General features: G+C 52.3%; 1 protein-coding gene across 8 annotated transcripts; it reads left to right on the top strand.

Moving 5' to 3' along the window:
* Nucleotides 1-52,890: 52,890 nt before the first annotated feature.
* On the top strand, nt 52,891-138,383 carry PRDM11 (PR/SET domain 11). Of its 8 annotated transcripts, none has more exons than XM_045193980.2 (8): nt 52,891-53,051; nt 88,089-88,213; nt 88,572-88,675; nt 89,250-89,512; nt 109,172-109,239; nt 123,817-124,004; nt 127,831-128,460; nt 129,575-138,383. In XM_045193980.2, the coding sequence occupies exons 2-8, from the start codon at nt 88,095-88,097 to the stop codon at nt 131,737-131,739; spliced, it is 3,537 nt and encodes a 1,178-aa protein (XP_045049915.1). In that variant the 5' UTR covers nt 52,891-53,051; nt 88,089-88,094; the 3' UTR covers nt 131,740-138,383. The 8 variants fall into 8 exon arrangements, with proteins under 8 accessions (XP_045049915.1, XP_053780582.1, XP_053780586.1 ...); XM_053924607.1 differs by lacking the exon at nt 52,891-53,051 and adding an exon at nt 53,065-53,361; XM_053924609.1 differs by lacking the exon at nt 52,891-53,051 and adding an exon at nt 53,493-53,564.
* Nucleotides 138,384-142,010: the final 3,627 nt, after the last annotated feature.

Genomic DNA, 142,010 nt, shown 5'->3' with positions numbered 1-142,010 from the left:
GGTCCGGTTGGCTGTGCCACTTGCTTCAGCCGAAAGGACTTTAGCAAACATGACTCGAGTCCTCTTGAAAAGTGCATGTACATTGAAGTTTGCCCACTCTTGTTGCTTTTGGAACAGCATTGCCTTGGGGAGAAACATTGATGCTCCTGATGACTAGCCTCCCTGTAATCACACCCTTTGCCTGTGATTTTGAAGCTCCTCCCATCAAGAGATGAAGCCCTTGAATCTGGGCTGTTTTTCTGACTCCGATCAATGGCATGCAGTAGGAGTGAGGTTGTGCCTGTTCTGAGCCTAGTCCTCAAGAGGCTTCGCAAGCTTCTGCCCTTTCTCTTGAGCTCTGCCAGCTGCCACGTGAATGAGCCCAAACTGGCTTGTTGGAGGGTGAGAGACTATGAGGGGCAGAGCCAAGACAGCTCGGTTCTCCCTCCTGGAGTCATCCAAGAACAGCTGGACCCCAGCCAAGACCCTGATGGCAGATTCGTGAGCAAGCCCAGCAAAGAACCAGCCAAACTGGGTGCAGAGAAGCAGAAACGCCCACTCAGTCCGAATACTTGTGAGCTAAACAAATGCTTGTTGCTTTCATTGATCAAATTTGGGGGTGTTAGTTATGCAACAAGAACGAACCGATACAGTGATACAGATATGGGTAAGATTTGAACTCAGGTCTGTCCGATTGGATGCCAAAGTCAAAGTCTTAATCACCACAGTCTGCCAATGACATCCAAATCTGCTGGCACCCGAAGCTTTGAGGCGAGGTGAAAAAATTTCAGTCTAATGATGTGAGATTTATGCATTCTCTACAAGCAATAAGGACGGCTGCCCTGTGCTATGCCTCCTTCAAAAGACACACCATCTGAACCTTGCCCAGGATGAATGTTAATGAGAGGCTCCGCTGGCCTTGAGGATGACAATTACTCTTTGAGATGCCAACTTCGGTTATCTGATTACTAGTGATTATTGACCTCAGCCTTTTATGTCCGTTGTTAGGACCCAGGAACGGGCTGCTTTGCGGATCCTGCCCTGCCTCAATAATTACCCATTTTGGGAACTGAGCATCCCTAATGAAAGTCTTCCCAGTTTCCAGCATTAGCCACGCACTTCGTATTTGCAAAATTCCCCCAAACCTCTATTCATCCAATTCATTAGACTTGCTTTTCAGATGCATTTAGAAGCCACTTTGACGATATAATCACTATACTTTGTATTAGTGCTCTTCTCTGGGAGACCAGAACAATTGATAGCTATTTATCTACTTCACCTCACTGTATCCCTGTGAGACTGGTGGGCAGGAGTGATGGGGAAAGGAAGAAGCCAAGTTCTTTACTCTCCCTGCCTCGGCAGAGGCGGAACTTACACTTTGTGTGCCGCCTCACAAATGCCACAATGCAGACTCTTAATGCTGCACCCGCACTTATTAGCTCACAGCTCCTGTAGGCACTCTGGGCTCCAGGGTGTCACCCGTGGTTGGCCAGGACTGCGGTCTCATCACGGGCTCGACCAGGGAAAGGTCTACATCACGTTTATTTGGGTTGTTGCAGAGTTATCTCTTTGTGGCTCAAGGACTAAGATCCCTATTCCCTCGCTGGCTGTCATCCAGGGGCCACTTTCAACCCCCAGAGGCACCCCATAGTGCTTTGCCACACAGCCCTTTCCATAAGCTCTCTCACAAAGGGGAGCTTAATTCTTCAAAGCCAGCAAGAGCCTCTCTTTTTCTCTCTCTAGTCTGCCGAGACGGTTTTATACAGTAAAATACAATCACAGGAGAGACATCCCATCACCTGTGCTATATTCTGCTGATTAGAAGAGAGTCATCGTCCTGCACACGGTCGAGGGGAGGGGTTCCACAGAGGTGTGGACACCAGGAGAGAGGATGTCCTTGAGGGCCCCTGTAGGATCTGTCCATCACATTCAGCAGAAGCCCAGTATCACACAGCAATCGGTAGTTCGGTGCTCTGGCAAGAGTGCCAGGACCTCAGAATCTCTGCCCACTTCCCGTGTCGGTGCCCGTGTACATGCACACACTCATCTCCACTCTTGCTCCCATGCAGCCCGGGACACGGCACACTCACGAGCATTCCCCTCGACCCACGGTCTCCCGGGCTCCCATCGGGAGTCCAGGTGAGGCTGCAGTGGGGGTCCAGATGGAAGAGCAAACCTCCCCACCCAGGTCTCCAGGTAGACCTCACGCTAAGCAACGGCCATTGAGTTAACGCAAGTGGAACAAACAGAATTGTCACTCTGTAAGAGCTTAATCCGTGCTCACTGTGTCTGAGACTTCTGGGAAGGCTCTTGTAAATCAGTTAGACCGACCTGACTGCCGGGGGACTGCGAGGTGGCGAGTGGCTTTTCTTAGACATAACTATTTTGATAAGGCAAAGCATCACTTCTTTGTTTGGTTTCTTTTGTATTTTCTTGTCGGGGAACTGAACCAAGGACTGTCATAGCTTATTTTATTTAATCCTCCCAGCGACTCTCTTAGAAAGCAAGTTATATTTTATTTTCCACATTCTTCGAAGAAGGCCTCCAGGTGACCCCGGAGGGTAAGTGCCTTGCCAAGGCCCCACGACTTGCAGGTGGCTGCCCATGACCGCAAACCCACGCTCTGCAACGCTCAGTTGGTCTGTCTCTTTGTCTCTACACTCACGATTTTTCAAATTCTGCCTCTAGCCCGTCACACTGCATCCCATGTTGGGCCCACCGACTTCTTCACGGCCTTGTTCCATGACCAGGGGCAACAACCATGCCCTCCCGTGAAGGGTTTGAGGATCCAAATTTTTCTCTCTCTCTCTGTGTCTCATTTATATACTTTTAATACAGTCTCTCTTAAAGAAGACAGACCAAAACAAGAGTGAAACACTGTCCGTTCCACTGAACGGTCTGACTAGGCACGTATAGTCAGAAACCCGTTTCCTCGTTCTCCCATCACTCTCCCGGGCCTGCGGTGGCCGCTCTCCAGTCAGTGCTTGGCAGGTCTCATAGCTTTCCAGGCACTTTGTGGAGACATCAGGCCGGTCCAGAGTGATGCAGGTTGAATTTCAGTGTCTACTTAAAGAGCAGCTCACTGCTCTTTCAAGGTCTACTTAAAGACCCATCCCTGGAGGTGCGTACGGACACAGAAAAGACATCTCTTCTCTCTCTCACCTCACTCACCTCTTCCCCGCAGGTGCTCCCTCACCTCTTACTAAGGTGTGCTCTCAGTGGGGACCAGCCCTTTCACCTACAGTTCAGCAGGATGGCTCAGGCCAAGTGCCCACCTCAACCCCCTGCTTCCTCGCCACAGCAAGTGGTGGGCATGCCTGCAACGCCCCTCCCTATAGGCTCATCTCTCACTCTGCATCTCTCCGGCTCTCTGCTTCTCACCTCCGCCTACAGCAGAACCAGCATGGCGGACACCTACAGGCTCCCCTGTCCTCTACCATGTCCTCTTGGACCTGCCTCCCTAGATTGGGTGGGAAGATTACCCAGGGGAGGTGACAGGAACGGCCACATCACCACCCCCTTGGCTGGCCACTTGGTTCTCAGAATTCCCCCTACCTGCCAAGGCTCAGCGTCTGTATAAGGTTGTGGGGGCCTGGGCGGCTGTTTAGAGTCCTCTTAGTAAGTCTGTTCAGCCTGCTCTTCTGAATGTGGGACCACTTCGCACCCATTGTTTTCAGCTTTGTCCCTTGAGCGGCAGTTCCAAGGCAACAGAAAAACCCCAATCAGCAGCCTGTTACCCATCTTGCTTTTCTCAGCTCGAGCCCCCAGGAGCAGCTCTATCTTGGCCCTTCTCACAATGCAGGCGCTAAACCGCTGAAATGCAGCGATGATTACATCTCTCCTCCAAAGAGGCTTGATCTTGCCGTGCAGGAGGCAATTTGCTGCAGGCAAGATTGAAGCACCCTGCCGATGGCCTGAAACCAGCCGTTCCCCAAATAAGTCCCTTGGTGGCCCAGGTGAGGGCAGAGCTGGGAAGCCAAATGGAGCAGTGGGGTGGGGCTGGCTGCTTTGATCTTCCAGGCCGCTGGGAGTTGGGGGTCCCCTGGGTGCTGCCCCTGGGTGGCCTCCAGCCCTGCCGTGGACTTCTAGATAGTGTGGTTTTTTAGGGCATCCTTCATTTTTCTCTCACAGGTGCCAGGCTGTGCCCACAACTCTGGCATGCATTGTGTCCCTCTGAGTCTCACCGACAGCTCTGTGAGGTAGGACTCACTTCTTCCCTTTCACAGAAAAGGCAGAAGTTCACCGTACCTATCCCAAAGTCAGTAAGAGAAGATAGAAATGATGAAGGCAGAGTCTGAAGCAAAGCCGATTTTAAAATCTGTGTCACTGAACACTCTGCTCAGTGACTCCTTGCAATTAGAGCTTAGTAGCAAAGAACTTGGCTCTGGAGTTGAAGGTTTGAGTTCCAACTTGGCCACTACCTTGACATTGGACTTGTCACACAATCTCTCTGAGCTGCTCCCATGTCCTCATTTATAACATAGACATCCTCAGAGGACTATTGTGAGGGACAAATGAGACAAAGCGGACCCAGTGCTTCCAGGACTACCACATCGTCTGGTATGTAAGCTGGGCACCACACGACTTCCGCAGCGCAGTGCCTGGCCAAGAGTTACTGTTCAATGACACAGAGTGAGCACTCGGTTCCTGGAAAGCACTCACCACCAGAGGAGAAGAGCGTCATAGAAAACACCCTCTGGTTCTTCTGTTCCCGAGGTCCCAGGCAGCCCAGAGGGGAAGGCTCTCCCAAGAAGCTGGAGAGCCTTCTCTACAGCCTGCTGGAGTGCACTGCTCTGGGAGTCTCCAAGAGCAAGCCTTCCAGAGAGGAAGGAGAAGGCTGTGAACGATGCTCAGAGTAGGCATGGATTGCCCAGGGTGGCTGCGGAGGCAGCGGGTTCAAGTGTCTCCAGGCTCTGTCCTTCAGCCTCAACCCTCTCGGAGGAGCTGGGGAGAGAGGCCCAAAGTGGAGGGGCTCACAGATGCTCTGAGACCTCAGAAGGGAGAGCATCAGTCAGATGATTCCTCTGGAGTCCGGGGCTCTCCCCGGCACAGCTGTCAGAGCCCAGGTGAAGGCCTTGCTCCCCTGCTTGCACGCTGGTGGGGGGAGCCTGGAGCCCGAGGCAGAGCTGGAGCTGAGCACTCTGCATCTCTGAAGGGGTGGTTGTGTAAGTGAGAGGAGGCTGAGTTCACCTCGCTGAAAGAAATGCTTTCTAGGAGATGGTGTTTTCCATTGAAGCTGGTGAGCTCCCCATCCTGGCAGGTGTGTGAGCAGAGATGCTGAAGAAGGGATTGGAGCCTCAGGTGAGCAGTTGGCCTACTTACTGGAGGTAGAGTATCATTCTGGCCCCTCCAACTTCCAACCTCCACCTCCAGACAAGTCAGCAAATCAGCTGCTAGTCTGAGCGAAGCCTGGACAGCATCGAGCACAGGCAAGAGGGAGGCACCTGCTTCCTGCAGCTGCAGGGGGGGCCGCAGAAGTCCTCCGTGCTATTTCTAACGCTGAAAATGGATCCGACCACTGCCGCCGCCGAAGCCCTCCAAAGGCTTCCCATGCACTGTGATTGGAACAAGATCCACATACCCCATGGGGGCCAACAAGACCCCTGTGTGATGTTCCCAGCCCCCTCTGTCAAGATGCTGTCATCCCCGTGGCCCTTTTGACCTCAAGCAAGCCATGCTTACCCACCTCTTGGGGCTCCGTCCTAGCTGTCCCTCATGGCACGGCTGGACCTTGCTCACCCTTCATGTCCCCTCAAATGCTCCCTCCTCCGAGAGCTCCTCCCTGCCACCCCAGCTAGGGCAGCAGCTCCAAGTGACACTCTACCACACTGTAGCGCTTAGCACCCAAAACTGCTTTCTTCATACCCAAGTCTATCCCAGAACAGAAGCATCTGGAGCCCGCGGCCTCTGCCCTGTTTACCTGTCTCTGCAGGGAGGGGCCTATCTGGCACATAGGAGGTGTTTCGCGAAGAGCTGGTGACTCACTGACCAGGTGAATGACCTGCTGACCTATATAATCCTCACTGCAACCTCCTAAGGCAGATACCCCTGCTGTACAGGTGAGCAAAGCCCAGAAGGGCTTCATAACTTGCCCAAAGCCAAACAGCTAGTAAGGGGCAGAGCGGGTGTGGGATTCCAGTCTGGCCTGGCTTCAGTCTGCACCCTCCACCACCAGGCTGCACTACCCTGGGCTGGATTTTATTTTTTATAAGCCTACTTCCCTCCCTAGCTGGAGAGGAAGGAAGCTGGCAGGCACCTTTCCCTCAGAGTCAGAGCAGTTCAGCAGAGTTCACGTCCCGGCGTCGGGTTACGGCTTGCACGAACACAGCCAAGTGGAAGAAAGAGTTCGCTGTGCAGGTCTTTCTGAGCAAGAGGCTCTGGTCTGAGGGCTTCCGGCAGGGCCCTTGGGAAGGGCTGGGCGGGAGAGGAGGGAACAGTGTGAAATCAGCATTCTGAAGCACGAAGAGGCTAATCAGGGATAATCACAGTCCCCAGACTCATCTTGGGCCAGAGGGTGGTGCAAGTCCATTATGGGCCAGAACAGCTAATGACAGCTCCCGGCTCAGAAGGGTGACAGCTCTGACTGCAGTTCCCACTCCTACCCCCACCTCCACCCTGGGCCCCCTGGGTTGGGCTGCTCCCTGTGATGGGGTAGAGACTCAGAGACCTCTTTGCTCTCTGGGACTGAGCCTCTGCAGCTGTAGAAACACAGCCTACTGCATGGCTGGCAGAAACAATGCTGAGCCGGCTTGGTCAGGCAGCCCCTGCCTGTGCACCAAAGCCAGCCAGCCAGCCAGGCTCAGCTTCACCATGCAGCCCTGGGTCCTCTCTCCCCTCCACACCCAAGCAGAAGACAGGGAGGAAAGGACTACCACTTCCTAGGCACTCAGGATGTGCCAGGAAATGGATTTGGTCCCTGAGCATGCTAACCCCCAGGACGACTCTACAAATCCCCACGTTTCAGATGAGGAAATGGAGGTTCAGAGAGATTAGGTGACTTGCCCAAAGTCACACAGAAAGTGAGTTCAAGGGACCAGATTTAAAGCCAGTTCTTTCTGACTCCAAACCCACGTTCTTTTCAGGATCCTGGATTCTGCAACACTCTGAATGACTAAGGAATGCTCACAGTACCTGGAGGGAGAGAAGGTGGGCAGAGTCTGAGACCCATCTGGGCAGGTTCAAATGGCCTGGTCCTCATCGGACCGGCAGAGGGCAGATGCTGTGGACAACGTGACCCCCGCCCGGGTGGACGGTCACTAGGCAAACTGCCTGTGTGGGAGGCGCATGCAGGAGCCGTCCATTGTCACCTCCCACAGGCAGAGGCAGGTTCTCAGTTCAAGGAGGGAGAGCAGGGGTGGAGCAGTGGTGAGGGAAGGAGGCACCGGTGGGGTGAGGGGGAGCCTGCTGCTTCCTCTGGAGGGGCACTGAGCACAGATAAAAGGCCTTTAACGACCTTCCCCACAACTCACAGATCGGTCAGCTGTCAGGGCCATTTGACAACTGGCCCTTAGACAGCACATCTTCCCGTGGCCTCTCACCGGGACCCTAATGAGCAGCATATTTACATATTACCTTAAAAAACTGTTCCAAAAATACTTCCCACTTTGGGCTCCTTTTCTCCCTCCCCACCCAGCTGCCTTCCCCATATTGTGTGAGCTGTTTTTCTCCAAGTAACCAAATGCTGAAGTCACGATTTTGATTTTGATCGTCAGGCTGGACAAGGAGACCAGCAGGCGGATGTGAAGACAATGCAAGCCTTCCTGCCCGCCCGGACCAATGCTCAGCTGGCGGAAGGAAGCCATCAGAACACTTGCAGGTGTCAAAGTGGGAGGGGTCCTCTGGGGTCAGGTGGGGAGGGCTGCTCCAGGAAAGCTGCTCCTGCTGCGGTCTGGGGTGTTCTGGAAGCCTCAGCGGGGCAGCGTGTGCCCGGAGACTTTGGTGCGGGTGCAGGGAGGGGGCCTTCATTTTTGCTGTGGTCAGGGGGCTGCCTGTGGAGAGCTAGAGGGTCTAGACCACAGGGACCTCCGTCTGAGCTGTTCTTCTGCAGAGGGAGGCGGGGGAAGAGGCAGGAAGTGAAAGATGAAGTCAGTGTCCATTAAGGCTGAGCGTGGGTCCCACGAATTAGGTTTCCAAATGTACATAAAATGGCTTGTACTCGCTTTGGGCCTAGAGAGCTCCCCACTCAGGATGAAAGGAAGGAAGGGAGGGGGGAGGGAGGGAGGAAGAGAGGGAGAAAGGAAGTGGGGCAGGGAGGCACCCTGCTCAGTACTCTGTGTCTTGTTTTCAAACCAGTCCTCTGAGCAGCACTTGGAAGAGAAGTCACTGATCTTTCAAGGCCACCCTGATGCTGTCACCGAGAGGTGCAATTGTAGGTAGCCGGGCTGTAGGCTGCCACAAATGGGAACACCCGCTTTGACGTCATGTAGAGGAGAGGACAAAGATCTCACAGAAGCCCCAGGCCCTACCCTAGTTCAGAGAAATTCCCACTGAGCCCAAATTTCCAGATTCTGGCCTGGGATTGGCCAGAGGTGAGGCCATGAGTCCTGGGGTTTTACAGGGTCTGAGGGAACTGAGCCCCAAATACCCCAACCCAGAATTGGAGCAGAAGACAGAGGAAGGGTAGGAACGTTGTTACCCACCTGCCCCTGCGGCTGTGAGGCTTTTCCAGCCGTTGTCCACAAACACTGGACGTGCTTCAGTGAGTATCGGTGACTTCCTGTAGGTAGAGGAAGGGGAGAGCTTATGTTCTCCCCCACATCATGGCTACCCGGTGATAAACTACAATGACAGCCAGCCTCACACCGAATTTGGCCACGCACACACACTTTTAGTAGCAAGCACACATTGTGTATTAGCAAAACCAGCTCCACAACTGCCTGCTCTGAACTCCATAAAGCCCCAGGTCTCTGTCCTGTTACATGTTCCTTGCGTGAAAAACTGACCCAAGGCAGATGCAACAGTGTTCTAGTGCTGAGTCTGCTGAGATTCTAGAGGGAAGCAAGCAATGAAATTTTCCTTAGGTAGACCACATACAAGAGCAGGTGGAAGTTCTGAATCTAGAGCACTGTGTACAGGTTATAGGACCTGCTGCATTCTAAGACCTTGTTCCTGCAGGAGTCACAATGTCTGGATTGTATCTCCAGCCAATGGACACATTACTTACACCACTGCATTCACCAATGAAAAGACATTCTACATCCATTATGCAAATGAGCCTTGTGATGGGCCCTAGGAACAGTGGGCTTCTGATTAGCTTTCTAATGCTATCCACCCATTCTGGGTGCATGCATGCACTCCTGTTTGCTTTAACTGACTATCCAAGAGTATAGATTAAAAGTAACATAAAAGATACGTGATATTGTCTATCTAAAGCATTTTGAAGTAAAGCATAAGCAATTTCATGTCATTTAAAGGAAAGAGAGCTAAAAAGCTTGTGGCTTTGGAAGTAAAGCTTGGGAGCTGGGATGCCCCCTCCATCTATGGGAAGTGCGTGGATAGGCGTTGTGGGGAACCGTTCCAAGCGTGGGAAATGTGGCTCAGGTCCCACTTGGAAAAGCCAGTGGGGAGCGAGGTTGGCGGGCAGGACCCACGTCCAAGGATAGGTTCTCCAGTGGGAAATCAGGCCTGCATTGTACCTAGACTGCTATGAGACTTGCTCTTGCTAAAACTCCCTCACCCTGATTTGAGGCACCAAATGTTTACTGAGTATCTTTAACTTCCTAAAGTCTGTGTTAAACCACCCATGTATGGAGTGTGGCAGTTTCCCCCTCCAGCTGTAACATCCTTCTCTTTTAAGTAATTAGCAGTATTCTGTCCTTTGTTGTCCTTAAAAGGTAACACCTGTGGTGAACCTGTGCATAGTAAATGAGGACCATCCTCCATGTAATGTGCCCAGAAAAACAATAAAAGCCTGTCCAGGCGGGGATTGGCTCTCTCTAGCCCTCTCGCCCTCTCTCACTTAGAGAGTGGCCATGGCATCCCTTTTCCTCCACAGGATTTCCGTAGTCCGAGTGTATTTGTCTATTGCAGCCGCAACACAGGATCCCGTGGGCTGGGATCCGCGTCAAGGCATGATGTGTAATTTCCAGGAGATTCCCTCCAGCACATTGGGCTGTGAGCTCAAACAGACTTTATGCATGTTCATTCAAGTTTTGTGGTGATTTCACCAGTAGTTCTGTGCCCAGAAAAGACTACACAGAAGTTTACTTTGAGTTTAAATAACTAGAGTTCAATTTGTTAAACTGACAAATTCTTAACCCTAGTTCTCTGTGGAGCGTTTGAGTCTGCTTACAAATCTTTCTCTGTTTATGTGGAGCAGCTTTTAGCAATCACTTCTAAGAAGGCTTTGAGTGATTTTGGTCCTGTTTGTAAATGACATTTGGTCCCGTTTACAAATGTAAGTAATTAATTAAACATGCCTCAAACAATTTATATGGTATGATAAGTTTAATGTTTTAAGCGAGTGGTTTCCCTTAAGGGGGAGTGAATGGAGGAGGCATGGGGTACAGATGGGGGTGCTTCTGGGGTTCCAGCAATGTTAGACTTCTTGATCTGGTTGTAGCTTCCTTTGTGATCTGGGGACTTTTCTCAGTGTACGGTATAATCTTTTTAAAAATCTCTACATCAGCTGTTAGATTTTCTTTTTAATTCGTCTGTCTGTTGTTAACAACATCTCGCTGGGTACTTTACTAATTCTTTTTACACCTAGTAGATTAAACGCACATGTGGCAGGTGAACCTGAAATCCACTTACGTATTCTACTACAGAGCATAGCTTTGTAAGATTTCCACTTACGCTCACACATCCGAGTTAATTACTCAATTGCATTTTAAATTAGCATGATTATACTCTCACTTTAAAAGGCTAAAATTTCTTAGCATTACAAGGAAGCATATAACAGAAAAATAAAACACTGTGGCTCCGATTCCCATGTAACAGTTGACATAAGTGGAGCCATTTCAAAATGGAGCTGGAGCCGCCAAGCCAGAGGAACTGCCCTGCACGTCTTGCTCCTTGAAACTCTGGACTGTTTGAACTGGGCAAAACCACCTTTGGACTGCGGTAAGCCAATTTTGTGTTACAAACAGCTGTTTGTAAAGTTAACAGGAAAGCAGACATCCTGACCGCAAAGACTGATACAATAAACTCTCTTTCTGAAGATAAAATCAGTAACCAGAAATGCACAGCTTAAAAAGTAACTCAGCTTGTTGGCACCAATAGGAAGCTCCTTCTCCAATTCACGTAATCGATCCTAGCCCAGTCTCTGGATTCTGGTAACACACCACCTTGGTTCACCTGTCTATGCCAGCACGAGATTGATTACATGCTTACCTTTGCATGTTTCCATTCTGACCATATGTTCATGCATTTACCCTTTTAAGTCAGACTTTTAAAGTGGATGGAATCTTCTTTCTTTTGCACTCTTAGGATATAAAAACCCTTTAAGACATTCATGTAAAAAGGTATCAGATTGAATTTTCTCCTCTGTTTGGTCATGTTAAGATCATATTTTGTGAGGGAAGGGCAGGAGGGGAGAGAAGGGAGAGGAGGGGGGAAGAATTGTAGCCCTCCAGGGCTCAGATCAGTCTGCTCTGACCCTCTCTGCTGGCCAGACTCCAACTTGACCTTCCATGCTCCTCCTGAGTGCCTTCCCTGCTGAACCCAGCCCCCGACAGCTTATTGGTGGTGGCCCTGCAGCGCCAGCAAGCAGCTCATCCTGTGACAACGTGTGGATCCCACAACAGATGACATTCACACAGGCGTTCCCTGGATCCCTCCTCTCTTGCCTTTCCACAGCAACTTCTATTTTGACCGTGCACGCCCATGGATCGTTCTCATCACTCACTCCTACCGTTTCCACATGACTGGTCGGTGCCCAGAGACAGCCCTGTTAAACTTAAGAAAATAGAAGATATTCAATAGCCCACAGTGGCTTTAACCTGAGAATAGCAACGTGTTGATTGATTGCTTAGTGTGTGCTAAGCGTTTTGTGTGCATTTGCTCACTTTATATTTGCAGCAGCTCTACGACATCGGTTTGTTAGTCCTTTTCATGGTGGAGGAAGCTGACACAAGAGAAACTAAGTAATTTGTCCCAGATCATACAGCCTGTGAACAGCAGATCAGAATTAAAACACACGTCTCTATTTGTAAGCACTGCGCACATAACCCCTAAAGGATGTGTTGCCCCATTAGGGAAGGGGCCGAGCTTAGTCCAGAACCAAGTTTTTGGGGGGACATGGGGGGCTCCGGATGTCTCCAGGGAGCACACGTGGCAGAGAAAGATGTTAAACAGAGGAGTCAGTGGGAAGAGCCTTCTAAGACCGTGAGAGCTCAGCCTGTGCCAGGCACCATGCTGGGCCCCGCTATCCTGGTGTCCCTCAAGCCTCATACCTCATGCCGTCGTTCATAGAAGTGAACCACCCAAAAGTAAAAATTGCAAGTAACAATGAACAAAAGCAGAGGAGGAAACCAGTACTTTGTTTAAAAACTGCATCCGCACCCCCTCCCCCCGCTGCCATCCTTGAACTCCCATCCAGGCAGCCCTCCCCCAGCCAGGAATATCTCACCGAATCCTCCTCCCAATAATCTGCCCATTGCGTGGGTGGAGACGTTGATATGTAAGGATGGAGCTGGCTTCCCATGGAGGTCTGTGACCCAAATCACAGGCCTTCTAACCCTCACCCTCTTCTGCCTGTTGGGGCTGATATTGGATCTCCAGCCGAGAGTCTACTCAGATGACCAAGAAGCCACATCTCTTGCTTAGGGTCAGGAAAATTTGATTCAAGCCTGCCATTTTCTGGGAAAGGAAAACATGAGAGAGGGTAGAAATCGAGACTCAGAGAGGGCAAGCAACTTACCCAAGGCCACACAGCAAGCCCCTGGTGGCCTTAGGACTAGAACTCAAGTCCTGCTTGCCCCTGTCTTTTCCCTGACCCCAGCCCCCCACCACACCCCCTACACTTCTGAGACACCCAGCCTGCGGCCTGCTGAATAAACGCATGCTGACTGGGTGCAGATGCGTGTGTTTCGCTTTGCCTGGCATGCTGCTTAGTGATTGTTCTAAACCCGTGCGTGGGCTTCTCCACTCCCCCAGTCTTCTATTTCTTTCTACACCCCCAAACGTTCTCCCCTCCCCCCTACCCCCCCACCCCGGGCACCCAGCACAGCAACGGCATTCAGCAGGTGTTCAATGGAGCTTGCCGACCAAATGAGGCATCAGGCCATCTGTAGACCCCCCCGCCGCTACCCCAGCCCCAGGGCCCAGCACACGTGTCCCCCTGCAGGTGAGCATGAAGGCACGAAGCTGCCACTAGGAATGAATGGGAGAGGCTGGGACTCCTGGAAGGAAGGGCTAAGAGGCCCTGCTGTGGTGGTCAGTCAGAGGCATGCTCTGGGCCAGGAAGTGCCCACCCCCACCCCTACCCCTGGCCTGAGGGCCCTTAGGTGCAATCCTTGTCCTCGGCTTGCAAGCCCCAGGAGAATGGGAGCCTGGGCCCCTCCCCAGCAGGCAGCCTCCAGCGGCACGATGCCCAAGGGAAGGGAGTTGAATCACGGCCAAAACTGCCCCCTTTTGAATTTAGAAACTGCGGGGAACGTGTGAACAGTGTAGGCAGCTAGGGAGAAAGGAGAGGAGGCTCAGGCTTGGGCTTGCTCACGGGGACAAACTGACTGTCAGTCAGAGAGGCACACGGTGACAGGCGCAGACAGTACTGAGGGCGCCTGGTGCTGAGGGCTTCCCCACCCCGGTGGTCCCTGGAGCAGGAGGCTCTCCAGCTTGAGTGTGCAGGACTCCGCAGGGGAGCTGCTGGCACACAGGTTTTCAGGCCTCCAGCCCCCAGAGTGCAATCCAGTAGGTCTTGTGGAGGGCCCAGGAATCTGCATTTTTTAACAAGCCTCCTATAGTCCCACCACCCAGGGGATGCTGGTGCCGGTGCAGGTGGACAGCACACCTTGAAAGCCCAAGGGCTGGAATCACCTGTGCTCAGGAAGTGGTTCCGCCTGCCAGATGCCCCACCCTTTCGCCTGAGGCTCCTCAGACCCAGGTCACCTGGTTCCAGTGTCTGAAAGCTGGAATGGGCCTATCCAGGGCCTGGGAGCCTCCCCTCCAGGGCCAGCTGAGGGGCCGCCATGTGTCCTCTGAGAAGCCTCGGGCCCCAGGCTGGAGCTGGAGCTCCTGAGAAGGGACCGGAGAAAGCAAGGGTCCGGGAGAGCTCAGGCGGGGGCTCTGCGGCCAATATCTGAGTTGTACTGGGCCCTGAGGAGAGGAAGACCAGGCTGCAGTGGAAAGGCGCTCCTGTCCCCTCTCCCAGTGCTGTCCCCTGGGCCAGTCCTGTGGGCAATGGCCACAGGTGGCACAGCTGGGAGGACCTGGCGATCAGGCTGCTGTTTCACAGACGGGAGACTAAGGTTCCAGGACTTTCCCTCTTGAACGCTTATGGGATCCTTCAGTAAGTGCATCCCCATCAGCACTGTGGTGCAACAGCCTCCGTCTCAGATTCAGGAAAGAGCGAACCCCATCCCTGCTATGTCACCGAGACTGTGGGCAGGCACTTCACCCGGCTGCACTTTTCCCTCCTACAACGAGAAGATTGGGTTAAATCCCGTGGAGCAACTGATGGACAGCGGCCGCCTAGAGCACCATCTGCGGCAACACTGGGACGCGGGGGCTTCGGGGAAACAATCACACCGCGCAGAGTGTGTGCCTGGTCCTGCCCTAAGCTCTCAGCACCTAGCGGCTCCCTCGGTCCCACCCAGCAACACCGTGGAAGCAGGTGCTGTTGCTATCTCCACTTCCCAGATGAGAAGCTGAGGCACAGAAAGGTTAGGGACCCTGCCCCTGGATCGCTAGTGTGTGGCAGAGCTATTCGAACCTATGTAGTCTGGCTCTAGAGACTGTGCCCTCACCCACCACACACTGCTTCTCCAAAAATGACAGCACGAAAGCTCATGAAGAGCTAATGGCCAGGGTCTGACCCGGACACGGCGCGGCAGGGACGCAGGAGCATGCACATGTCTCATATGTCCCTGCTGCCTCGTGTCCAGTCTGGTTCCATCACCCGTACATAGGCGTGCAGAGGGGGACGTGAATGGAGCAAGGCCGTACAGCCTGTTGAGGAAGACTGGAGCCCAGGGCTGTCACTAGGTCCTCACATTGGTGTTCACTGTGCTGCTTCTTGCCTGCCTGGACCGGCCAGCATTTGGGTCTAAAGCCAAAGGGTGCTGCTTACTTCCCTTTGAAAAATACCTGCTCATTCCTATTTCTGGGCCTTTGCACATACTGATCTCTTCTCACAAACATCTTTTCTTATTCAGAGTGAATCCCAAATACCACCTCCTCCATGAAGCTCTTCCAGATTCTCCTCCAACGAAGCAGAACCTGCCCTTCCTCTGCAGCTCCAGCCCGGGGTTGAATCACATCCCAGCCCCAGTGTCCCCCCGTGGGCCACAGCTTCCCAGCTCTGCATGCACAGCACACATCCCGGCGCATAATAGGTGCTCAGTAATGCACAGAGGCGCACAGGGAAATGAAAGCCTTCAGAACTCTGACTCATTCACCATCTCATTTATTCTATCAAGGTTTTTTCTTAAATGAAAAAGAAAAAAATGAATCTAGGCCTGTCTGTGAATAAGGATTTAAAAATCACATTAGTCACAAGAGCTCAATCTTTTCTCTCCCAGAGTCTGCTCTCCTGACCAGCTTTCTTTGTCAACCAAATTGGTTTGTTTTTTGGGCTTTTTTTTGTCCGCACTTGGCTGTAGAATTTGCAGGTCTGCCCAACCACACGGGTCTGACAACCCTGCCACCCAGTCCTGGAGGTGGGGCAAAGGGAGAGACTGAGAAAGGTGTTCCTTGCCCCCCAGAAACACCGGGCTAACAGGCAGACTGGGCACACCCAGACAGCACTCCCCCCTGGCCAGGGCCCCTGCAGAGAGGGGCCGGGAGCCTTCTCCACGTTCTTGTTGCTGCTCTCTTGTCTCCCCACTTCTTCTTGGGATAATCCTCTTTTCTGCAGGGCCTTGCTGGGAGGGCTGATGGAGGGAGTGGGGTAGGGAGGCAGCAAAGGTGGGGACTCAGCAAAGGAGGCTGAGCTGGCACCTGGAGGAGAGGAGGCACCCTCCATGGCAGCACAGAGCTGATAGTGGCTTCGGCATGTCTGGCTGCCCAGGAGAACCATTCCTGGCAAGACGATGGTCTCAGGGCTCAATAGCATGCTCCCCCCCACTGGGAAGCCTGCTCTGATGCCCTCCAATGGGATTAGGGGCCCCTCTTCTGTGCTCCCACCTCCCCTGTGTCCCTCTGTGGTAGTGCTGATAGCACACTTCTGTGACTGTTTATCCATGCCTTCCCCCAGGAAATTGAACACTCCTGGAGGGAGGAGACTTGTCACATCCTGAGCAGTCAGCAAAGTGCCCAGCAGAGTCGTCAGCGTCCGTGCATCGGGGTGGGGGGGATGGAACGATTGAATGGAGCTGATGCTAGGGATGGGATTTGCAGGGCATGGGGGCCTCTGCCAGGAACACCTGTATTTGCTCTTTGTCCTTGGCACTTGACAATCACAAGCTCTGTCTTGTCTTCTCCTTTCTACTTCATCTTCCACCCCCTGACACAACACTGCACTACACACACTCACACATACAGGCACGTAGCTGGTTATGCACACACAGACTCACCCGTGGACTCCAGACAAAGAACGATAACACAATACAATAACAATGGGAGTAATGCAACCACACCCATACACCACATATAACCATACACATGCACACACAAAGCAAACAAATACCTACATCCTTATACACCTGCACCCACACCCACAGATGACACCCACATACACACGTGCAGACACAGTCACAGCCACGCAGACAGACATATGTACCACCTTCAGGACACGAACTCTGAGTGCTATGCTCATCTTACTTCTCTTCCAGCCAGGGATTTCCTTCCTTTTCTTTCATAAATCTTGTTTTACAAGAAATAATGCGCTTTCCTTTGTTCACCCCTGCCAACCTCGTGGAGGACCTCCTCTGTGCTAGGCAATACACAGGAAGGTAAATCCATAGGAAGCCTGCCCTCAAGAGGCTTCCAGTCCAGTGGAGGAAACAGATACTGAAAATAAAAAACATAAGCTCATGTAATCGATCATTAATTCAAGAACTATTATTGGGGTACTTACTGTGTGTTTAACTCCTGCTGGGCTTTGGGAATACAGAGACAGTAAGGTCTAGTGTCCCCAGCCTCGGGGAAGCTCCAGGCAATGATATATCTTGTTATAATGTGCATAGAACAGTGTCAGCCCAGAAAAGGGAGTGTTTTCTTTCTGTTGGGAGAGAATCAGGGAGGGCTTCACAGAGGAGGTGGCACTGGGCTTTGCAGGAAGAAGAGGAGTTCACTGTGAGAGCTTGAGCCTGGAGCTGGTTGGCATTTGATGCAGAACAAAGCCAGAGACCTCAGAGGGGTTGACCAACTGTTCTGCGGGTCTGGATTGTAATGGTGAGTGTGTGTTTGGGGCTGGGGTGAGTGGACGGCAGAAGACTGAGGTAGAAGATGAGGTTGAAAAGATAAACAGAGGCAGAGAACAACATCTCTATTTTACAGTTGAGGAAACTGAGGCTCAGGGGGATAAAAGTGGTTGCTCTTGACCTCTGTTGGACTCTTTTCTGCTCTTAGGGCCAGCTGCGAACCCCACTGCCCATTCTCTCTAAGTGAGACAAGGCCGCTTGCTGGTGGCTGAACAAATTAACAGCTCAGAGTAGGAGGCAGGCATTATTATCGGTGCTGCTGGTTATTCTCTAAGGTCTGGCTTGGCAGACAATCAGCAGCTCAGCAGGCCCCAGGCTGGGGTGATATGGGCCTTTGAGGCTGAGCTGCCCAGCCCAGGCCTGGACCCCCTGCCTAGCAGCTAGTTGGCAGCTGTGAGCCTCAGGAAATCTACAACCCTGAAGTGGGAACCCCTCCCCTTGGGGACGCCTCATTCTCTGCTGTTGGTTCTCCCCATGGGGCTTCCACCCCCAGCCGCCTTCTCATTAAGCCCACACCCCCTCCCACCACCAATTACCGGCACTTCTCATCAGGCAACCAGCAGTTCCCTGCTCCTCCTAGGTTTCTCCTCCCTACAGTCCCTGGTGATACAAGGGGCTGAGTCATTTTCCTGAAAAGGCTGTTGCCTGAGAAAGTGGTCCACCCTGCCCCATTTTCCTACCCGCCCCCCGCAGCTGTGTGAGCGCAGGCACGCCGCTTCCCCTCCCTGAGACTCGGCTTCTCACCTCTACATGGGGGCTGTTCATTCAGCTGGATTACAAGTACAGGGTCTCAGACTTGGACTCATTTCTTGCCCACTCTGTGCCTCAGTTCCCTTGTGAAACGTGGGGGAGGGGTGAAGTCAGAGGTCGCAAACTCGGGATACTTGAGGGACAAATTTAGTCTGCCATTTCTTTTGAACACATCTTGTTTTCAAAAAATTGCTATTTGAAGGCACAGCCCAGTGTGGCCCAGGCCACACCCCTTCCTGCTCTCTCACCCTAGCTGCCTCCGATGACCCCAAAGACACCTGAGTTTGAGACCCTTGCTTGGGCTAGCTGGTCTCAGCGAGTCCATGAAGCTCATCTCTAGGTTTCTGGACCTTGGGTTATGGGACAGGCAAGGGGGTGACAGCTGGCACGAGAGGCCAAATGCCCCCAGACAGCGGGTCAAGCGCGGACTTCTCACCCACAGGCCCTCCCTCCCCGATCATCTAGTCTTTCGCTGGTCATCACCACCAATTGCCCCAACTCCTTGTCTGGTGTTCAAGGCCCCCCACAGTCTAGCCCCTGCCTACCTTTCCAGCCTCATCTCCCTGCTTCCCTCACCCTCACTCTCCGTCTCCCAGGCTCCCTCCTCCCCATACATTCACATCCCTTCACTTTGCATGGGCTGAGTCCTCTGCCTGGAACACCTTCCCTGCCTTCTCCACTCAGTAAAGCCTTCAAGGCCTTCTCCCATATTGCCTCCTCTGGGAAACTGTCCCGGACTGCCCCCAGATGGAGGTAGGAACTCCCTCCTCCGGACACCCCTCTGCTACAGCGAATGCCAGGGTACAGGGGAGACAGGTGTGTCAGCTGCTCCTCCTCCTTACAATGTGTTCAGTGAACACTAAACATTTACTGATCATCTAATACAGGGCAGGCCTTGAGCAGGAGGCCGGCAGCTGCCTCGGGCACCATCTATCTTCTGAGCCAGGAAGGAAGCAGGACGTGTTCGTCACAGGACGAAACAAGTAAGTGGTAGGCATGGTCCTCTCCCATCTTAACTCATTTAAAATGCAAGGGGCAGACAGATGGACACATATGAAGCCCCTTCTTCAGAATGATCTCCCCCTTCTCCCATTTGTAATGACCTGACCATTTACAAAGCACTTTGACATCCTGGCCAACAGCCTCCTGCAGATAATAGGAATCTGTGATCTACCATCCCTGTGCAGCAATTAGGCCCTGAGAAGCAGGACTCTCGCTGGAGACCTCAATGTAGCGAGTCCCCAGCCTCCCTGGAGACAGCGCTCCCCTCCGCTGTCCGGCTCCTGGCTGCCTCCCTCCTCTCCCAGCCTGCCTGTCTCTGTCTTTCTCTTGTCGCTCAATATGAATATAAATCCATCTGTTTGCTTCTCTGTGTCTCTATTTCTCTTTCCGTGCTTGTCTCTCTCTTATCTCAATTATTTATTTCTGTCTCTAATTCTCCAGGCTCCCACTCTTCTTCTGTGTTGCCGATCTTGTCTGTTTCTTTCTCTCTCCCTCTGTCTCTGTCCGTTTCCCTCCATTTCTCCTTCCCCTGAGCTGTCGGTCTCAGTCTGCTTTTCTCGTCATCATCAGCCTTACTTCTAGCTTTTACTCTCAGGTCCCATGGAGGTGGGGAGGGCTGCAGGATGAGGAGGGAAGGATCTTTGCAGCATGCAGAAAATGGTCCAATTAAAGCTACAAGGCTGTTCAGGCAGCCCAACCAGGAAGAAGCAAAAATAGCCCCAGGTGGGGTTAGCTGGAAAAATACAGAATAAAAGGAGAAAGGGCAAAACAAATGCAGAGTTGAAAGTCACAGTGCATCCTGGCCAGACCAGGAGGGGGTGGCTCCTAACTGCCCAAACCCAGGAGCCGAGGTAGGGCTGCCTATCCCTTATCAGGTGTTTCTGCCTCATCCTCTACCCGGTTGGACCTTTCCTTCTACCCAGAGGCAGACTCACAAACTGCCAGGCCTTCCAGGATCCCTTCCTAAGTACAACTGTCCCACTGCGCACCTTCGGGCCCTAGTGGTAGCTGCCGCCCCTCCAGCCTGTGAAGACGCAGGGAGCTGGGAGCAGGGAGGTAGAGGTGCCCCACTCCACTTTGCCGGAGGTTTTTTTTTCTCCTGCCCTTCCACACCCAGGGCCTGCCCCATCCCTGGCACATGTGAATGGGGGCTGGAATGGTGACATGACAGGGAGCACCACGCACGGCCTTTCTTCCCGGAGCTCCCAGTCCAACGGGGAAGCCGTAAGTGAACAGGCAACAACATGAGTGGCCCCGTAGGAGGTGCCCTTCGCTCAGCCTGGGAAGGGTCCCCCAGGAATCTGCCCCCAACTTGCACAGTCTGCAGAGGGGTCTGTACAGAGTTGGGCAGTGGGCTGGGGACTGTCATAAGAAAAACATAGGGACCATTCAAGGAAATGAAAGTAGCCCAGGAGGCTTAGGAGAAAGGGGAGTAAGGACATTTGTGTGAATGGGGAGGTGATTGTAGTCCAGGACAGGGGGATTGCAATTTTTGCTCAGGACCGTAGGGAGCCCTAAGGGGCTGTAGGTGGAGAGTGGCATCGTGATATGCTCCTTTATGGAGATTCTGCTCCCCACGGAAGAGGGGAGGTCAGACAAGGCTGGAGGCAGGTGGAGCAAGCCAGGTGCTTTTGCAGGCCATCTGGGAAGAGGCAACAGGCAGTGTAAGTGCTGGGGAAAATGCTTATTAGCTGAATGATTTACCCCATCTGCCACTCCCCAGCTGGCCTCCAGGGTTGGGGCTGAGATGTGGCTCAAGCCCCCTTCCTAACCTTGTTCCCAGCTCCTTCTCTCTTCCCACTGCCTTTTCCCAGGCTGCCCGATTCCCGGGACCCACCTGGACTCACCCCACCTCTGTGCCTTTGCTCGTTTGCTTGCTTCTTTCTCGAATGCTCTCCCCTCATTCTTACATATTCAAACCTACCTATCCCATGATATCCAGTCCCAATATCCCCTCCTTCATGCAATCTTCTCTATCTGTCTCCTCCCTACAGGTGCCCAGAGAACATTATCTGGGCCACTCTTACAGCACAAGTGACTTTCTGCCTTGTTATGTGCAGCTAACCTAGTATCCCAACAAATTCAGAGTATCTGCAGAGCTGAAATCTGGGTTTGATTCAATAGTCAGACAGGGCCTGGCCCAAAGAGAAGACTTGATAAAGGAAGGAAGGAGAGAGGGAGGGAGGGGAGTGTCAACACTTACAGGCTCACCATATGTGTATGAGGCCTGAATTGCTTTAGCTTCTGCTGGATGACCCATTTCTCTGCTATTTCTTTCACTCCCTGCCTAGGTGTGCTCACTGCATGGCTCTGACTTGCTGAGTCTGATATTAACACTGAAAATCCGGATTTTCTTCTTTCCTAAGACTTACTACAAGTTCAAACTCACGCTTCTGCCCAACCGCAGAAATATATGAATGGATGGTGGAAGGATGGATGGAGTGAATGACCAAATTAATGACTAAGAGAAAACCACATGAGAAGGAGAACTATTCATGATAAACTAGCAATGATGTGATACCAGCATTTGGTGGATATCTACCAAATTCTTGCCATGTATTCATTCATTGATTCTGGCACTAATTGAGCACCTACTATATGTCAAACATCATGGCAGACCCTAGAGGTCCAACAGGGAGCAAACAGACAAGGCGCCTGCCCTCATAGAGCCTCTAGTCTAGTAAAGGAGGCAGACAAGAAACTGAAGAACCACCAAGATAATATAGCAGAGTAAGCATGGTGACAGAGAGCACGTGGGAAGCCATCAGAGCAAAGAGAAGTGGCATGCACCACTCATTCGGGAGTATCAGGAAGACTTCCTGGAAGAAGCGAATCTAAGCTGTGCAAATGAGTAGGGGGGTAGGGAGGGGAGCAAGCCTGGCAGAAGGAAGGGTGTGTGCAAAGGGCCAAGGGAAAGCACAGGGAGGATTTTGTTTGGGAAACTAGAGAAGGTCAGTTGGAATGAAGTATAGAGTGCGCTGAGGACAGCCGAGCAAAGAAGGACAGGATTCTGAGCTTTAAGGGCTGGGAGCACCCAAGAAGTTCATTCCGGCTCCTTTTGAAAAGCAGGGGCCCCTTAAGAGGTTCCAAGCAGGAGAGACCTGACCAGGGACAGGCTGCTAATTGAATAATGTCTTTCGAAATTCCTCTGTTAATGCAGAAATACGATTTCCTTCTGATACTTTTCCCATAAATAATGTTGTGCTTAATCTATAAATCATCTGGGAAATTAAGAAGCAGGAAATCTTGTGCTGTTTTTCTTGGCAATGAAAAACCAAGAAAATAAAAACAGAATTAACCTCCTATCTCCAAATTTAGAGTTTCTCATTGACCAGGCTGGAATTGTTCTGTTTCAGTTTTATTTAAACAGGACTCTTTTTCATATTCCTAGCCCGAAAGGTTAAAAATTCAGAAATCAAAGCTTATGCCTGTTAAAATAATACTAAGTTTCATTGAAGGAAAATAACCAGAATGCCAGAGCTTTATTCTTTCGGTTAAATCATGCATTTTCTGGCTTGGACACGCTCCAGAAACCCTTCTCAAGATTCTACAATAGCTATGATTTAACCTATGGAAGAGGGTATAATTCACACGCTAAAGAAAGGACTGCTTCAAATAGCTTAGGTAAATATCATTTTTAAAGTGCCATTTGATTTTCTGACGTAGCTGCATTAGTAAACACAAAACAGAAGTCGCCTTTTAAAGACAGAGTCAACGCCTGTCGAAAGGAAACCCGCCCCACTCTAACCTGCAGTCAGCACGTTCATTCCTGCGGCAGGTTCGTGTGGCGTGTGGCGGGTGGGCGCCCGCTCGAGGCAATCAGGGCCAGGGAAAGCCTCGATCAGAAAGTGGGTTTTAGAGAACATGCTTGTCATTAGAAGAGCCAAAAAAAGGGCGGTCCTGGCAGAAGGAAGAGCAGATATCAAGGCCCAGGAGCGGAAAAAGACTTAATTCAGATAAAAGCAGACCAACCGGTTGGAATCTGACATCCTCACTGCCACGCCTGGTGAATGCCTGCTGCTCACGTGTTCCCCACGTGCTCCCTGTCCCCTGTCTGTGCCTCCCCTCTTCCTTCCTGAAGTGGGGAGGGAGGGGGTCCCACGGCTGTTCAGGACCTGCCTCCTGGGTTTTCTGGCCCAGCCCTCTTTCCCCCACCTCCTCTCCAGCCTGCCCTCTGGCTGCTGATGCCCTTGCTGTTGGGAAGATAAAGTTAGCTGCAGGCACATACATATTTTAAAAACCCAGCCATGTAAGGACATGACGTCTCTAAACAAACACTCAAAGGCCACTCTCTTCTCCCCAAGGGAGGCAGAGCCAAAGCCTGGGTCAGGGATTCATGGTGGGTGGGGCGGGCCCTGAATGGAGGAGAGGGCAGTTTGCTTGTTCTGGCCCCCTCCCTCCTGAGGGTCTTGGCCCCAGGCCCTGAGAACCAGCCTTGGCTGCTGCTGCGCGGGGGCTCTGCTGCTGCACTTGGGCCCGCCCAGCGCAGCCAACTTGTCCAGAGTCATTGCTCGGGCATTCAGCAGAGATTTGGCTTCTGTAGCCCTTTCCTTCTTTATATTGACTTTCTAATTTATCCTTTCCACTGTGACATATATTATTTATATAAAATTATATGTATAACATGTCCACATTAAAAATAATTTATTTATAACAAATAAGCAAATTAAGTCCTCACTACCAGCCTCAAAACCACATTGCCAGTGCCTCCTAAGACCCATGTGTGCCCACCCCACCCGCCCAAGGCTGAATGTTGAGCTATTGAAGCCGGCCCACCAAAGACCAGCAACACACTTGTAGTAGGAATGTGTCAGGTTTCTTAGATTTGTAGCTGCAAGGGAGCACGCAGCCCAGGGAAACCTCGGGGCTGCCTTGGTGAGGGGTTGGAGGAAGCCCCTTCAGGGTCAGGGCTAGTACTGGATGATTCCAGGGAACACTAGGGAAGCAAGCCCAGTTCCATGGTGGACGCCGTCCAGAGACTGGGCACGTGATTGCTTTCACCGAGGCAGCCCAGGGTGAAAGCAGGGCTGCAGTGGCTGCAGTGAGAGAGATGCACTCATTCGGAGAGGCGGTACGGGAGAAGGGAGCCACGTCAGCTGTGGGACACACAGTGGCCTGGTCTGTGTCTTATTCTGAGCACGCTTTGTGGTTTTTGAATACGTCGTCTCTCAGCAACAGATTCTCATTACTCACTGTTAGTCACGTCTTTGCTTTTCTTTATACCATGTATGCATAATACATATGTTATATATTTATGTATGACTAAACAGCATGTTGTTTTTCACCACCACCACACGAAGCACCACCATCATCACCACCACCACTACCACCACCACCACCATCACCACCATCACCGCCACCATCACCGCCACCATCACCACCATCAGAACCACCATTACTACCTTTATGGATGCTCTCTCCTGCCTACACAGGTGGCCCGAGTGGGAGGTCACATCTGCTCTGGGTGTTTCATGTGTGTGGGTATGTATCTGCACATGTGACAAGTGGTTGTTGAGGGAGGGGATGAAGGAAGGCTATTTAAAGTTTGAGGCCCAACAGCCCTGAGGAACCAAGAAGTTGAATGCAACTATCTGGGCCCTCCAACTCTGATTGTCCCCTCATCCCTCGGTCTCTGTGAAGGCTGAGGGGCTGGGCTGCCAAGCAAGCATGGGGACCGAGAGTCAGGCCAGGGCTGGGACGGGCAGGGACTCTCAAATGAGGCTCTGATCCACCTTCTTCTGACTCCCAAGTTTATTTTGTGGCTTCAAACTACACTCTGCCTCTGTGAGCCTCAGTTTTCTTATCTATAAAATAGGAATAATCATAACCAGCCTCAACGGACTGATTTGTGGTGAGGATTGATTTAAGTAACATCCTAGTGACTAGCATGTAGTTGGAGTTCAACAAACATGAGCCCCTTGTTCCCATCTGGGGAAGGGCTGGAGCTGCAGGTTGGCAGGTAGCCACACCCTCTCCTGAACACTGATGCTGGACAGGGAGCAGGAGGCTTCTGGGAAGGTTCGCAGCTAATGTAACCTTCCACCCAGGCTTCTCCTGAAGGTTCTCTGACCCAGCCATGCCCCCAGCTTCAAGGAGGGCCCCCTAGAGTGGGGCATGGGCAGTGAAGGTGTGGGGGAGGCCAAGAGGGCAGGAGAGGGGAGGACTCCTGAAGGGAAAGAGCGAAAAAGAAAGAAAGAACATGTGGGGAAAAGAAAGGGAAAGGGGAATGAAAGGAAGGAAGGAGGAGAGGAGAGGGGAGAGAGAGGGAAGGGAAGGACTGGAGGAAGGGAGAATTGGAGGGAGGGAGAGTTAGAGGGAGGGAGAGCTAGAGAGAGGGAGAAGGGAAGAAGATGAGCAAGAGGCACTTACTGGTTGTGTCAGACAGGAGGAGAGGGTCTCCAACTAGGACCGCAGGCCAGCCCTGCCCTGCTCTGTCCAGCCACCAACACAGGCATGAGGGAAGGGGAGGCGGAGTGGGGTGGGGACTGGGCAGGCTGTCCTTGCCAGCTGCTTAATAACCTCCCTCCTCCCTCCACATGCTGCCATGGTGGGATCCCACCAACCTGCCACTCTGTCCCCTCGGAACAATGGGGAGCTGTTGGGAGCTGTGTTACCAGCTGCCTCTCCAAAAGGAGGTGACAGCAATGTCTCTCTGCTCTGGGCCTCAGGGCCAACTGCCAGACCAGTGAAAGCAGTGGGGGAAGGTCCAGCAGCTGGCAAAATGGCCCACCTTTTTGGTGCCCCTCTTGCTCCCTCTGCATCTTCCAGGCCACTCTCCCCAGGGGTTCCCTTACATTTGGCTGCTATTTGCTTACCAAGGTAGGGGCCAGGCAGGGGACAGGCCAGTGCAGAGAGCATTTCAGTCTCAACTTTGTCACTGTGGCAGAGATGGCCAGCTGTCCCTCATTATCTCCCCTACTTCCTAGGGTGGGCATGTAGCTGTCCTGAGTAAAGACTACATTTCCCAGCCTCCTTTGCAATTAGGTATGGCCATGTAATTAAGTTCTGGCCAATGCAATACACTGCAACACCTGGGCTGTGTCCTTTTTAGGGAAGGGCATGTGCTTTTTCAACCCTTCTACTTCTCTGCTTTGGAATGCAGACATGATGGCTACAGCTGGGCAGCCATCTGGGCTTATGAGGTGAAAGTCACATGTTGAGGGGTAGCAGAGCAAATTGGGAGCAGTCCAGATCCCTGATGATCATGGAGCTGCTGTACCAGCCCAAGATGCTTGCCTCTCTTTATTTACTGGAGGGAGAAATAAACTTGCTGAAGTCACTGACTTGGGGGCTTTCTGTCACTTGCAGAGGTATATTGTCCCTACTCATGGTATGACCTTAAGCAGGTCCTTAGCCTCTGGGCCGCAGTTGATCCGTTTGAAAAAAATGAGAGTCTTGGGCTTGTAGAGCATCTCCAAGAACCCTTCCTGTTCTGACATTTGGAGGTCAGAAGCCAGGGCAGGTGTGGCTTTGGGCTGGTCTCCATATTCACCCCTCTGAGCCTCCGTTTTCTCATCTGGAAAATGGAGATGTCAATACCAGCCTTGCAGCTGAGAAGTAGATGGGATAGACCATTGAGGTTACAGGCCCTGCCTAGTGAACTGACGTTATAGCCCAGCAAGAGGCTCTGAAAGAGAGAAGTTGCCAAGCGCTGAGGGTCCGTAATGACTGAGAAATATTTCAACAGGGCCCACAAGGACCTACCTGGTTGAGGCCCTACCCGCCTCTTCTACCTCCTCTTCTGTGACCACCCCCCTTATTGCCGAGACTGCAGCCACACTGGCTTCCTTCCCAGGGTGCCAAGCTTGTGCCTACCTCAGGACCTTTGCACTTGTGGTTACCTATTCCTAGAACTCTCTTCCCTTCAGACTATTATTCAGTCCTCTGCTCATTGTCATCTTCTCAGAAAGGCCCACTCAACTCTCGCATCTAATGTTGCCACCCTCTACTCGTTATTACAATAAAGTTGAACGTTCTTTATAGAAGCGCTTACTGACAGCTAACATTTTGTTATTTTTGGGTCTTTATTTTAAACTTCTCCAAAAAAAATATAAACTCCGTGAGAACAGTCACCTACCATGTTACCTGCCAGATCACCCGGACTTGGAATAGCACCTGGCACGTAGTCAGAGCTGAACAAGTGCTTGATGAATAAACACAGGTGAGGACAGGAGGACAAGAATTGACAAGGAATTGACATTTATGGAGCACCCACTATGTGCCAGGCACCATGCTGGCTGCATTTTATGAATCTTCTCATTCACTCTTCCTAACTAACCCTTTCAGGTAGGAGTTATTATTCTTATTTTTCAAAATCTGGATACCGAGGTTCCAAGATCATTGGTGCCTGCATCTCAGATCCCAGAGCTGTAAGCAGTGGGGCTGGGCTTTCACCCCAGATGCCCTGGATCAAGTCCAGTGGGTGTTCTGATCCTGGCCAGACCTGGCCACATACTTCCAGTCATCCTCGGATGTCCCTAAATCTTCCTGTCCAGCCTATCCTCTCCCCCCACTTGCTAAGCAACTCCCTATCTCTTCCCAGGAAGCTGCTTCTCTGGCTTTGATCTTCAGCATCTTTCCCATTATCTTCAGAGCAGACTCTGCTCAAAGGCTGCGGAATCACAGAGGCACTGGGAGGTGTGAACAGATATGCTTCTTCCCACTTTGAAAAGTGAGGACTGTTTGTTTCAGGAGGGAAAAGAGAATGCTGTCATTTCCAGCACATCTGCCAGACCCACTTCAGGAACTCCTGCCTGCTCACCTCACACGATCTTCATGCCAACCCTGGCAGGGAGGCAGCTGTGTGGCCTTGGGCTGGTCTCTGTATTCACTCTTCTGAGCCTCCACTTTCTCATCTGGAAAGTGGAGATGTCAATACCAGCCTTGCAGGATGGCTGAGAAGCAGATGGGATAAAGGTGGAGCAAGGGGATTTGGCTTTAAGGTTTAAGTTAAAGACATTTCCTGCAGCTAAATGGAAAATACCTTGACCTCCATCCTGTGGATGACCCCCATACGTCTGACAACAGCATCCTGGTGTCACAACATATTGATGATTTATGACTTTGAAGATCTCCCTCTATCCAGAGTCCTCTTCTCTCCTGACCGTGACCTTAAACAAATCCCTTTACCTGGCTGAGCCTCAGTTTCCTTGTATGTAAACTGAAGGGGTTGGACAAGTGTCTCTTCCAGTTCTGAAATTCGAAGTCTTCTTTATGAAAGAACAGCTGTGCTCAGTCTCTAAGCCAGGTCTCTGGGTGATGCATCCAAGCCTGGAAGTGTCTGCAGTGGTGGGAGAGGATGGGGGGATATGACAGTTCTCCAGGGAATTTGGAAAGCAGGGGAAAGAGCTGTGCAGGCAACATCACGTCATTGGCAAAAGTGCCAGGGAAATGTCAGAACAAAATGTGCTGGCTGAGATCTGGAACTGAAAAATCCATTCCTGGCTGCCCCCGAAGTAAATCCCTCCACTTCCTAACATCCATCTCAGGCAGAGGAATTAGTCACTTCTCAGTTCTCTTCAGCACCACGGACAGCACCCTGGATTCACCTTTCTGGTCCTCACCCAGGTCTGGATGCACCAGGCACAGTGCCTGCCACCACGGCCAACAAAAGGCACAGCCTTGCTCCCCTCATCCCCAGGAACTTACCGTCTGGCTCCAGGAGAAGACTGACATGCAAGGAAAACTCAACACACAGTTCAGGTGTTCATCATGAAGCAGGAGGGCCCTCCCAGACAATGTAGGACTTGACTTCCATTCACATTTGGCTGTTATTGAGCAGCTACTGTGTGCCTGGTTCTGCACCAGACACCAGGGAGGAAGAATATAGGTGAATGAAGACCGGGCCAGCCCTTGAAAAGCTTAGGGAGACTGAAAACCAGTAATTGCAAGACATATATGCAAAGTAGCTCGCACTAATTGGGTGCTTATGACATGCCAGGGATGGCACTGGGCTCTTGACACATGATGATGTGAATGAGATAGCTACTGTTTTTAGTCCCATTTTACAGATGGTCAGGCGACTCGACCAAGGTCACTCAGGGATGAAGGGGCAGAACTGAGGTTTGCACCCAGGTGGCAGAATCCTGCCACAGACTATGAGGTGGTGGAGGCAGAAGCACTTGGATCAGACTAGAACAGGGTAGTGGAGAATTCCTGGAGGAGGGGACACCTGGGCGGAATTTTCCCAGGTGCGGAAGTGGAGACTGGGCAGAGAGAATAACTCATGTGAAGCCAGAGAAATGTAGCATCCCGTATTGGTTCCTTGTGGGGCAGGGTGGTGGCGGAATCGTCCCCAAGGATGGCACCTTGGGAAATGTTGCATTGAGCGAGGGAGTTTGGGCTTTATTCTGAAGCACAGCAGAGACACAAAAAGGTTTCAAGCATCGAAGGGAGATGAATAGACTTGTCATTGGGAAAATGGCTGACAGTGCCCTGGGGATGGGCCAGACAAGACCACCCACCGACGGTGGGATGTCCAGCTGGGGAGCTGCTGCAGAAAGCCAGATGAGGGAGGGCAAGGGGGTGCTGGGTGAGGCAGTGGAGCAGAGGGTATGACCACAAGAGCCCTTGAGGAAGGCATGACCTTGGGTGGAGACCACAGGCTCTGGCCGCCCATCTCCTGGGTTCACAGCCACGCCGCGCCGAGACTGCCTGCTTTAAGGCTCACGCACTCGGCTCACAGACCCCTCCCCCTCAGGGCCCAGTCACTCTAGCTTTACATACAGTTCTGACAGAGTGGACAGCAGACTCCCAAATCCACAGCAGATTAGAAGTAGCGCGTTTTACAGGGTGGGGGGACTGTTAGGTGATGGATACCCTGATGGCACTGAGAAAGGACAGCTGACATTGGGAGACCAAAGCTTTTTTTGAAAGCACAATGAAGTGGCATTGTGTGGTAGTTTCAAAAAAAATCAATACAACTTACATGAATGGATACTCTATTTAATAAACTAGAAATAGGTCACTTTTCAAAAATATTTTCATTCCAAGGCTAAAATAAAAATTGAGTTTGAATAATCAAAAGAGCAAGCCCTCAGCTACACAGACTGGCAAATTGCCCCTTGGATCCAGAGGGCTTTTTGTGCCTTGCATTTTCAGACCCTCCCAGAGCCCTGTCATATCCGCCAGCTTGCCTGATCCTCACTCCCGCCCCACAAGGAAAATCAGCGAAGGGCCCCAAGTCGCAAAAGTTGGCTTTCATAGCTCATTTTTACCTTCCAGACTAGGCTTAACCCAGGTCTCCTGACTGGCAGCCCAGAGCTCTCTTGTCCTCCTTTTGCTTCCCCTTTCCCCTCTTCCCTTCCTGGACAGGCCACACCCACCCACAGGTGCTCAACACCAGCAGCTGCTGATCTAAGCCAGCAGCCTTCTCCTCCAGGGATCTCTGTGTGGTGACATCACAGAGGTCATTTGCATACCATCCGCCAATCAACACCCAGTCCTCCAGACTTCTCTCTCTCTCTCTCTCTCTCTCTCTCTCTCTCTCTCTCTCTCTCCCCCCCCTCTCTCTGTCCTTCTATCTCTTCCCCTCCCTCTCTCTCTCTCCCCCTCCCTCCCTCTCCTTCTCTCTCCCCCACTCCCTCACCCTCTCCCCCTTCCTAATCCCCTTCTCCCTCTGCCCCCTCCGCCTCCTCCTCCCTCGGCCAGCCCTCTCCCTGGAACTGAGTCCATGACCCCTCTGTAGCCAGGGCTGGAGTTTTGCATGTGCTCTTTCACTGAATGCATACAACTGGTTTAAACAAACAAAAAACCAGTAAGGGAACTGTTTTTCTTCGCATTTCTTAGGCTAAGAGACTTCTGAAGTTGAAGGACTTGGCCAAGGCCATACAGATGATAAATGGTAGAGAAGGAATTGGAACCATAGAGTGCCTGACTCCAAATTCTGGGCACTGAACTGCTCTAGTGTCTTCCAAGAGGTACAATTTGCTTGGAGTGGGGGGTCCCACAGGACTTCACCTGGGACAGCAGCTTCTCCAAGCCTCTTTCCCACCGCCCACACATCCTTGCTGGCTGGGAAGAGTCCCTGGTGTTTCTGCGCCTTAGAGGAAGGGAACGACAAAGGAATTTCCAGCCAGGGAGGGGTGTGGCCAGGTCCTCTGATCTGGGCAGCCCCCTGCAGGGCCTCCCCCCAGCCCTGAGCCGGGGGCCCAAAGCCGGTGGGGCCGAGGCCTTGTGGTCAAGGTGCCACGTGACCAGGGCGTTGCACGGTTAATGAGCTATGCAGGCTCTTCCGGGCCTGCATTCTGTGAGGCCGACTTCCAGGGGCTGGAGATAGCAGATGCCAGCTGGACACCAACGAGGGAAGACACTAGCCCAGCCTCTCAACGGTCCCCCGGGGCTGGCACGAGGTGAAGCGCCCTGGCTGGGGCCCAAGCCTGCTCACTGAGCTCTGTGACCCAGTCACTCCCAGAGAGCAGTATAGAAGACCACCAACACCATAGGCGTGAGTCTTTCTCTCGCTGAACCACCAGACAGTTGAGATAATCAATTCAATGACTGCAGTCAGGGAAGCCTTCCTGGGGATGGTGGCAATTGAGCTGGACTTCTTATGCTGACTGGCTGAATGGGCAGGCTGTGGAAGGGAGAGTATGCCCAGCGAAGAGAGTAACACATGCAAAGAGACCGAGTGGGACCGAGTTTACCTTGTAGGTGGAGAACCACCCACTGAGGCTGGGCTGGCAGATGACTCAGAGAGTGTGTGAGTGGGCAACAGTAGAACCCAAGTTTCTTTGTTCCTAGCCCAGGGTTTATCTCAGTGTGAGCCCCAACCTGCTTTTCTAGCCTCTTGTCTGTCTGCGTGTCAATGGACTAGGGCCTGGGATGGGGTCACCTCTGCCATGTCAGCTGGGCAGGGCCTGGGATGAACACCAGCAACCTCCCCCTGCCTCCCATCAAAGTCCAGAAACCCTGGCCAGTGGCCAGGCCCAGCACCACCTCCAGGTCCTCAGCTCCCAAGTCCTTACGTTCTGCAGTTGGTCCTTTGGCTCCATCTTGTGGTACATCTAAAAAATAACAACAGGTGGCCATTAAGATGAGGCTGGTGTGGAGGGGGAAGAAGAGGAGTGAGAAGGGAAGAAGAAATAAGTGTTTTACAGTCTATGCGGATCACCGTGTACTTTGGTAAGAGACAGACTAATCTTGGTCCTGTCCCTGAGCAGTAATGCACGGCCCTCCCTGAACCTCCGTTTGCTTGTCTGTAAAATGGGTATGAATAACCTCGCCCTTACAGTATTAACCTTTGGTGAGCTTTGAGTGAAGGGCTCGAGGGGCCAGTCCTTCAAAGCATTCTGGAAAAGACTAACACGGTGGCGGTTACATGGTTGTAAAAGCCACTGAGCTGTCCACTTAACGCTCGTGTACTTTGTGTAAGTTATAGTTCAATAGAAAAGTCAATGACAGCATCAGCCTTCCAGAGCTTTCATGAGGACAAAGTGAGCTCATGTAGAAAGGGGCCTAACTCAGAGCCTGTCACACGGTAAGGACGCATTGAGGGGGACCGAGATAGCTGCTGTCACTGAGCACTTTCAAGTACAGCCACCCATTCATTTCCACAACCATCCTGTGAGTGGACTTACATCTGATGGCTGAGGGACGGAGGCTTGGCGAAAAGGTGCTCCAGGTTGTGCTGTTCCATATCCTCGGCTTTTCCCCTGGCCTTGCCCTCAAGCCACCAGCATGGGCTGAGCAGGGTGCAGCATTAGAGCTGGCTGGGTGGGCCCCGGGGCCACTGTGCCCAGCAAAGTGCCAGGTTGAGGTGTTGGTAACAGGTTGCCAGGAGACCTGGATCTTTTGGGTTGCAAAGCACCAGAGGTGCCCCTTTCAAGCAGAGCAGGTGAGAAGAGCCAAGCAGCCTGCTGAAGGGAGGGAGGGGTGGGGGGGGCAGCATGGCAGTGTGGGTCAGGGGAGGGAGCCAGGGCAGAGCTGGGCCTCGGTCCAGGTGACAGGGGATGAGTCATCCGTTTCTTCATCTGTAAGATGGGGGTGAGGACACATGCCATGTCCGTGCTTGGGGGTGCCATGAGAGCACAGTGGCTCCGTGGGAGCGAAGACACTTGGCCCTCCCACTGACCTTGCAGGGTGGATGGAAACCTGTCCGTTTTACAGATGAAGAAACTGAGGCTTAGATGCTACAGATGCTCCCCAGCTCCCACCTCAGAACTCAGCCTCAGGCTGAGCTGCAGGGTAAACACAGAAAGAAAAAAAAAGGAGTGAGGGTCTGGGAGGGAGGCAGGGAGGGGTCCTAGGGCCAACCAGAAACCTCGGGCTGCAGATTAAATGGGACGATGTGCTTGGCCAAAGTGTCAGGCAGGGGCCGCCTGGGAACACAGGACAGCCTTCTGGCTAATTCAGATCACAGCACACAGCCTCAGATGCCACAGCTTCATTGGGTCCCATGGCCCCTCCTTCCAGCCCCAGTGACACCACGGCCCTTGGAGAAAACTGGGCTTCCCAGTCCCAGGTCACCTCTTCAATGGCCTGCTCCCGCAGCCTGGTGTGGCCCTGTCCCATCATCTAGTGGCCACTATAAGAACTGCCGGGTTGAGGCAGCAGTCTCTGGCCCTGCCTTCCCCTCAGTCACGGCTGTGCCAGCCTCTCCTTGAAGCCCTCGGCCTTGGTGGGCAGCAGCTCTGAGTGCCCTACAAGGTGCCTGGGCTGCAGAGTGAATGGGACAGAGTCCTCTCCCGGAGTCAGGGTCAGGCATCTCTGAGACCATGTGGTCAGGTCGTCTCAAAACAAAACATCCCAACATAATTTCCTCTGAGCAACATGGAGCCCGTGGCGCTGGGCAGGACCTTATTCCACAAACTCAGGTGGGCAAGGAATCACCCATTTCAAGTTGCTTTCCATGTTATCTTCTGAGTTTTCCTTCCTCCTGGGCCTGCCCGTGATCGAAAGCTCCCCACCTGGAATCACACAGAATAGAGGAGGTTGTGCAGCCCCGAAGATGGGAAAGGGTCCCTGGGGTCATCGCAGGCCTGAGTAAGCCTGTCCCTAGAGGCAGGGGGTCCCACGCTCCTGGGCCCGCCAGGGCTCAGAGTTCTGCCCAGGTGATAGCCCCAGCATACAGGCCTAGCCTGCCTGGGTATGCCATGGGGTCATTCCCCTGGAGGCCCCGGCATCTCTGGGGCCCGGGCCTGGCTGGGACTGGCTTCCAGCTACTCTCTGGTCCTGTGAGTTTCTCCTCTCTTCATTGTTCTGCACTACCCACTGTCCCAGTCAGCATGGCTGTGCCACACGCCAGCACAAGACTGAGGGCACGACACCCTGTGTAACTACGCTCGTGGCTTCCGTGGGTCAGGACTTCGGACAGAGCACAGTGGAGCTGGTTTTCCTGTGCTCCACCATGCCTGGGGACTCGAAGGCTGCAGGGGACTCGATAGCGGAGGCAGGAATCACCGCTCCCAGATCTGGTGGCTGACACTGGCTGTCGGCTGGAACGCTGGGTGTCCTCTCCATGACAACCTTTTGCGCATGTTAGTTTGGGCTGCCCCTCAGCAGGGTGACTGGATTTCAAGAGGAAGCATCTGGGAAGAGCAAGGCAGAAGCTCATGGTAGTCTGCACGTCCAGCTTCGGGGGTCACCCAGCATCTCCTCCGTGCTCCACTGGTTGGAGCAGTCACAGAGGTCTGTCCAGTCCAAAAGGAAGGGACACTGGCCCCAGCAATGGATGGCAGTGGTTCGAGGTTCACACCATAAGAAGACTGTGTGGATGGGAAATATGGTGGCAGCCTGTGGAAAGTCCGTCTGTTACACCAGTTGGCCCAGAGCTGACACTTTCAGAGACAACAGAGAGTGATTTCCAACACGCAACCCTGAACTCCCAGGAGGAAGTAGGCAGCTTGGAGCTGGGCTGTCTGCTGCTCCTGCGGAGGGGGACGTGCCACAGAGGAAGAAGTCACAGACTGAGTGCAGAGTGGAGAAGCTTTCCTGCAAGCTGGGGAGCCTGTCCACAGCAGATTCAGGCTCCGGGAGTGAGGTTTCGGGGAAGAGGAGTGACGCGGGTCTGTTAGAGCCCAGAGAGAACCGTTTCTGATCCAGAGCAGGAAAGCAGAGTTGCTGAGTATGGCTGATCGGCTGGCCACACCTCAGCTTGTCAGGTCAGGTGCTGAGCTGGCTGAGGTAGTCCTACTTGGGCGCCCGCCTGGGGTTGGGGCCAGGAGCCTCAGCTGAGTGTGTGACAGAAACAGCACCGAATTCGAATGGAGGGGCTCCATCAGGTCTGCACTGAAGTCACTGGCCCGGGTTTGTCAGGACAAACAGGTGGACGTCTTGGCGACTGATGGAGCTTACACTCCAGGCACTGCCGGGGTGGCCAGGCACAAGGTCTTGGGGTCAGACACACCTGGCTTGACCCTGGTCCCCACCATCTGTGTGACCTTGGATGGATGACAATTTTGGGGGGCCTTGGATGGAGGAGAAAATTTTTTTAATCAGTAAGGCAAAAATTGAGCACATATGAAACTACTCTTGAAATCCCCCTTGTTCCCCGCTCCCCCCAACATGTATACATGAGGTTTCGTGTGTACAACCATGAGGACTGATCCTAACAAAGACTAAATTTGGAGAGCTGTGAGCTAGAACAGAGACGGGCAAAGGGAAAGCCAGGAAGAGAAGGCTGGGCTTTCACACCATTAAGAAAATATTCAACCCTTGGCTGAGGAGGGGCACAGGGAGTGGGTGGGGATGAGGGTGGGATTTTACCTGTCAGGTTTGGGGCTTGGCTCCACCTTCTTCTGTTTCCATATTAATCCTCTATACTCTTAATATGTGTTGGTAGGTTTGTGTGCTCTTGTGAACATTAAACTAGATAATGCACATGAAGCCGCCCAGTTCCGGGTCCATAATAGTTGCTCAATAAATGCGGGCTGGATTTGTGTCTTATCTTGCTTGATCAGACCCACGCACAGGCTCATTTTCCGCCAGGACAGACGTCCTGGTTGTTAAGACATCAAAACCTGTCCATACCAGTTGGTGAAAGTGCTGTCCCAAATGCCCCTGAGGGCATGTCACTGCCCTGGTTGTCCTGGCTTCTTACCCGGGACCCCCAAATCTCCTGATGACCCAGCACCTGAGGGGTGATGCAGGTCCAGCAGGACCCCCAGGACCCTGGTCAGGCACCAGGCTGCAGTCTGCCCCCCTTGGTTTGTGCCATGAGCTCCCAAGGGATTACTCTGCCCACACACCCGCAGCTCCATGCAAAGCTGTGAGGCGGAGCAGGCACCTGCTTCCTGCACTTCTCTGTTGGCCTGTCCTGCTGCAGCCCCAGACCTCTCGCTTGGCCTCGGCTCTTGGCACCAGGTTCCAGGTTCCAGGTTCCAGAGGGGATTAAGTCCTCCTGGGAGTGGGCTCACTCAGGGGGTGGGCATGAGGATGAGTGGATGCTGGGTGGTAGCAAAGGGTCTCACACAGCCAGGACCCCTCGGGGGCACCTGTCTTTGACATCCTTGGACCCACCTCCTCACAGACCTGCCCTGCAGCCACGTGGAGACCCAGGCCCAGTGCCCCTCGACTGTGGGACCCAGGCCCTCTCTCCAGAACTTTCTCTGCTACCCCCTGAAATGCCTGCTAGTGCAAGAATGAACATGTTTACCCAGCAGGCCAGGCAGCTAGCCCAAAGCCATTGATACAAGTGTGAAATTTCTTTGAAGTCTTGGGTTTTGTCTCAAAATTACATACAGATTCTGCATTCTGCTCCACGATGTTTCCATTTTTGTTTAAATCTAAAAATAGCATTACTCACTTTGAAGAAAATCGACTCTCCAGGAAGATAACAGTCTCTCCTGCAGCTTCGTAAGCTGCCCAGCTCGCAGTCCTGGACCCCTGGGCACCCGGGCTGGGAATCCGAAAAGGGTTGCCACCCCCTTCAGGTAGACTAGATCCCTGACCTTTCACCTCTGACCTGTGCCCTGACACCCTTCTTGAGCCACCTCCAATTTCAGGTCCTCTGAACTGTAGTTAATCCTGACCTGTGTCCTGAGGCCAGCAGGCGAGATTGACTCTTTCTGTGCGGGCTGGACGGAGGTGTGGTGTTGCCTGGGACCATCATTCCACCTGCCTGGGAGGAAACGTGGCGCCCCAGGCATGAGGGACCCCAGAGACAGAGCAGCGCCCTGATGACGCCATTGGCTCCCCTGGGCCCAGCAGCACCATGGCTATCTGGGGGGTCACCCACTAGCTCCTCTAGTTTTGCCTAAGTTGGTGAGAGCTGAGCTTTGTCACCTGCAGCTAAAAGAGTCCTTAGTCAACCCTCCCTAGGGAGGAGAACACCCTGGGGGACCTGCAAATACCTGGAGGCCATCATGGGGAGGAGGGAGCATGGTGAGGAACAAGACTGAGATGTGGGAGATGGACTGAGGTAGAACAAGGACGGGAGCAGGAAGTACTTCCTGAGGCAGGTACGTCCGGAGACAGCAGGGTCTGCTTTATCAGACAGTGAGCTCCCTGTCCTTGGGGGTATGTAAGCATAAACTGATAACCTCCTGGTAGGAAAAAGGTAGAGGGATTGAGGCACTAGATGGAGAGAGGTGAACTATTTATCTCATAGAGTTGCTGCCCTTTCTGAGACTCTGATTCCACAACACTCTCTAAGCCCCGTCCAAGGGTGTGACTTCCTCCACTCCGGTGACCAGACCTGCCTAAAGCCTCCACTCCTCTCTCAGCTGGAGGCACTGCGGGAGCAGCAGGTGGGTGCCTGGGCCCCGTGAGACCTGTTCTCAGCAGGGGCGTGGTATTTGCCAACCCACAGGTGAGGATCCTAGCGAATAGGAAGACCCAATGACCCAAGGTAACCTTTGTCTGAATCTCTCCATTACCACTGTGGTTGACATTCTTTGCCTGCAGACACCCCTGGGAGGGGCAGTCCATTAAATCTTGGCAAAGCTGAGTTTAGCACGAAGAACTTCTCACCCCCTTTCTAGTGGGGTAACTGCTTCTGAAACCAGAGCCACGATGTGGAGGCCACGGGCTGAAGTGGGAAAGTGCAGGCTCAAGTAAAATGTCCTTGTGGAGTCTGACTCCCCACCTCTCACCCCCAAACCCTGGCTGAATTCCCCAAGAAAATGTACAATTGTGTGGGGGCAGAAATGAGGATTGCAGGAACATCTAGGAAGACAGTCAGGTGCACCCTATAGACTTCCAGGAATTTCCTCTCTCCATGCCATAGATGGAGCCCCTGAGAGCCACATGCAGCCTCACCCCAAGCATCTGGCACATTGGTACAGGCAAGGGGCCTTTCCTGACCTGTGGTGACAGAACCCAGAATGAGGACAGGCCACGCTGCGCCGGCCAGCCTGACACAGTGACCTCACCATACAGCTCCAAGACAAAGGGTCCCATCAGAGTGCCCAGATTGGTGACTGCCTGACAGCTGGGCAGTGGCTTCCTAACCCAACACACTGCGTAACACTGGGGACACAGCCCCATCTGCCACTCCATGTTTGTGGTGGTACTACCTCAGTTTTCCAGCAGAGGGCAGTAAAGTGCTACAAGGAAGAGGCGCCTTTCTCGGATTTGCACGGAAACCATTCCACTCCCTAGGCAGCAGGGATGTTGGAAAGGACACTCAGCTCTCCAGGCTGTTAGAGTACAATTCTTTTTATTTACATAATTTCTGCTATCTCATCGCCATGTTTCCAAATAACCTGTATGTAGAACTAGTTCTTGATTTCATTTTGGACATCATCTTTGACTTACTCCGAACCCCAAGCTCCCTCCCCCAAACACAGAGGCATACACTTTCCCCTCTCACTGTTTTTGGTTAATATTCTGTATGTTTTCTTACTTTACTCGTCTACAATATTTCTGTCATCTCTAGACCTATGCAACCTCATCACGATTTCCCACCCAATGTTGCTTCTGACCGAGATACGCATTTCAAGGTGAAAGAGCGACAATGGACTTGGGCCCATGGAAACCACTCGCCTTACCACGCACTCCGTCACCAGGAAGCAGGTGGCCTAACTGGAAAGTGGAATGGCCTTTGGAAGACTCAGTCAAATGCCCCTCAAGAGACAGCATACTGAAACTGAAACTGTCACAAGGAACAGAACATGCTTCCACTCAGCACCAATGCAAGGCACTGTTCCTCTCATTTCCACGATCACAGGGCCAGAAAACGCGGAGTGCGTGTGCCTTCTCTCACTATGAAGCTAGAAACCACGTACAGAAGTTTTACATCTTGTCCAGACAACCTTGAACTCTGCTAATCTGGACATCTTTGTTCCCTAGAAAGAAATGCTTTCACCCTGGAGCAGCAATGGGCCCGCTCAGCTCCGTAGATCAGACAGGGGACTCTGGGCTCCTCCTGCCACGAACCAACAGTCATGAGGGGAGGTTCATCTACGGTGTGATGTGACGATCCTGAATACCAAATTGGACTGCCTCTCCCCACGGACGGACTAGGTCTGAAACCCGGAGGACTTTTCCGGAGGAGTGAAAAAGTTAATGTGAAGCTACAGCAATCAAAAAAGGCTGAACCACTGAAAAACCAGACTCTTGGGGAATGAAGGTTTGGGTCACCACAACCAGCCAAGGTTTGGCGGAAGGAAAATGTAGCGTGGCACTGCATAGTAGGAAGAATAGTAGGAAGAAGTCGTAAAACTCCTCTATGGTCTGGTGGCCAGCAGGGGAGCAAGGGGTGTTATTGCAAAGAGTATTTCCTTCTTGCTTGTTGTGTGTGTGTGTGTGGTTTACACTTGTACAGATTACCGATTTCTTTTTTCACTATCTACTCCTTTCCCGCCCATGATGATTTTATTCAAGGGCTGTCGATGATGGTTAACTTTACCGCTTATCCTTTAGGTTCCAGAAGGGTCAGGTGAAACTGTGATTCAGCCTGAGGAGTAACGAATATCTTCCCCACAGTGAACACCGTGACTGCTTCCCCGAGCGGGAAACAGTGAGTGTTGGGACTGCGTGCCTCCCCCTTTGAGACATTTCCACGCCCGCTGCTCCGTGATACTGGGCTCAATCTGCCAGCTGGCTCTCTGCCCTTGAGGGTGACTAGAAGGAGAGCGTAAGTCAGGGGTGTCCAATCTTTTGGCGTCTCTGGGCCACACTGGAAGAAGAGTTGTCTTGGGCTACACATTAAATACACTGAGACACATAATCACAAAAAAATCTCATAATGTTTTAAGCGAATTTATGATTTTGTGTTGGGCCGCATTCACAGCCACCCTGGGCCACCCCGGTGGCCTGTGGGTTGCAGGTTGGACACCCTTGGCATAAAGCAAGAGAAGGGGAGAAGGGACTTGGTCCTTCTTGCTTGCGTCCATTCCTATCAGTGTAACCTCAGCAACGGTTCTTGACCTTGGCTGTGGCAGCTGGTTCCAGCAGACATTGGCTCCTATTTCCAGCTTCCTTCAGCAGTCCTGGAACCAGAAACGTCCTTTGCAAGTGCTAGCACCTTCCTTAAGGGTCAGAGTCCCAGCCACATGAGACTCTTCTCTGATCCTGAGGTGCCATTGATCTGGAAGGGGCCAATCAGTACCCCTTCCCAGAAGTCTATGTGACAGCTGTGCAGAGCCCCCCCTTGAGCTCTGGAGACACCAGCCAGGCCAGGCAGCATCCCCCCCAGAAAGGTCTGAATCCCAGCCCAGTTTTTACTGCTTGATATCCACGCATGTGCCTTATCCTCTGCGGGTGGCCAGAGGTGCAGGTTTACCCCATCTGCAGAGGGCAAAGCCCGGCACAGAGGTTCCCCTTGAGGGTGCCTGGGCCAAGAAGCAGGTTAGAACCCTGCAGGGAAATAAAACAGAGCAATAATTATTGCATTAAGAAGTTCACATGGAAGAACAGGTGCTGATTCTGAAAGAAGGCATTGATAAAATTCAATTTGTATTCCTAATATAAACTCCTACTGAAATAGAAATAGAAGGACATCTTCAAAACATAAGAAAGAGATTATTAGACACTATAACAAATGTCATAAAAACAAGTGACAAGCTGGCATCACTGACAAGAAGATGCCCGCTGTCATCTCCACTCCTAGTCACCAACGTTTCGGAGCTTCTAACTAATGCAGCGATAGAGGAAACATAACAAATATTCATACATATTAAAAAGGAAGCAAAATCATTTGCCTCAGATATTCTTGTCTATCAAAAAAGTTCAAGGGGATCAACTCAGAACTGTGACAAACAGTATGTGAATTTAGTAAGATAGATAGTCAAAATATAAGTTTGTAAAAATCAATAGCTTTCCAGTATAGCAGCAAGGACAACTTAGAAAACAACTGTAATTGAAAAAGACCCCGCAAAGAGCAGCAAAGCTATAGAATCCCTTGAGATAAAGCGAACAACGAACGTTGTAGGTCCATCAGAAGGAAACGATGAGACGCCGCAGGAGATGGTAAAAGGAGGCTTGCCGGCACTGCGGGCACGCGCCTCATCCTGCAGGAGAACGTGATGTTGTGGGAGTGTTGATTCTCCTCGGATTACTCGTAGGTGTGACGGCATTCCACCCAAACCCCATGACTCCCTCTCCGAAACCGGCAACCCTGGTCCAACCAGACAAAGACATCAGGTCAGCTACAACAGAGGGGCATTCTAGAAAAATCCCTGGCCGACACTCCTCTACCTTGAGGTCATCAAAAAGAAGGGAAGTCTGAGAAACTGTCACGGCCAAGGGCCCCAGGAGGCATGCTGACTAAATGTGATGTGGGGCCCTGAGTGGAACCCTAACCGAAGAACAATGTTAAGTAAAAACAAAGGAAACTTGGATGAACTAGAGACTTGAGTTAATAACAATGTGTTAAATATTACTTCATGAACTGTAACCAATGTGCCACACTGACGTATGGTTGAAAATAAGGTGAGGACTATATGAGAACTCTCTGTCATATCTTCACAATTTCTCTATTAATCTAAAACTTTTTAAGAAGTAAAGTCTACTTTAAAAATCCCAATGAGATATTTTTGAGGGAGGGGGGTGGAAAGTAGGGGAAACTTTTGACTTGAGCCTAAATTTTACCTGGAATAATAACAGGATGATAACAGGAGAAAATTTTCCTTTTAAGATCAATGGGAACCTGCCCAGTTAAGGCGAAGTGATGGGTCTCTGTCTCCTCCCCTCCAAGATCAGCCTCCAGCAAGGAGAAGAGAACACGCAACATAAACCCACCTTGGATGTAAGGCAGAGGCCTGGGAACCTCAGGTCACAATGAAAACAGGTGGAAGGCACTGGAGCAAGGGATGCCTTAGCAGAGAATCAAGGGGTGAGTCTGGCGCTGATTGGTGTGGCTCTGCTGGTTGAGCATCATCCCGCAAAGCGAAGGGTCACAGGTTCCATGCCCAGTCGGGGCATGTGCCCGGGTTGCAGATTCCATCCCTGGTCAGGGCCTTCACAAAAGGCAACTGACCAATGTATCTCTCTCACCTTGATGTTTCTCTCCCTCTCTTTCTCCCTCCCTTCCCCTCTCTCTAAATATAAATAAATAAAATCATTTTAAAAGAGTCAAGTCTGCATGTCCAAAGGGTGCCATGGGAAAGGAGAAAGACAGTTGCCCACCCAGACCACAGGAAAAACTCAGGAACAGGAGGGACCGGGACCCTTAGCAGGCTATGGCTAGCAACATAGGGATGTTTTTTCAAAACCTCGTACAAGAAGCAGTGAGGCCCCCGGAAGGCCCATCCCAACCCCACCCATGGCAGTCAAGGGGCTACCCTTCTCTTGTCCTGTAGATCCCTACAGACACCTTTTCTAGAGACATGGACACAGAGAGGCATTGAACTTGGTTTCACTGGGCACTAGGAGGGTGAGAAACTGCTGGGTGGAACACAGATGAATAAGATGTCTGAGGCCTCCAGCTTCCTCCCCACTCAGGTCCAAAATCAGAGGTCCATGATCTGGCATCACTTGGAAATCAGCCCAGGACTAGACTTATTAGCCCCAGCTTCCACCCCTGTGCCCCTCACACACACACCCACTGGTGGAGAGTGAGCATCATTCTTTGTAAAAGAAGGAAGACCTACACCACCCGGGACGAAAGGGCCAGCCTCAGCCTCCAGCGAGCCCCTTTGACAAACCCTGCCCACCCAGGAACACACACACTTGAGGAAAGCCCCAACATGAAAGAGAACACAATAAATAGGGAAGAAAGAGCTTGAAGGAGCAGCTAAAACAAAGATTGGGGGAAAGGTATTCTTGGACAAAATACTGCATCCGTTCAAAATAAAGGAAGCTATAAGAAACCGAGAACGAGAAATCTTGTTGCTTAATGGACATTTAAAGTATAGAGAGATGATTTTTTTTAAAAAAGAGTTTAAATATTGAAAAAGTAGGTCAAGGAAGCCTCCCAGAAAGTACAATAAAAAGGCAGAAAGTGTGGGATATCCTGCAATGGGATACTACTCAGCACTGAAAGTGGACAGACTGCTGGCTCAAGCAACAAGGTAAGTGGATCTCAAAACATGCCACGGAAAGGGCTGTAAAACAAAACAAAACAAAATCCCCACGAATATGGGACAGGGGCCATAGGTAGCCCACAACGCCTACAGTATTTACTACTCGACTCTTTGCAGAAAGTTTGCTGATCCCTGCTACAGGAAAAAAAAGAAAGCAAATGAAAAAGAGCGAATTCCATGAAAACAAAAGCTGTAATACAAACGAAATTTGATTACAGTGTGTCTTTGGCTCAGCGGGCCATAGCATCCCCATGGCCACCACCATGAAAGCACTGAGGGGGTGCGACCCAGCCTCGTAATCTGACCACACCGAGCCTAGGGTGAGGGTAGGGGGGGCGGGGTGAGGAGTCAGGAAAAATGGAGGATAAACAAACTGAAGACTCATCTGCCACACCAGAGAGTCGACAGATAATGTCTAAGATGGATTAATCAAAAGCTAGCAATAGTAGCATAAAGTTCAGGAAGATGGAGGTGATACCAGCTAATAGTTAAAAAATTGCTGCCTTTGGGGAATAGACTAAATCGATTAAAATAAAAAGATAAAAAGTGGAGGCGATGTCCTTTCTAATATTAAAATGCACCATAAAGCTACAATAATTTAAACAGGTTGGCACTGTGTAACTAGACTAATGACCAACGAGGCAATACAGAAAGACAAAAAAAAAAGCACAGGACGCTGTGGGAATTTAGCGCAGGATACCGACGGCCTGCAGACCAATAAGAGACGGGCGAGCGGCCCTGTGATGGGTGCTGGGACAACTCGCCCCCCATTAAAGAGAAGAATAAAGTTAGACCCCTGCTCTGCACCAAAATAAATTCCAGGTGGATCAAATATTTAAACAGAACTAAGTTGGAAAAAAGTCTAGGGGAATTTTTTTAAATACCTTTCTAAAGGAGAAGGTCTTTCTAACTATGCCACAAACCCATAGAGCAAAACCAGAAAACATTTAAATTTCTGTACAGCAAAGACATCATAAATAAATTTATAAAAAACGCCTAAATTGAGAAAATAAATTGAATTATATATTTCAAACAGAGGCTTTGTTATCCTTAATTTGTAAGCTACATTTATAAATCAATGAAAGGCACAGGGTCCCCAATTTAAAATGAATAAAAGGACATAATCAGGCAATTTGCAGAATCAGCACAAAAGATTAATAAACATATGAAAATATGCTTATCTTGCTAACCATATCATGTAATTTAAAATAACAATGAGAGGTGTCACTTGCACTTTGAACTACTGGAGACCAAGCAGAGGGACGACGTTCGGCAGGAGGGAGCAGAGAAACAGTCACGCTCCTACAAAGCCATGGGAACTGACACTGGAACAATCTTTTTGGGGGGCGATTTGGCAAGATGTTTCAGGATATAAAGCCGGACATATGCTTTCACCCCAAAATTATGCTTGTGGAACTTACTCCAAGAGAATAATGAGAGAAGCACACAAAATATACATCTAAGGATGCCTACGTCAGCATTCGTATGGTAGAAGAATCTGAAGTAACCCAAATATCCGTGTGTGTACGTTTCCTTAGTTGGACTTCCCGGGGGGCCCGTGAGCATCACCTGGGAAGTGGCTTCAGTGTCTGGTGTGTGGCAGGTGTTCTGTAAATGCTCTAGGAGTCGGGGGATGGGTGAGCGAGTGGATGAAAGAAGAGAGGGAACACGGGAGAACAATCTTGGAGGTTCTTTGAAATCACCTAGTGATTCCTTAACTTCATGTACATTCTGAAATAATTGAGGCAACTACTATAAATTTTTATTTCACCAGGTCAGGTCACTGGGGAGAACCCCCAGAAAACCACTGCCGTCTTTTACATATGCCATTACCATCAGTTCGTAAAAAACATTTAAACACCAAAATAGTAGAAAATACATCATTTTAGAATGAAAGATAGTCCTGTAAGTTGAATTGATTTAACTTTAGGGAAACAGTCTACATTGCTATAGGGTCTTCGTTCCCTCCGGGACCAGGGAAAGGCTCTCCAGCAGAGGCGGCTCCGTGGATTGGCGTGTGGAAACCGGTCCCTTCCTTTACAGTGTGTGAGACTGAGGTTCTGAGCTACGTAGGACCGGACTGTGGTTTCCCAGCAGCCAACTAGCAGGGCAAGGACCAGAACCCACATCTCCTGACTCCTGGCCCAGCACCATCTTCACCACAGTGCTCGTGACATAGCAACACGCCTGCACTGTGCCTAGGAGCAAGAGTATTCACCTGTGGTAGGGACTCTGGAGCTCATCAAACCTGCTATCTGACCTGAGCATAAATTATCTCCAGAAGACATCGCCCACCCCCTGCCCTGGTTTACACACCTCCAGTAACAAGAAGCTCACCATTTGCATTGGCAGCCCCTTTGGCTGGGGGCGGGGAGGGGAAGAAAGGGCTGTTTCTTAGGCAGTTCTTTTCTTCCTGGAACTGAAGTCTGTCTCAGTGTGGTTCCGCCCAGAATTCCTGAATCTTCTCCCTCATCGCCATGGGGCCCTGCAGGTTCAGGAATGGGCGGCATTCAGGAGTCTTATCCTGCGGACTGGAAAACAGTCTCCTGTGGTGTCCATCTCCACCTCTCCCTCCCTCCTTAGCTCAACTGGACAAGAAGAGAAGAACAACACTCGAACCACATTTCATCTTTGGCACAATGATTGAATTCCACATTCCCAACCCAATTTCCAGGTGAAGAGACTGAGACGGAGAAAGCTGGAGCGGTACACACTGCCGGTTCCCACGCCCTACACAACTGAGATCCCCTGCCGCGGAGGGAGTGGCCCAGACCCCGGTTTGGAAGCCATGCCCCACAAAGCGCTCAGGTCAACATGTCCTGCTTCTCTGTCTGTGGCGAGGGGGGTTTGCAAGGCCAGCTCCAAAGCTGGCACTCACCTGAGAGTCATGGGCTCTTCTGCCTACTCCCCTGGCTATGTCTACTGTTGAGAATTCTGGAGAATAGCTGTGCAGCCTCCTACAAGTTACACAATTTCTTAGGTCTTAAAGCTGCAAGCGACAGAAATCACTCTAGATGATTTTGGTCACCAGCCTCCTGAGATGCACATGCCCTGTGGCCCGCCCACACGGTACCAGGGCTGGTCTGTGTGACCAGCGGGATATGGCAGAAGGGATGGTATGACACTTTGAGATGAGGTTATAAAAGACTGCAGCTTATAATCACCAAGATATGGAAGCGGCCCAAGTGCCCATCAGTAGAAGAGTGGACAAAACAACTATGGGACATTTACACAATGGAATACTCTTGGCCATAAAAAAGAAGAAACTTTTACCTTTCACAACAGTATGGAGGGACCTGGAGAACATTATGCTCAGTGAAATAAGCCAGTCAGAGAAAGACAAATACCATATGATTTCACTCATATGTGGATTCTAATGAACAAACTGAACTAATAAGCAAAACAGAGACAGACTTATAGACGGAGAGCCGATGACAGCTAAGGGGGAGGGGAAGGCTAGGAGGTGGAGGGCTTGAGCAAAAAGGAAAAAGGACTTATGGACATGGACAACAGTGAGGTGATTGCTGAGGGTAGGAGGTATAAGGGGACTAAATGGTGTTGGAAAAAATACAATAAAAAATTTAAAAACAAACAAACAAATAAAAGACTGCAGCTTACTTCTCGTTCTCTCTCTGTCCTTCATCCCTCACTTTAGGGGAGACCAGCAGCCAGGTCACCAGCAGACCTATTGCCCTGTTGGCGTGCCCACATCAAGGGGCTGAGGCCTCTCACCAACAGTCGCATAAGTAGGGCAACCAACTGATCCGGTGCGCCTGGGACTGCCCTGGTTTTAAGGGGAAAGTCCCATGTCCTGGGAACCCCCTCACCCCTGGGCAAATTTGAATTGTTGCTCACCTTACATCTGAGGGAATGCGGGAGTAGATTCTCGAGCCCCAGGCAAGCCTCCAGGCGACCGCAGCCCCATTGGCTGCTTGCCTAACCTCGCGAGAGAGTCTGAGCCAGAAACATCCTGCTAAGGTGCTCCCAGAATTCCTCTCAGCAACGGTGAGATAATAGACGTTTACTATCTTTAGCTGCTAAGTTTGGGGGTTATTTGTTTTGCAGCAATAGATAACTAGTACATTCATTTAAGCAGGCAAGGGACACATTGAAAGGATTTCAGGTAGCTCATGGCCCTGTGAAAGGCTGAAGAACCAGGCGTGGGGTGCACAGGGCCAAAGCCACAGCCAAGATCACACCACAAAGCCAGTGCAGTGAGGACACTGCCCAACACTGACCAATAGGTGCTGGAGCTGGCGCCCCCTGTCCTCCAGCTCTGCTGCATCCAGCCTCCTGTGCCCCCGCCACTGAGAACTGACTACTGCCTCCCATGCTCCCCCGGAAGGACTGTCCATGGTCCATGCCTCTATGTCGCTAGCTTCCAGTTCCAAGTCGGGAAAAGCATCCGATTGGCTGAGTCTCTGTCACGTACCTGTGCCTTACCTTCAGGGGGGTTCGGTGTCTTAGTCCATTCAGGCTGCTTAAAAACAAGGAAATTATTGCTCATCGTTCTGGAGGCTGGGAGTCTGGGATCAAGGTATCGGCAGATCCAGTGCCTCTGGTGAGAACCCACCTCCTGGTTCACAGATGCTGTCTTCTCCCTGCGTCCTTATTGGGCAGAAGGGACCAGGGAGCTCTCTTGGGGCCTCTTTTAAGGGCACTGATCCCATTCAGGACGCCACCACCCTCATCACTGAATCACTTTACCAAAGCCCCACCTCCTAATACCATCACATTGGGGAGTAGGTTTCAGCATATGAACTGGGGGGCGAGGCAGAAACCTTCAGTCTAAGCACTGGGAAAGGAAGGGCCTGGTGTTTTCAGCTTCTCGGGGGGCATAGTGAGGGCACACCCTGCTTCTCCCCACAGCTCAGAAGATGAGAAGTTTCCCATTCGCTGGAAGGGACATCAGATGCTGGGCAGCCAGAAATAAGACACATGTCCACATCCCCGCATCTCTCCTGCGGAGATAATTCAGGAAGATGCTTTGTGGCCATGCCTACTCACCGGGCACTCTGTAAATGTCAGAAGCTCCACGGCAGCTGAGGTGATTGTGTGAAAACACCCATTAGGTCCGCCCGTCTCCCCAGCTGTGAAGTTGCCAGTGGCTTCCATCACACTACAAATCAACCTGAAGCGTGGAAAAGCGTGGCTCAGATCCCACCCACTTCTCCCCCCCACCCCCATCTCCTCCTGTGTCCCCGTCCATACTACACTCTGGGCACACTGACCTCTGCCTGCCACCTCATACAGCGAGCCCAGCTAGATCCTGCTTCAGCATCTTAGCAGGGGCTGTGTCCCCTGCCAGGGAACTCTCTGCTCAATTCTTGGTGGGGCTGGCTCCTTTGAATCTGTCAAGACTCCCATTGAAATGCCACCTCCTCTGAGAAGCCTTCCTTACCCGCATGATCTAAAGTTGCTCCTTCACCCCACCCCTACTATCCCTACCTCCAGCCCAATCACCTCCTGGCTGGGCCCATGGTAGGCAGTCTGTAAGTAGCAGGGGCTTTTGCACGAAAGAGGAGTCCATTCCCTGCCATGCTCCAACAGGAGGAACTAATGGGGGACACTTCTGGGGGTACGTAGGGGATAGTGGGTTGTGCCTCCTGGAGAGCAGGCAGAAGAGAGAGGCAAGCTTCTTGTCATTAGAGCAAAAAATAGCAATAATGATCTGACCCAGGGCATTTGATCCTAGCTGTTGTCAGCAGCTGGGTGAGGAATCCCTTGGTCTTAAGCCAGTCCCTCCTTCCTTCCAAGAGAGGGATCCCTCAACTGCTGAGCAAGTGGACCAGACCAGAACAGTACCATGCATGGCTTAACACAAGGCCCATGAAATCTGGGTCCCTTCAATGACTCTTCCAAATGTGAATTTATTGTAAACATTTCTTTCTTGCAATTAAGAAAAGGGGATATCTTTAATAAAAAGCAGAGAAAACAAGGCTGAGTCAGTGGGATTAGAAGTAGAAAGGGAAGAACGAGAAGGGAGCAACTGCCAAAGTTGTTGGGAATGAGGGTGGAATTTGGCTCTGAGCTTCCTGGCAGCCTGTGCAAAAAGGAAAACCTGATCAGTTACGGAGCTCTTCTTATTAGCAAGGGAGAGGCTTGCCAGTTCCTCGAGGGAAATGCAGATGGTTTTCAGTGTTAGGTTTTTTCCAGGCACTAAAACCTGAATGAAATCTCTCCCAGTAAACACTGTCCTTGTTTCATAGCAAATGGGGAAGCGAATCTCCAACGATGTGGGCATTTCACTTGTAGCTCATTGGACTATGCCCTGCTTAAGTATCATTATTATTAGTAGATGAGAAAGACCGCATTGGCTTTTCCTTACAAGGAGCTGAGCTTCACTACCTTAGAGCATCTCAATGTCCCCAGGGGCACCTGGAGATGACCCAACTGCTAGTGCAGGTTCCTCAGCGGGAAGTCATGAAGCACCTGACCTTGCATCACAAAGCTCTGGTCTGCTCCTTCTGGGTGGTATGTCTGAAGGAGAAATCAGGGAAATAATTTACCAACCAATAGGCTGAAGGGTCCACATGGAAGAGGACAATGAACCAGAAATGTGCAAGAGTGGAAGACATGGAGCAATGGAGTCAGGCAGACTGGATTTGAGTCTGGTCCTTCCTCTAGCGCCTCAGGCAGGTTTCTTAACCTCTCTGAGCATGGTTCCCGCGTCTGAAAATAGCGATCATGGCAGCTGCCTTGTATTACTGAGAGTGGAAAGGAAATGTCCCTGGAAGTGTGTATCGCGCACTCTATTCATTCGGTCCTCTTCTCCTCCCCCTCCTCCCCTGGTCTCAGGGAATTCGAGTGGAGCTCCCACCTCATCCCCACTTCTAGGTTCCAGCTGAAACTCAGCCCACTTGGGGAAGCAGAGGCACAGCCTCACAAGACTGCTTGTCTGTGGCGATGGCATTCAGGCCCCGGGGCCACTTTTTGCCCACACTGACCCAGATCACCTGTGCCAACCCTCGAGCTGCCTCAGGCTTCCCTTCTGAGATGGTTCCAGCAATTTTCCCAGCCTTGTTCCAGGTTCTATCCTGTGCCTTGGTTTCGATTACCTGCCTATGTGGCAGCTTCCTGAGGGCAAAATGTAGGACCTCTGGTCCAAACTCCGTGTGTCACACAGGAGGGACCTGGAGCTTAGAAGGGAAGAGTCATATGCCACAATTTACGTTGTGCAGAGGCGGGCCCCTCAGCCCTGGGTCCCCAACCCAGGCAGTGTCTCTGCGTTGCCCAAGTGGGACACCCCAGCCTGCGATGCCCAAGGAGCCAGGCCCACTCCTCAGCTCTAGCCCGTAACATAGAAGCAGCACTACAGGAGAAGTCCCCTCCTGGCCTCACTCCCCAGTTAATTCTCTTAAAAGACCTCTTTGCTTTTTGGAGGATGTGACCACACTCTCTTTTTATCTGCCTGGCTTTCTAGCCCCATCTCCAGTTCCCCCGCCCTACCCACTCCCTATGCCAGTCACAGCTGACTGCCTGGCAAAGACCTGGGTGCACTGATTCCTCCAGGTCTTTGCCCGAGTAGTTCTCGGTGCTGGAATGCTATCCTACCACTGGTGGAACTTGCAACCCTCTCTCCAGTGCAACCTCTGACATCATTTTCTTGGTGAGCCCTGCTCTCCCAAGGAACAAATGGCTCCTTCCTCAGTGTCCTTCCCTCTGCCCAAGCCCTTGGCCTCCATGCAATATTTAATGAAGCTGGGTGTGCTTTAATTGTGAAATTAATTTGGATGAGCTGTGAGCGATTCCTTCTTCTGGCCAGACTGAGCCCTCCTTGGAGTAGCTTGTCTAACCAATTTTGGTACTCACCCGGTACCCAATACTCTGCCTGGCACGGAGCAGACAGATGCTCAGGAAATATAAAGTTGTACTGAATGTCATACTGTTATGGCATCAGTTACTGTTAGTTGAGCAGCTCAGTATGAGGCCCTTTAAGTACACTTTCATGGCTTCCCACCCAGAGCCAGCAATGTGGGTTTTTAGCGTGCCCCACTTGGCAGGTAAGAAAACTGAGGCCCGGAGCAGGAAAATCACTGCACATCACGCAGCAAGTAACCGGTTGTAGGATTCCAAGAGGCTGTGTTTGTGATGCCAAAGTCAAGGGAAACGGATGACTGGCGCATAAAGTGCTTCTCCCCCCCACCCCCCACTCTGTCTCCCAAAGACTGCCAAGAGCCAGGAGCACGACGTCCTAGGGCCCGATCACGGACGCCCATCTGGGGACCAGGCTCCCAGCTCGCATAGCGGTTTACGTGGAGCTCCATCCCCCTTGGGAGGAGATCTCCCTAGGGGGCTCCCCTGAAGTCGCCCGTGCCCGCTCTTGCAGGGCTTCCACGGACCTTTGGGTGGGGCCTGCCCCCGCCCCCGCCCCCGCCCCTTACTGGGCAGCCCCGCCCAGGCATCTTTCTGGGATCAAATCCCTCCCATCAACCTCCGACTTGGGGGATTGCCCCCCGTTTTAGAGCCAGTACAGGACAGCCTTCCCTGGCAGGAGGCACTTGGCAGTTCGTCCACGCGCCTTGCAGGCAACGCCAAGGGAAAGGAATTATTTCTGGAATGTTTGCCCGGCTTAGGCCGTCCTGGCGCTGTCCTCCGCCCCATCACAGCCCGTCGGTTTTCCAGGCGCCAGAGAAAGGCTTTCAGACTTTTAAGCACTTTGTCTCCAAGAAAATTCTGCGTCTCTTCCTCGCTACTTTCAGTCTCTCTGTGATGTTGAATCCCATTTGACAGATGCAGAAACCGAGGAACGGAGCAAGTGAGCACAGCTCAAACATCATTCCCAAGCCAGACAGGGACCAGCTCCTCCGGTTCTCAGACTCTCAACCCCGGTAACGATTTCCATTTGAAGAACACGTGCGGTTCGCACAGTTACTTTTAAACCGTAGCCCCACGTAAATAGTTAACATTTTAAACGAACTCCCAAGCCCCTTACCCCCAGCTTCCAGCGGGACGCCTATGCTTTACAACTTCAGTTTTTATCTCTAGACTGTTGGGCATCCAAAGGGTTAAACCGGCCCGGGAGCGGGCCTGCGACGGGCGGCGGGGCCGCGGAAGGGTTAAAAAGATAAACGCGTCTATCCCTCTATTTGGTTCAAAATGGGCAGCGACGGGACCGGAGAGCCTGGGAGCCCCCGCTGCGGAAGGACTTTTTAAAATTCTAGAACTTTTTATTCCGACCAGGAAAAAAAAAAAGTGTCCCGGTTCGAAAGTTCTTTTAACCTTTTCTTTTTTCATTTATTTATTTTTTTCTCGATTTTTCCTCGGGCTGGATTATAAAACTCGCCCTCTCTTTTTGAGTCCGTGGAGCTCGTTTCCCCCTCCGGGCCACGCGCCGGGCGGGGGCTGAGGGGGCTCCGGGAGTTTTCTCCGGGGCCCGGCTGGGACGCGGCTGGTGAGTCCCGTCTCCGGCCCCTGAATTGGGGGGTCCGCGTCTGCCCCAAACGCCGCTTTCTTCCGTTTTCCATGTCATTTCCTGTACTAATAAGATGGTGGTCAAAGCAGGGGAGGAGAGCAGCAGCGAGTCGCCGCCGCCGCCGCGCCGAGGCTGGCGCTGAAACTTTGCCTCGCCGGGGACCCGAGCGCCGCAGCGCGGCCGCTCCCGCCGCGGGGCCGCCCGCCGGGGCCGCGCCGCCTCCGCCGAGCCGCCCGCCGGGCCGCCTGCGCCGCCCGGGCCCCGCGGCTGCCGCAGCATTCCCGGGAAGGTGAGTCAGCCCCGGTAGCCAATGTGGCCATTGAAAATGGCTTCGGAAAGCGCTCGGCAGTTTGCCAGCAAGCGCGGGGTCCGCCGGTGCAGGGGCTGCGAGCGGCTGCGGGGGGCGCGGGCCGTCAGGGACCGGCGGGGCGGAGCGGGGACAGGGGTGGCGCGGCTGCAGGCCGGGGGAAGGCGGTTCGCCCCGGCCCTGAGGTGAGTTAACCCTCGGCAGGTAGCTGCCGCCGCCGCCGCCGCCGCCGCTGCGGGATTCGGGGGGCCGCCCCTCCGCCTCCTTCCTCCCCGCTAGCTCCTCGTTCGCTCGCCTTGTTACAATGTAGCCTTTTCTCGGCGCGGACGTCCCGCCCACTGACGGACGTGGCGGCCGACCAATGGGAGCGGCGGCCCGGGCCCAGCGTTCGGAATGAGAACCCGGCGACACGCGCGGGGCGGGGCGGCGAAGGCTCTTGGAGGGCTGGCTTGTCGCCGCTGCTGGCCTAGTTCTAGGGGGCACTTTGGGCTGGGCGCCCGGGGCTGATGTGCGGGGCTCGGAATTTGCGGAATGCGGGGCTTTTTCCGTCGCGATCCCTGATTTCCCGCTACACGTGGCCGCGCCAGAGGCCGTTTCTTTAATGTGTTTTAAATCTTAGTTGCGGTGTAGACTCTTTGGGAAATCTCTCCGGAGTGTAGCCCCCATCTCCCCTACTCGCAACCCCAAGGTCCTCTCATATGCAGAAACTGCGGGAACTTCGCGGCCAATGACCTTTCTCCGGTCAAGGCCAGCACACCCTAGGCAAGTCGCTGCAAGGAGAATACTAATGTCTTGGGCAGTGGACGATGCTGGTTGAAAAGTTGCTTGTGTCTTGAACCGGGTTGAGCGATAGGGGCTTAGACCCCCCAGGATGGGTTGAGACTTGGGGCAGAAAAGGGTTTAACCTCTCTTCCGTCTTACACGTTTGCTTCATGTGGGGAAAGGCTGTGGTATATAATTTAGAGTGGCTGAAAGGAAACACACCCAGTTCTTTGTGCGCGGGGACAGGAGACAATAATGAGAGAATGCTCTTGATGCCTGGAAACCCCATAAACTTTGGGGGTTTTGTCTGTTCTGGGGCAAAGGAATTTTTGCACAGAGCATCCTGCCTGTGGCACTCAAGCTTGCCTTTGCTCGCATTTCCCTGGAGGGGAAGGAAGGTATTAGGGGAAGGGGTGGCAGCCACGGGCCAGAATTGACAGGCCAGGGACTTCTTCCCTGGGGAGCGGGGCATGGTCTTTGCCCACGAACTCTGATAGGTGGACCAGCACAGTGCTCTGTTGGCCCATGTCTGAAAGTCTTCCCTCCTGGGAATACAGCCCTGGCAGTTAGTGTGTGTTTAATGGAAAGGGGCTTTTCCATTGCAACCCTCCCAGGGTGGACTTGGTACTGTTGTGTGACCTGTCTGAAGCTTGCTTCTCCCTCCCTAAAGTGGGGCCGACAAAGCCTGACTGTCAAGGCAGTTGTGAGATCAAATGAAATGGCAGAGATAAAATGCCTAGCCTGTGGCTGACACATGATTTAAGAAGTGTTGTTCTCTCTCGCTGGAATTAGTGCAGAATATACTATCCTGGGAATATCAGAACATCCTGACAGGCCCCCCACCCAGGTCTGTCCAGTCCCAAACCAACAGGGCCTCCAAGGAGCAGCTGGGACAGGATCTAGTTCCCTTCCCTAGTGACATTCTCAAAGACACGAGGCCCCGTTCACTTGTCCCAGGAGCCCTTGAGCAGCCGTCACAGCCGTCACTTATATACCATTTTGACTGAGTCGGTTCTGTCCTTTAGCCCCGTTGGATTGATGTGCTTCACAAACTTGTTCTCCTTTCCTCCCCTGTACTGGGGTATTGGCGAGTGTGAAAGAAGTGAAGACCACTGGGCCAGAGGTCAGCATGTATACCTGCCTTCTTGGCTGTCTCAGTCATGACCAGCACGCGGAGTCCAAGGCTGTCCCATAATCTGCCTCCCTGCACCTCCTCCAGGGCTCTGAGCTTGGCCAAGGCTATGGCCATTCTACTAGTTCCGAAGGCAGAAGGCTTGGTGACTGTTCCCCCAATCCATTCCACCACAGATCTAGGGAACTGTAGCCTATACATAGAATCCATCCACTTCTTTCCGTCTCCTCCTCCCCAGCTCCTCCGTCAAGCCACCGCCGACTCTTCCTGGGACAACAGCAAGAGCCTCCTAATGGCCCATCTGCAGCCTCCCCTCCATGCCAGTCTCAGCATCAGCACCATCAGGCCTCCCATGTCCTGCGTACGGCACTGAACAGCCTTCCCAGGGCCTTTAGGATAAAGAACCAAATTGTTACCATGGCCTGAAAGTCTCCGAGAGATCTGGCCCCACTCTTTCCTTGGCCTCATCTCCCACCCTCCATTGGGTCTCTGTACCCCAAGCCTTGTTCTCTCCTATACACTTCGATGGTCCCTCCTTCTGGAATATTGAACAGTTGTAAGCTAATGGATGAGTTAAGGTTGGCAAAGGGCCAGAGGGGGTGGGAGAGTGGTGGTCCTTAATGGTCTCCCTTACGTATTTCCAGTTCATCCAGGCACACAGTAGGATTGAATCTAGTGCTTGGGTAGGGCCATGCAACTAGCCAGTGAGCTGTGAACTATAGTGATACATGTCACTTCTGGGCCAAGCATTTAGTTGCTAGTCTGGACCCTCCAGAGTGCTCTTTTCCTGTGGTGTGGCAGCTGGCAGTAGGTGGGATGGTGGCTGCTTCTGCTGGCCTGGGCCCCTGCATCACTACATGAGTGGAGGCCCTTGATGTCCCACAGTGGACATGCAACATGAGTGTTAACTAAACCTTCGTTGTTTTCAACCACTGGGATTTGGGGGCTGTTTGTTACCACAGCATAACCGAACTTAGGCTGTCCTGACTTCCACATGGACTAGAGGAGAGCTCCTGGCAGAGACAAGTACACCTGACTCTTGAACAACGTGGGGGTTAAGGGTGCCAATCCCTGCCCCTAGCAAAATCAAAAGTCTACTTACAACTTTCGACTCTGCAAAAACGTAACTGCAGCCGACCCTCCACCTCTGTGGATTCCCAGTTGAAGACTGGAAAAGTTAGCCCTTGAACGACACAGGTTTGAACTGCACGGGTCCACTTATATGTGGAGTTTTAAACCCGTGTTCTTCATGGGTTAACTGTACTTGCACACTTGGGAAGGCTCATCCTTCACAGCCAGGGTGACCTTTCTGACAAATCGGAGTCTATCAACTTTGTCTGAACAACCTTCGTACACTCCCCCTGACTTTAGGAGAAAGACAGAGATCCTTAAGCTGTCTTCAGGCCCTATGGGACACCGTCCTGGGTCCCTCTGTCTGTCATGTTCCGCCAAACATGGCACTTTTCTCATGCCGTCTTTTCTGTTCTGACCACACATTCCACTCTGCTGCTTAGGCCTCCTCATTCTTCATCTTTCAATTCAGCATCACCTCTTCAGGGAAGCCCTCCCTGATTAGGTCGAGCCCTGCATTACAGCCTCTCATGGACCCATGGACCCCTCCTCTGTAGCACTGATCTTAGTAGCGATTTTACATTAGTTGGGGGAATTATTGATTGCAGTCTCACTCTTTCATCAAATCGTGAACTCTGTGAGGGCAGGCCTGGGGCGGCTTGTGGGTGCCCCTGTGTTTTCAGTGTCTGCACACAACAGCTGCTCCCTAAATACCTTCTGGTTGGTCCTTGAGCATTGACTGCGGGCTCACTCTTTGCTGAGGGCAAGCACGGGATTAATGGACCCTGCTTCCCTGAGGTATGGGCAGGTGGGTCCAGCCGGAAAGAGGTGTCAGGCACAGCAGGCCAAGAGACTGGCCAGTAGAGAACAGATACTGTGCTCCCCATACTTACCGGTGACCCTGCTCCAGAAGGACCGTTTTTCTGGCATGTGCTAGCAGAAATTCCAGGTGGGCAAGAATGTGAGATTTAACAGCCCTTTGAGGTCCCTGCTGGTGTGGAGAGAACGTGATTCAGTGAAGGGACGCTGAAGGAGACACAGTAGGAGACCCAGGGATGATGAAGGTGAAGATAGTGATGATGAAGGCAGCTAATGTTGATGGAGGGTTCCTGGGTGTCAGACTTGGCACTAAGCATGTCACATCCCTATGCAGAGGACAGCCCCACAGGTAGGGATTGGTGTTTCCATTTCACACATGGGGGGACTGGGGCCCCAAGAGAGGAAGCAAGGGATCCAGCATTACACAGTGGTATGGCCGGGCCTGGAACCCTGGCAGTCTCATGTCACCTCCTTGGGGATGCCCTCTTAGAGCGAGGGCAGAGAACTGCGGCCCCGCTGAGGAGAAGCCCCACTGGAAACCTCACTGGCAAACAAGTTTCCAGGAGGTAACCCGCCCCCAACATTGGGATTTGATGGGGAGGGGGGTTCTGGTACCGGGACTGGTCTAGAATCATCCGGTGCAGCTCCACCCTGCTGGGGTTCAGGCGTCCTTGGAGGCCCCCCGAGCCCCTGTTCTCAGAGTGGGGCCTGGGAGGGGCTTCCCTGCAGCTGGTCTGAGGGCTGCACCGGAAAAACAAGCCATGCAGAAAGAAAAAGAAAAAAAAAAAACAATGAAGAAAAAAGAAGAATGTGCTGTTATTTTTAAAAAAGCCCGTTTCCTATTGCAGATTTGTATCTGTGTTGGAAAGGCCTGTGCTTCCCAGCGCAGCCACACTGGTGGTGGCGTCCCTAGGCTAAGGCTATGTAAGTGCTGCCTGGGGAGTCCTTAAGTCCTTCACTCGTTCAGCCGGAAGTCGGTATCCACGTGCTTAACCTGTGCCAGGTGCTGTGCTGGGCAGAGAGGGGTACGGTGTGGGACCCAGACCTTCCTCACAGAACTCACAGAACAGTGTGGGAGGGGGGCAGTTAACCAGGCAGTTACAGGTTATGGCAGAAGGATGCAAGGGAGATGGCCATGAACTCTAAATCAAGGGAAGCTTCCCTGAGGAGGAGGCCTTTCAGCTGAAGGGTGAATAGGATTTGAAAAGCAAAGAGAGGACAGGCATTCCAACATGGGGTATGGCTTGGACGAAGACGTGGCACATAGAAGGGTTTGGAGAGGCTCTTGCAGTTCGTTTGGCTGGAGAGGGTGTGAGGGAGCACGTGGAGGGAGGTGAGGCTGGGAAAGAGTAAGAGTGATAATAATATGACTAACACCCCAATCCTGACCGTGCCTCAGGACCTTTGCATTGGTGGTTCTCGCTCGCTAGAACAGCCTTACCCATCATCTCCACGGCAGGCTCCCGCACATCGTGGGCACTTTCCTGCTTAAAGTTGCCACCCATACATACCCTCTTGCCTCATTTCTCTGCTTTTTTTCCTTTAGCATATAGCACAGAGCACATACCCTATGTTTTACTTATTTATTTTGTCTTTGGCTCTCTCCCCTAACTGTAATGTAAGTTCCTAGGGAGCTGGGATTTTTGTCAGTTTAACTCACTGCTGTATGAACATCGTAGGGCAACAGATATGCGTGGAATGGGTGAACTGAGAATTTAGTACATGCAAAGTGCTTTACCTGTATTTTTCTCATTTAATCTTCTCAGCAGAGCCCTGATCTTGGTGCTGTTATTTCCTCATTCTTTAGGGGAAATAGGAAATTGCGGCTCAGGGAGGTGGGATAACTTGTCTAAGGTGTCCCAGTTGGTAAGCAGTGGAGCTGGGATTTGAACCCAAGCCGCCTGGCTCCTGAGCCCCTCTGCCTAACCCTGATGCTTTCCCCAGCCAGGCTGTGAAAGGTCCACTATGCTGAGGAATTTACACTCTGTCTGTGGGGCGTCAGGAATCGCAGAGGGTTTTATACAGAGAGAATCCACACGGAGATCAGACGCAGGGCCAGGAGCTGAGCAGCAGTCACAGGTTGGGTGTGAGACTGGAGGCAGGGCCACCGATTAGGAGGCTATTGCAGTAATCAAGGTAGGAGAGGATGAGGAGGAAGAAGAGGGCTTGGTGATGGCCATTCCAAAAGGGAAGGTTGGGGCCCTTCCACATTGGGGTTCAAAATGGGTGGGTATGGCACAGTTTGGGGGGCCACAGGCTCCTTAGTGTGCCTGGTTTCTGTTTCTGAGTAACCAGGGCACCCCCAGATAAGACCTGGCAAAGTGCCTCGGACTGGCCCCTTGGCAGGGACAGGGGAAGTGAGAGGTAACCAGGAGGCGAGTGGGTGGGGGCTGTGCTGTGGCCTCAGGTTCAGTTCTGCCCAGCCGCTTGGCAGCTGGGGGATGCGGGCAGGAGGCTGCCCCTCCTGGGGTTGCCTGTTCCTCATCTGGAAAGCAGGGGCGATAACAGTGCCGGCTTCATGGAGGCCCCAGCGAAAGAAGTCCCAAGTTCCAATGTGTGGCATGGGGCCAACTCTGGGACTGCCTCCTCAGGTGTGAGGTGGCGGCCAGAGGGGAGGCGTGCCCCAGGGCACGGAAGTCACCTTGTACCCCTTGCTGGAGACAGCAGTGCCTGGACACGACAGAGTGAGTGTGTCATGGAGGTCCTTCTACCCAAAGGTGACCGACCACCCCTTCAGACATTTCTACACTCTCCAGGGCCTGTGTTCAAGGCCAAGCACGTCTGGGCCTCAGTTTTTGTCTCTGTGAATGAAGACAGTGTTGTCACTCCTGCGCCACATTCTGTGGAAGAAATTTTTTTCTTCCTTGTTTTTAGGACCACACTTTAAGAGAAACAGCTATTGAGCCCAAGGGCACTTGCCAACAGCCCCATGAGGTCGCTTCCACATCCATTTATGGACAAGAAAACGCAGATTCAGAGAGGTTAAGTGACTAGCTCTATGTCACACAGCCATACTCTAGTCTTTCCAGTCACCTCCCCACGTTTATAAAGGAAGCCTTAGGAGTCACCTGCTTGTTACATAACAACTCCCAGCAGGTCCCCTGGGTACTTGAAACACAGGGCTTGATTTATAAGCTTTTGCTTTGCATGCTGGTTTCAGGACCGTCTCCGCATCCTGGGTCAGAACTGGTAGGCACATCTGCACAGACCAAGAGCCTCCAATGCGACACCGGTTGAGGGGACGGAGGCAGAGAAGGGGAGAAGGCTACTGGCCGTCCTGCTCCTCAGCATCAGCCTCAGGTCGAGGGTGGGTGCAGGGGGGTGGTGACCCTGTTTGCATACTGAAGCACTGGGCCTCTGGAGCCTTCAGGGCCTTCTAGAGCTTTCCCTTCTACCCCCTCTCTTCCCCACCCCACCTGATCCATCAGGGAGCCCAGGACCCCCTTCCCACCTTCACCTTCTCCCAAATCCCTTATTGTTAGCCTGAGAAGGGTGGGTTGGTTCTCATGACCCCCATTTACAACTGAGAAAATGGAGGCTCAGAGAGGGGAAGTGACTTACTTAAGGTCATACAACTTAGGGAGTGATCAAGCTAAAATTCTACCCCCAAATCTAGCACCTCTTCCTCTGCACTCCAGTCACAGCAGAATGGGGGACCTCCTCAAATCACAGCATTTGGCTCAGTCTCCGTGCTCCACCCTCCAGAAGGAGAGGCTGTTGGATGGATCGCTGCTTGAATACCTGCAGTGGCTCCCTGGCCATGTGGCTCAGTTGGTTGGAGCATCGTCCTGTGAACTGAAGGGTCATGGGTTCAATTCCTGGTGGAGCACACGCTGGGGTTGCGAGGTCAGTCCCAGTTGGGGTGCGTGTAAGAGGCAGCTGATTGATGTTTCTCACATCCATGTTTCTCTCCTCCCTCCCCTCCTCTCTCTAGAATCAGTGAGCACATGTCCTTGGGCGAGGAAATAAATAAATATATGCAGTGGCAGTAGTTCAGCCTGGGTAATGTGCTTGAAGGAACTCAGGGTGGGGAGGGGACAGTGACCAGTGAGCTTGTTCTCTCAGGCTCATGGTGGGGTTCAGGCAAGAGTGAGACCATCAGGCAAGAAGATCCACTTGGCTTGGGCACCAAGCTGGACTGGTATGGACATCACCAGGCAAGTAAGTGTGGAACCGCCCCCACAGTGTCAGCTTTCCCAGGGTGGCTTCTTCCACTATCTTGCACTTTCCCCCAGGGTTAGGTGTGAGAGCTAGGGGGTGGAGATGGCTGGCTTGGGAGTCTCTGGGCTGCCTGAGGGGTCTGGGGAGCAGCCCAGGGGACCCTCGGCTCCAGGAAGGAGTGAGGCTCTCGAGGGGTCAGCTGATTGTGACCCAGCTGGGGTGGGCTCAGGGTTTTCATGGCCTTTGGTACAGTGAGGGTGGGCTCTGGGTGAGGGGGCGGGTAGGGAGGAGGTTGCAGTCTGGGGCCGTCCCTGACCTCACAGTCCGGCCCTTCACTGCCCCAACCCAAACAGGGTGGCATTGTCCAGGGTGGTTCAAGATCCCTCCTCAGACCACTGTGTTCTGGAGAGAAAGGCAGAGGCAGCTGGTAATTGGGGAGAAAGTGAAGAGGATCAGAGGCTCAAGGTGTCCCATGGCAGGAGGGTGAGAAAGGAGAAGCCCCTTAGCCTGGGGAAGGGGAGGACAGGGAGGTGGAATCTTCAAAGGAAATCAGCAGTCGTAGCAGCCAGGGAAGAATTCACCGCAGAGAGAAGGCTCTGGGTCTTGGGAGGAGAATGAGCAGATAGGGAACATCCAGGGCAAAGTCTCTGGCTGGATTGCCCCCAGGCTTTTCAAACCATCCAAGACAGCCAAGCCCGAATGAGGCTTATAGGTGTGCATGGGCCCTGCCTGGACCAGCGGGCTGCTCCCTGATGCTGGTGTTGTTAGCCTCAGTTCACAGAGGAGAACTCGAGGCCCAGAGAAGTGAAGTGACTTACACAAGATCACACAGCTATGAAAGGCCGAGGTAGGAGGTGAACCCAGTGTGTGTGATTCTGGAGTCTGAGCTCTTCACCACTGCATGGGGCTACTGTCGCTGTTACTGCAGAGGGAAGTGCTGGAGCCTGTGTGGGGAGGGAGGGTGGACCGGAGGACTTGCAGGTTCCAAGCATGGCCTCATGAGTACGGACAAAGTACACCATTGGCTGGCTGTGGCATCAGGCCAGTCACCCTGTCTGTGTTTCTGTGCGCTCACCTGACAAATGGGGGTGCCTAGTGCAGGTACTGCTCATGTTACAGGGTTGTTGGGACCTTCCCATCCAATATTTGGGTCAGCAGATGGAGCGCCCCCTTGGGCTCTGGAGGTCCAAACATAGACAGATGATTTGATGGGCTCTGCCTTCAAGTTCCTCCAGCAACCGCAAGTGCAGGGCCCCACCGGTGCCACAGAGAGAGGTCTGCAGACCCCGGCCCAGCTGTGAGCTCTGTGTTACTGGTCTGCAGCAAGATAGATACAAACACAGAGAGTAACTATTGAGAAACTCATATTACAACTTGACATTGCCATGCCATTTTCATTGTAATTTACAAAAGCATCGGCTGGCGACAGGTTGAAAAACTTAAAAAAAAAGTCTCTCCCACAAATAGTTTGAGCAGCTCTGGCCCAGATCCTAATTGTGATTTAAGGTAGGAAGTGCCCTACTTGCTGAGGGATGTGGTGGGGAGGGGAGCAAGTCATTCTGCCGAGGGTGATGGGGGAGGGAGGACACAAGTTAGCCTTCCGGGAAGTGATGCTGAGCTGGATATGGAAGCAGGAATAGAATTTTGCCAGGTGTAGGAAGAGGGAAGCGCATTTCAGGCACTGGGGACGGTATGTGCAAAGGCAGGCAACGCGAGGGTCCTGTCATTCAGGGAATGGCAAGTGATCTGGGGTGTTTGGAGAGGAGTGGGGGACGCCTCACTGGAAAGGCAAGTTTGGGCCAGGCTGGGAAGGCCTTGAATGCCAGGCTAAGGGGTTGAGACTTACAGGCTGTCCTGGAGGTGTTTAAGGAGGTGTTTAAAAGACTGGAAGGGCCATGCGGGTATGTTTCCTTTTGGTCTTCAGCCTTTAGGAAGGTGTTTCTTGGTGTTCAGCGGAGTGAGTTGGTGGTGAGCAGGCCTCTCCTTGTCCCTCCGGATGCAGCCAGCCCCATAGTTCAGCCTGGCTGCCCTGTGAGTCAGCCCTGGCTGGACAGGACAGCAGTTCCCCGGTGTGAGAGGGCAGACCTTCCCAGGCTGTCCTGCTTGGTGGGTCAGCATCTGTGTGGTTGGCTGGCCCTGGAGCCGTCTTCTTGTCCCCATTGTTGTATGCCACCAGTGCAGAGCGGTGTGCTGGCCACCCCCCAGGAGTCCAGAGTCATGCTCAGGAGCGCGACCAGGAGGGTGGGCTGAGGGTTCAGGCTGAGGCCGGGAAGGGCAGAACACGAGGAGCCTGGTGTAAGGTCCATGTAGGAGGTGAGCAAGGACGGGGGCCTAAAGTTGCTTCCTGCACGAAGCCTCTGATGGGCGAGGGCCGAGACTTGCTTCTGTGGCCTGAGGGGTGAACACCAGTTCGTGGTGGTGAGGAATGGTTAACGTCCCAACCTGGGCCAACTCGAGGGAGCAGACAGCTCATTGTTGCTGCCCTAATCCATGTCCCTCTAGGAAACTCCTGTCCCTAAAGGAGACTGCCCTGTCCCGGGGCTGCTGGGGACAGAGCGCATTGTGCCTGGGCCTGCATGTGGAGAATGCCAGCCTGCCAGGGAGGGAGATGTGGGAAGCACCTCCCCCACCAGCCCCACCTACACCCTCCTCCCCCAGGGCCCCTGCTCCGGGTGGCCCAGCCTCTCACTCCCTCCCTGCAGCTCCCTGTCAGCTGGGCCCCACACCGCAGGCCAGGCTGTCTGGCTGCCTTTCAGTGGGGAGTCCAGCTGCCTGGGGTCCGTGGGATGGGGCGGTGAAGGCATTCACAGCCTGTCCAGGAGCAGGATTTAGGGCTCGGAGTCACTGAGGTGCTTTGGTTTTGACAGTGGCCTTGATGTCCTCAGAGGCTTGCATGCTTGGACCTGTCTGGCTGTCTGCCTTGGGCTGGTCCCATGCTGGACTGAGACACTGAGGGTGTCCCTAAAGTGGGGTAGGGCAGCTCTGGGGCAGCTGACCTCCCCAACGCCCCCCGCCTGCCCCCAGGCTTGTCCTGTTGCTGCAGAGTCCCAGAGCTGGTGCTTTCACTGAACCAGGTGGGACCTCCATGCTTCTCAATGACCCTCCTCACAGGACCTCTTGAGCCTGTTCTGCAAGGCCCCAGCCCCCCGCTGTATCTCCCAGACCAAGCCCTGCACAGCCGCGTTTGCTCCTCCCAGTCTGTCAGCTTCTTGCAGAGACTGTGCTTTGCTCTTCCTCTCTCTCCTTGGTTCCCCTTGTCGTCTGTCTCCTGCCTCTGCCCCAGTTCCTGGGCTACTGGTGAGGTGAGGACTCACTGGCCTGGCTCCTAGGGGCCCCTCCCCCAGTTTTAGACTCCTCCCTGGCACATGCCAGTGGCTCCCTGCCCTCCTCGAGCACCCTGGGCAGTGGCCAAGAAAGGCCCCACTGCTTTTTTGGGCTCAATCCTGTCTCCTGCGCCCCCCCCCCCCCCCCCCCCCCCCCGGAATCCCTCTGCCTGCTTCCTTCTCGGGCCCTGCTTGGGGCCAGCAATGGCTCTTTTCTGGCTGTGCTCTGGGCTCCCAGACTCACAGAAAGGCCATCTGCTTTTGGAGCTCAGTTGTCGCCACTTCCTTTTCTCAGTTCCACATGCCTGCAGCGTAGATGGGCCCTGCCTTCTGTGGGAGTCCCAGCTGCTCTCACCTCGGCTATGTGGGTGTGTCTCGTTTTGTGTACACGGCAGGCCAGGGAGGCGGATACTCTGAGCCGGGTTTGCAGTTGACAGAGTTGAGGCTCCAGGGGTCTCAGACTTTGTCAAGGTCTTGTAGGAAGTCAGGCACAGCAGGGACTCAGACCCACATTTCTGTGGCTTTTCTTTTAACCCCATAGCTGTCTTGAAGGTAAGAACTTCATTGACCTTTGCTTGTTATGTTGTCAGGGGCCAGTGCCTGACTAGGGCCAAGGGCTTGCCCAGGGCTGGGCTCAGCCCCTGGGGGATTAGGGCTCAATGGCTGCCTGGGCTCAGGGTCACAGTCAGGGTCGGATCAGCCCTGTGAGCTTTTCACATCCACTCTCTCCTCCTCACTTCACCCCCAGCATGAGCTCCTTCCAGAGACTTGGCCTCTACTCTGGGAGTCAGGCTAAGGCAGGGCAGGCAGGCCAGGGCTGGGGACTGCTGGGCCAGGGACAGGGCCAGGGCTCGGAGTCACCTGGGGAAGGAGAGTGGGAGAGGCAGGGCTGCAGGAGACTCTCAGTAGCTGGTCTGTGCACCTCTGACCGAGTCACAGTGAGGGCCCACTGCTCCCGCCTCCCTCCCCCTGGGTCTGATGCTCTGTGCTTCCTTAAAGGCACCCCACAGGGCACTTGCTCCTGATGACTCTTTGAGGTTCAGAATCAGCTAACCAGCCTCTCCTCTAGTATTCACATTCTCTCAATGCCCCCTCCGCCAAACAAACTGCCAGGGACTAGTAACTCACTGGGTCCCCAGGCAGCTCATTAGGGCTTTTCTACGTTGTTTTACTGAGTTTTAATTATGCAAGGAACACAAATACATTTTTACTGTAAAAAAAAAATCAAATATTATTCCAAAAGCTCAATATTATCTTCCTTGATAACAACATTCAGCTTCCTCTGCACAGTTAATCATCACAGTTATTACTTTGCTATTATCCTTCTAGATCATTTTCTATACATTGCCACCCTGTAGGAATTTGGCGCGTGCGTCTGTAGTTCCATATAGTACAGGTCCTCATTCTGCAAATTGCTCACGTACCTTTGAACCCAGAAAATCTAGTGATGGTTTTACATAGTGACTACCATAATTTCTCTCGCTCTCCTTTTTACTGATACAGTGCTTTTGGAGAGGATCGTCAGTATTTATGTACGTGTTATTTATGTAGCCGTTCTCCTGCTGCTGGGCATTTAGGTCAACTCTGAGTTTATTCTAGTGTGGCTCTCTGGGCATACCTAGAGGAGCTCTTGCTGGGTTCTGGGAGCCTATTGCATTTTTAAAAAATTATTGAACACTGTTCAAAATCTGTCCTCTGAGACTGTGTGCAGAACTAGTTGTCTCCCGGTGGGTCCCCCACTCTTCCTGGGTCTCCTCTTTAGAGCCAGAGAGAACGTGGGCTTCCCTGTCCCCACTAGTCCCGTGGCTGTGGCCGTGGCCACTGGAGCCTTTGTCCTTCACACTCGGGCTGTTCTGCCCTTACTCAGAAGACACGTTTGAGTGACTCCCCCCCCCCCCCCGCCCCGCTCTTGGGCAGCTGTGGTGGTAAGTGGACTTTGGCGTCGGAATGCCTTGGTTCAAATCCTGGTCTTTCTGGGATGCTACTTAGCCTTTCTGTGACTCACTCAGTGTCATCATCTGTCAGTTAGAGATGACAATAGCATCTATGTCACTGATGCTATTATCTTGAGCCACCGTGAGGACCAAGTAAGCTAACACATGTAAAGCTCAAACACCATGCCAGGCCAGTAGTAAAATCCCAGTGATTATTGTCCTGTATTAGCTCCAGACCCCCCTCTGTGGGCAGAGGGCCCGAGCTCCTGGTGGGTAGCCTGGGATGGCTCCAGCCTTTGCAACAGCTTCATCCCACTGGCCACGGCTCTCCCAGAGGAGGCTGCTGCCTGGGAATGCACCGGGCATCACGTTTCTGCCCAGGCTGGCCCTGCAGATTCTGGACCGGGGCCTACGGGGAGTGAAAGAGGTCAGCCTGACCCTTCGCTTGGTGGTGGTGGCCGGGAGCCTGGTAATGTAACCCCACACCTCGGGCACATTTACCCGCTCTCAATGGGGCCCGTTGTGGCCGGGGATTTGATCTCGCTTGGCCTGCGCAGTGGGCAGGGGAAGAAAGCAGCCTGGGGCCAGCCTCTCCCCTGGGAGCCCTGGGGCCTCTCTGGGCCACACTGGTGGTCCAGGCAGGGGTTTGCCTGGGGCAAATCACTGCAGGGGATTGTATACTTAGTGCAGGAAAGGATGACCTCGCTGCTCTTTTCCTCATGACCCCCACTCCCGCTCTGCAGGGTTTAAACCACCTTCATGCCACTGTCCAACCAGTTTCTCCCAGCAGCCTCTGAAACAGGCAGCCTGGCCAAGGCCGCCCCACAGATGTGGGAACTGAGAGACTCAGAGAGGTTAAGTGACTTTCCCCAGACCGCACGGCCACTGACAGAGTTAGTAACGTGCCCAGGCCGTCTGGCCTCTCGTGCACTGCTTCTTCCTGAGGCCACTCCGTGTGATAGTCTTGGCAGAAGGTGCCCAGCTGGGCAGCCCTGCTTGACCTCCTGCCTTCTGGGCATGGCGCATGTGGTCAGTGAGCGCAGGGGCGGGGATTATTTCCTGAGAGGCGAGAAGCTCCGTGGCTGGCCTGGGGCCCGGCCCGGCCCCAGCATCAGCCACAGACCTTCTCTGCAGCCAGGGGAGGCATGGGACAGAGTGTGGCTGCTTCAGCTGGGGCCATTTGCCTTTCCAGGGAGAACACTCGCCCTCTGGGCCTGTCCCGAGGTGTAGGTGGGGATGTAGCAACCCTGGGGACTCTGAATACTCCTCCCAGAGAGGCAGGAGAGCAGCCACTGTCAGACCCGTTTTAAGACTCCTGGAGAAAGCAAGGCTCAGAAAGGCCCAGGGGCTGGGCGAACTGGCAGCTGGCAGAGGGAAGCTCAAACCCCCTCCTCACTGTAGATGTAGACCCTCAGAGTCCTGCTGCAGGGTCACACCAAAGACATTGACCTTGCCTAGCTTGGAGGTTAGAGCACAGTCATTGGTATCAGAGGGATGTGGGCTTGGGTCCTGGCTCGGTTATAACTTTATGTTTATTGAGCACATACTATGTGCCAGTCTTGACCTGGGATATTTCACTTAATCCTCAGAATAACCTCAGGGGATAGATGCCATTATTATTTTCCACTTACAGCTGGGGGAACTGAGGCACAGAGAGGCAAAGGGATTTCCCAAGGTCATATGAAGGGGAGACTGGGATTTGAACCCTGGCCCTGTGGCTCCAGGCGCTGTGCGTGAGCCACTCAGTGCCTCTTAGGGCTAGGGAGGGCCGCGGGGCAACCACACACCTGTCTGATTCCTGGCATGGTGCCTGACACACGGCGGGTGCTCAGTATGCCTGTGTCACACGAATAACTGCACAAATGGGCGCGGGCTTTGGACAAGCGGCCCAGCCTCTGGAGGTCAGTTTTCTCACCGTGAAGTGAGTCCCGGGCCCCCCGCGTGGAGGGGCAGCGTCCCACGCAGGAGTGTTTGGAAGTGCCGAGCTCAGGGCTTGGGCCGTGGCTGCTGTGCTCTCTCTGGGGCTCTGCTCTGAGCCATTGCACTGGCCCGCAGCTACCTGCCCGGGGGCAGGCACAAGTTCTCTCTCCGCATGATGGCTGTGGGGCGTCCCCTGTGGCTGGCCTTCGGCTTGCCGTTGGCAAAGCCATGGGCCAGAGGGCTGAGGGTGAGCACCCTGACCACATTCTTGCGGGACCCTTGCATTCCTGTGGAACACTCACAGCCTGGTGGGGGGTTCGCACCCACATTTACTCGTCTTTCGTCCAGGCTCCAGGAGATGAGGTGACTCGCCCAGGTTCCCAAAGGTGTGGAACAGGATTCCAGTCTGCTTCACCTGCTGCCTTCAGAGGAGCCCTCTCAGTTGCTATGTGTCCCCTATGGGTTCCGAGAGTGGGGGCCGGTGCCTGGGGCAGAATCAAGCGGGGTCCTTGATGTCTCAGGGGTGCTTCCCACCTCAGCTGTCCCCATGTGTGGGGATTCAACTCAGAGTTGCCATTTTTGTAGAAGCTCTAGCAGTAGGCTCCCTGCAGTGGGACCCGCGAGATGCCGTTCCAGCCTTAGACTCCAGCGCAGGTTTGCTGTGTGTCCTTGAGTGAGTCCCTTCCCCTCTCTGGGCCCTGCATCGCGAGACTGTGGGGCTCACTGATACCTGCTTTTCTATCCCCCCTTTAAGGAGTATGATTTGGGCCTCAGGGCCTAGACTGGCATTAGCTCACCCCCTTTTAAAGAGATTGGGATGTTGGGGACCCTCCCACCTTGCCAGTAGGACCACTGGGCTTGGCATTGAGGATGAGGTTCTGGTACTGAATAGACTGGAGAATGTGAAACACACGGCCGGGATGTGGTGGGGCTTGTCAAGGAGGCCCTGACAGGTCTACTCCCCTCGCCCCACCTGACACCTCGAGTTCAGTGGCCACACCCAGCATGGGGTGGCAGGAGCACAGCTTTTAGAGCTCAGGAGATCTGGGTTTGAATTCAGACTCTGCCACTTACCTTTGGCTACCTACTTTTCTCACCTGTAAAATTGGGGGTGGGGGTGAAACTTTCCTCCTGAGGTTGAGGTGCAGACGAACTGCCTGCATTTCTCCCCAGCAACCGCTGACACTTAGCAGGCCCCCAGCGGTGTGCATGGGTCCATTGAACGTGGTGGGGCTGGCGTCAGAGAAAGCTCTGGAAGCCTTGCCAACAGCCCTGGAGGCTGAGTGCAGAAATAGAAGACTCCAGAGACCAAGGCTCCTGGTGGCCAGGCTGGGAGGCCACACTGAGCTGGCTGCGGGGGCCTCCCCCCCCTTCCCAGGGCTGTTGGCTGCATAAATTACTCGGCAGCCTTTGGGCTAATTTTACCTTCTTGGTTTTCATGAATCATTTCCCATCTGGGGGCGTGTGAGAGAAATGGAAACAGTTCTGCCAGCTGGATGCCTGGGCGCCAGCCGCAGCAAAACACCCATGGTGAGCCCCGCTCGTAAGCTCTCAGAAGCAAGGATGGGATACCCGGGGACCCCAGAAAGGGCCCACAGGGCCAGCTTCTGCCAGCTGCGACCCTGTGCCTTTGGGTTATCATGATTTGGGGTAAATGAGCCACAGCAGGTCCTGGGGATGGAATTGGGCTAAATCTAAAGAAATTTGGAATCAAATGGTCTTACCGTGATGGTCAGGAGGGTCTGTTTTGGTTTTTGTGGTGGAGTAGTTTGGTAGACAGACCCCTGTGACCTGCGGGGGTGCTTCTTTGTGGGACGGCGCTGGGAGTTTGCTTGAATGCCAAATTTCCATAGTCACAGGACCCCAGAGCAGGCAGGTCCTCACAGAAAGCCCGAGCTCCCTGCCTCGTCCCACAGATGCGTTGGCGGAGGCGCAGGGAAGGCAGCACCTTGCTCGAGGCCAGGGAATCAGTGGAAGAAGTGGTGCTAATAGTTCTTGAGTGGCTGTTGACCACTGTGCTCACAGCAACACTGTTTGACTGCTATCACCCCCATTTTATGGAGGGGTCCCTGAAGACACAGAAGGTGAAATAGCTTCCCCAGGTGACACAGTAGTAAGTGGTGGAGCCCCAGTACTCACCTGCACCCGGACCATATCTCTCCAGAGGGCAGGTCCGACCTCTGCACCAGGCTGCCTCTTGCTGGTGGGCACAGGGCTGCTCTGTCCCACCCCCCTCACGGTCCCACGCCCCTGGGAGTGGTGTACGGGGTCGCAGGGAAGCAGTCCCGGAAGCTTCCAGCTCACACCTCTCATTTTCTTCCATTCACCAAGGACTGTCAGCCCTCCATACCTGCGGGTTCTGTATCCAGGGGTTCAACCTCTGGGGATGGAAAGTATTCGAAAAAATGTTACATTGTTGCGGACATGTACTGTGTAGTTAGGGCTACGATGGTTGTAAGTATAGACTTTTTTCTTGTCATTATTCCCTAAACAATTCAGGATAACAACTATTTACATAGCACTTACATTGTATCAGGTATTACCTATATCTAGAGATGAGTGAAAGTATAAGGAGGATGTGCATAGGTTGTATGCCAATACTGTGCCATTTTGTATTAGGGTCTTGAGCATACGAGTGTTTTAGTGTCCATGGTGGTCCTGGAACTAATTGCCCTTGGATACCGAGGGACAACTCTGTATTTATTGAGCTCTGCTGGGTGCCAGGGAGCATTCTGGGCACTGGAGATTGGGAGCAGCCAGAGTGGGCAGAGGCTGGGAGGCCAGTGAGGCCCCAACCCCACACGGCATTGCACCGGCCGCTGGGTCCTTAGAGAACAGCATCTACGTGGCATTGTGGTCCCTGCTGTGCACGCACAGACTCAGATGCCTGGCGCAGGCTGGCTGGAGAACTGGAGGTTAAATGCCTTTGAGCAGGGCCACCAGCCCTCTACTCCTGAAAGCTGTTGTCACGTGGGACTGTCTGCTGGCGTTCCTAGTGCTTCTGATTTTCCAGAGAAGCTGAACATCCGTGGTTTTGGGGAAAAGTACTTTCCCACAGTTCGTAACCTGGGAATCCTCTCAGCTGCCGCCTCTCTACAGCCCTGTCTCTGGTTGAAACAGGTTCTCGTCTAATTGTCCCTCCGTGGGCACCTCTCCCAGGAAGTCCTTTCACTCCCTGCCAGGGAAGACCTTGCCCCACCCCAGCTGAGCTGTCACCGCCCCACGGTGAAGTGGTGGGGAGGGCATGGACTTGGGCTTAGACTGCAGACACCTGCTGTGCAGCCCGTTCAAGCCACTTAACCTCCCCGAGCCTCCATTTTCTATCTGAAAAACAAGTAAACTACACTCACTAGGTTGTCGAAAGAACCAATTGCAATCAGACAGAAACATAAGTCTAGCAAGATTAGGCAGAAGTGGAATTTGTGGGCTCAGCAAAGTGAGAAGTCCAGGTACATCACAGCTTCAGGCACAGTTGGATCCAGGGGCTGCCCGTCTTACTCTGTGTCATCAGGACACCAGGACACAGTGTCATCGGGGTGTGGTCTGCCCATCTTACTCTGTGTTCTTCTGTACTGGCTCCATTCTTAGGCAGGTTGTCCTACGTGGTGGCACAGTGACTGGCTGCCAGCAGACCCAACCCTACACTCTCTCTGTGCAGCCCCTCTTTTCAGCAGTCCCTTCCAGGTCCCCACCAGCAGCTCATGATTGGCTGGGCCTGTACCCTTCCCTGCACCTTTCCCTGTGACCTGCAGATAAGAGTGCTGGTTGGTCGGTCCTCAGCCATGTTCCCTGCACAGAGTGGAATGCTTGGAAAAGCGTTTTTCCCAAGGACCCCAGGGGCGTTGGTGCCAGACGGGGGAAGGATGCCAAGAGGAAAAGCTACAGACATTTTACCTAGGTTGCACGTCTCACGAGGACAGGGCCTCGTTCACTCGGGGTTGCCAGCACCTAGGACAGTGCCTGGCGCCCCGCAGCCCAGGAACGCAGCACGAGTGAGTGAATGGACGTCCAGGATGGTGTACGTGGAACGCCCTGCACAGCGCCCACATCAGCCTCATCCAGGCCCCTCCTGCCTCCTTCCTGGAGGACCAGGATGAAGGTCTTCTGTCCTGGCCAGGCTCACCTCCCTGGTGGAGTGCCACCATCCCACAGTGCCTCCTCAGTGCTGAGCCTGTCGGCTTAGCCCGAGAAGCCCCAGAACACCTGTTTGTTGGAGCCAGCGTGACAGGCAGTCATTACGATAATTAGTGGTCACAGCACCTTGCACTCTCAGGTGTCATTCTCACAGATCATCTCACTCTTTGTTTACTTCCTTATGGCCTGTGTCTGGGTAATTTGCTTGTTACTCTTCGGAGACCCCGCTGCAGGCAGAGCTTCAGTTTCATCAGAGGTAAACAGGGGCTATAACCCACGCTGCAGGGCCGTGGAGAGCATCAAGCCCCGGCGCAAAGTAGGTGCTCAAGGAGGCCAGGTTCCCTTTGAGTCCCTTCAAGTCAAGGTCTTAGTGTGAGCCCACATGTACAAGCCTTTGCCTGAGGACATGGGAAGACAACTAATTCTTTTTAAAAAACATTTTATTTATTTAGTTTTAGGAGGACAGAAACATTGGTGTGTGAGAGATTCATCGATCGGTTGCCTCCGCTCCCAGCTGGGGATCTGGCCCGCCAACCAGGTGCATGCCCTGACTGGGAATCGAACTGGTGACCTTTTGGTTAGCAGGCCAGTGCTCAATCTACTGAGCCATACCAGGTAGGGCTGGAAGATAATTACATCTTAATAAATGGCCTCTATTGGCAAATGCACAGCCCTACAGACCTCCCCGCCCCCCACACACATAGGAAAGGGCCCCAGCCCCATAACCTAGGCACTCAGTGTGGCCAAGGCTCCGTGGGTCAGCAAGTCAGTTTACCACAGCACAGCAGGCAGCAGGATCGTTACCGGGCAGCACCCCACCTGCAGGTGCCGTGAGTGACATGATGGACCCAGACGTGACTGTGGACAGTGGGTTACGCTGCACCGGAACTGAGGGCAAAGGACCGGGCACCTTTTGTAGCGAGCAGTCAACGAGCCAGACCCCTTGTCCAAGGAGAGAGCTGTTGCACCCTGTCCATGCTGTGGCCGCTGTGGCCTCTGTGACCTACTTGGTTGCCCGTGTAACTAATGACTGAAATGGCTCTCGGATCAGAGGGTGGTGCAGCCTTGCTGTTTGACATACTCAGAACCCATGGCGGATGCCTCTCCCATCACACTCGTGTGTATATGCACATACACACACATGCACGCACTCGTGCATCTTTCTCGTCCAAAGATGCAGTGGTGGCCTGGCTGCCTGAGAGTGGGTTCCCTGCTAGAGGGTCTGGTGCTTGCTTGGAGGTCATACACGCTGCAGCTTCGTGCATCTGCAGTTTAGACCAGTGCCTCTCGGGCTCTCTGCTGTGCATGCAGATCACCTGGGCATCTTTTGGGGGGAGCATTTTTTTTTCAGGAGCAACCAGAAGAGGGCAGAGGCTGGGAGGCCCACGAGGTCCCAACCCAGCCTGCACCACCCCCCACCGCCCTGTCTCACTGGCTGCTGGGTTCTTAGAGGACAGTGTCCAGAACAGGTTCCTTTTGGGGGGATCTGGAGTGAAGTTCCAGACTGCATTTCTAACAAGCTCCATTCAATCCCAGCACTGCTGATCTGAGAACCCCACCGAGGACCCCACCACCAGAAGCAAGGGTTTAGGTGACTTCTGAGATTCCAGGCGGGACTGGGCCCATAAACAGCCAGTGAGAATGGTGGGGGAAGGTTGGTGGGGGTGGAGACTGGGGAAGTAAAGGCTGGTGCTGGGGCTGAAGCCCCTCCCTCTACTGGCCTTCCGCTCAGGTCCCCTGGTGCAGCCAGCAGGGACCTCTTACCTTGTGGCTGAAACACCACGTGGCGTTTCACCAGGGTCTCACCTCCATGAAGAGAGCCTCCAGCTGGAGGATCCAGGGTCAGGAGGAGCGTAGGCACGAGAATGCAGAGAACTACTGGGCTGGGTGAGGGGAATGACTCCATGGCAATGGGTTCCTGTCTCTCACTGCCTTCCTCTGGGAGGTCTTAGCAAGTCCCTTCCCCTCTGGGACTCAGTTTCCTTGTCTAGAAAGGGAGGGTGGTTGGGACGGGAGGTCTGGGAGCATCCTTTCAGCTCTGGCCTGTAGGAGGCAGGAAGATGTGAGACCACCCTGTACCCAGCCCCTAGCCCCTTAGAACCATAGGCAGACCTGGGGACGGATCGCTTTAAGTCTCCGCCTTCTGCATTAGCATCCGGGGTAAGTTGCTGAGAAACCGGAGGCTGTGTTAGGTCCCCTTGCACCAGTGTGGGTGGCTTCTGTTATCCCTAAATGAATCTCTGTGTCCCGGTCTCTTTCACTCATGACATTCCCACCCTCCCACTTTGTCATCTGCAAGCGTGGCCGCCCTGGCCCCTGGTGTCTGCAGCCCAGAGACTCTGCACTGCTTGCAGCCTGCCCCTGGCCCTCCACAGGCACGTGCCCCCTTCTCCCCAGGCCTTATTTGGCTGTGTTCCACTTGGCCGCTTGGAATCCTGGAGCCCAGCCGGCCTCAGGGAATTTGTTTGGACTTCAGGGTCCCCTTCCAGGGGGACAGCAGGTGGTTGGGAGGAGCCCCCTCTGCCTACCCTCCCTCCACGGGCAGATGCCTTCTCCCCTTTTCCTGCTCCACTCACCAGCCTGTGCAGGGAGGCGGCAAGGCAGCCTGGGACTTATGTGTAAACTCCTAATACTAATCTGTATTTTTTTACATTTAATTATGCAAAAAGGTAGATAGGAGAGTATAATCAAGTTCTACATACCTTTCACCCAGCCTCAATAACGAGTAACTCCTAGGCATTATTAATCTAGTTTTTAAAAATCAGAAATGCATGCACCTGGTGTAAAATTCAGTGAGAAGTCAGTCCCTCCCCGTCTTAGCCCTCAGTCCTGGGAGCAGCAGCTGGCACATACACGAGCACATGTAAAGTGTGTCCTCGTTATTTTGTTAACCCGGGGCACGGTTGTTTTATATAACACATTTGCATAGCTTCCTCTGTGTCCGCCACCATTCCAAGTATAAGTGTTAACTCATTTATTTAATCCTTATCGGGTAGGTGCTATTAATATCCTCAGACACTGAGTGGTTAGGGAACTCCCCTGACGTCACACAGCCGCAGCGACGCAGGTGGGCGTTGCACCTAGGCAGCCGGGCACCAGCACCCACTCTCTCAACCACCATTTTTGCGTCCTCTCACGTTCCGCATGCTGCTCTTTCTCTCAGTTTTGTTCCCACTGCCAGTTACATAATCCATTCAACAAATGTGCCTGGTGTGCTTACTTTGCACCAGGCACTGTTATCGTGGCAGAGGATGCAGGAATGAACAAAGCAGATAAATGTCTCTTCCTTCCTGGAGTTTGCGTTCTAGCTGGGGAGACAGGCAGCAAATAAAATAAGTGAGCTCTACATCAGTTTGTTGGCAAGCAGTGCTCTGGAGGAAAATAAAGCCAGGAAGGAGAGGTGGAAAGTTAAGGGACTTGCTACTTGTGTCCAGGCAGCCAGAGAACGTGCCATTGAGTAAAGGCCCGGAGGGAACGAGGGAGCAAGCTCTGTGGCAGTGTGGGGGAAGAGCATGCCAGGCAGAGGGAACAGCCAGTGCAAAGCGCCCAGACTGCCCAGACTGAGCGTGCTGTATTTCAGGCCAAGTAAGGCGGTCCCTGCGGCCGGGGTGGGAGTGAGGGGGAGGGTAGGAGACGAGGTCTCTGAAGGAACCGGCAGACGGTCCACCTGGCCTGCCGCTGAAGAGCTTTGCTTTTGGCTCTGTGTGTGATGGAACTCTGTGCATCGTTTTGAGCTGGCAGCCTCTGATCTGACTTAGGTGGTAAGAGGTTCACCCTCACTGTGGGCTGAAGAATAGACAAGAGGGGCAGAGTGGAAGCAGGGAGACAGTCAGGCCGCCCCTGCAGCCCTTCAGGCCCGAGGGAGAGGTGGCTCCGCCCGGGGTGGCGTCCCTGGAGGAGGGGACAGAGTTCACTGCATTGCTGTCTTCCCTGAAGCAGCCACCTGTTGTGTGTGGCTGCGCTGTCCTGTATTTACCCAGCCTCCGGAGGGGCACGTGGGTTGTTTCCAGTCTCTTGCTATTCCGGACAGTGCTACAGTGATTACTCTAACACATGGGTCTCAGAGAAGTTTCTAGAAGTAAAATCGCAGGATCGAAGGTTGTGTGCATTGTGAAAAGTTTCCCAGGGCTGAATCATTGCGCACCATAGAGGGACGGGTTTGCGCTCCCCTGAGCAATGCGCCGCACAGAGTGCTCCAGTTATAGCTTCAGTCGGGGTCGGGCTGAGGGGAGGCAGCGGCTGGGGGTGAGATGCTGTGCGCCCCCCGGATTTGCCCCTTTGTAGGCCAACACCATAGAAGTGGACACTTCACAGAGGCACAGGCACAGCTCTGGAGCCAGTGGGAGTGGACCCACGGGGAGGTGGGGGCTGCACCTTGGTAGGAGGACAGGGTGCCGGGGAGGATGGCGGTGGCTGCATGTAATAGAAGCCCTGGGCTAGGGGGGACTTGAGTAAGGAGATATGTAGTAACAGGAAATTCATACGCAGGGTAGGTTCCAGGGCTAGTTTATTTAGCACCTCAACCTTGTCAAAGTCCCCATCTCTGAGATGTCCAACACCAACTGGTCTCTGATACACTGACACCAACTGGGTGTCCAACAACTCAGTTCAGTTCTAAAACGAATGATCCAGAGCCAGCACAGAGCCCGCAGGTCGAGGGCTCAGCCCCCGAGATGCCCTCTGCAGACTCCAATCGCGGGTCCTGGGGTGCCTGTGCTTCCTGACCAGCATAAGTCAGGCGTTTCTGCAGCCCCTCCTCAAGGTCTGTTAATTGCTAGAACGACTTCAGAACTCAGGAAAGCTCTTTACTTGCTATTACTGTTTATTATAAAGGGTACACTCAGGAAGAGCCAGGTGGAAGAGAGGCACGAGCTAGGTAGGGGGGCACAGAGCCTCCACGCTTGCTCCCCAGCAGCACCGCTCTCCCAGCCCCTCCAGGTGTTCACCAGCCAGGAAGCTCAGCGTCTTGTTGTTTGAGAATTTTGGAGGCATCCTACGGAATGGGATGAAATATTTGCAAACTGTATGTCTGATATGGAGTTATCAGAGAACTGATAACTCAAAATACATAGAGAACTCATACAACTCAATAGCAAAAAAAAAACCTGATTTAAAAATGGGCAGAGGATTTGAATAGACATTTTCCCACAGAAGACATACAGAGGGCCAACAGGTGCAAGAAAAGGTGCTGAACGTCACTAATCGGCTCATGGCCAGGGAAATGCAAATCAAAGCCACACAGCTCTCAGAATGGCTGTTACCAAAAAGATGAGAAGTTACGTGTTGGTGAGGATACTGTTTTGTATGGAGGTTGCTCAACAAATTAAAAATAGAACCACTATATGACCCCGGAGTTTCATTTCTGGGTATTGCTCCAAAGAAACAAAAACTAACTCAAAAAGATATCTGCACCCTGATGTTCATTGTAGCATTATTTACAACAGCCAAGACATGGAAACAACCTGAGTGCCCACTGGCGGATGAATGGATAAAGAAAGTGTGGCGAGATGTGTCTATCTAATCTGTACCCATATCTGCACACACTAGTATATTTATATACTCTAGTTAGTGTATATGTATGTATTTTCAGTATACGTACACTATTTAGTATACATATATGCACTACTTAGTATATGTGTATAAAGTACTATTTAGTCATAAAAAATGACAGAAATACTGCCATTTGCAACGACATGCATGCACCTTGAAGGCATTATGCGAAGTGAAATAAGTCAGACAGAGAAAGACAAGTACTGTATGATCCCACTTATACATGGAATCTGAAAAAACAAAAACCAACTCATAAATACAGAGAATAGATTGTTGGTTGCCAGAGGCTGGGGGCAGGGCAGGGGGCAGGGGTTGGTGAAGTGGGTGAAGGGAAACAAAAGGTGTACACGTTCAGTTATAAAATACACAAGTCCTGTACAGCACGTAATGTTACAACATGTACACTATAGTTAATAATACTGTAGTTGCTAAGAGAGTAGATCTCAAAAGTTCTCATCACAAGAAAAATAATTCAGTCACTGTGGTGGTAGATGTAAGATTTTTGTGGCGGTCATTTTGCAATGTATACAAATATAAAATCATAATGTTGTATACCTGCAACTAACATAATGTTTTTATGTCAATTATAACTCAATAAAAAAATTTTTTTTGATAGAGCTCAATCCCCAGGCCCCCTCTTCTCTTAGAAGACCAGTAGGTGGGGCTGAAAGCTCTAACTGGAATCACTCGGTCTTTCTGGAGACCAGCCCACCCTGAGGCACAGGGGCCCCACCCTAAGTCATCCCATTGGCATAAACTCGGGTGTGACAGAAAGGGGCTCCTTCTGAAGAACGAAAGACACTCGTATCACTTGGGAAATTCCAGCGTTTTCAGGAGCTCTGTGCCAGGAACAGGGGACAAAGCCCAAACACGTTTCTTATTACAACCCCTTCCCTCCGCTCTGCTGTCCTCGCTTCTTCCTAAAGGGGTTTCCTGCCAAGGTCCTCTGCAGGGCACAGCTGCCATTTGCAACAGTGTCCATGCACTTTCTCGTCTGAGTCATGAGATAGAAGTTCTTCCCGCCCTCTGATGGGCCACCGTAGGTCAGGTGTTATCTCAGGAGATGACAAGGTGATTGGTTAAAAGCCAGGTCCATGATCTAATCATTGGGGAGGGGGAGGGTGTTACCGTAATTGGCACAGATTAATCTGAGCCCACCCCTGGAGCTGAGGGGATGCTCAGCTCTCCTGAATCGCAGTTGGTTCTGGGGGTGGTAGGGGTGGCACCTGAACAATGTCCAGTTCTCTTAGTGGGGAGGAGAGGGTGCATGGGCTCCCGCTAAGCCTCCAGCAGTGTCCTCAATGATAAGTGAACACATAAAAACGGTACCACCCTTACCTACCTTCTCCACTCGACTCACGAACCTTTACACTGCTTCTCCCAACGTCTTCTTATCAAAATCTTACCGATGGTGGAGTCAACCATCAATGATGGGACCGAAACCACCTTGGGAGGATGTGTTCCACTGCTAAGCGGCCCCCCACCCCAACGCCAGCTCAGTGGTCGAGCTCAGTGGGAACTGCTCTGCAGCGAAGGCCTGAAACCCCACCTGTCACAGTTCCCCCAGATGCGGAGTCAGGGCTGCACAGGGTCAGAGTCCCCCATGGGAGTACTTTGTCCTTAGGGCCCCTGCCGATATATCTGTGTTCATTTTTATTAACATATGAGGTCACGTAGAAAAATGCACATAGAATAAGAGCAAGGCTCAGTATATTTTCACAAACCGAACACACCCAGAGGAGCAGCTCCGTCAAGATTAACAGAGCGTGACCGGCACCCTACGGCCCTCCTTCTCTCCCTTCCTAGTCGTTCCCAAGGATAACCACAAACACTGCTACTTCTGAAGCCCTGTCCTGCCCGCTCTTTAGCCTTACGGAAATTGAATTCACAGTGTGTGCTCTTTGGGGCCCCAGTTCTTTTCCCAGCATCGTGGCCCATCCACACTGCAGCATGTGCTCAGCGTCTGCCCACTCTCCTCTCTGCGTCGTCAGTGTTCTCCACTGACCTACTTTTCAAACACAAAGAAGCCTAATGAATATTGTACACTTTCCTAGTAGTTAAATTAATTAGCAGGACCAGTGCGCGTGTGTGCCAGATTTCTTTGCTTTTGCTTAGAATGATAGCAGCCAGCGAGTGTGTTGGCCCTGGCCATGCGTAACCTGTGTGTTTAGGGGAAGCTGGGGAAGTGGGCAGCACTGCACAACGCGGTCTGTGTAGTAGAGGAAGTCTTCCAAAATGCGAGTCATGAAGAAAATGAGAGACAGAGGTGCTTCGATGGAGAAATAACAGGGCTCTCACTGGCCAATCGATTGATTGATTCATTCATTCATCAGCTATGCATCTGGTGCCACTTACATGCCTGGTATTCAGTCTCTAGTTTGGGTTCCTCTCTCCTCCTAACCAACTGGTTTGAGCTCAGCATCTAATGACAAATGAATAATGATGGGAGAACCTTAGGTATCTTCTCTAGCAATTTCTAAATTAAATGAGTATAAAGAGTTTCTTTAAAAAAATATTAAGCAACATTCTTCTTCGTAAGCAAAAAAGAAAGAAAGAAAGGGAAATCAGAAACTCTCTCTTTAACACTATCCCTCCACCAGCTAATCACCAGTGACTGTTACGCCAGAATGCATCCTCCCAGACCTCTGCATGCATATCCATATGGCTGTGCATATACATTTTAAATGGTATTATTTTGTATCTATCTTTCATACTTTTCATTTTTAAAAAATAGACTTTATTGTTCAGGGCAGATTTAGATTCACAGCAAAATTAAGAAGACAGTGAGTTCCCAAATACCCTCTGACCTCTCACAGCTCCCCAGCTGTGGATGTCCCACCCCAGGGTGGTACGTTTTGTACAACCGATGAACCTCTACTGACACATCATAATTGCCCAAAGTCCATCGTTTACATTAAGGGTCAGCCTTGGTGTTGCACATTCTATGGGTTTGCACAAATGTATAATCATAGGTGTCCACCGTTTTAGTACCGTCCAGGGTATTTTCATTGCTCTGGAAGTCCACCGTGTTCCTCCTGCCCATCCTTCCCAACCTCTCACCCCTGGCAACCACTGATCGTTTTATTGTCTCCATGGTTTCACCTTTTCCAGAAGGTCATATAGTTGGAATCATATAGTATCTGGCCCTTTCCAGTTATCTTCTTTCACTTAATAATAATGTTTATTTTTGTAAAAAATATTGTATTTATTTATTTTTAGAGAGAGGGGAAGGGAGGGAGGGAGAGAGGGAGAGAAACAGCACACACACCCCCAACTGGAGACGTGGCCCACAACCCAGGCATGGGCTCTGACTGGGAATCAAACCTGTGACCTTTCGGTTTGCAGGCTGGCGCTCAATCCACTGAGCCACACCGGCCAGGGTAATAACATTCATTTATATTTTATAATATGTTGAGTATTTGTTTCCATGTCAATAAACATTCTTCCCAAGCCTTGTGAATTGCTGTCTGGTATTTCATTCTATGCTACCTATTAACTTCTCTCCCGTTTTCGAGGTTTACATTGTTTTTTATTTCTTGCTACTAAAAATAGTGTTGTAGAGGACAGCTTTGTAAGTAAATATTTACACACAACTTAATTATATCCTTAGGATAAGTTCCAAGAGGAGGATTGCTCTTACTAAGGTTTTGCTCATTTCAAGGCTTTTAATATGTGATGCCAAGTCCCCCTCACAAAGGGTGGGCCAATTTATATTCCAGAAAGTTGGGCATGTGGGGCACTTCCCCCAGACTTGCCAACTCTGAATATGCGTTTTTAATCTTTGCCAACTTAATAGAAGGAAAAACAATATTTGTTTGTTTTCATTTATATTTGAGTGTTAAGGTTTTGCAGTTTTCCATAAATCACATTGGTTATTTGTCTTTCTTATTTTGCCAATTGCTTTTTCATGTTCTTTCCCATTTTTTTCTATTGGGATAAGCATCTTCAAAGTACAGATTTATTAGAAGAGTTTCTCTGGTAAGGGCATTAAAATCCTGCTGTGAAGCCCCTCACAGCAGTATTTTAACGTCAATAATTTTCACCCCTGTGCCCACCCGATGTCTGTTGTACTTTAAAAAATAAATACAATGAGAGATAATAAGAACTAATATTTATAACTCCATGTTATCTTATTACATGCCAGACATTATGCTATGCAAACGAGTCCTGTGAGATAGGTCCTTACATCAGTCCCATTGGACAGATGGGGAAACCAACGAACCTGCAGGAGTGGTTAGTTAATTTCCTCAAGGTTACAGAGATCGTGGGTGGCCATGCTGGTGCCAGTTGATTGACAAACGCATGGTGACGTAGAGCTTCTATGAATTCAATAACACTTTTTAATAAATGCATCTTTTGTTCATCACAAAAGTATCTACATATGTTTGCAAGTCTATCTTACGTATAAGTTCAAGTCGACTTTTTATCTCCAACAACTCCCTGTGATGCTCCCGTGTTCTCCCCCATTACTCCCATGATTTACTGTTAAGAACCATGTTGGACCTTGTATTTTCCAGGATGGTAACTGAGGCTCAGGGCAAGGCAGGACCGTGCTCTGGATCACCTGAAAAGTTTATGGCACAGCCAGGACTGAGACCTGGGGCTCCGCATACCCAGCCCAGGTCAGCGTGTGACTTGGGCCAGCCCTCTAATCTCCTATTCCTTTGTTGTCAGAAGGCACAGCAGAGGATGCTGCTATGGCACCAGGATAGACCTGCCAGATTCTCATGTTGCCAGCCTCTGGGGAAACCAAGTGGGCGCAGACGCCCAGTCCTCTGGCCACATGGGCTGCTGGGCATTCCAGGACCCTGGCCTGCTGCCAAGGGTGAAAACAGAGCTGCAGCCTCCTGAGCCACATTCTGCCCCCTCCTCTTGGTTTGCATCTCATTGCTGGGTTTGCAACATGCCTAATCTCTGCATGTGCAGACTCAGAGGAGCCAGCTGAGAGGGACCACTGCCAGCAGCTCGGAGTCCTCCACGAGCCCTGCTCACCACACCTTCCCCAAGGCCCTCACCAGGCAAGCAGGGCCACAGGAGTCTGCAGAAATGGTTTGGGGAGCTTGACCTGCTCAGGCCTTACAGTGCGCGCTGGGATGGACTCAGTGAAAGACACAAGTCCAAATTCTCTCTTCCCAAATGCAAGAGAGAATTTCATTGATTCTGCCACATCCTATGTCTCCCTACCTGCCCCCACGGCCTTCCTTACAGACACAAGGGTAGTAATGCACATCGGTCATGCAAGTTAGGCTTGATCTTGGTTCTCCAGGCAACTGGACTCCTCCAAGAATGGAGAGAACTTAATTGTGCAGACAGTCAATATATAGGTGTCCAATAGTACGTCCTCTGTAACCCATCCTGTTCCCTTTTTTGCCTTAGCTACTAGGAAGCTCAGAACTGACTGGAAAGCTAGATCACTAACCATCTTAAAACAGGTTCTTGGTATAATTGGCATGATTCTTTCTCCACGAGGTCTCTGGTTGTTATCTCTCCTGTTGCGTATGTGTTTGAGTTATAAATCATCACAGTTCTTTAATGTGATGAAGGTGGGCTGTAAATAAAAAATAAGACGTGAAAGGAAGTGGCCTGTAGACCTCTCTACTTTGAGATACAAATGAGAGCTTTCCGCAGAAGGGGATGGTTTTCCTGGGACCATTTAAGACTTAGAAAAACGTCTGTGTGCCCTTTTTCCTATGTCTTTGTCTCTCTCTCAGTCTTCCTTCCCCTTCCCACCTACTCTTTTCTCCCCACTTTCCTCTTCCTTCTCCTTCCCTTCCATCTTTTATTCTTTCGCTATCACCTACTTTTCTCTATTTCCCTTCTCTTTCCTTCTCTTCCCTTCCCTTCTGTTTGTTAATCTCTCTTCCCTCCATCCCCTGTCTCCTCTCTCCTCTTCTGGCTCACCCCGTTACGTCTGGGCAGCCAGTTTAATGTTACTATTCCTTACAAACCCACAGCACTTGGCTCTTTCCAAGGCCTCGCCCCCATCTTTATCTCATTTACTCCTCGTGGGGATAACCTGGCAATTAGGATCATTTCCACTTTACTAAGGCCTAGAGAGTTTAAGTCAGTGGTCCCCAACCTTTTTGGCATCAGGGACCGGTTTCGTGGAAGCCAATGATGGGGTGGGGGTGGAGCTCAGGCAGTTAGGCCAGCGATGGGGAGCAGCAGGATGGAGGGATGAAGTTTCTCTCACTGGCCTGCTGGGCAGCCTGGTCCCCAGTAGGCCACAGAGCAGGGGTCGGGCCCCCTGGTGTAAGTGATGTGCCCATGGTCACACAGCTATGCTTCACAACTTACTGTCACACTCAGGCTCCAGGCCTCATGAGTCTGATTCCACCACACCCTCCACTGCACCTCACTGCTTCTGAAGACCAGCATCCCCCACCCCCTCTTGCCTGGCAGAAATCACTGAGAGAGCACCTTAAGAAGAGGATTCAAAACAATACCCCGCCCCCCCCCCCCATGTCTCCCCTTCTCAGCTCTTTTAGAGCTGACATTCTCAACGGGGCCAGCAGGACATATATATTAGAGGAGGGGGCGGTGAATTATGACATGGGTCATTTGGGAAATATTTACTGGGAATGTGCTATGTGCTAGGCAAGGCTGAGACCAGGGCAAGGCAAGCAAGGCCCCCAGGGTGCAAAACTTAAGAAGGCAGTCACCCCACCCATGGGTGCTGTTCTTGCAAGTGCATGGCTCTGAGAGTGGGTGCCCTTCCAGTTGATGCCCTGGCACCTTGCTTGTCTTTGCTAGTTCCACCCTGCTGTCAGGCATTGTTACAGGTGCTGGCAATCAATGGTGAGCAAAAGGGCCTGCACCTTGCCCTTGGGAGCTTATGATCTACTATGGGAAACAGATATTAATCAAACAATCAGGCTAATGAATGGCCATTCTAAGTGTGACAAGTGCCATGAGGGAAGGGCGATGGGGCTGGACAGGGTATTATGGAGGGGGAACAGCAAGAGCTAAAGGTTGGGGTAGGAGTTTCCATGTGGGTACAGGTGGAGGACACAGCAAGTTCACGGGCCCCATGGTGAACAGGTTGCATGGTTTACAGGTGAGGCTGGCGGAGGAGGGCAGAAGGGCCAAAGCAGGGAAGTCCAATGTAAAGTGGTCCCAAGCAGTGTGTCTAATATGGTGCCAGAGTGTGCAAATGACTGATTAAAACAACGACGACAACGACAAAGCCAATCCAGTGGAGAGAATTCGAAGCCTCCCCAACGCCACGAGGTCCCTCATGTCCCCGTTCCCGAATGGCCTTCTTCCGAGGGATTGCTCAGATTGTGCCTCACTCCCTTCCACCTCATCCCGGTGTAGTACAGCCCGTCTATCTGTACGATTAGATAGAATCTCATCTCAGCCACATTCTCCTTGTGAAGAAGTCGGAACACAGAGGTTAGGTAACCTGCTGTCTTAGTTAGCTCAGCCGCCCTAACAAAACGCCACAGACTGGGTGGCTTAAACAAGACACTTAGTTCTCCCAGTTCTGGAGGCTGGGAAGCCCAAGATCAAGGTGCTGACTAACTCTATTCCTGGTGAAGCCTCTCTTCCCGGCTTGCAGACTGCTGCCTTCCCACTGTTTCCGCCTGGTGGAGAGAGCAAGCTTGTGTCTCTTGTCCCCTTATATCGCAAGGGCAGCAGCCCTATTGGATCTGGGCCCCGCCCTTAGGACATCATTTAACTCGTATCATGTCCTGGCAGACCCTGTCTCCAAATACAGGCACATGGGGTTTGGGGCACCAGCATATGATTGGGGGAGGGCGGGTGTGAGCATTCAGTCCGTCACACCTGCCCAGGGGCACGTAGCTGATCAGTGAGATTTGAATTCCAGCGCTGCTGCTCTGGAGCCCAGGCTCCTGACCACCAGACACAACTGCCCCGGGATGTTTGTGTGTGCCTGTTGTCACCCGAGTGAGAGCGCCTCCGGGCAGGGGTGTTCAGTGAGCCCTTCCACATGCGTTGGTTCTTGTCCCCCCCTGGCAGCTGGACAAGTGTGTTGAGGCCTGGACGCACCCCCGGGTGATCCCAGTGGGCCCTCTGTAAGGGGACCTGGCAGAGGGTATGACATGGAGCAAAACCAGACCTCAAACCTCACGCTTGAGTTTGGGGGTCCTGTTTCCAATTTACTCAGAGAGGGCCCCAGGCTCCAGTACACACGCCACCAGGAATGGGCTGCTTGTCCCTGGGCGACTCACTTGACACCTTCCAGCCCCTAGGTTCCTGCCTCTCACGGGAGGCGGGGGTCTATCCGTAGGCCATGAGATCGTAGGCACGGGTGGCGGGAGGCAGGCGAGCTGCAGGCGCCCGGCCCGCACCCTAGGCCGCGCGGGTGGGGAAGGGGGGCAGGCGGGCGGTGCGCTGCCGGCGAGTTGAGTGGCAGTGGCGGCTCTGGTGGCGCAGCAGGCCGCTCCGCAGCGGGAGCGCTTCCTCGAGCTGCTCGCGCATTTCACAGACCTGCACCACCACCCGCGGTGCCACAGGGCCCGGCCTCCCCTGCGCTATCACCCGCACCAGACGCCCGCCCGGCGCCCCCAGGCCCGCGTGGGGGCAGAGCCCGCGAGAGGGGCTGGAATTCCTCCCAGGGGGCCCCCTCCCGCCGCCCCTCCCGGGCTCTCGCTTCCTCCCGCTCCCCGCGCGCCCCCCTCCCGGCCGCCAGCCAACTGCGTGCCCCTGGGGCCGGCAAGAAGCCACATGCCCCCGCAAGGAATGCCGGGCCGAGCGGGCGGGGGGCGGGCGCTGGGCTGGGCAGGGCCGGGCCCGGCCGGGCCGGGCAGGGAGCGCCCCGCCGGGAAGGTTGGTGACAGGGAAAGAGCCAGCCCGCGCCCTCCACGGCCGCCCGCGTCGCCCCCGCGTCCGCCCCGTGCGCCGCCCCGGCCTGATCGCGGTGTCTCACACTTTCCCCGCCCGACACGCGGACGGGACGACCTGCGGCTCCCCGGCTAAAGCGGGGTAGCTCGGCCCGGTTCGGGCAGCCCCCGCCCTTTCCGCGCCGCCGCCCCCCCACCCCAGTCCCCGCCGGCTCGGAGGAGGGGGCAGGCCGTCATGTTTCCTCACACCCCTCCCTGCCGCCGCTGGCTTTGGGGCCCCGGTGGGGAGCAGGGGGCTGATTAGCCGAGGAGCAGGGGTGTGGCCAGCGGGGCCCCGGGTAGTGAGTCACACACGCTGCTCGCCCAGTCCCGGGGCCAGCGCGGTCCCAGCCCGAGCTGCACGCTTCCCCGGCCTGGCCCGAAGAGTGTCCCCGGGCTTGGCATGAGGACCCTGGGGTGCCGAGGGAGGGATTGAAGCCCGGCGCAGTGGTGGAGGAGGGCGGTAAGCGGCGACTGGGGAGACTTCCCCTAGATAGAGCGGGGTGGGGCTTGGAGTCGGGGCCAGCCCACCCCAGGACCCCCAGGCTCCGCCTGTACCTGCTCTGAGCTGGCCAAGCGGGCCTGGCTGCATTCCCTGGCAGCCCCTGGGCTAGGGGTTCACCGCGAGGCACTGAGGGCCGATTTCATTAGCCCGCGCCCCTTGGCCCCAGCTGGACTTGAGTCGGTCCCTCCCCTGCTCCCTACTGCAGAGTTTTGTGCGGAGGCTCCTGCGGGTTCCTCGTACCCTTTGCCCTTTGATTTTGGGGTCTAGACTGTGCTGTTCAGTTCTGCCTCCTGGCCTGAGCTGCCCCTGGCCCCTGACCCCATGGGGCTGGTGGCTCCAGTCGTCCCCAGGACCAGCCCGGGATAGAAATGGCATTTCCTCTTGGCCAGGCTACAGCTGTTTTTGTTGTCTGTGTTCTCAAGCGCTTCCTCTGGGGATGGCAGAGAGGGTAACCAGACTCCGCGGACCCCCCATTGCCCTCTCTGACACTCACCCCTCTTTCCCTGTCTCTTTGATCCTTTTCCTGTGCCGGTCCCGCCTTCCCGACCCCAGAACAGAATGACTGAGAACATGAAGGAGTGCTTGGCACAGACCAAGGCGGCTGTGGGGGACATGGTGACCGTGGTGAAGACAGAGGTCTGCTCACCTCTCCGAGACCAGGAGTATGGCCAGCCCTGGTGAGGCCCCTGTGTGGAGACAGGAGAGGGAGACCGGGGAATCACTGGGCTGGGCTGGTCGGGTTTGTGGGAGACCCTGCAGAAAGTTCCCACTCCCTGCCCACCTTCCTTGTCCTTCTCCGCACAGTTCTTGGGACCAGAGGTGAGCACAGGCTTTAGAAAAACCCAGGGAGTGGCCCAAGAAGGCCCAGGCCCAGGCCTCAGGACTCCTCCCTTCCCACTACCCCCTGTACTAAAGGGGCAGGCCTACTGGGGCTCCTCCATCTGCCCTGCTCCTGTGGCCTCGGCTTCGCTGCCCACCAGCCTCTCCCTCTCTGATGGCTTCTTTGCTTTCTTTAATGGCCCCTGTCCTGGCCAGCTCTAGGAGACCAGACCCCTTGGCCATGGAAGTGGAGCACAAGAAACTGAAGGGGAAGCGTGACCTCATGATGCCCAAAAGTTTCCAGCAAGTGGACTTCTGGTGTAAGTGGAGCTTGGGGCTATTTGCTGAGCTACTCCTCCCTTCTTTCCCAACTGCCAGCCCCATCTTGCTTAGGGAATTTGCAGGGGTAATACTAATGATTGTCATTCACCTGTTATGTGCCAGACACAGGTCCACGCCTTAGTTAATTCTCCCCATTAGCCATTGAGCTGGCTACTCTTGGTCCCATTTTCCAGGTGAGGAGACTGAGGCTTGGTGAGGGTTAAGAACCCTGCCTCAGGTCCCACAGCCTACAGATGCACAGTTGCAATTGAAACCCACACCCATCAGACTCCAGAGAGTGCTCTTTCTTCTACTTTATCAAACTTGAAACAAAGGAGCTACTGGATTCCTTAGTGTTGACGGGCATGTCCTTGAGCCCCCAGGGAGGATACTGGGTTATTGCTACTGAAGACTCAGTGGCCTATAGCTGGCTGGGGTGGAGCCAGGGCTGGGGCTCCAGAGTGCCATGCAGTGCTTTCCACTGTCCTATGCTGTCCTATGTTGAGGGTGGGCTTCCCATCAGCCCCTCAGCCTCCCCCAACAATTGAGTTTCTCCTCTTTCCATCTCTCCAGTCTGCGAGTCTTGCCAGGAGTACTTCGTGGATGAATGCCCGAACCACGGTCCCCCGGTGTTTGTGTCCGACACGCCGGTGCCTGTGGGTATCCCAGACCGGGCTGCCCTCACCATCCCACAGGGCATGGAGGTGGTCAAGGACGCCAATGGGGGGGATGACGTGCGGTGCATAAATGAGGTTATCCCCAAAGGCCACATCTTCGGCCCCTATGAGGGGCAGATCTCCACCCAGGACAAATCAGCTGGCTTCTTCTCCTGGCTGGTGAGTGTCCCCGGGCAGTGCCATCTGTGGGGGTGCCCAGGTGCATGGAAGGGAACCAGCAGGGGGAGCCATCACTGTCCCAGCCTGACTCCAGAACTTTTCTGCCATCATTCCCAGACAGGTAGATGATGAATCTTGCTGTCCCCTTGCCCTAGCTAAGCGGCGGGAACCCTTGGTGGCCAACGGCCATGCGGAAGAGCTCCTCTGGCAGTCATCAGCAGAATCAGTGGTGGGGCAACTTCCCTGTGTGTCCTCCCTGTGAGCCTCTGGTGGCCCACTCAGTGGCATTTATGAAGGGTTTTCCCAGGCCCTCCTCTGGTGCTGGTGACTTGGAGCCGGAGGCTGTGGGGATGCAAAGCATGATATTCAGCTGAAAAGTGGTAACGTCAGGTGCTGGGCTACGTGCTGGAGGGAAAGCCTTCCATAAGGCAGACATGGTTGTGGGCCTCAGGGAGCGGACAGTCGCGGTGGGGCGAGCAGGCCCCGAACAAGCACATGTGGTGATGGCTGCCGGAGGGGCAACACAGGACACTCTGGGAACAGCAGGAGGTGGCCATGTTCGTAGCGTTCAAGAGTTTGAGGCCTGGAGCCCAAGCTCATTCTGTCATCCAGCTCTGCTATTTACTATCTCACGTGACCTTGGATGGGTCATTTAACCCCTGTGTGCCTCTTCTTTGACAGGAAAATCATAGCTAATGGTGAGGATTAAGTGAGTCAGTGCTGTAAAGTTCTTAGGGTTGTGCTTGCCCTTAGTGAGTCCGCAGCGAATTATCAGCCATTATTATTACTGTTGTTGGCCTATGTGAGCAGTTTGGGCAAAATTTCCTTTAGCCAGAGACTTGAAGAGTGAGTAGCAGTAGTAGAGGGAGTTGGAAAAATGCTCCGTGCAGGCAGAACAGCTGAGAGAGAGGAACTCTGAGAAGTCCCATGTGACAACAGTGATGAGCTGAAGAGGCTGAGTGGCAAGAAGGAGAGCAAGGCAGGGACCAGATTCTGCTGGGTCTTGTAAGCCAGGGTCCGTGCATCGTCCCTCCTGTGGGCCAGGGACCCCACTGAAACATTTCAAGCAAGGTGCGACTTGGAGAATTGGGATTCTAAGTGGGAGGCTGGGATGGGGGTTCAGGTAAGGAAAGAGGGTGGTTTAAATGTAAGTGCTAGAGGTGGGCACATGCGAGAGAGATTTAGGAGGGAAGAACCCCAAGGTTTATTGATGGATGGGATGTGGAGGTGAGGAAGGGGAGTTTTCAAAGATATAAAGAAGGATTATCCGAGACAACTGTTAGGAGTCAAGCTTGAACAGAGATGGGGGGATGTGGGACAGAAGAGGAAGGCAGGCTAGGGGGTAGGAAGACCATAGGGAAGGCTTCCTGATAGTTGAGCTGTGCCCGAAGGAAGAGAAGACCCACCAGGGAAGACTGGTGACAGGCAACCAGATGGGTGAGACAGTACGTCCAAAGGCCCCGTGGCAGGAGGGGGTGCAGCATGTCTGAGCAACAGAAAGAAGAACCGTGTGCCTGGAGTGCACCCAGCACAAGGGCCTGGAGGAGGAAGTGAAGGCTTGGTCATTTAAAGCCCAGTGGTCCAAATTGGGACTTTTGTTCTTTAGTTTAAGAACTATGGGAGATTTTACTTATGTTTTGAAAGGGTGATCTGGCCACAGCGTGGAGAACTAATGGGGGGTGGGGCATGGGTCAAGAATGGGTTGTCCACACCTGAGTTAGAGGGCTGTGGCCATTCTCTAAGTCGACCATGGTAGAGGTTTGGCCCAGGGAGGGAACAGAGACAGGAAGACAAGTGAAGTGGTTTGTGAACTATTTCAGAGATGAAAGACATTTGACTTGGGAATAGACTAACTGGCCTAAGTACGGGAGAGGAAAGTGTCCAGAGCAACCAGGGCAGGGCTCCTCTCCCAGCAGGCCAGGAATGGGGCCTTTCTCTGGGAAACGGGTGTCTCCAGAAGGGGGACGGGGTTGAGGGAAAGATCCCGGTCTTGGTTTGCACTCGTTGAGCTGGAGTGGCATCGAGATATCCTAGTGGCGATGTCAACGAGGCAGTTAGATATGTAGGTTTGGAGCTCTGAAAGGAGCTTGGAGATGTCACTTCTTAAGTCACCTGTGCAGAGGTGATCAGAGAGGCCAGGGGTGTGGAGGGCACTCCCCAGGGAGTGCAGGCTGCATGAGAGGTGGAAGGGGCCTGGGACTAAGCTTTGAGGAACTTCAGCAGTTAGTGTTTCAGAAAGGGAGCCTGATCCTGCAAGGGAGACAGAGAGCAGCCCGGGAGGTGGGAGGCCAGAACGGCCCACAGTGTCTAGGTCTGCTGAGCAGCCGAGCAGAAGGACTTAGAAGTGGCCGTTGCATTTAGTGTCGGGAAAGTCATCGGCCACTTTAGCAGGCACTATTACTCTAAGACAATGGTCCTCAACCTGGAGCAATTTGCTTTCCCCTCCTCCGGCTCCTGGGACATTTGGCCAGGTCTGGAGACACATTTGGCCTTCACAGCTCAGGATGGGGATGTGCTATGGGCGTGTAGAAGGCAGAGGCCAGGGAGGCTGCTCAATATTTTATAATGCACAGGCCAGCCTCCCACAACAAAAAATGGTCAGGCCTCCAATGTCAATAGTACTGTGCTTGAGAATCCTTGCAGGTGAGTGATGAGACAGAGACCTTATCAGAATGGAGGCGGAGTAGAGTCATTTCTCAAGGGTTTGATTAGAGATACAAGTGGAGGAGAGAGATAGGAGATAGGGAAGGTGACAGCTGGAGGAAGACATGGGGTCAAGGGAGTTTGTTAATGATAGACTTGAACATCTTAAAAGATCCCAGTGGGCGGAGTCTTAGAGTAGAGATAAGGCATGATGGATAAACTTTTATATTACCTGAGAATGTTCAGATGGAGACATTGGATGTGGAAAGGAGGTGAGTCAACATTTATTTTTCCTGTCACTGGAGGGATATCCTGGTGGTTTGGAGCAGATAGAGGGGGGTAAGCTTAGTCAACCAAATAATGCTCCCCCCCAAAGGTACCCGTGTCCCGATCCCTGGAACCCATGGCTGTGTTATCTCATATGGCAAAAGGGCCTTTGTAGATGTGGTTATATTAAGGATCTCGAGATGGAGAAACTGTCTTGTTTTATTCGGTGGGCCCAGTGTAATTACAGGTGTGTTTATAAGAGGGAGGCAGGAGAGTCAGAGTAGAGAGCAAAGATGGGAAGATGCTCTCCTGCTGGCCTTGAACACCAAGGAAGGAGCCATGGGAGGCAGGCAGTCTCCAGAAGCTAGGAAAGACAAGGAAACAGATTCTTCTGTGGAGCCTCCAGGAAGAACTCAGCCATGCTGACATCTTGATTTCGGGGCTTCTGACCTCCAGACCTGCACGCTGATAGTGTGTGCTGTTTGAGGCTGCTGTGTTTGTGGTGGTTCGTCATGGCAGCAGTAGGAACCTAATCCAGTGTTTTGGGGCCACCTGCTAAAATGAGCGGAGAGATGGAGAGATCTGGTCTGACGTTGAGGAGAATGCAGAAGGCGAGTTCAGTGTGGAGGTGTACAGTTTGGGGTACGCAGGAGATGCCTGGGGGCGCTGCCCAGAGGCCCATCAGTGCATGTGGGTCCGCAGCCAAGGGGATAGAAGGGGAAACTAAGCATATCAGTTGAGGCATTTATGCAGCTGAAGCCCTGAGAAGGGATGGGCAGTGGGGTCAGTGCTGTGGAGGGGGAGAAGCTGGAGGACAGCCCTCTTGGCTCGGCCAACATGCAGGTCTCGGTGTCCTTGGTGGCAGTTTCACAGCAAAAGCTACATTGCCATGGAGTGAAGAGTGAATGAGTGGGAGCTGAGGAGAGGGGCCCAGCAAGGGTGGCTGGCTTGTTTTATGTCTGGCTGCTCATTGAGCAATTATTATATGACAGGTGTATACCACAATAGCCCCATAGTTGGAGGTTGCCGCCCTTCTTATTCAGATGAAGGAACCCAGGACTGAAGAGGTTAAGTGGCCCCAACTTCCAAGCTGGTATGGGGTAGACTTGGGCTCCTCCAGAGATAGCCCCTCTCCATGACGCGATGGGGCTGTAAAGAGTTCCTTCATGGGAAGGCATGCCTAGGGAGGGGGAGCGGTGAATGTGGTGGTGTGTGCAACCCCAGACACAGCCACTCCCAAGCACTAGGCCCTGAGCGGGGAGCTCTAGGGGTAACAGAAATGCACAAGGTTTGCTCGCTGCTCTTCTAGAACTTGTGGTCCAGATTTGGGGAGCAGGGACCAAGGTGAATGAGGGGGGAGGTGGCTTATTCCCAACCAAGTAACGCGGAGGCAGAGTGTTGCTGGTGACTAGTACTAGAACGCAGAAGGCTCTAGGGGCAGGGACAGGGAACTTGGTTTTGGCTGGGCAGATGGGAGATGGGCCTTAAAGGATGGACAGAAGTTCCACAGAGGAGGGTGATGGCTTCTCAGCCTAGGGCCATGCCCAGGGCAGGGCTGCTAGGATCCCCTCCTTTTCCCACCAGAGGCAGAGTCTGTACCTGGGGACAGCCGGCCAGGCAGGCTGGGATCTGTAAAGCGGGCAGCTTCCCCAGGTTTGCGGGCTGGTGTGCGTCTGGGGTATGGAGAAAAGGCAGACTAGGAAGCCCTGGAATTTGCACCCTGGTCATAGACCAGTGCCCCATCAGGAGTGGGTGTGGCCCGTGGTGCTGGGGTGGGGCCGGAGGCCAGCAGGCTGCTCCCCTGCGGGTTCCTTCCTAGGATCACGAACTGTAGCCTATGGGTGGGTGAGGGGAGAGAGTGGCTGGAAGTCACATGTGGAAGCTTTGACCTCTGTGCTTCAGAGAAGTGAGAGGTCTTAAAGGCCTAGAGAGAATAGATGTGCAAAATGGCTCAAGAAAGCAGGGCCCGTGTGTTTCTCTGTGTGTGTGTGTGTCCCAGATGAGCTGGATCAGGATCCAGGAGCCTCACTTCTAAATAAGCTGCATTCGTTGGTCAAATCCTGTTCCAAAGCCACACTTACTGTCCTTCCTGACCTTCTGTGTGCCTTCAGAGCTCTGGCCCCCATCCAGCACAGCACCTTTCCTGCCACACCTCCTCAGCATGCACATTCTACTCGGGAAGAAGTGGTGCTGACGGTAGCACAGCCATTAATGTTTATTGAGCGCTGACTCTGTGTCTGGGGTCGTGCTTGGCACCTTATCGCATGATCTCATTTAATCCGAGCGGTGCCTCTGTTGAGTAGATATTATTCCATCCCTTGCACAGCTGAGAAAACTGAGGCCTGGACAGGGGGAGTCATTCCTCACAAAGCTGAAGAGCTAGTGAGTCACTGAGTGGGGCAGTGTGACCCGCCCTCTCGTTCTGCCTCCTGGTCCTCTTCACCTCCCTTCCTCCTCTCACCTGTTCCTACCACCTGGCCTTGGCTGACTGTTCTGTTCTTCTTACCTGTGCAGCCCAAGTGCCCTCTCCATCTGCAGTGCTGGTCCCGTGTGTGCTGTCGGGTGTAGGGACACAGCCTGGGGTTAGATGGACCAGGCGACCATTTCCACTTTGTACCTCTACTGCATGGCCTGGCCTCCTTGGAAGGGGTTTTATACTCACTTCTGGCTATTTAGAAAAGAGATGCCGCTCCTTCTGCTTTCTCATCTCACTGGGAATTATAAACTCCATACCTCGTTGCCAGGGTTGCCAAGCCGCCCTCAGACATGGCAGGCCTGGCCAAAGACCGCACTGCAGGCACAAGGTGCTTGAGGAGGGCCTGGCAGCCACGGGGCTGGGCGAAGAGGCAGAAGAAAGAGGAGGCCAGCTTGGAGTTTCTATTTCAGTTTCTTACTTGGACCCAGTCTTGTTCCAGTAGGGATTTAGGGCAGCCTAGCAGGATACATAAAATATAACATGACAGCATATTAAAACTGGGAGAGAAGAAAGAAAAACAAGGGTGGAGGCCCTAAACGGAGCCAGGAATGAAGCTGATCATGTACACCATAATGACCTGTAGATATACTTTTAGCTACATGGGATCCCAGCCTGGCAGCCGCCGGGAAAGGCGAGCCTGGGCAGCTACCAGCGTGTACTGTCCCTAACGTGCGCATTCCCAGGTAGCTCCCGAGCAGGTCGGCCCAGAGGTCCTTATCCGGGGGACAGTGTGTGCTGGGCTTGCTCACCCACTGCCGGCCCGCCCGCCCGACTCCTGCTGTCCTGGGGGACGCCGCCAGGAAATGGTATGGCAGCGTTTTCCATTCCAGCTTCCGTTGTAACGTGGGCATTTATTTTAAAACTTGAAATTGGATGTGCGAAAGTTTGTGGCATGCCTCTGGAAACCCCTCAGTAGCCAGGATGGAGGGGCATGTGGGCAGGTGTCTGCAGCACCAACAGGCAGGTGTGACCAAGCTGGGGAGCCCAGAGAAGGGAAGAAGGGATGTTTAAGACAGGTTGCGCATGTCTGTGTGCACCGGGGTGAGCCCGTGCTTTGCGTGCTTGTTGGTTAATTCCTATGAACTCTTCATTTTGAAAGATTTCCAACCCTATAGAAAAGTTATAAGAATAGTATAGTGAACACCCACACACCCTGTATCTAGATTTACCTACTGCTAACACTTTATAACAATGACTTTATTTTTGTTTATTTTCTTCCAAACTGTTTGAGATTTGTCAGTCTTTACAGGTTGTGCGGTCTGTCTCCGCTGATCAACTCTGCCGTTATAGGGTGAAAACAGCCATAGACGGCACGTGAGTGAATGAGTGTTCCTATAAAACTTCATCTATGAACACTTAAAAATCTGAATTTCAGCCCTGGCTGGTGTGGCTCAGAGGATTGAGTGCCGACCTGCGAACCAAAGGGTCGCCGGTTCAATTCCCAGTCAGGGCACATGCCTGGGTTCTGGGCCAGGTCCCCAGTTGGGGGCACGCGAGAGGCAACCACACACTGATGTTCCTCTCCCACCCTTTCTCCCTCCCTTCCCCTCTGTCTAAAAATAAATAAAATCTTTCAAAAATTTGAATTTCACATAAATTTGAAAATCTTATCAATGAAACTATAGGAGAAAGTTGTTTTCATTTATTAAGAAGACAAAAACCTTGCAGGCTGTATACAAACGGACGGGGGCTGGACTTGACCGGCAGGCAGTAGTTTGCGACCCCTGTCCCACACAGCCACGATAAAATTATCACACTCAGGAAACCTAACCACGGATGCAACATTGTCTCACCTGCAATCCATACTCAGTTTCCCCCATCCCAGGATGCACTCAAGCATCATGCGTTGCATTTAGCTGTCATGTCTCATCAGTCTCCTTTACTCTAGAACAGCTCTCCCCGCGTTGCTTTTCTCTTTCGTGGTATCGACACTTCGGAAGAGCGTAGGCCAGTTGTCTGTGGAATGTTCAGATTGTCTGCCTGCTTCCTCGTGATAGATTCAGACTGTAGATTTTTGGCACAGATGATGTTGTGTCTTCCTCACTGCGGACATCAGGAGGCACGTGATGTCAGCTTGCCTTGCCGTTTACCGATGGTTTTAGCAGTGGTGGGTGATTCTCGCTTGTATCAATGATTATTCTTAGCCTGAAACGATGTTTAACTGTACCTTCCACATTCATTACTTGACATTCTTCTGTTTTTTAAAAAAAGTGCTCTAACTTCTCCCCCACCCCATCCCCCATTTTTTAAAAATTATTTTTAGTATCAGTATGGACTCATGAATTCTTTTTTCCTTTAATGTGTTCTAGTCTATTACTGTCATTATTCTTTTTGATGTTTAAATTACCCTAGAACCGGCCAGTGGGGGATTGTTCAGACTGGCTTCTTGTTCTTGTTTTAGCACTTTCCTACTTTCTGGTGCAAAAAGGTGTGCTTAGCCATCTTTCTTGGGGGCTCTGATTCATTTTAGTGGGGAGTGATGTTTAGAAACCGGGATCTCCAGGCGATAGGCGTGCACATTGTTACTGGGGTCTCCTTGCTTCTAGGCCAGAGCTAGCTTTTGAGGGATGAGTTGAAATGAGTGGCCTAAGGAGTCAAGAATTGAGGGAACATGAATTGCAAGCGGTGGGCACAGCACGTACGAAGGCCCAGGGACGCATCTATAATGTTGGGGAGGGGGATACTCCTAGGGTATAGCAGAAGTAGAGTGTGCCTAGAAGGAAAAGTGGAAGATGATGCTAGAAAAAAGTCACTTTTCTTCTGTTCTAAGATATGGATCTTAAGAGACTCTTGATTCAATATCAGCTCCTTTCAGGAATGAAAATATGCACCTCGATCTTAATATTCCTCTTAACACCAGAGGCATTTAATGAGCTCAGCTTATGTAACTATTTTGTACATGCTGGTAGTTTGGTTTTGGGATCACAAACAAAACCAAAGATTCCCCCCAAAATATCATATGCTAGTGAACGAGTCCTGGCTAGAACTGAGTCTGTAAATTTTCAAAATCTTCATATAGGAACCAAAGTAAAACATGAAAACCTCCTTGGAACTGTCCGATGTCTCCACCCGAACCAGCTCCTAACTCGACCTCCTTCATTCCTGCCCCCGAGTACTTGCGCAGCAGTGCTCTTCTCCCCTGTGCCGTGTTCCGTGACTTTTAATGTCCCTTAAAGAGGCATAAACAGAGAGCTAGATAAAAATACTTCTTATAGCTGTTAAACAACCACAAAACCAAGACAGATGTACAGATAGAAAATGAACAAGAACTACCCAAACCAACAGAATCCAAATGAACAAAGTCGGTTGAACATTTCGGAGCTAAGGTGCTGTTTGTAAGGTGAACGCGGTAGTGACGACTGAGATGGTTCTTTGGCCTTTGGCACGCCTGTGCTCTTGTGTGCCGTGAGATACCTGTATTTTCTTTGTTCGTCGCCGTTTGAAACACCGGGAAATCATTTGTTAGTGCAGCCGCCATGATGCTTCTTGGTCCTTCCTTTGCCAGAATGCATCATGTACGTGTTAAGTGTGCATCTATTCTTTCTTCACGGGCTCATGGTAAGTAGTAATAACTGGTGTTGTACTGTGTACTGTGTACTGTGTAACAAGCCAACTCCAAATTCAGTGGCATAGAGCATGGGTCAGCAAACTTTTTGTGTAAAGGGCCAGACGGTAAATCTTTTAGGCTCTGTGGGCCATATAGTGTGTTGTCCCAACTACACAATTCTGCCATTGTAGTGTAAGAGCAGCCATAGGTGTGGCAGGTTCTAGCAAAACTTCACTGATGGATACTGAAATTTGATTTCCATATGATTTTCACATGATGAAATACTCTTCTTTCAATTTATTTCTAACCATTTGGGAATGTACAAACTAGGTTTAGTGGGTGGGCCATACAGAAACAGGCTGCGGGCTGATTTGAGCCCACAGGCCAGGGTTTGCGGACCCCTGGTGCAGAAGGACAATTGGTTATTCCTGCCCAGGTAGGCGCTGGTGGAGCGTGGCTTGGCCGAGTTGGCTGGATGTGGCTGGGCCCACAGCCCGCAGCTTCAGCCTGTAGCTCCTCCCCGGGGAGCCAGGTGTGCTCCATGTGTGTTTGTTCTTCACCCAGACTGAAGGCCAGGGGCTCCCTGGGGAAGCGCTTCTCCTGGCGAAAGTGGAGGCCCCAGAGGGCAAGCCCATCCTCATAAGCACATTTCAAGCCTTTGCTTGCATCCTGTGTGTTAACTTCCTGTTGGTCAAACAAATCTGGCTGAACCCAAGGTCAAGAAGCATCGAAGTACTACAGGCCACCTGTAAGACAGGGTCTCCTGCAGAATCATCCGACCAAGGGTGAGAGGGAGGGGCGAGAACTGGGGCCAAGAATTCGGTCTACCCCAGGTGCCAACTCAGTCACAGCACAATACTTTTGTGTGGGTGGCAGTCTTAGGGTTATTTTCCTATGTTGATTTTTAAAAATGAAAACATTGAGTTAAAAATTCATAGAACTTTTGGATCGTGAAAATACATCCAAAGATCCGAGGTTGAGAAACGCTAATTTTGAACAAACTTCCTAGCTTTAATCATAGGGCAGTTGAGGTTTGCTGGTATTTGAAAATTCCTCCAGGAGAGGTCTTGTCTGATCCACACCCCTGGAGCCAGATTCGGCACCTCAAAACCCCTGTGGGTCCCTGGTTGTTGCGTGATGTCAACAACAAGACAGCAAGAGCAACAACAATGGCTGCCATTTATCGGGCCCTAGAACACTTGTGTGTCTTAACTCTTTGCATCCTCACAACCATACTGTGGAATAGGTTGATTATCTCCCTTTTACAGATCAGGAAACTGGGGCTGAAAGGGCCAGGTTACTCGTCCAGGGCTACACAGCTAATCATGGGGCCAGGACTTCAAACCAAAGCCCAAGCTCCTTATCTCCAGCCCCAGCTAGGAATATCTCAATGCACTTGGTCTTCCCCACTCATGTGGACTGCTGCTTCTCTAGAGAATACTTTTCAAACCAATGGTATCAGATTGTTTCCTTTTCCTTATCTGATTGCTGCTGATGAATTTTGGCAGATGTTCATTTTCAACAACTTTACTGAGATATAAGTCACGTACCATGCAATTAACCTATTTACAGTGGGTGATTCAATGGTCTTTAGTGTATTCACAGATGCGTGTTGTGCAACCGTCACCACTAATCTTAGAACATGTTCATCACCTTAAGGAGAGATGCTGTCTTCTCGCTCTCATCTCAGAGCTTCTCCCCCACTCCCTCCCGACCACTAATCTACTTTCTATCTCTGTAGATTTCTTGGTGCCAGACGTTTCATATGAATGAGATCATGCAGTATGTAGTCTTTTGTGACTGGCTTCTGTCACTTAGCTTAACGTTTTCAAGGTTCATCCGTGTTGTAACACGTATCATTTTTTATGGCCGAGTGATACTCCATCGCGTGGATATACCACATTCTGTTTTTCATTCATCTGTGGACAGGCAGTTGGGCTGTTTTCACCCTCTAGCTGTGATGAATAGTGCTGCTGTAAACACTGTGCACAGGCTTCTGTGTGGGCGAATGCTTGCATTTCTCCTGGGTGTGTGCCTCGGAGTGCAATTGCTGGGTCACGCGGTAACTCTGTGTTTAATCGTTCGAGGAGCTGCCCGGCTGTTTTCCAGCGTAGCCGGGCCATTTTACATTCCCACCGATAGTGTCAGAGGGCTCTGATTTCTCCACGTCCTTGCTGACATTTGTGGCTATCTTCCTTTTGGGTTCTAGCCATCTTAGTGGGTGTGAAGTGGCTTTGGAGAGCTTTGGGTGTTTTCTCCGCTTCTCTACCATCTCTTATTCTTCTCACTGAGGGGGAGAGATGAGGAGCTGCCCGCAATGGATGTGCAGGTCGTGTATTGAACGACTCCGTGGAGAGCTTTTCACACCAGCCCTGTCAGCCGCTGCCCTTGGCCTCGTTAATCTAGAGGACCCTTCAGATCCGTAGCTGATACTGAAAATTTATTTCTGTCTAATTTCTCTCCAGCCACAGGCCCATTTGCATTTGCATTTTTGCTGCCTCCCAGAGGGGCAGAATCTCCTGGACCTCTTCTCCCCCACACTTGGCCCAAGACCCTTTATGCAATGGCATGACTAAGAGACAGGGTTCGTTCTTGCCCCAGAGCTCATTTCACCAGCTTCACCAGCAGCCAGATTGATTATGAAGAGTGAAGCCAAGTGTGTTCTGAGACTGATGGGTCCTGAGGCTGGGTCCTAGGCTGGGGGCCTTGTACAAGCAGAGCACGGGGCCTTGGGGAGGGAAGAGCTGTCTGACTCGGTCACTAGGCTCTGGGCTCAGACATGCCCACCACCTGTGGGAAGAGTGTCTTTGAGCAAGTCCCTTGCTTTCTCTGAGCTCTAGTTTTCACATCCATAAAATCGGGTGGCACAATCTAACAGAACACGGAGAGCCGTGGGTATTAGTGCTTGCTGCACGCCTGGTCAAGAGCAGGTGCTGAACAGATCACAGCCAGCTTCATTATCTCCAGTTAGCTTCACATGGGCTGCAAGAAAGGCTAGGGGTTTGTGAGTGAAATTTCAGAATGTGAAACCTGGATGTGGAATTTGGGATTGCGGGTAAATATGCCTCATTTACCAGGCCTCCAGGGCTTTGTTGAAATTTGATAAAGGATAGTTTTAGAATGATAAAAGAGAGTACTAATTCCATTATCAGTTAAATGGGGAGGGGAAGGGTTAGATCATGGTTTTTGAGCATTTCTGAGTCATCTAGGAAGTTATATATCGATATTTACAAAATGTCACGCACATTTTAAGGGACTCCTGTCCCTTGCCAAAACCTGTCTGTGGACACCAGGTGAGGAACCCAGGCCTCAATCATCTCAGAGACCCCCTCCAGCTTAAGTGCCCTTCACTCTGTTTCTGATTGTAGCAGAGGCCAGAGTTCAAGTTCAAATTCAGGCCAGCCTCTTCATCCCTCAGCTCCTCTTTTTGCTGGACGGGGAAATAGCTGGAGGACAGAGGCAATGCTGCTGCCTGCCTCCTGCAGTTCTGGGAGGAGCATCTGACACGTGATGTACGTGATGTGTGTGATGTTTAAAAGTACTCTGTCAACTGCGAATGGCTTCACAAATCATCGTTATAAGCGCTCTGCTCTAAGACCAGGAATAGGGAGAAAATCCAAATGTTTTATGGATTCGATGGATTCCTGGAAAGGTGCAAGCAAATCAGGTTTTGAAAATCCAATCTCCGCAGCATCCGGTTACGTGCTCATTTAGGGGAACCCGACAGCGAATCCTCGATTGTGGCAGACGTTCTGTGGCAAAGCCAATTATTCCTCTCTGTTAAATGTGTGCTCACATAGCAAGTTTTCTCAAACCAGAGGAAAAGATGGGAGGTCACAGAGGATTCCAGGACATTTCTGGTGGATTCTGACAAGGTCATTGTGGGGAGGGCATGGGTACCATCCCTCCGCTGAGTGCTTAAGAGCATGGGCTGTACTGATGGAGACTTGAGTTTGAACTCCAGCTTGCACGTGCATTTCCCTGTGGCCTTAGGCAAGTTATCTAAGAACCTTGAACCTCAGTTTCCTAATCTGTAAAATGGGGATAATAGTAGCTACTTCACAGAGTTACAACAATTCATGGGACAGAGTACTTGGCACTGTGAAATTGCTCCACAAATGGCAGCCGTTCATGTTTTATTATTTATGTCTCTATTAGTTATTACCATGGTCAAAAATAGCATTCTGGTCCACCTGGACCATGCTTGACCCAGGGGGCCGAAACTCATGCTTTCATATTATTTTCTGAGGACCTGTCCACATACAATCTTAGTTTGAGCAGACTTTTAGAGGTCATTTAGGACAGATTCGCCCTCCTTCTTCAGCCTCCCCGACAGAGGGCCCTCCAGCTACCAACATCTGCATCTTCTAAGGGCACGCTGGTCGGGTCCTGCCCCCCCCCCCCAGTGTGGCAGTCCTTCTTACCATTGATGATGGCTCTTCTTCCTCTGGTCTCTCCTTCTCCAGGCCAAGGACCCCATTCTCAAGCTGACCAGCCCAGGCTCTGAGCACTGCTGTCAAAGTCCTTCTCACATCACAGTGCTCAGAGCCTGGGCTGGTCCCAGAAATACCCGGCTCAGAGAGGCCAAGGAGTTGACCTCAAGGGATAATACAAGGGAGGACTCTGGGAAACCAGCTTCTGGGGCCTTGGTCCCAAGCATCTGCCCCTGGATGGCCAGGGCCATCCCAGTCCTGGGCTGCAGGCCCATATCCTGATCTCTACTTCGGGTCGCCTGGGCCCATTGCTGACATGTGACGGGGTCTACTTGCCCTGGGTGATTCTGCCAGTCTCTGCTCCCTTTGCCTAGAACACCCTTGCCCTCCTCTTCTTCAGGACCTCAGTTAAGATGCCACACCCCCTAAGAAGGTGCTCAACTGACTCCCAAGTACAGAGTTCCCATATTCCACAGAATTCCCCATCACAATATGGGCCATGGGCTGCCACAGCGACCTCTCTTTGGTGTCCCCCTGGACTGTGAATTTTGTGAGAGTCATTCTCTCCCTGGATCACCATTTCTCAGAGCCTGTAGCTGCTCGCTCAGTGATATTTGCTGAGTGAATGAATGCTTAATTTGAGAAAATCCTGACTGGCAGGAAAGATAAGCCAAGAAACATCCCTCAGTTAGTGTCTGGATCTGAACCCAGCAACAGAAGCCTCAGGCAGCTCCCACCCAGGTCTCTCTGCCCAGCTGAAGCTGCAAAACAGGCTGATCACAACAACCCACTGTTGCCCACAGACCTCCCATCGCTCAGAATGAAGGATAACTAACGTTTGCTCCCTCCGTTGATGATCGCGATCCTGATCGCAATGCTAACGGCAGTCACTTGTGAGTGCCTTCCACACCAGTCATTACCGGAGCGCTGTGAGGTTGGGTTTTACTCCATTTCATAGATGAGGAAACTGAGGCATGGCCAGTGAAGTCACCTGCCCAAGGCCACTCACTTATAAATGGTGAAGCTGACATTTTCATCAGTTCTTCTGGCTCCAGCGCTCTTACCCCCACTAGGTGCTCCTGCTATTGGCTGCCAGGTCTACAGATGCTTCTCTTCTGTCTCCAGGAAAGGGATAATCAGAAAATGATAATGCAGGGTGATTAGGATTATGATAAAGGCAGGGTTCCATGAGATTCCAGGGGATGGTCACTGGAGACTGATGGTCTGGGGAGACTGCTAGGGAGGAGAAGCCTAAGCTGCATGTTTTCTCTTTTTGTCTCAGAGTTTTAAACCTCAAGGCAGCACAGTCTCATAAATAGACAAATAAAGCACAAGCCTCATCCCCCTTCCTTCTCTCCTTCCCTCCAGAGACATGTATCCCTCAGACTCTCCATGCACATATAAACATAGGCATAGCCCTGACCGGCGTGGCTCAGTGGGTTGGGCATCATCCCACAAGGGGAAAGCTCACCGGTTTGATTCCTGGTCGGGGCACATGCCTGGGTTGCAGATTCCATCCCTGGTTAGGGGGGCGTATGAGAGGCAACTGATCCATGTTTCTCTCTGACACCAAGGTTTCTCTTCTTCTCTTTCTCCCTCCCTTACCTTCTCTCTAGAAACAAATCTTAAAAATCTTAAAAAAAAAAAAAAAAAACCATACGCATGGTGGGATGCTTCATAACCTGCTGGTGGGGGGGCGTGGCGAGGTTATGTGTGCCAACTCCCTGGGTGTAAATGCTCCCACCGTGGCTGATTACAAGCTATCAACATAAAGGCACTGAGCAAGCAGCTGGGAAGAGAGCTACAGGAGCAACCGCCACACGGTGTTTCTGCTGGGCAGGTACGGCAGAGGCCAGCACCTTCGAGAACGTAGATAATAGTAAAATGTAGGAAAATTATTGGGAGGTGGTAAGCTGTGAGTACTTATTACCTTTTAAAAATGACTTAATTGCTTTGTAAATTTATATAACTTAATTTTTAGTAACGGCTGGGTTTAACAACTGGTTCACAAAATTTTGGAAAATTTTACAGCCATCTCGTTAGCTAGTATAAGCCAGCTCCAGCACACTGCTCATTTCCTCTTTACTAAAATAGTAACATTCTCTGAATTTTTTCTTTAACATGCTTTTTACTTAAAAGATTCTTTATCCGATAAGTCATTCATTCAGCCAATATTGTACTGTGTGCCGTGTGCCGTGTGCCGTGTGCTATGTTGGGAACGGTGTGCTTTGCCTTCATTAGCTTATGGTCTATGGAGGGAGACGGTCAATTACCAAATCCACAGGTAGGTAAACAGCATTAATAACAAAAATGCACCTTGTAAGTAGGTCTCCAAAAAAGATGTAACAGGATGATGTCAAAGAGAAAACGCTGAGTGGGGGCAGGTGTGTGGAGGTCAGGGTGTGGCAGGGGAGAAAATTCTAGAAGTTCAGGCCAGGACGAGCTTCTTCTGAGATGACAGTAACTGAGACTCCAAGAATAAGGGACCAGCCATGCAAAGTTCAGGGGGAAAGTGTGCAAAAGGGTAGGTCCATTTGGGTATCATTTCTGTGAACTTTACAAACGTGCAAAACAGTTCTGTACATCGTTTTTAGAACAATCCTTGTGGAGCAAAAACAGGGAGGCTCCCCACCAGCTTCGGGATGGAGGTTACCCCTGGAGGGAGGGAGAGTAGGAGAGTGAGCGGGAGGCAGCAGTGGTCTTCAACTGCATCTTGGTGTTTTCTTACAGCAAGAGAAAGGGGAGGTCTGGGACAAACGTGACCGGCGGTGATTTTCGTTGGCTCTAGCCGATGGGTACCAGGCTACCAGCAGCATTATTCTCTATGATTTCTGGGTGCTTGAGATAGTTTGTGATTATTATTTTTTTAAGAATAGAGGAGAAGAGGTTGTGGGCAGCAGACCTGACCAGAGTAAACATTCACTCTCGGATAATTTTTGCTACAGAGGAGTGAGGGGAGAGAGAGGCTCAAGAGCAGCTGGGGAGGTAGCCAAGGACCAGGACATCTTGAAGGCTGTGACCATAAGTCCGAGTGTTTTTGTAAGTGCAGTGGCTGCCCCCTGGAGCTGGAGGGTGACATGATGGATTTGCACTGATAAAAGATTCCTCTGGCTGCTTTGAGGGGAATTGGCAGAGAGTTAAGAATGGCATCAGGGCGGTTAGCTCGGATCTCTTGTAGTTGTCTGGACAGAGCTGATGGTGGCCTGAGACCAGGGTGGCTGCAGGAAGCATTGGAGAGGAACATTTTTGAAATCTGATTTGAATGACTTGCTGAGGGATTATATATGGGGGTGGGGGGTACAGATTGAGAGTGGGAGGAAGGAAGGGTGACTTTCTTTTTCTAAAAACCAGTTTTATTGAGATATATTTCACGTACCATAGAGCTTACCCATTTAAAGTCTATTACTCAGTGGGTTTTGGTAGGGATGATTTTCTTTTTAAAACCTGAGTGGATGGTGGTTTATAATTCTGTGATGGGGAAAATGAGAGACGTAAGGCTTAGGGGTGAGGCCCCAGGTAAGTTTGAGATGCCCATGAGACGTCCAAGGGGGGATGTGATGTGGGAAATTCGATATTCACATCTGGAGCTTGAAACAAAATATTGTGAATAATGAACAAATTGAGAGTCTCGGGATGGATGTGAATATCCATAGAAAGAGTACAGGTAGGAAGGTGGGTGGGGGGAACAAGGGGACCCACAATCCGGGTGGATTAAGAGTTCATGCTTTGAGCCCCAGCCCACTCTGCCAACCAACAAACATACTACAGTAAGAGACCCAAAAGAGAGAGAGAGAGAGAAAGGCAAAGTGATCACAGAGCTGAAAACAGAGGCCTACAGGGCTCCAGTGTAGAGCAGGCAGGGCGGCGGTGGATCTCAGCTCCTCTGGGGCAATGTGAAATAGAAGTGCCCCGAGTGAGGTGGGGACTGGAGCCAGACTGGCTGCTTAAAATAAAAGAGAGGGAGAGAGAGATGGGCAGGCAGACTCCTACTCAAAATGAACCTTCAGATGGAATGAATCTCCAAAACTAATGAAGAAAATTAATGTAAAAAAGGCAGTCTCCAAAAGTCAATGACAAATGGATTTGCTCTAATTACAATAAAATTAGTAGAGTATTCTAAAAGCGAATTTCAAATAACTGTCTAGGATCTCTATCAGGAATAGATTGGACTGCGAGTAACTGAGATTCGAATAACAATGGCTCAAGCAAAATAAGAATTAAGTTTCCTTTTATGAATATATTCTCATGAGGTGGCTGTGCCCCACCCAGTCCTCAAGGAGCAAAGCTTGATCTGGCTCACCCTGTCTCAATACTTGGATTATCCTCATAGTCCAAGTTGGTAGTCAGACCTCCAGCTATCACATCTGCATTCCAGGCAGCAGGGTGGTAGAAGTGCACCTATGAGCTGTCTTTTGAAGAAGTTTTCAGGAAGCTGACACACGACACTTCCATCTACATTCTATTGGCCAGAACTTAGTTAGAGGGGAAGCAGAAAAATGTATTCTGTTACTCTAGTAGCCAAGTGCCCAGTTATAATTCAGGGGGTTTGTTACAGTGGATGCAGGGGGTAATAGATAATGAGAGATAAATAGCAGTCACAGCCTGAGGATCCTCAAAGAAATAAAGGCAGGAGAACATCCATTAAAAACATCAAGACCGGGGGACAGTTGTTTGTTTGTTTGTTTGAATTGGAAACCTCTGTTCATATAAAGACATCATGAAGTGAATGAATAAACAAGCCAAAGGCCAGGAGAAAATATTTGTAAATCTCATATATGGTAAAGGAATTGATTCCAAAATATGTTTTTAAAAACTCTCAAAACTCAATAATAGGGGAAAAAAACCCCACACTTTAAAAAAGGGACAAAAGATCTGAACAGACACTTCACAAAAAAAGAACCTGACATGAGATTACAGGGACACACAGAGACTCGGGGTGATGGATGGGTTTGCTTTCTTGACTGTCGTGACGGATGCACACATCTGCCAGAACTTATCAAGTGGTACATGATATGTCAGTCAAACTTCAATAAAGCTGTAAGAAAAGGGAAATGAATGAGTATAGCATAACACAAAAAGGCAGACTGAGAAAAGATGGATGTGCAAAAGAACCAATTAAAAATTCTATGAAAATTATTAACTGCATTAAAAGTACTCAATAAAAAGGTAAGGAAAGACAGGAAGAACCTCTATAGCTGGACAAACTCTGGACCGGATACAGTCAAAGAGAGAATCAGTGAATTGGAAGAGAATTCTGAGAAATTTTCCCGGAGCACTGCCCCAAAAGAGAAAGAGAGAAAAATGTGAAAGGGTGCTTAAAAGACATGGAGAATAAACTGAGCTGCTCCCAAATACATTTAACAGAAATTCTTCAAGAAGAGACTGGAGAAAATGACCAAGAAGCTATACTCAAAAGCATAGTAGCTGAGAATTTTTCAGAACTAAAAAAGAGATATGTCTTTATCAAATAATGTGCTCATCAAGTAATGTGGAAAAAATGTTTAAAGTATATCCCTACTTCAAAACCACATAGTGAGAGTACAGAAGATCAAGAATAAAGAGAAAGTCTTAAAATTTACCGTAGACAGGTTATCCACAAAAGCACAGCATTAGACAACATTAGAACAGCATTAGTGGGTTGCTGAAGAGCTTACGGCAGCCCTTTTGGCAATCTTCAAAAGCGCCAAAAGAAAATAAAACTTAATCTGCCTCAAATTCCATACCCAGCTGAGGTCTGATTCAAGAGTGATGATGAAATAATGACAGTTTTACAGAAGATAAAGGGGCTCAGCCCAAACCTTGAGGGTCCTGAACGTTCAGAGATTTGAGAGAGGAGGAGCCCTCTCAAACCACACTATACGTCTAGTCATCCAATGCTGGTCTCTGTCTCCCACAGGAACGAGAGAGAGAGAGAGAGGGAGGATGGAAGGAAGGAAAGGAGGGAGGGAGGGAGGAAGGAAGGAAGGAAAGAAGGAAGGAAGGAAGGAAGGAAAGAAGGGAGGGAGGAAGGAAGGGAGGAAGGAAGAGAGGAAGGGGGAGGGAGGGAGGGAGAGAAAGAGAGATATAGAAAAAATAGAAAAGAAACAAAGACACTGGATTTTACCATTGCTGCCCAAGCTTGGGTTCAGCTCTGCAGCAGCGCTGGCATTGTAGTGGAGGGCAAGAGGAAGTTTCTGTGTGGTAGCAGGTGGGACCAGGCCCTGGCCCCTGGGCCCTGCTTTGGGAGGAGCCCAATAATATGAGAGCCCCCCCACCCCGAAAGGCCCATTCTAGACTCTCTCTCTGTCTTCCAGATTGTGGACAAGAACAACCGCTACAAGTCCATAGACGGGTCAGACGAGACTAAAGCCAACTGGATGAGGTGAGTCCTGCTCTCTGATGATTGCCCAGGAGCCTGGTCTGAGCTCCGGAAAGAGACCAAGGGAGCGTCTCCAGTGGTGGAGGCCTCTGAAGGCCCCGGGACTGCTGTTTGCAGGGTTTGGGATGTGTTTAGCTCTAGGCAACCCTCTAGCTTCCCCAGGCTTCCATCAGAGGGCTCTGGAGGAGGCCTGTGGCCAGACAGGTGGGTTACAGGGACCCCTAGAGACTACACCCTTCTCAGTGTGTCTGGAGTACCCAGGCCCCTGGCCCCTGGCAGCATTGCCACACAGGGGCTGCCCCTCACCCAGCACCGTGGCACCTCTCACAGGGCAGACTCCTGCTGGTGTAGTGCAGAACCCACCCCAGGGCAGCCACAGCAGTGTAAATGGCCCTGTGGAGAAGGAGGCTTCTGGCACAGTCTCGCTCAGTTTCTGACGGTGCTTGCAGCCCAGGCATGAGTACTTTCCAGAGTGGTTTACTGTGGTCCAGGGTTGGGACAGAAGTTTGCACCAGAAAGACCCTTCGTGGCCAGCCAGGGAGAGCAGGAGACCGGCCAGGGTCACCCAGAGGCCGAGCTTGGAACCCCAAAGGCTCCCCTTTTGCTTCTGTGCTGCTGGCCTGTGCCATGTGCCAGGGCCCTGTCTGTGGCGTCTGGGGGTGGGGGTGGTAGGTCAGACTTGCCTTGTTGCCTTTTTGGTGGCCTCTGTCTGGGACTTGGGAGTGGTGACGGGGTCTGGGGCTGGGCTGGGAGGGAAGGCAGGCCTTGGATGGGGCCTTGGATGACGCACTGGGGATGGGGCCCTCTGTTGGCATCCATGTAATTCTGTGACTCGTGGAGATGGCTGGGCGAGGGGGGCAGTTACTGAGAGACTGTGCTTGCAGGGAGGGCAGCAAGGGGCTTGCTGTATTCAAACTCTGAGACTTCCCAAACCAATGAGGAGAAAATTGGTTTGAGGCGGGGAGGCTGTGGCATTGTCTTCTGTCCCCTTTTCTGTGGCTTCATTCCCCCCCCCCCCCCCCCCCCCGGTGCCCCACCTGAGAGCCTCAGCTGTGCCCTGAAAGTGGCTCCGGGAAGGCAACCCGCACTCCTAACTGCCTCCTCCTTCCCGGCCACGGGGTGCAGGTCAGTGCGGCACCTGCATCTCGGCACCGGTACCGAGCAGCTGCCGGGGGTCAGAGCCTATACAGGCACCTCACCCGCCCAGCCCTCCCAGGCCTTCCAGGCCTCCCAGGCCTCACACCTTCCACCATGGAAACTGCTTTTTCTGGAACAGTTGCTGAGTGGAGGCACAAACTGTCGGCTGCAAGGGCCCAGATGAAAGTTGGGAGGGGGGCCTTTGAACCGAGCCTTCAAAGGGGCCAGGATTTTCTTTGAAGGCACAGTGAGCAAAGACTCAGAAGTGGGGACCAGGTGTCCGGTGGGCCAACAGATGGCCCCAGCCTGTGCTCCTGTGCCCAGTTGCTGCACTCTGGCTGTCGGCAAGCGAAGGAGAGAGTGTCTGAGAGCTGTCTGGTGTCAGGCCTTTCTGAACTGTCGCTTTCAGAAACTTTGGCCCGTAGGGCTGATTCTGTTCCACTTTTGCACCCATCTCTGATCTTTCAGCCTGGGAACAAGGCTTCACTACAATTCCAAAGAAGGGGATTCATTATCCGAGCTAAGTGAGCAATCATCTCGCACCCCAGAGTCTGATTTACTTGGGCTGGAATTGAGCCCAGGGCACTGGTGTTTTTTCAAGCTCTCCATAGTAATTCTGGTGCGCCACTAGTGTTGAGAACCACCGCTCTATGCTGATGTAAATGCTCCAGGGGCAAACTGAGATCCAGAGCAAGTCAAGGTGATGCGTTCAGTGGCAGAACCTGGACTTCTGGACTAGCGTTCTTTCTGCTTGTGCGCAGAAACATGGCTTCCTGAGCCTTGTGTGGGGTGGGTGCTGCCACCACTCCCTTGCTGGCATGGGGTCTGTCCTGTTCCTGCTCCAAGCCCATTCTGATCCAGGGCAGTCACAGCTGCAGGGCCCTCATCTCATTAAAGACTCAAGGAGTGGGTGGGGCTGGGCCTGTGGTTCATTGCCATGGAGATGCCCCTCTGGTGGTGGTGGGAGGGGAAAGCCAGTTCGACCTCCTTCCCCCTTAGCATGCAGCTGCCATTTGCACAGCTTGTTGTCATTTGCAGACACCAGTCACTTGCACTGTCACAGCCTAGGGTCTTGCAGGAGATCAAATGGAGTCAGTTTTTTCAAATGATAAGTGGGCCGGGAAAAGAATGGACACCCATGTAAGGAGCGTTGACTCAATGGCAGCCCTCTGCTAGGTGTTGTGCTTTCATGAAATCAGTTACCCACTACCCGGGGCTCTTTTGCCCCCTGGGGGCATCTGGCAGTCTCTTGGGACATGTTGGGCTGTCACATCTCTATGGGTGGATGCTACTGGGTTCTCTTGGGCAGATGCCAAGGTGCTGATAACCCTCCTACATACTGCCAGGGCCCCGCCCTCCACCCCACCCCTGCCCACTAACAAAGAATTTTTCAGCCCCAAATGCCAACAGCAGCCAGATTGAGACACCACTGCACGCAATCAATCCTCCTGGTGGCCCTGGGAGGCGACGCTAGAATCACCGCCCTTGCTTTACATAAACGGGTTTGCAGAGGAGACTCGGCCTCTAGCACCAGGTCTGTCCGAGTACCAGGCCCAGGCTCTGTCTTCCTCTCCCGCCTCTGCCTCACCTCTAGGGCAGTGGTGTTCCGGAGGGATGTGGGGAGGAGGGGAGAGGTGAAGGGTCTCTGTGCTCCTGGCTACTCACTGAAGTTTCTGCAGCAGTCAGAGATGTGAATCAGGTCCCAGCTTTCCCTCCATACCCTGGGTCCCTGACTTGGGTGGACCTTTGGGCACTAGTTGAAGGGTAGAAAGAACCACACCGCAGAGGCTGAGTTCCAGAGCCAGAGCAGGTGCTGGGTCAGAAGCGGGGAAGGGCCACGCTGCCCACTTGGCCAAGGCCCCTGGCTGCTCCATGCACATGGAAGCTGAGGTCGCTTCTGGTCTTTGTTGAAGTGGAACTTGCCTTCTGGTGGGTGCTCATGGGCTCCTCACATTCTACCCATGAGCTGCCAAAAAGCCACAGTAGCTGACTCCCAAAAGGAGCAGCTGCCGGCCAGCGCTCCAGTTGGAGGGGAGCCTTCACACACCCAGAGGTGGGGACTTGGTGGGGACTTGTGGGCAGGGGATGGAGAAGAGAGCCACTGGACAGAATAAGCTCTCTGTGACCATACCCTAAGCCTGGGCGTCACCAGCAAGGCCACACACCATGGAAGGCCCATGTGAATAGTCTCCCTGTTTAATTATTCTTCCTCCAGGCCATTTGTAGAGGCAGTGGCCTAATCCTCACCCCAATAGTCATCCTTTGTTTCTGTTCTGGGCTTTAAAGCTCTTTTACATCCCTGCGCTCCCCCAGCCCCTCCTTAGTAAGAATTCCCTAGGTTGGTGTGGTTGTTATTCCCTTTCTGGATGGAGAGAGTGAGCTGGGAGAGGCTGAGTGAACTGTCCAGGCCAACACAGCCAGTCAGAGGGCCTGGAGCCAGAGGTGGGGGGCTCATTCCAGCGCTCCCACCACGTGCGTGCGCCGTGTGGCCTCCCGCCTTCTCAGCAGTAGTGGAAGGACCTCTCAGCAGGAGGAGGGTGTGGTGGTGGTGAGCTGCTGAGGGCGCCCAGGTGCCTCCTGGCTCCCCAGCTGGGGGCCGGCATTAGGAAGGAGGAGGACCACCCACATTGCCGGTCATTTACCCAATTGTGCTTTGTGGGATATTCAACCCAAGGAATGTGGCACCCCTGGCCGAGCGTAAGCGGAAGCCCAAGTTCTCCAAGGAGGAGCTGGACATTCTGGTCACCGAGGTGACCCACCATGAAGCTGTTCTCTTTGGGAGGGAGACCATGCGGCTGTCCCATGCTGACAGGGACAAGATTTGGGAAGGCATAGCTCGGAAAATCACCTCCGTGAGCCAGGTGCCCCGCTCCGTCAAGGACATTAAGCACAGATGGGATGATATGAAACGGAGGACCAAGGACAAGCTGGCCTTCATGCAGAAGTCCCTGTCGGGCCCTGGGGCCAGGGGCCGGGCCCCTCCCATCACTCTCACTGCCCACGAGCGGGCCATCGAGTCAGCACTGCTCTCGGCCCGATCCGGGCACCACTTCCCCAGGGCAGAACTGGATGGCACCGACAGCCCTTCCACCAGCTGTGAGTACCACCGCCACCCCTCCCCTGGCCCCTCCTGACTGCGCCCTCGCCTCCTCCCTGGCAGGTTCCCATTCATTTTCCTTCTCCTCTCCCTCTCTGTGTCGCCCATCTTCCCATTCTTCCCTCCTTGTCCCCCTGTCTCCTCCACCCCTTTCCGTTCATTCATTCTAGAGTGTTTCCTGAACGCTGCGCCAGGAGTTGTGTATAAATTCTACACCGGCCTTGCTCTTGGGGAGTTCCGAGACTCGTGGGAATAGACGAACTTTAAGTAAATAATTGCACAAGGAAATTTGTAATGAAGGACTGAGGGACCAGCACAGGAAGTCCCGAGAGCTGAGTTCATAGGGGTGCGACCTGTGCCATCACTTGGGCCCTGGGCTCCGCGATGGGCTAAATGCTCTGCTAGTCCCTGCCCGGAACTCAGGATTAGTTTTTGAACAAGGCACCCTGCATGTTCCTGTTGCATTTGGCCCTGCAGATGATGTAGCGGCCTGTCTGAGAGCAAATAGGCTCTCCACCAGGGGCTGGGGAAGGCTCCCTGGAGAGACAGCTGAGTCGAGATGCACAGGGTGAGTAAGAGTTAACCAGGCCGGTGACTGCGTGGGGTGCAGAGGAGGGGAGGCGAGAGGAGCTCCTCACAGGCAGAGAACAGCATGTACAAGGCCCCGCATCAGGAAGGCGCTTGGCACGTTTCAGGAACAGAAAGGAGCCAGGGAAGCCCAATGGAGCAGGCGAGGGGGAGGGGGCGCAGGAGGAAGCCAGCCAAGTCTTCAGGGCCCAGGCCATGGAAAGATCAGTTCTCCCTCCCTCTGTCTACTCCTAACATCTTTATTTCTGTGCTATTTTCTGCTTTCTGTGCCATGCTGCCTTCTCCCACTTCTCTCTGTGCTCTGTCTCTTGCTGCCCACCTGAGGTTCCCTCTGTTCTCACTAGGTCCCCTCCCTGTGCGTACCACCCTCACTTTGCCCTCTTCTCCCCCAGCACTTGTTTCCCTCTCTCCCCTCTGCTTCCTGTGTCTCAGGACAGACTTTGACTCCAGGGGCTGGGGTGCCACCAGGGGCTGGGGTGCCAGATCTCTTGGCCCAGCCCAATGCATTTCTAGCTGGGGCTCACCAAAAGAGGGAGCAGTCAAGGCCCTTCGGTGCTGGAACTGCACCCACTTCAGTGCTGCTGCTGCACACCCCCACCTCCAGCCTCAACCCACAGTCCCAACTGGAGGCCATCTGGCTTCTGAGAGACAGAGCAGGGCAGGAGGGCTCCAGAGAAGCCGGCCTCTGGCCAGCTCACAGGAAAGCGGTTCACAAAGACCCAGCCGTCCCTTCCCAGGCCCCTTGCTATTGGGATCTGCTAATTTCCTGCTTGGCTGGGGCCCTTGACAGGTGGCCGCTGAGACTCAGATTTTTAGGACTGGGAAGGAACGTGGAGACTATCTAGTCTAACTACCCGGTACCCAGATGAGGAGGCATCTAAGCTCCAGAAACAAAGATGTCCCCAGAACCAGGACTCAAGCCCAGCTCTGCTCACTCCCTGTGTATCACTGTTTTGCTAAGTTTCAGGGTAATTCCACCCAATTATGAGAAAAAGAAGGGGACCCAGCACCCAGTAAAGTCTGTTCCCTAAATCTTGCCCCATTCACCCTGCATGCCAGAGCAGAGGTAATGAGGTTACCAAATGTGACCTGGGCTGGGCAGGGGGCCCGGGACCCCTCCGCAGCAGGCTGGGCCAGCCCTCCCTCTCCTTCCCTGCTGGTTGACCAGCTGTTACAGCACTTGGCCAGGGCCCCGGTGGAATGAGGCCCTGGAAGGGAGGGAGCAGCATCACCTCAGCCCTTCCCGTTCCTTCCAACCCTGCCACGCCAGCCCTGACTCCAGGGGGATGGCTGCTGTCCCACCCAGAGAGATGGAGAGGCACCAGGCTCCTCCTGTGCTGGCCCAAGTGAGACCCCAGGGCCCCTGGGAGGCATTCAGCGGGGGGCAAGATGAATCTGTCTGTCCTCCCATCACCTCCCCTGGAGTCGTTGTGAATTCACCCCTCAGGACAGGTGTGCCTGTCCGTAGGGTCAGCTCGTACATGTCTCATTCCTGCCATGGGAATCCGCTTATAACCTGATCACAAGAGAGCTGAGGCCTGCGTGTGCAGGGGCGGGGCCTCTCCACTCGACTGGCCATCTCTGTGATGGCCCCTGTGTGTCATCTTACTCTCCTGGGTAGGAGTGATGTATCTTTCTGGTAACCTGCCTCAAGGAGCCAGCACCCTCTGGGCTTATCTGTTCTGGGGCCATCCTTTGTCCCCCTTCTCCAGCTTGTCCATATCCCACACCCTGCTTCCCCCAGTGACTTAAAATTGCAGATTCCAGCAAGGCCACAAGGTGGCCCCAAGCAACTCAGAAAGGGCCTCGTGGAGGCTGGAGCTCAGAGCGGCATCGCAGTACCTTCGGCAAGCATCCCTCTGTCGCCTTTGCATCTGCTCTGTGTGCGGTCTCCTTAACAGCCCTGCTAGGTGGACCAGTGGTTCGGGAGGTCAGCCAAGGAGGGGTTATCTTTGCTTTGAGAAACGGAGTCACAGAGAGAGGAAGGGAGCGATCGGGCTGACATGCAGTCGCTAACACTGGCGTCTCCCAGTCCCCTGACCTGGGCTCTCTTACACTAGACTGTCGCTGAAAGGAAGGAGACCTGGGCACTGATCATACTCATGCCTCTTCCCAGGGATGTCTGGCCCACACCCCTCAGGGATGTGGGGAGCAGGCGTTTCTCCATGGGTGGGCAGGCAGTGGGTGTGTGCCAAGCTAGGCTGAGTGGTGACAGGGGAGGGGAATGGCAGCGTAATGTGGGGGGTGGATCCAAGCCCAGGGCTGCCTCCTTTCTCCCTGTTGTAATCAGTTGCCCTTCTTTGTTTCTATCCCCAAGATGATGAAGATGATGAGGCACCCGGGCCCTCAAGACAGGCGATGCGGGTGTCCCTGCCGCGGACACTGGAAGAAGAAGCCTGCCTGGCCAGGCCCACCCTGCTCCGCTCCTCCTCTTCCTCAGACCAATCTGAGACAGTGGGCCCTAAGCCAGAGACCCTGCCCCGCCCCTCGCCCCAGGCCCAGGCCTCCTGCAGGACACCCCGGCCGCACCTGGGCCCGCCCAGCGCAGGCCTTGACTGGCAGCTCCTCCATGCTCATGCCCAGCAGACTGAGATGTTCCAGCAGTTCTGCCAGCACCTGGTGACAGTGCACAGGGACATGGCCAACAGCATGCACGCCATCAGCCAGGCCATGGCTGAGCTGACCAGCCGCATCGGTCAGATGTGCCAGACGCTGACAGAGATCCGGGATGGGGTTCAGGAATCTCAGCGGGGGCCAGATGGGGCAGCCCCCACAGGCTCTACACGCCAGGCTGAGGCTCCCCCGCCGGAGCCCCCAGCACCAGCCCCTGCACGGACTACCAGGTCTCGGAAGAGAAAGCACAACTTCTAACCTGGCCAGTCTGCACTAAGAGGAAGAGAAATGGAGGAGGGCTGTCTGGCCTTGAGACAGGGGCCAGTCTCATACCCAGGTCTGATGACCCTTGTAGAATTTGGGGGGGACCGTCATCTCCGCACCGAGTGCAGTTTGGCTGTCCTGTGCCATAACAGAGCATGTATTCGGCTCTACTGTCTCATCTTTGGCAGATGCTCAAGATGCAGGAATAGCTCCCTGCTTGATGCTTCCTTGGCCTGGAGGGTAGCCTCCTGTTGGTCTGCACCTCATGGCAGCAGGCCTTGCAGGGAAGGAGGGAGCAGGCATGGGGAGCACCCGAATGGAACCCTGCTTTCTGTCCCCAGGGCTGTTGTGTCAGTGTCCCAGGTCCTGATTCTGCTGCTTTCCAAGGGGGAGAGCCCTGCAGATGGGCAGGTGGAGCCCAGCCCCTCCAGGACGAGTCTGTCCTCACCTCCCCCAGGGCTCTGACCCCAGCAGGTGGCGCCCCTGCCTTGGCCTTCTGCTTGCTCTCCTGTGTGTGTGTGTGTGTGTGTGTGTGTGTGTGCTCAGCTGCCGTGCTTGCCTTTTGTGGAGAGGGGATGGCGGTGGAGGAAGGAGGAGACTGCCTGGCGTTCTTAGAGAGCACCAGGCGCTTCCCCGCACTTGCAGGTGTGCGATCTCATTGGGTTTTCAGGACCCCTGAGAGGCAGCCAGGTTGGGTATGAGTATCCCCATGAGTGCCATCATCATCATCATCTGCATTTCATAGATGCATAACAGCAGTTGGCAGTAGGGCCAGGACTAGAGGCCAGGTCTGTGGGTTTTTCCAGCTCCTCTGTTGGAGGCCAGATTTGGAGTTGGGAGGGGTGTTGCTCCTTGCCTGCCCTGCCTCAGCAATCCTGGGTGTGAGTGGGAGGCAGCAGCAGCATTTAGGAGATGAGCCCACCCACCCTACCCTGGCAAGAAGGCCAGTGGCTCTGGGGAGGCTGGGCCCAAGTCTTGGGATCCAGAAGGAAACCCCTCTTCTGGCTTTTAAAAGAACCCGAAGCCCGAAGCCCAAAGCCCAGAAGAGCTCCAGTTCATTCCAGGTTCCAGCATGCCTCGCCTCTGCTTGCTTGGGCTGCATACGCATTAGCTACACATATCTGTAGCTTCACGTTTCCTTTTGGAGCGTGGGGAGAGAGCCGGGTTCTTAGAGTTACGGAGGGATGTGACGGGTGGCAGATGCAAGCTTAGCTCTGACATGGGTGCAGCTCAGCTCTGTGTCCTCTTTGCTCCCTGGCCTCAGACTGACCCTGGCAGAAACTCTCACACCCCAGCCCTTCACCTTCTCATGCCCGCCCCCTAGAGCCCTAGTGGGCTGGGAGGACTGCTGTACCCAATGCCTGCCCGGCCAGTCCTGGAGCGCTGCTTCTAAACCCAGACCAAGCTTTGTCCTTTGTAGGGACAATGGAGGGCAACTGCATTGTCCCCATGGCCTTGGCTCCATCTCCCTCTTCTGTGGTTCTTTGGGGGTTCCTGCTCCCCCAGACTGAACACTCCCCTGTCCAACAGCCCAATGGCTTCATTATTGCCTGGCATTGCCCTGCCCTCCGATGCTGGAATCAAAGATTGCCTTCCCGAGTATTTTTGTTAAGATGGCAATAAAAAGAAATTGATCTCACACTTGGAACACACCCAGTCTCCAGGATCTTTCTTTGGTGTGTATTCTCTTTCTTGGCTTCCTGTGAAAAACTCGAGGCCCCCAAAGCAGGGGTTAGATGACCAAGGGAAAGCGTGCTGGCGAGCCAGGAGCAAGTGCCCCTGGCGTGTCCTGGATCCCATTGCTCTCAGATGCCCTGTATTCACAACCGTGCAAGGCCTTTGGAGGAAAGGAAGGGAGCTGAAGGGCTGGAGGAGACAAAGCATCCACCTAGGAAACCATTCAGCTGTATTTAATCCACATCAAAAGTGAGATGTTGCCAAATGAACTGTATTGTTTGTTCCCCAAAAGTAAGTTAGCAGTCCTGGAAAAAAAGCCACCATTTCTGGTAGGAGACCAACCAGAAGGGTCAGGTGCTGCCCGTTTGCCATATACCTCAGACATCACCCTGAGGCCTGAGCTTTTTTGGGCTACCTCCCCACTGATCCAGGTATCTGTCTATCACAGGCAAGGCCCTGCCCACCTAGATCTGAGGCTTCTCAAAGGAGCTGAAATGGCGTCCTCTGGCTCCTCTATGGGGGGTCTCCTCAGCAGAGAGGGGGCCTCCTGACAGGTTCATTGCCTTGGCTTAGTGCCAGTGACACGGGGAGATTCTCCCCAGCTGGAAATTCCCAGGTCCTAACCAATGATATATCCCCTTTCTGGAACTTTCCATTGGAATCTAGGTCATCCTTTGCTGTTCTTGGCCAAGAAGCATGGCCATGAAATCAAGATAATACAGTTTTCAGGAGATGCAAAGATGATGTGAAACCAGGCCTGGGGGCTTTCCCACCAAGGTCAAGGTGCTAAGCAGTGACCAACTGGCCTGTCCCTCTGGTCCTGAGGAGGGAAGGGGGCAAGTTGGAAGCAAAGGGGACAGAGAGATGAAAAGACCGTCACCTTTGGATGGAAAAGATTTCAGTTTGTTTTTCTTGGCTTCAGTGGAGATTGTGGGGCTAGCATGTCAAAACAGGAAGGTGAAATGGGGCCAGTGGATGCAAATGAATGGGTAGCCAATTTCAGCTTGAGATAGGAAAGGCCCTTCTAAGAGACCGAGGCTTCCAGTTCTGCCAGAGGCCGGCTGAGTGATTCTTTGTCGGAGGCCGAGTGACCGTCTGGTGGGTGGATGCATGATCCAAAGACCCTCCCAGTCCAGAGACGGGAGTGCATGTGGGACCACAGAATCTACCCTCTCCTTGGTCAGTCTTTTCCCATTTCTGCTTCCACAACCAGTGTAGCTTCCTTGCCATTGGAGACATAGCCACTGAGTGACTGAGCCTGTCCCTTCCAACACAATGGATACCCCGTGTCTTATTTTCTCTCTTAAGTTAGAACTGGTAGTCATTTCCTGACCCAGCTAGAAAATAGGGTGCACTTGGTAAGACATAGTGGGTGAAGTCTGGGAAGTGTGGTCTTAGGGGCCTGTCCTATACCCAGAGTCCACAAGGAGGGTGGAATAAAAACAGTTCATTCTCATCCTGACAGGTTCAGTCCAGAACGTGTGCCCCCCACTACCACCCACCCCCTCGATAGCTTCTGAAGTCCCCGACTCTGGGGCTTTGATTTGAAATGCTATCGAATGAGCACTGACATTGGCAGAGCAGCCTGTGTTGGGCATTTTCCACTCCCGGCAGACTCTGTGCCTTCTCTCTAACAAGGGAGTGACCTCTTCCAGGGAGGGCTCTTGCTCACCTGTGGCCATGGGAGGGCACAGGCATGGGTCTTCATAGAGGGATTTTGTGTGGGAACGGAAGGGTTCTGGGAGTGGATCAGCCATTGGGTGATACCGTGAAATACCTAAAAGGGGGAGACCTGACTGAGGTATGTAATTGATGTTGAGATGTAGCTGGCTCCACGTCAGATATCATGCAGCATAATCACCTTCTCAGGCGCTGGGTGCTTATGATTCACTAAGAGTTGTCATGTACATCGTATTTCAAATGCCAAGTTTCAGAACAACCAAAGATGACCAGGTGCGGAACAAATTCTGATCTTTGAAGCTACTTTGTGATCGATACAAAGATTTGGGGTTCTCTTCCTAAATATTGATTCTCGTTGGGTAGGAAAACACCCGGAGGTGGCAAGGGAAATTGACTCGAATGTTCTGACTTTAGAAGTCACTCTTTAGAATAAATCTCTGGTGGTTACATGTTCTTTATCTCTTTTTCTCTGAAAGTTGAGTGCCAGGGAAGAATAATTCCAGTCTTTAGAGCTTGATGGCTATTTAGAAACTGGAAAGAAAAAAAAAGAAGACTGTATTCTTGCAAGTGATTCCTGTGAAGAAAAAGATGAATGGGTGGTTTGCCTTCTGTACCTGGGAGTAAGGAAATTTGGATCTGCCTCAGTTCTGTTCTATGCTAACTGCAAGGCTGATTAATTTTGGGTGTCAGATGCAAGACTCATGTTAAATTGGGGACAAGAAAATATTTTGCACACTCAGAAGACATCTCAGATATGGAAAAAAGGCAGACTCCTGCAACTGGAGAGCTGAGATTGAGAAGTATTAACCTGGAAAGAGTTCTCTGGGCCAGTGGTCCCCTTTTCTTTTCCCTGAATTCTTTGTTAATAACAACATAACTGGGGGTCCCAGAGGTCACAGTATTGTCTGCACAGTTCAGGGGGACCCACGCTCCTGTCAGATGTTGATGAGAATACAGATGTGTTAAGGCTAAGGTCCTGGACAAAAGCAAGATCGAGGGGTCCAAGCACCGTGAATGTTGCGCGCCCCGCCCCCTCCTGGTGCAGCTCCTGACTGGCTTCTCTCAAATGGGTAAAACAGCCAAAGCCGGTGTTCTCTTCCCTGTCCTCCTGAGGTCTGTGCTACATCCGGTTGCCACAGTGGATTGGTCCCTGGGCTCGAGTGGTTGCCCTCGTCACGGCGTCCTGCGAGGCTGAGCGGAGCAGAGTGCACAGGGGACTGTCCAGATGGGAAAGGGCAGGGCAGACTCGCAGGGGACTGTGCCTGGGGCACCGGGAATGTGATGGCAATGCTGCTGGCCGCTGTGAAGGCCACCACTGCCAGCCCACACTGGAATCGGCATCCGTGCACTTTGTTTCTTTTGGGGGGAGTGGGAGTAACATTAACAATTGCTTACTACGGAAAACTGGAAAGTACAGAAACTCATAAAGAAGTGGATCTACCTGTAATGCATAATCACTGTTAAAACTCTGTATTTCCTTCAGGGAGTTTACTGAGGCTTATTTTTAAAGCACGATGCGACCGTAGAATAAATAGCTTTCAGACCTATTGTTCCCTCTGCCTTACATCAGGACCATGTTTCCATGCCATGAAGGATCCTTTGAACATACTTTCTCTAGATGAGTGACGTTCCATTCTATGAACACACCATGGGTTGTTAAATTATTTCCCTGGTATTAGACATTCAGATGTGTTTGCTTTTGCACTGTCATAGATGATATTTAGGCAGTTAGCGGTAGGCAGAGTTTGCATATTTGGCCTGCATGTTATTGTTCTTTCTTAGAAAATTTCCAGAGTTGTGGCAAAATACACATAACATCAAATTTACCATGTTAACCATTTTAAGCGTACAGGTCTCTGGCATTAATCGCATCCCCACTGTCGCACCACCATCCTTCTCCAGAGCTGTTCCACCTTCCCCACCTGAAACCTCTTACCCATTAAACATGAAGCCCCCGTTACTACTCCCCCAACCCTGCTCCCTGGCCCCTGGCAACCACCATTCCCCTGCCTCTGTGACTTCGACTCCTCAGACAAGTGTCTCATGTGAATGGGAACATACAGTGTTTGTCGTTTGGTGACTGGCTCATTTTACTCAGCAGGGGCCACTGAGCTTCCCCCATGTAGCACATGTCAGAATTTCCTTCCTGAAGAATGTTCATTGCGTCTCTACCACATTTTGTTGAATTCACCCATTGGAAGACACTGAGGTTGCTTCCACCTGTTGACTGTTGTGAATACTGCCTCTGTGATCACGGAGGGACACATACTTCTCTGAGTCCCTATGGCCAGCTGGTGCCCGCAGGGCGGGGCCGGTTTATCCACACCATCAGTGCAGAGACTCTCCCTCACTCTCAGCCGATACAGACACTATCACTTAAAAAAATCTGTGCCAATGAGATAACGTGCTGCTTTGCACTTCTTATCACTGATGCCGAATACTTCTCGTGTGTTCATTATCCATTTGGATGTTTTATGTGAATTATTGTCTCCCAACTGCTCCAAATATAATTCTTTGGACCTTGCCGGTTGGACAGACTTTGGTTTCTTCCCTGGCTTTTGAGACTAATCATCATAGCATGAGGAGAAAAAGTTTAGTTTTGACTACAAATTTCCTAGATGCTGGTGTAGCCCAGAACCCTAGAACTCCAAATGATACCCTCTGGCCCTTTTAATCTGTACACCTCCGCCCCTCTGCAGGTGTGGTGCCATCTCCCCTTTTGGAGGTGAGTGAGGTGGCAGGTGGACTGCGAGGACTGTCATTTCAGGGAGAAGGGGTGAGGGCCACAGATTATGAGGGTTTGACAGAACTTTAAAGGTTATCTGGGCATTGCAGAGAGGGTGCTTGAGGTGCCCACATAGGAGCCATGAGTTCTCGTGGGAAAAGTCTTGACCTCACAGCCCCGTCTCCATTTTTCTAGCTGTGTAGCCGTAGGCACGTCACTTAGCCTCTCTGAGCCTCAGTTTCCTTATCTTAAAATAACTTAGATTAACCAGCAGTTGTCAACTTTCCCTTGCCTTTTTCTTCTGTCCCCAGCAGACCCCCTATTTTTAAGGGGTTTGATCGTTAGCATATATGAATTGGTCTCTTGGGCAGCCTTGTCACATGGATTAGTTTTGCTAGGTTTTGTGAAATACTGAGAACCATTCAAGACCCACCCTCTCCACCATCAGGGGTCCTCGTGGTTAAAAGTTAGTGGACAGTAGATGATCCATCCGTTTTCCTATCACCTTTCTATCTGGTGTTGAATCTTATACTTAGCAGAACCTGGGAGGCAGGCAGGGCAGGCGTCATTTCCAATCTCAGAAAACAGAGATTCTAAAAGGTTCAGAGACCTGCTCAAGGTCACGCAAAATAGTGATGTTGAGACAACAGACCAACTCTAGCTAGTGGTCCTTTCCTCGGTAGGGCACATGCTGGTGGACTTTTGACCCCTGTCACTGGCCCCACCCTGTGCCTGGAACCAGCAGGCATTCATCAAGGAGTGACCCATGCATTCTCCCCTGTCCCCCTTGCCCCCCCAGGTACGTGGTCATCTCCCGGGAGGAGAGGGAGCAGAACCTGCTGGCGTTCCAGCACAGCGAGCACATCTACTTCCGGGCATGCCGGGACATCCGGCCTGGGGAGCGGCTGCGGGTCTGGTACAGCGAGGACTATATGAAGCGCCTGCACAGCATGTCCCAGGAAACCATCCATCGCAACTTGGCCAGAGGTGAGTGCCCACCACCCGCCACGTGAGGGCCATACCTGCCGCCACTGGACCCCAAGGGAAGCCAGGCATGCTTCTCTAGAAGCGTCCTAAGAAAACAGGTGGCAAATACAGCACACCACCCATGGGGAGACCCAGAGGGCAAACAGATGGTCCAGGTCTGAGCGGCAGCTCTGGGCAGGGCCTTAGGCACCACTTAGCCTCCATGAGAAACCGACTCAGAAACCCTATTACATATAAATATGTTCTTACACGTTTCAGAGTAACAGGGAGAGAGGCAAGTCCCCAAAGCCACATCCATAAATTCAGTAAAGATGGATCCTATTTCCCCCTCCAATTGACAGAAAGATATTGTACACGGCCACTGCTGCAGTACTTGGTTACATTTACTAAGGACTTAACATGCACTAAGCAGGTGTTCCGTGGCACCCCATGAAGTCATGGCAGCAGCAGCCCCTACTCTGTACCTGCGCTGAGAGAACTGGCTGGATAGCACACATATAGAGCGGTGTCTGCCTAGACCATTGTAAGCCCTCCATCGTAGACTGTTAGTACTAATGATTATCCCCACCTTACAAATGTAGAAGCTGAGCATCAGAAAAATACAGCAACTCGTGCAGGGTCATGTGGGGAGGCAGGGCAGAACTGGGTTTCTAACTCACATCTGAGTCCAGGGTCTGAGCTCCAACCTATAATGTTATACAGTCTCCCAGACAAAACTGGTTTTTTTCCTGCTTCCTCCTGGTTTATTCCTGAAAGTCCCAATGCTGAGTTGTGAAAGGACAGTATCTATTTGAACAAGAAGGTGACCTTAGGTGCTGATGATGGCCTGGTGGGTGAGATGTCCATCTAAGCTCCATTTAAATAAGTCATTTGAAAATGGCTTAAAATACTCCTAGTCCCTGGGCCTTTGCCTCTGTGTTCCACCCTCAACCTGGCCAGGGCACACTGGTGAGTGTAGCTCCTTGGGACCGGCCTTTCCATGGGACCTGCCTTACACTAAAACCGTACATCCAAAGACCTAGAGTCCATTTGGTCCCAGGAAACAAGGCTATCCCCCAGCCCCACTATATCATATCCCCAACCAACCTACTTCTTGGACATAGAGCTTCATCTGGAATGTGAGTGGAAAAGGTGAGAAGGGGTGGGAGTGGCCCACTGAAATTAAGCTATCTTTAAAAACAAACCCAGTAAAGCAGACTGTGGACATTGAGTGCACAGCGGCTGCCTGACTTGGTAAAAGGTATCTGGTGATTGGATGGGCAGTGAGAGGAGACTCGATAGACACACTCATCTCTTGTCTTCTTCGGATCTTGGGGCTGGGCGCTTGCTGACTTCACCTGGGAAGGCCTGTTTCCATGATGAAATTGCCATGGTTTCCATTTGACCTCTGGAGATGCCTCGTGTAAAAGCATCTGACATGTAGTAGGTGCTCAATCTTTGTTGACTGGATAAAAGAAGAAGTGAATGAAGACAGCCAAGAAGTCTCCAAAAGAATCATATCACAAGAAGAAAAGGAAACCAAGAGAAGTCATATCTGAGGACACAGGTTCCATCCTTTGGCTGTAATCTTCTTGAATTCTTCAGGATGTGTAATGTCCTTTCCCCCCAGAGTCTTCTTCAAAGCACTTCAAGCTTCATCATCCTCAGAGAGCCCTGAGACCCAAGGGGAATGAGTAGAGAAGGGAGCAAGCTTTTAGGAGTGGTTCAGGGGAGCGTGGCAGACAGACTTGACCTGAAATACACCTAGACACCTAAAGATACAGGAGGAGGGAGTGTCTATTCCTGGCCAGGCTGAGGACTAGGAAATAGGAAGGAAACGGGAAGCCACTGTGGGGCAGGGTAGCACAGAAGATAGGCTTGGTCCTAATTCCTTGGGAGCAGTCTGGAGCTCAGTGGCTTTTAGACGTAGTGTCTCTGTAGCCTGTAGTTTTGGCAGATGCTGGAAACGGGTGGTGGTATCTTAGAACTGCATTCCGGTCCTGCTCTGGAAGGGGGATCCCCTGTGCTCAGTCACTTAAGGTCTTACATGGAAGGAGGCTTCTTTGTAATTGGAGGCCAGCACCCTGATAAAGGCCAGTGCATGAATTATTAGTCCTGCTTCCTGAAGCGAGTGTAAATTATTTCTTTGTGGTTATCTTTTAAGAATAGGATGCACCTAATGCATGTCTTCAGAGAATTTATTTGACCTACTTTGAGTCATTGATTTACTTTGTGGTGATTTCCCCATGTTTTATGGAGGCTTTAGAATTAATTTCCTAATGTTTCAAGGTCTTTTTTGACCCATAGATTTTTCTAGAAGTCTTGAGAGATCTCCTTGTTTCTGAGCAGAATAGCATGAGGAATCCCCGGTGATGAGCACTCTTGACCTCCAGACATCCTCAGGTGCCTGCTTCCTGATTGGTCCACAGGAAAGTGAAAGGGTGGCCCGTTAGAGATTCTGAATGGGCAAGTGTTATATCTAATCTGTACAAACATGTTGCATTTTTTAAAAAGTTCTGTTCATCTCCACCCTTTGTGCCCCTCAGCTGTTAGAGAAATGCAGGCTGTGGGGATTCACCTGGGCTTCAGGAGGCTTGCAGATAATATCGTGCCCTAAGCATTCACATGAGACAGAAGAGGGGCATCCCGAGTGGCTCACTTGCTTTTGTGCTGTTAACTGTAGGAAATCTGGAGTCCCATGTGGGCCAGGGCACAGCACTCCCTGCCAGCTGTGGGAAGCCAAGGCTCGGTCACAGCGGGGCCACCTGGTTTGCACATGGAGGTGGCCGAGGGTGGCAAATGCAGCTAACAGAAGTCTAATTACAATATATGAATAGGTTAAGTCCTTGCTCAGGTCACATCTTCCAGGGCCTGCCCCTAACCTAGGAAGCATCTAAGATTTCCTAACTCCACAGGCTGCTGTCAGGACCTTCTGAGGGTTCCCCCTTAGCATCTGTGCCCCTGGGCAGCGCTCATACTTCTCTAGCAATTCATGAAACTGTGTCAGCCATTTTAAAGAATCTGGCTAAAATAATTTATTGTTGGGGAGCTCACCAAGATTTTTCAAGTCACTTACATGATAGAAAGAAATAGGAAAGGAAACATCCTTTGCATTGTCCGGTAAAGAGACAGCTGTATGTTGAGCATCCTTTGGGTCCTTGTGGTCACGCTGTTCTTCACCTCAAGGGAGGCAGCCATCTTGGAGCCCCAGCCACGGAAGCTGTCCCTGTCATGCATGTCTCCCCGCCTTAGTCGTCACACTCTCTCACGTACTCCTAGGTTCCCGATTACTGAGACAGTTAGAAAGGAGAGCTTCTATAGGCAGACTGTGCCCTAAGTGGGCCGTGTGGGGGAGGAGGAAGGATGGGACTCGGTATTTCATGGGAACCTTTTACCAAGTCGAAGCAGCCATCTAATTGCTGGGGCTGGATGAGCAGCCTGGAGGGGCGGGGCATCCGTCTGCACTAAGCTCTCGGGAATGGCACCACCCACCCATGTGACTGAGTAAGAGGTCATCTTCTAGGGTGACAGGATCGCAAGAACCTTTGAAAGCACTTCCATCTACCCTCCCCCATAGCATTCTCTCAACTACTGAATGTAGAACTTGTATATATAAGGCTCCATGGAAACGGTCTCTTTAAAAAGAGTTCCTCCTGCTTTTTTGGCATCCTATGACCCCATGATCTCCTGAGTGATCCGCTTCTCCCTTTGTGTCACGCATGCCCCGTGAGGCCAGACCTAGAGGGATGTGTCGAGCGACTTCCTACACGGAGGCCTGCTTTATTTTCTCCTGTTTCTCCACTTGGGGCTTTTCCCCACGTCCTCACACCCTGGTTTTCCTTCCTAGGAGAGAAGCGGTTGCAGAGGGAGAAGGCTGAGCAGGCTCTGGATGACCCAGAGGACCTGAGGGGTCCCATTCACCTCCCCGTGTTGAGACAGGGCAAAAGTCCCTACAAGCGCAGCTTTGACGAGGGGGACGTGCACCCCCAGACCAAGAAGAAGAAAATTGACCTCATTTTCAAGGATGTGTTGGAGGCCTCACTGGAGTCCGCAAAGGCGGAAGCCCACCAGCTGGCACTGAGTACTTCCCTGGTCATCAGGAAGGTCCCCAAATACCAGGGCGATGCCTACAGTCGGTGTGCAATGACCATGTCTCATGGTGTGCAGAATGTCAGCCGGACCCAGGGGGAAGGGGACTGGAAGACCCCCCAGGGGGCTGCTTCTACAGAGCCAGGCCCTTTGGAGGATGAAGAAGAGGAGCCTTCGTCATTCAAGGCTGACAGTCCTGCTGAGGCCTCCCTTGCGTCCGACCCTCATGAGCTTCCCACCACCTCCTTTTGCCCCAATTGTATTCGCCTAAAGAAGAAGGTTCGAGAACTCCAGGCAGAACTAGACATGCTTAAGTCTGGGAAGCTTCCTGAGCCCCCCGTATTGCCAGCACAGGTACTGGAGCTCCCAGAGTTCTCAGATCCTGCAGGTAAGTTGGTGTGGATGAGATGTTGTCAGACAGAACACAGTGGGCCGTGTGAGAGTGGCCCGGCACTCTCTGCTGGAGCCACCTTTGGGGAAACCTGAGGTGTGTGACTCAGAGGTGAGGTGTGGCCACAGCCCGCACCCTCAGGTGCGTGCCTCTGACCGGTCGCTTTGCAGCTCCGGTGGGTGCTTCCTGTCTTCCCCTGTATTCTCCTCATCAATAAAGGACATTCCGCTGCAGAAGGGGTGTGTGCTGTGTTCTTGACCTGTTGCCTTTCTCTGGTGGTCCTAGTGGTGTCCGACCCCAAAGTCCAACTTCTTTCAGAAAGAAAGCCGATCTTTCTGCCCGGTCCCATGCAGGCTGTCCTGTCAGGGAGAGCTCCCGGCCTACCCAAACTCAGTCCAGGAACTCAGCCTCATTCTCCTCTTCCCGACCTGCTGTTCCGCCACAGGGTCCCATCTCCCTGCCTGGGGTCTTAGAAGGACCTGGATCCCCAGCATTCAGCTGCATGCTTCTGACTGTTTCTGTGGCTGCCTGGGTATCTTAGAGCTGGTTGACAACGAGGAAGACTTTTCAGTACACATCTGCAGCTGACTTAGAGTATTTACGTGGCACTTTCTATTTTAACCACATCCCTTAGCTCAGGATGAGGTGTTTCAGATCATCAAAGCATGCATCTGAATTAAACTGCGTCCTGATCCTGAAATAAACCAGGGCCATGCCAAGGCTGCCTCCATTTGAGGGTAGCATGCCACCCCGACCATGTTGGTGGTGGGACAATTGAGTCCCGTGCCCTTGCTCTCTTCCTTGGGGATGTTCAATGTGCTTCTTCCTCCCTTGGTTGTGCTGGTCATTTGATACTGAACAGAGAAGTTCTTTGAGCGCCCACTAGTGGAGGGTGAGGACAGGAAGCCTGGAGCCTGGTGGCCACCATGGATAATCCACAAAGAGGGAAATCACAAATAGACAACAAGAGTGCTTATAAATAAATTCTGTGCTGGGATTCAGTCGTTGTAGGATTTGGCTTATGTTTCACAATGGTGCAGCACCTACCCTTCTGGCAGTGTTTCCTGTTCGCTTTAGACAAGCCTATGTTTCTTTCCCATTTGTCTTCCAGCCTCAGAGAGCATGGTCTCCGGCCCCGCCATCATGGAGGACGATGACCAGGAGGTCGATTCAGCAGATGAATCTGTGTCCAACGATATGATGACTGCCACTGATGAGCCCTCCAAGATGTCGTCTGCCACTGGGCGCCGAATCCGGCGCTTTAAGCAGGAGTGGCTGAAGAAGTTCTGGTTCCTGCGGTACTCCCCAACCCTCAACGAGATGTGGTGCCACGTCTGCCGCCAGTACACGGTGCAGTCCTCTCGCACCTCGGCCTTCATCATCGGCTCCAAGCAGTTCAAGATCCACACCATCAAACTGCACAGCCAGAGCAACCTGCACAAGAAGTGCCTGCAGCTGTACAAGCTCCGCATGCACCCTGAGAAGACGGAGGAGATGTGTCGCAACATGACCCTGCTCTTCAACACCGCCTACCACCTGGCCCTCGAGGGCAGGCCTTACCTGGACTTCCGGCCCCTGGCCGAGCTCCTGAGGAAGTGCGAGCTCAAGGTGGTGGACCAGTACATGAACGAGGGAGACTGCCAGATCCTCATTCATCACATCGCCCGGGCCCTGCGGGAAGACCTGGTGGAGCGCATCCGCCAGTCGCCTTGCCTCAGCATCATCCTGGATGGGCAGAGCGATGACCTGCTGGCCGACACGGTGGCTGTCTATGTCCAATACACCAGCAGTGATGGGCCCCCAGCCACAGAGTTCCTGTCCTTGCAGGAACTGGGGTTCTCTAGCACAGAGAGTTATCTCCAGGCACTTGATCGAGCCTTCTCTGCCTTGGGCATCCGGTTGCAGGATGAGAAGCCAACCGTTGGCTTGGGCATAGACGGGGCCAACATCACAGCCAGCCTGCGTGCCAGCATGTTCATGACGATCCGCAAGACGCTGCCCTGGCTGCTGTGCCTGCCCTTCATGGTGCACCGGCCCCACCTGGAAATTTTGGACGCCATCAGTGGGAAGGAGCTCCCTTGCCTGGAGGAACTGGAGAACAACCTGAAGCAGCTGCTGAGTTTCTACCGGTACTCGCCGCGACTCATGTGCGAGCTGCGGTCCACAGCCTCCACGCTCTGTGAGGAGACGGAGTTCCTGGGGGACATCCGGGCCGTGAGGTGGATCATCGGTGAGCAGAATGTCCTCAATGCCCTCATCAAGGACTACCTGGAGGTGGTGGCCCACCTCAAGGATGTCAGTAGCCAGACCCAGCGGGCGGACGCCTCGGCCATCGCGCTGGCCTTGTTGCAGTTCCTCATGGACTACCAATCCATCAAGCTCATCTACTTCCTTCTGGACGTGATCGCTGTGCTCTCACGCCTGGCCTACGTCTTCCAAGGCCAGTACCTCCTGGTGTCCCAGGTGGATGACAAGATCGAGGAGGCCATCCAGGAGATCAGCCGACTGGCTGACTGCCCGGGGGAATACCTGCAGGAGTTTGAGGAGAATTTCCGTGAGAGCTTCAATGGGATTGCGATGAAGAACCTCAGGGTGGCCGAAGCCAAGTTCCAGTCCATCAGGGAGAAGATCTGCCAGAAGACCCAAGTGATCCTGGCTCAGAGGTTCGATTCCCGCAGCCGGATCTTTGTGAAGGCCTGCCAGGTGTTCGACCTAGCTGCCTGGCCCAGGAACAGCGAGGAGCTCATGAGCTACGGCAAGGAGGATATGGTTCAGATATTCGATCACCTGGAAGCCATCCCGACCTTTTCCCGGGATGTTTGTAGAGAAGGGCTGGACCCCCGGGGGAGTCTGTTAATGGAGTGGCGAGAACTTAAGGCTGATTATTATACCAAAAATGGCTTCAAAGACCTGATCGGCCACGTTTGCAAATACAAACAGAGGTTTCCGCTGTTGAACAAGATCATCCAGGTCCTCAAGGTCCTCCCCACTTCCACCGCTTGCTGCGAGAAAGGCCGAAATGCCCTGCAGCGAGTTCGCAAAAACCACCGCTCCCGCCTGACCCTGGAGCAGCTCAGCGACCTGTTGACAATCGCGGTAAACGGCCCGCCCATTGCCAACTTCGACGCCAAGCGAGCCCTGGACAGCTGGTTTGAGGAGAAGTCTGGCAACAGTTACTCTCTGTCCACCGAGGTCCTCAGCAGGATGTCTGCGCTGGAACAGAAGCCAGCGCTGCAGACCGTGGACCACGGGTCAGAGTTTTACCCGGACATTTAGGGAGCCTGTGTCACAGAGGTCACTAAGCTGTTGAATATTTTTTTAATCTATACTCATAAGCTTTGATATATTATATAAATATATATTATATTATATATATATATATAAACCCACACTGAAAATTTTTTAAAAACCAAGGTGACGCATCTACCAGAAGCTACTGGGAGCTTTCAGAAAGGAATAATGTCAGAAACTGACTCTTGTCTACAAAATTTGGCAGCTGCAACATCCGTGGCAACTCATCTTGACTCACAGAAGCATGTGCTGAGGCCACACGTGTTCCCACCTAACGGTCAACCAACAACATAAGCTAAAATGACGGGTCTCTGCCATCACCTTTAGGTAGCTCGTTTTGTTCACATTTTTGTTTGGGGGGTGGGGGACTTGGGTTGGGGTTTATGTTCTTGCCTTTCCTTCTCTTGTTTGGTTTCTTGTATGATGGGGTTTCTCAGCCTCTTCACTGACGTGCTGGTCCAGCTGAATGCCATCTCTGATTTTGGAGAGGGTAGGTTCTGTGTCTGGATCGAGTGTTCTGACTTTCTCTCCCACCTGACTTCAGCTTGAAAGATTTTTATTCAATTCCCGATGAGCATTTCTTCACTGTCTTAGAAACATGTGTTGGTCAAACTGTGACTCCCCACCTCTGTCGCCATTCCCGTCCCTGGGTTGTTGATTCCCTCCTTCCAGCCCCGCTGGACCCTAAAGATATTACCTGTAATACTGAAGGCAAAATTGCCTGACAACCAAGCTTGAAACCCTGGGGAAGGGACAGGGGGTGAACATTTTGCATTCCTGTTTTTACGTGGTGTGGGATAAAATAATCTTATTCCATTCGGATGTAGGGCTGTTGGAGGAATGAAAAGCCAAGAGATCCAGACCCCAAAGGGCAGCGATTTATTGGCTAAAAACAAGTAAAGTGAAAAATATGTATTCAATTTACATAAATTATTCATACTCTGTCTTTATAATCTTATAATGTGTTGGGGGTATGTTCTTTCCTTTAATAATCAAGAAATGCCTGCGGTAGTTCAGTAACAGGAGATGTCAATGCAAGTTGTGCCCTGGATTATGCAAATGAGAGTCGCTAGGGATTCAGTCCTTTTTCTGCAACAGGCTGATAACCAGCCCTATAGCCTGGCAGGAAGGTAGCAGGAGACTGAGTGGTGCATCTATGCCTGTGAACACTTCCGTTTTTGAACAGGGTAGAGATGTCCTAAGAGAAAGGAATAAACAAGGGGTAAAATAGGACTCTCAAGGCATCAGCCTACACACACACACACACACACACACACACACACACACACAACCACAATATAAGCTTTAGAAATAGCCGCTTGCCCACTCCCTGGGGCAAGTAGTGGTTTAAGCTAGAGGAGTGAGATCCATCCTCTCTCATTCATTTAACTACCAGTATACCTCGCAAGGGAGTTTTTTTTAAAAAAAATGTGCATGAGCTGTTAACTTCTGTTCATGTTTCCACACCTGACTGATGCATATCTGATACACAGAGATCCCCCATCGTGGGTGCAGGTCACATTGGGGGAGGGAGGAGGGTCTGCATTGTCCGTGGTCAGAGAGCCACCCCTCTCGGTTGGCAGAGGGTGGGCAAAGGATGTTGTGATCTGGCCACAGGCAGGCCCCAGCGTCCCCACCCCACATGGCTCCGACGCTATAAAACTGTGGTGGCCTCCTTCCTCCTTGGTTCACTTTGTCTCTGAGGCCTCACTCATGCCACCGTAGAAGAACCATTGTGGAAATGTCATCAACACTGAACATGTCACTCCCCCTTCCTATCCTGCCAGTCCCTTCACCCCCCACAGGTCCCACCCCCCTCCCCCATGGTCTTGGTGCTAAGATAACTTTAGAATCATTGCTGCTAGTTGATAGCTTTTCATTATATAAATATATTATATATATATTATATTATTTTTGAAACTTTTGTTTGTTTGTTTGAACAGTGATGTAGCATGTTAAAAAAAAAACAAAAAACAAAACCTGGTTTTCTCTGACTGGGTCCCACTGCCAGGCCTCATATGCTGCCTTCTTCAACAAATCAATGCACCCCTGCCTGGTGACATTCGACCCCCCCGGCCCCTTCCCCAGCCTCACGCACTTCCCCACCCTCCTCTGAAGGAGAGAGAAGGAACTAGCAAGGAAAGACCTCAAGCTCTTTCTGAGGCTTTGAAATTCCCAGCCTTGCTCCATCCACTTCCCCACTTTAAGCTGAGGTCTCCTCCCCCTCCCCCACTCCCCCCCATCAGGGTCAGTAACTGTGGTCAAGTGGGACGCTGTTGCAAAGCACAAAGTTCCACCTTCCCCACCCCAGCTTCCTCTCCACCACACACAGGCCAAGATGGGTTGAAGGCAGAGGTGACTGGCGAGGTGACTGGCAAGGTAGGCCTCATTGGCGGGTGGGCAGAAACAGCAGGTTGGGATCCTTTCTTCTAGCCAACAGATGCCTTACACCTTCTCTTTCCCAACTGCCACTCCTCCCCACCCGCTACATTGGGACCCTCTGCGGAGAGTCACCCCCCTAAGCCACTCATTTACAAACCAGGAAGAGAATATCTACTTGAGCGCCTAGTCAGGGCTGCAAATGTGTCCTCTCAAGAGACCGTGATCAAACTTAGCTCAATTTTTATGCAAGAGGAAAATCCTTGGGTCAATGCCAGTGTCAACCCTGTACCTTCTGAGAGAGCTGGGAGCCAGTGACCTGCCTTTGGGCTAGGAGCATGAGCTGATGCTAGCAGCATGTGGCTCCCTGGGGCCATCTGCTGAGCCAGGGTCCAGAACAGAGAGGATGAACTCTCTGGAGGGTCTGGAAGTTTGGCAAGTCGCCTCTCCAATTCTGGGTGCCAGGCTGTTTCAGAAACCCTGAAGGCTACTTTGCCTTGGGACAGGGAGTAACCAGGGAATAATGGGGCTGACACACAACTCACACAGGGACTTTTCTCAGCCTGGATGCCCCCAGGAGGCTCAGCGCTTTTGTTCTGTGAATGGTGCATGTGGTTGCCCGTGATTCCTATAGCAGGCATCTCCCACTCTCTGCTTCTTCAGAAGGACTCTTGAGTTGATGAGACCCTCGGGGTCTAATCTGGGGAAGCACACGCTTGGCTAGCCTAACTTCCCTTTGATGGGTATGGAAGACTGGCTGGGCGGTCCTTGTGTCCCAAATGTGGTAGAGCTTCACCCCGGGCTCAGGAGTAACAACCATTGGCTTACAATGAAATGTTTGTGTCTCTGGGATTGAGACTTGTCCTAATAGGGCTGTCTGATTAGTGGCTTTCTTTGGCTTCTGGAAGGCATGAGAAGTGAGATCAGGTTTGGGGCCAACCGCCCCTGTGACGAGAATGGTGCGGGCCTCCTCAGTGGAGGAAGATGACCCGCTGCCATCTCTAGGGTCTGTGAAACCTGAGGGCACCCCAGTCTTGTCTACAACTCTTGCTGTGTCAGAATCCCTGTTTTGATGGCCTGGTTGAGCATGAGTACAGGCATCTGAAATGCCAGCTTTTTTCTCTTTTTTTAATGACAGATGGCACCATTCTGTAGTTCTGGGTGGGCCCTTATTTCCTCATCCTCGCTGGGGAATAAAAACAGGCTCCAGCCCCAGGATCCCTGGATAGCTGGGTCCGGTGCTGGGCCCTGAATGCAGTGCAGGGGGCGGTCTTGGCCCCAGCCCCTCCTACATGTTTCCCTGTTGGGTCGTCTTGTGGACCCCCCCTCCTCCCCTTGACTGGTTTCTGTTGACCGTTCGATTTGGAGGAAGGACCTTGTAATTGTTTAAGGTAAGGTTTAAATACTTCCCATGTGCTCAGAAGTGATACCAGGAAAGAAAAAAACAGGGGAAAGAGTGTATAATGCTGAAAACGATCATGGAAAGATTGAAGTGAACTGCAGACTGGGCCCAGCCTGGGATGCGGGGCTGGAGTCATTTTATGGTGGCCGTTCAACTGGAACTTCATGAGGTCCAGGGGATGGCCTGGGGGTTGAAATAGAAATTCCCTTCTAGGTTCCTCACCCTTCACCTTTCCCCCCACCCCCTCTAGGAGCAGGAATTCTATATCTAGAGCTTGTTGAAGCTTACAGTCTGGGTTGATTTCCAAGCAGAATTCATGTTTTTTCTTGGTCCTAACACCCAGTCTGGGTGGAAGGCTCCAGACTCACTGGACCTCACACCCCCTCCCTTCTTCAACTGGCAGGCCCTGCCAGGTCGGCCTGGGACAGTCCAAGCGGGGAGGGCAGGTGAGCTTGGGACAGTTCCATTCCAGATACCGGCCTCCTGGAGGTTGCGCTGGGTCTTAGGCTCTAGTCTGGTCTTGCGGAGGGAAGATTATGTCAAGAGACATGCAGGGCCCTTTCTCTGCTTGGAGGAAGGCCCCTCTCTGCTCTCTGTTCTGGGCGCTTTAGCTGAGTGAGTGGAGCTGTGATATTTTATGGAGCCTTTGAGGTGATCTTTGTGTGTTAGCCAGAGGGAGAAAAAGTGCCCTTTAGGAAGGAAAATGGTACGGCCCTCCTCTTCCATCTGGCTCTCCCCCAACCCCAATCCCTTCAAGTGGTATCGCCCTGGAAATACCTATGCAATCCAGTCTCCCTAGGAGAGTGCATAGAAGCAGGGGTATGTGCAGTGTATAATACGAATGCTACAGCGTGTATATTGTATATATGGACATATGCAGTACGTATACACAGAGTAAGAGATTGAATCACATCTATATATCTATAAATAATATCCTATATATTTATACATTTCTATGTTTTAAATAGATATAAAAATAGAGTCTATAGAGAGCTGGGAGAGCAAGGGGAAAGCCTGTGTTGTGCGAAGAGGGAGGAGGCAGAGCCTTTGCAGGGGGAGACGAGGGAGCTAAGGAGGCAGGGTTTGCTGGGAATGGGGCCTCCTACCCGGAGAGGTGGAGAGGAGAGGAACTGGGTCCTGGCCCTCTCCGTGCACTTTCTCTCCTCCACCACAGGCTTGGTCTGAGGTTGGAAGGAGATACTCACCCCCTGAGCTCCAGCTCAAGCACCCCCTCTACCCCCCTGCAACCTATGGTTGGTGGTCACTGCTGCTTGGCAGTAGGATGTGATCACTGACCCACAGTGTAGGGACCACTGCACAATTTCCCCCAATTACTCTGCCCCCAGGAATGAGCAGCATTGACGGCTATAGGAAAGATGCAAATTGGACCAAGAGTGGTCCAGGAAAGATGCTGCCTGCCCCCCTTGTGTGCTTCTACTGGCCCCTAGAGGCCAAACCTCCGAAGTACAGCGCCCTGGCCTCCCTCATCTTCTCCATCACTGTCTGCCAGGGCACCGGAGAAGTGAAGTAGGCAGCATGAGCATCGCCATCCTGCGCCGCCCACCATCCAGAGGCTTTCTGGCCAGGGCAGGGGGCATCGGCTAACCAGGGAGGGTGGGAGAGAGGTATCCGCACACTCATAAATTCAGTAGCAATTCAAGTTCAGATGCAGGGCTTTGGCCCAGCCCACTTTGCACAGCTGCTGCTGCTGGCTGTACTCAGGACAATGCTCTTCCCTCTCCCGCACGGAGGCCCATTGACCCCTCACCTCACCGCCACCGTAACAGGCAGGTTTAGTTCACATACACTGTTCTGATTCTGTGACTCGAGGCAGAGGCTGAGCCGGATGCCCCATGACGGAGGGCTTGCGCAGCCCTGACGGGATCAGAAGCCCATTTCGCTTCCAGGTTTCTCTCTGTAGTTGCTTTTCCCTGGAGGTGGGGGAGGAGGGGCTGTGGGGTTGCAGATGAAGGGAGATGGAGGACAGCGGCTTCGTCCTCTGTTCTCCGGACCAGCCTCTGCCTTTTGGCTCTCCCATCTCCAACCCCCATTGACCCCCCTGTCCTGCTCTTCCCCACCATCCTACCAACGGACCTCAGTTTCCAGCAGACCCACCCCTATTCCTGCAGTCGGGGTGGGTCTGTTCTGACAGTGCCCACTCCCTTCCCTCCAAGTCTGCCTGGGTCTCTTTGAGCCACAGCTAGCTGCCAACCGGGTCTTGGAACGCCCTCCAGGGCCTGGCTCGAGAAGGGCCAGGCCCGGCCCGGCCCGAGCCTTCCTCCCGCTGCAGTGGATCAGACCCACGGCCAGGGGATGGGCACCCCCGGGCAGCAATCCCACAATGCACTGTACCTCAGAGAGAGCAGCCACGGGGCATCAAGGGCACCGGGCCCTCCGTCCAAGGACAGCCGGTCACAGCACTGCTCACAAAAAGACAAGGCCAGGCTGCCTGCAGCACCCCTCAGTCTTCACTTTGTCTCTCGGGAAGAGCCAGCAGTCTGATTCAGCCTTTTTCAGCCCCTGTCTCTCTCCTTCTCTCCACCCCCACACGGCCAAACCATTTCATTTCAGTCACAAAGGAAAAATGTAGTGGGGGTGGGGTGAAATACCTAGGAGTCTATTATCACATACATATTAATATGTTAATACTTTCTTTCTTAAAAAAGAAAAAAAACCTTGACGTTATTATTTTGCAGACTACGCTTTATAGTACCTGTGTGACGGGACCTAGAACACTGGATACAAATAGAGCTATGTTGGTTTATCATAATATGTACGCGGAGACTTTCCTTTTGTCATATTATCCTTGTAATGTAAGGAGATTGTTAATAAAAAGCATTTAAATTTACTCACCAAGGTCGAATCCCTGCCTCCTTGCCTTTGTCCCTGGCCTGTTTTCAGGGCGATTCAGAATGGGTCGCATCTCAAGGCCTCCGGAGTCAGATTGGGAGCCCGTCTGCTGCCTGGTTAGAAGGAACTAGGAGAAGCCCTGAGCTACTTCCTGCTGCTCTCGCTTTTCTTTCATTCAAGTCCACTTCCAGCAGGTAACTTACATGCCTCATCTACTAGTCAGGCCAGAAGGAGGTGAAACTGAAACCATCAAAAATAAACCTACCTTCCCCCCACCCCCAATGCATTTACCCACAAGAATCTCTGGGAGGAAACGCACAGATCTATTGCAGACAAAAGGTTGCTCTGACTCTCCCTCCGCTGCCTCCCATGTTTGAGGCTCCATTACTGGCCAGGTCCCTGGGGAGGGGTCTTTCCCCAGCAGTTTGCTAATGGTGCTGGTATGGGGTAGGTGATAAGTGATATTTCACCCAGGTGGTTTTAGAAAGAAGACGGGCATAAATTTAATGAAGACACAGATATGTGTATTTATTTTTTCCTCCCAGGTGCAAATCTCCACCTACCCCCGCCCCTTCTGACTTCCCTTCGCCGGCCTTCCCTGTCCCTTTCCTTAACCTCTGCCTTCTGCCTTCTTGGCGCCTGCCATCTCCCTCCTAGCACGTGTCCTGTGCAGTCCCTGGAAGCCCCCACAATTGGTCACTCAGAGGCTTCCTGTTGTGAAAGCTACCCCTCAGTCCCCATGGAATGCTCTGGCTCTCTGCTTTTCCCAGAGGAGGACTAGGGGAGGAAGGAGCAAAGTGGCATGGCTGTCCTGTCTAACCGGCCCAGATGAACCAGCGTCAGCCCCGCCCACTGCTGGCCATCTGGATTTGGCCCACATTTGTAGCTGTATCTGGAACGTGCTCACGATTTCATCACTGGGAAGCAAGGAAAGGAAAAGACCTTCCCTCTGTGCTTGGGAAGTTGGTCTTCCTGAAACTGGGGTTGGAGGATGTGAGGAGGGGGTGAGCACTAGTCTACGCTTTTCCCTCCCTCTTCTCTCCAGCTGCTCCCTACTTCCCTCTCTAAGGTTCAAAGAGCCAGTTGTTTTCACTTTGGAGAGAAACTCAGGAGAGGGGCTGGCTGCCTGAAGACTCACAGCCTGCTATGTGACAATTTCTAGAGTGGTCCAGGCAGCAGTTTGAAGCTATTCCTTCTCATCTGTTCCCTTTCTAAGAAAGACCCTGGGCCCCTGGGCCAGAGCCTGGGCTTTAGGGTTAGAGCTGTGTCAGATGCAGATCCTCCCTCTGCCTCTTACAGGTGGCGAGATCTTGGACCAGTCCCTCACCTGGGCCTGTGTCTTCGGGGCCGAGCACAGAGCAGTGGTTAATACACGCTGAATCTTTCTCAGTATCACTGTATTGTTGCCTCTTAGATCAGGATGAAGAAGGTGCTGGGAAGTGGTGGGGGTGCCTTCTTTTACCCAGAATTCCTGGGGCTCCCCTGAGTGAGGGGTTGCCTGTGACTTTTTCGTACAAAGCCATTAACACCTATTCTGACAGCCAACGTGGACACCTCTGCCTGAATGGAGATCACCTTTTCCTTCCCAGCCTGGGAAGGGATGCTCGGGCACCTGCTACTTCAATGGCTCGTCTCTCCTGGCTGCACAGAGATTTTATTGGTTTGTTGGTTGGTTTTGGCTTGGAAAGACAGGTTTCTCCTTGCTTGTCCCAAGTTCGTATCCCTGGGTTTCTGAAATAAGATTTCTGCCATCACCCACCTGCCAATGGGAAATTGGGAAGGGAAACCATGCTCCAGGCCAGGCTGCGTTGAGAGGAGACCACACTCAGCCCAAGACGAGTTACCACAGGGCCCTGATCACACGGTGGCCACCACTAGACCTGTTTCCATGGGGATGTCTGGCTTCCAGCCTGCAGACTGGCTTCCTCCCACCTCCTCCCAGGTAGGCACCTGCCTCCATCTCTGCCTTGGGGAAGCTGCTGATGGTCCCATCACAAACCATCTGTGCTGGCTCACCTGCAGGAGAGGAAGGAGGGGAGCACAGGGGCAGCTCCCTAACACTCACACCAAGAAAATGCCCAACCCTCTAAGCCCATCTTCAGCTACCTCCTTGGCTCTCTCCTTGCCAGGCGTCTGGCCCCGGAGGGAGCCAGAGCAGATGCTGGGGATCTGAGCTCCTGCAATGGCGGTGCCTCCAACTGGCTCTAGAAAAACAAAAACTCTTGGGTGGAAAATTACCACCGGCTCCAAGAGCAATTAAGAAAATGGGAAGAGTCTGACTCAGAGCCTCAGGTGACATTGCATATTGTCTGGAGGAGTGGGTGGCCGTCATCAAGGACTGGCAGAAGATGCCAGGGAGTATTATCACCACGGGGAAGGGAGGGCAGGCGCACATGCACGTGGGTTTACCGTGAGATTGGAGGCTAAAATATGTGTGAAAAGCACATTGTTGCCAGTCTAGATCACAGAATCACAAAATCTTAAATCTTAAATCTAGAAGGGACCTTAGTGATTATTTGGTCCAAATTCATCTTACAGATGTGCAAACTGAGGCCAGAGGCAAGTGGCTTGCCCAGGACCGTGAAGTGGCCCGTGACACAGCCAAGCTGGGTTGCAGCTTCTCAGCTCCTAAATGCAGTGCTTAGGTTTGTTTGTGTGCCAGAGCAGAGTTTATTTAAGGCAATTCAGTGGAAAGCCCTGTATAAAATAATTAATGAACTCTTCTTCCCTCTCCCATTTCTCTTTTATATAAATCCATACTCTAAAATAGTAGTTTTGGGCTCTGATGGACCATATGCCTAGTTACCTATGAAACATAGTTTATATAATATTTGACTATGTGGGCTAAAACCCATGTCTCCTATTTTATTATGAAAATTAAAATTCTGAATTTTGCCCTGGCTGGTGTGGCTCAGTGGATTGAGCGCTGGCCTGAGAACCAAAGGGTCACCCATTCAATTCCCAGTCAGGTCACATGCCTGGGCTGTGGGCCAGATTCCTGGTGGGGACCACGCGCGAGCCAACCACACACTGATGTTTCTCTCCCTCTCCTTCTCCCTCCCTTCCTCTCTCTCTAAAGGTGGATAAACAAAATCTTTTTTTAAAATCCTGAATTTTAAAATTCATCCTCTGCCCCTGGCTTAATGCCAGAGACTGTTCCTCCAGACACCAGGACTGCAGTGGCCACCAAGAGGCCCTAGATGACAGGACTCCAGGAGTCCCCTTGTCCCTGCCCACCATCAGCAGTGCGGGGTAGTGGAGGGGGGTGGAGCACGGGGGCGGGGCACCACTGACTGCTGTGCTGACTCTTCCAGAGTTTTTGTTTGGGGAATATTAGGGAAGGAGAAGTCTCTAGTTTCCAAGCAACACTGATTTTTCTTCTCAACAGTGGGGTCAAAGCCCCCGGAGCATTTGCACCCCCACTTGTATGTGGCCCCTTCGACTCAGTGCACAGGCAGGCCCATCAAGGTGCATGCGCACACAGCACAATCTATGACCCTGCATTCCACTCACTCCTAGGTAGTTATCTCTGAGAACCCTGCACAGTGAACAAGGAGACACGCACCAGAATGTTCATAGCAGTCCTGTAACAGCGAGAGAGAGAGAGAGAGAGAGAGAGAGAGAG

Source organism: Desmodus rotundus, chromosome 5 (assembly GCF_022682495.2).
Source record: "Desmodus rotundus isolate HL8 chromosome 5, HLdesRot8A.1, whole genome shotgun sequence".
Taxonomy (NCBI): domain Eukaryota; kingdom Metazoa; phylum Chordata; class Mammalia; order Chiroptera; family Phyllostomidae; genus Desmodus; species Desmodus rotundus.
This window is presented reverse-complemented; position numbering and strand designations above follow the sequence as displayed.

Bases quoted from the DNA above. Each gene is read 5' to 3' on its own strand.
- PRDM11 (XM_045193980.2), top strand. From the start codon at position 88,095: ATGACTGAGAACATGAAGGAGTGCTTGGCACAGACCAAGGCGGCTGTG. The intron at 88,214-88,571 runs GTGAGGCCCCTG...TGTCCTGGCCAG, and splicing joins CAGGAGTATGGCCAGCCCTG to CTCTAGGAGACCAGACCCCT. The intron at 109,240-123,816 runs GTGAGTCCTGCT...TTGCCCCCCCAG, and splicing joins ACTAAAGCCAACTGGATGAG to GTACGTGGTCATCTCCCGGG.